This window comes from Zea mays, chromosome 4 (genome assembly GCF_902167145.1).
Source record: "Zea mays cultivar B73 chromosome 4, Zm-B73-REFERENCE-NAM-5.0, whole genome shotgun sequence".
NCBI classification, from domain to species: domain Eukaryota; kingdom Viridiplantae; phylum Streptophyta; class Magnoliopsida; order Poales; family Poaceae; genus Zea; species Zea mays.
Genome location: NC_050099.1, coordinates 92,784,493 through 92,928,671, shown reverse-complemented (window position 1 = coordinate 92,928,671; position 144,179 = coordinate 92,784,493). Strand labels below are relative to the sequence as shown.

At 47.0% G+C, this 144,179-nt stretch overlaps 1 protein-coding gene across 1 annotated transcript; it reads right to left on the bottom strand.

The window, feature by feature from the left end:
- Positions 1-41,922: 41,922 nt before the first annotated feature.
- Positions 41,923-81,710, bottom strand: LOC100277781 (uncharacterized). The gene is made up of 11 exons (NM_001349958.1): positions 81,076-81,710; positions 72,537-73,455; positions 72,375-72,457; positions 72,006-72,091; positions 71,763-71,925; positions 51,545-51,665; positions 51,265-51,422; positions 44,011-44,095; positions 43,646-43,861; positions 42,987-43,048; positions 41,923-42,886 (listed from the first exon to the last, which is right to left on the bottom strand). Exons 1-11 carry the CDS (start codon positions 81,489-81,491, stop codon positions 42,139-42,141), a joined length of 3,057 nt encoding a protein of 1,018 aa, NP_001336887.1. The 5' UTR covers positions 81,492-81,710; the 3' UTR covers positions 41,923-42,138.
- Between the last annotated feature and the right edge of the window lie 62,469 nt (positions 81,711-144,179).

Below are 144,179 nucleotides of genomic sequence, written 5' to 3'. Positions count from 1 at the left end.
ATTTGTCGATAGCGACGAAGAGGAAACGGTACCCGCCGACAGCCCTGGGGAATGGCCCCAGGATATCCACCCCCATACGGAAAATGGCTAGGAGGGTGGAATCATTTGCAGAGCCTGAGCCGGTGTGTGTATCTGCTTTGCATGGAACTGACATGCTTCGCAGGACTTTACCAACTCAACTGCATTCTGGAGAGCAGTTGGCCAGTAGAAGCCATGCCGGAAGGCCTTACCAACCAGTGTGCGAGATGATGAATGACTTCCACACTCTCCTCCATGGATCTTCGCGAGTAGCTCACGACCCTCCTCCTGGGTGATGCACCGCATGAGAATGCCGTTGGTGCCATGGTGGTATAGATCCCCTTCTACCACCGTGTATCGTTTAGCCAACCGCACTATGCGCTCTGCGGACACAAGATCTTTAGGAAGGATATTTTCTTTCAGGTAGTCTCGGGTCCCAGAGATCCATGCATCGGGACCACTCTGAGACACTAGCGGTGGCGCTACGAGGTTGGCAAGACCCTCTGTAGCACACACAATCCTTGGTGGGTTCTGCAGATGGAACGCCACCGGGACCACTAGCTTCAAGGTGGTAGTCTCACCCCCTTCACCCGATTCGGCAGGCTGGGTAGTAGATCTCAGCAGCCGTCTTTCGAAGACGCCCTCGGGCATGGGTGCCCAAGTTGATGCCCTCATGGAGAGTTCATCTGCCGCTGAGTTGCTAGCCCGAAGAACATGTTGCAGTTCTAGGGCAATGAAGTCCTTTTCCAGCTTCCTTACGTGGAGGAGGTAAGCTGCGAGCCTTGGGCTCGTTGCATCTACATTCTCCACGGACCTGCTTGATGATCAGCTGGGAGTCCCCCTTCACGAGGAGCTGGTGAATCCCTAGGGATAGGACCGCAGACAAGCTGAAGATCAGTGCTTCATACTCTGCCATGTTGTTGGTGGCCTTGAACTCAAGGTGCACCATGTACTTCACTTGATCTCCGCTTGGGTCGATAAGGACCACTCCAGCGCCGCCACTCTGCTGGCGGGCGGACCCATCGAAGAAGAGCGTCCAGTGGGGCTCGGTGAAGACCGGAGCCCTAGGCTCCGCAGGTGTGGGATCCGAATCGGGATTCGGACCCCCAGGAGCGCTCGGGGAAAGGGGTCCACTCCACGATGAAGTCAGCCAGTACCTGGCTCTTGACAGCGTGGCAAGGTTGGAAGTCCAGTTGGAACTTAGCAAGCTTCGCTGTCCACTTGGCGATGTTGCCTGTGGTGTTAGAGTTGTGGAGAATGGCCTTTAACGGCAAGGAGGACACCACCACAACTCTGTGTGCCTGAAAATAGTGGCGCAACTTCCTAGATGCGACAAGTATAACATATATAAGCTTGTGCGTCTCAAGATACCTGGCCTTTGCCTCATGGAGGACCTCGCTGACGTAGTAGATCGGCTTCTGGATGGTTCGAACCCTCGGAGTCGGTCCCGAAAACTCCTGGCCTTCCGTCAACATCATGGTGGTCGGATCACAACCTTCTCCTAGAGGAACTTTCTGACTTCCCTAGGGATGTTGTGTCGTCCTTTCGGCGACCAGCACCATGCTCACCGCCTCTGAAGCCGCTGCAATGTATAAGTACAACGGCTCACCTGGCTCTAGAGCTACCAGTATCGGCAAGGACACAAGGTGCTGCTTCAGCTCTTGAAAGGCTCGTTCGGCCTCTTTGGTCCAAGAGAATGGACCGGACTTCCGCAATAGCCTGAAGAAGGGTAGCGCCCTCTCAGCCAGTCTTGAGATGAAGCGGCTAAGGGCGGCCAGTGACCCCGTAAGCTTCTAGACGTCCTTGATGCGGGCCGGAGGCCTCATTGCCTCAATTGCCTTGATCTTCTCTGGGTTTGCTTCAATGCCTCGATGCGAAACCAAGAATCCCAGCAACTTCCCCGCGGAGACACCAAAGACACACTTGTCCGGGTTCAGCTTCGTGCGTGTTGCCCGCAGCTTGTCGAAGACTAGGGTTAAGTCTTCCACTAGGGCCGACCCTCTCTTAGTCTTGACCATGATGTCATCAACGTACACCTCTACCCTATCCCTAATCAGGTCCCCGAAAGTCTTACTCATCGCCCGTACAAATGTTGGTAAGGCATTTTCAGACCGTAAGGCATTACCACATAATAGTAAAGCCCATCCACTGTTACAAAAGTGTTATGCTTCCTATCTTGTCTAGACATCTGGATCTGATGGAAACTAGAGTAAGCATCTAGGAAGGATAGGAGGTCGCACCCGAAGGTAGAATCCACGATTTGGTCTATTCGTGGAAGTGGATATGGGTCCTTGGGATAGGCCTTATTGAGGTTGGTGTAGTCGATGCACATCCAAAGCTTCCTGTTAGCCTTGGGGACGATGACTGGATTGGCCAGCCATACTGGGTGATGGACCTCTTCGATGAAGCCAGCGTCCAGCAGCTTCCGGACCTCCTTAGGGATGAAGTCCTGCCGCTCAACGGACTGTCTCTAAGGCTTCTGACTCACCGGTTTGGCGTCAGGGTGGATCTTCAGATGGTGCTCGATCACCTCCCTGGGGATCCCAGGCATCTGCGACGGTGCCCATGCGAATACTTCGGCATTTGCCTGGAGGAAGGCGATGAGCGCAAATTCCTATTTCTCCTCCAGATCGCCCACAATGCGAGTGGTCTGGGAGGAGCGGCTTCTGCCACCAGGGCGTGCAACTTTTCGACAGGGACACCGTCTGCCCCAGATGGTTGCACCTTAGGCACCTTAGTAGGCGTCTTGGTACAGGAAGTTGAGGGGTCTCTCCCCACGTCATCCGGGCGAGCGGCTTTTGCCACCAGGGCATGCAACTTTTCGACAGCTACAAGCGCAGCGGGGCAGTCTCCCCGCACGGTGAGGACCTCAGCAGAGGACGACATCTTGAGGACCAAGTACCTGTAATGGGCAATGGCCATGAACCGGTACAGGGTTGGCCTACCAATGATGGCATTGAAAGGGAGGTTAACCTCCGCAACGTCGAATTGGACATTCTCAGTGCGGAAGTTTTCCTCAGTCCCGAATGTAACCGGGAGTGTGATGCTCCGAAGGGGATACACCGGTTGAGGGCCCACTCCGGAGAATGGGCGTGAGGGCCCCAGTCGGGACCCTGGGATCTGCAGCTACTTGAACGCATCGTGGCTGATGACGTTGCGCCCAGCCCCACCATCAATCAGCACATGATGCAGCTTCATGTTGGAGATGACAGGGGTGGTTATGAGTGGTAGTATACTAGCCCCTGCCATGTTTTCGAGGCAGTCAGATGCCCCGAAGGAGATGGTGGTGCTCCGCCACCGCTGATGTGGGGCTGCCTTCGGGACCCCTGGAGTCGCCGAAAGGACCTCATAGCGTAGGGACTTCACGTTCCTACGGGAGGTGAGCTCCCAGCTTCCGCCATACATAACGTATAGCTTCTTGCGGCGGTCGTTGTCATCACCGGAGTCGGAGTCTCCAGTGAGGATTTCCTTGAGAACTTGCTCGAGGGCCTGATACCCGAGGTCCCGTTCTCCCGTGGCCAGGTCGCCTTCGTCGACCTTCTCCTTGCCAGGCCAGTGACGAGGCGGCAAGCCATACCTGGAGGCCTACTCGTGCCGCTCGCTGATGCGCTTCGCGAGCTTCAGGATCTCCCGACATTCTGAGGCGCTATGGCGACTATTAAGGTGGACAGAGCATGATCCACTATCGCTTCCCTATTGACGTGGATGCTTGTCGCGCTCGTCCTAGCCCCCAGCCCCCAGCCGCAGCTACAGCGACTGGAGCACCAGACTACGGCCTCTCGTGACCGCAGTTCTTCTTCTTCTTGCCACCACCCTAGGTGGTGGCACCTGAGCCACCCGTCTGGGTAACTTTGGTTTGCGGCATCGAGTGCCATGCACGGCCCTCAGCAGCTCTGGCACATTTGTCAGCTAGAGTGAAGAGCGTAGTGACGGTTTCCACATCATGCGTCGCCAGTTTCTCCAACATCTTCTTATCACGCACCCCCTGTCGGAAAGCAGTGATAATAGAGGCATCGGAGATGCGAGGTATGGTCCCCCGTATCTTGGTGAAGCGGGAGATGAAAGCCCGAAGAGTCTCCCCGGGTTCCTGCCTCACTGCATGGAGATGAGCCTCCACGCCATGCTGTTGATAAGCACTAGCGAAGTTCGCTATGAAACGTGCACAAAGCTCTTCCTAGGAGTAGACCGACCCCGGGGTGAGGTTCATGAGCCAGGTCTGGGCCGGCCCGGTCAAGGCTACATGAAAGTAGCTTGCCATCACAGCAGTGTTTCCACCAGCTACCGTAATGCGGTGACGTAGACCTGCAAGAATTCCGACGGGTTCGATGTACCGTCGTACTTCTCGGGCAAGTGTGGCCAGAACTTGGGTGGCCGAGTCGCCGCGCGAGGATGATCCGCTAGTGTGGCGCAGCCCGCGCCGACCAATGGGACACCCGCCTGGATTCGGGCATGCCTTGGAGTTTGTGGTGAAACTGGAGCGAAGTCCTGGTCGAGGTTGCGACCCTCAAAGTTTTGTCGGCGCTCACGCGCCCTCTCCAGAGAGACTCAAGCATCGTCGCCCACACGCCTACGGTTGAGCTCTGCCCGCAGGTCGTTAGCCCTCTCCAGAGAGATTCGAGCATCCTCGCTCGCACATCGGCGGTTGAGCTCTGCCTGCAGGTCGTCAGTCCGTGAACCCCTCACTGAGGGTGAGCGCACAGATGTCGACGCCTCGCATTGACGCCGGAATGACCGAAGCTTGGGCCTGGCCGAGCCAGAATGTGCCATGCCGAGGAGACAGTCGACATCTTCGTGCCACTGTCTCATGGCCCCCGACGAGGCTGTGGAACTTGATGTGTTGCGTAGCAACTCCCTGGCTGAAGACAACGCCCCACCATGAGCAGCCCCCGACGGAGCCCTGGACATCTGCACGGGCGTGTGCTGCTGCGCAGTGTGCATAGCAGCAGCACCAGGCGCAGGGCGGTAAGAGCCTCGTGGCACAGAAGATGCGGCCCCTTCCTCCATCAGAAAGTCCTCGGGAGACAAGTCGCGGTGCTCGACAATCTGAACCATCGTGTCGAGCAAGAAAACAGGCGAAAACCAAAAGCCAAAGCCCCCTACCTAGCGCCCCAAATGTCGGTGGGCAAATCCACCGGCCGGGTGGTGGAACGCACCCGCTCTAATCCTAAGATGAGGAGGGGGCCTAAGCGGTTGCCTGTTTGGTGAATTCGGGATGAACACACGAGGACACAAGGGATTATAATGGTTCAGGCCGCCAGAGCGTAATACCCTACCTCCACTGTGTGTAAGTAGTATTGAGAGTGTGATTGAGCGTGTCCCTTGTAACACTGTGTGCCTTCCCTTTTATAGTTTAAGGGAGGCACATACAAGGATGCTGAACCCCGACAAGCGGGCCCAGGAGCATAATGGAAGAAATACATTATGTGGATAACTAATGCTGACAGAGTAACGCATGAGTAATCAGTGGGAGTCATGATGGTTGCAGTCCATGCAGCATTGATAGGTAGTAACCTGTACGAGTAATGGTGAGTCATTGCCCTCGATATGGTGACGTGTAAGTAACTGCACGGCCTACATATCGTGGACTGAGCATGCCGTCTGTCAGTGGAATGGACAGGCGCACGTCTTATCCGTAATGAATGTGAAGGCACACGTAGCCTAGAGGCGTCATGCCAGGTTCCACCCGTTGGCTTATGTCGCGTGCAGTATGCCACGTGGCAGCATTGGGACTCCACCTGGGCATAGAGCAGGAGTGTATGCGGATAGGTATGGAACCCACCAGACCAGGTCTGGACACGTGTCAGCTCCGGACCCCAGGCCCAGTTATCTTCTATCCTGGGACCCTAGGACCCCACTATGGGCGGCCCAGATCCCATACGGGGGGTCCAGATCCCATTCTAGGGGTCCGGTTTGCACACGTGGAGGTCCTAGGCCAAGCCAATCTTGGAGGCCTGGATCGTATATATAGGGGTCCGGCACGGGTCCGGCACTCTCCCATGGGGGTCCAGACTCAATGTTGATGCCTTGGAGTATATCACTTTCTCTGGACACGTGGTGGCCTCGGACCCACCCATGTGGTGGGGTCAGGCGCTTTTGCTGGCCCAGAGTAGTCACCCGAGGCTGGGGCAAGTCATGGCCTGGTCCCACACACAACTCTTTTACCACGCGACTAAAGATAGCCGCGTGGGTACTTCTTCTTTATACAGTAGTAAGGGGTACCCTAGTTTCAAGGTACCGACAATATAATATCTCTTTCTTTCCTTCTTTATTTTCATGGTTTTGTTTTCAAATTAGGGTTTAGATTCTATGGACCCATTAACACATTGTTATTGATAATTTTATTTTATTATCCACAAATGCGCAATCAAGTAAACTCAGCATGATGCACAAATTATTTAAGTGTCATTTGTCTCAATTACTCATTCTTAATTATCATTCCTCTCTTGTTGTAATGAAAAGATGACACACAAGTAAGGAAATTAACTATATTCTCATTACATACACTTTGGGTATTACAAATCCTACCCCTTTAACAAGAATCTTATCCTCGAGATTTAGGAAGGACTAGGGAAAAGATGGGGAAATCAATGCGAAGCTCTTCTTCTCTTTCCCAAGTAGCTTCATCTTCTCCATGATGACTCCATTGCACTTTGCACATCTTTATCACTTTATTCCTTGTAACTCGAGTCAATGTATCAAGAATCTTGGTAGGATACTCCGTGTAAGTCAAATCTCCCTGAACACTGAGCTCCTTCATTGGTAATTGTTCCTCAGGGACACAGAGACACTTCTTAAGTTGAGACACGTGGAACATATTGTGAACATCAGATAGATTATCAGGTAACTTGAGTTGGTATGCCATCTCCCCTACTCTCATGAAGATTCTGAATGGTCCAATAAAGCGAGGGGACAATTTGCCCTTAACTTTAAATCTCCTCATTCCACGAAGTGGTGACACCTTGAGGTACACATGATCACCTTCCTCAAACTCCAATGGTCTTCTTCTATTATCAGTGTAGCTCTTTTGCCTGGTCTGAGCTACCCTCAAGTTCTCTCGAATTATACGGACTTGTTCTTCTGCCTCTTGAATAAGTTTAGGCCCAAAGAACTGTCTTTCTATAGTCTGATCCCAGTATAGAGGAGTCCTGCACTTCCTACCATATAAAGCTTCAAATGGTGACATCTTCAGACTGGCCTGGTAACTATTATTATATGAGAATTCAGCATATGGTAGACACTTGTCCCAACTTCCTCCATGATGAAGGGCACAAGCTCTCAACATATTTTCCAATACTTGATAGTCCTTTCAGTCTATCCATCAGTCTGAGGGTGATAGGTTGTACTAAAGTTCAACTTCGTATTCATATTCTCATGTAAGCTTCTCCAAAATCTTAAGGTATACTGTGAACCTCGATCAGTCACAGTCTTCTTTGGTACTCCGTGTAAACACACAATCCGAGCCATATATAACTCTGCTAGCTGAGAGCCTTTATAAGTAGTCTTGACAGGAATGAAATGTTCTACTTTGGTCAGTCTATCGACAATCACCCATATAGAATTGTATCCTTTCGGGGTGCGAGGCAACCCAGTAATGAAATCCATGCCAATTTCTTCCCACTTCTACTCGGGTATCTTCAACGGGTGCAATAATCCAGCTGGCCTTTGATGTTCATCTTTGACTCTTTGACACACATCACACATAGCCACATGTGCAGCCACATCTCTCTTTAGCCCATACCACCAGTACTTCTGCTTCAAATCCTGATACATCTTAGTACTACCAGGATGAATAGAATAATCAGAGTCATGGGCTTCCTTCAACATAGTCTCATGAAGGCTATCAATATCAGGAACACATATCCGGTTCTTGAATCATACTGTGCCTTGCTCATTCTCCATGAATTATGGACCTCTACCTTCAGTAATAAGATCCTTGATCTCTTGTATTTTAGCATCACCAATCTGACCTTTGCGAATTTCTTGTTCCAAGGTAGGTTCCACATCAATAGTAACTCCTTTAGTGTGAGCAACTATCCCCAGGTTAAGTCTCTTGAAATCTTGAACAATCTCCTCAGGTAGTTGGGCCATAATAGCTGAATGAACATGCTCCTTCCGGCTCAGGGCATCAGCAACTAGATTCGCCTTGCCCGGGTGATAGTGAATCTCCAAGTTATAATCTTTTATGAGCTCCAACCATCGGCGTTGCCTAAGGTTGAGATCCTTCTAAGTGAATATTGTTGGGGACTTGTTCTCAAATGCTTCGAATTAAGAACAAGGCAACACGGAAAATGTTAAGTATTAAGGTCCTTCGTCCTTCATAACGATATATCCCTTCGGGATATATAGCATCTCGGACGAAGGTTACAAAGAACATACCTTCGTAAGCATAACAACGAAGAATAAAGTCATTCACATAAATCATGAAATAAACATGTAAATATTATCATAGAATTATCTCTACTTGTATTAATGAATATAAATGACTTTGAAGTACAAATGTACCTTCGGTCTTGCTGAAGGCAAAAAGTACGAATGTGATGCGAAGGCAAAAAGCAGGTTCGCGTGAACAGTACAGAGGTACTGTTCATCTATTTATAGACACAGGTCGCAGCCTGTGACAAATTACAATTATGCCCCTTGCGGAAGTTTACAACATTGACTCGGACATACATGTATAAAAAGGTCATTCTGCCTCTATGTCGGTTTAAAACGCCGAAGCTCCATGAAAAGGGACCTTCGGCCATCTCTTAGAAACGACTTTGGCCGAAGCTGCTTCTTCGTGTGAGACCTTCGGCGTACCGAAGCACGACCCCAACAGTAGCCCCTTTCGCGGTGCTAGATCGTTCTTCGTAACGAGCTTGGCCCGTGAAAAAAAACCTCTTCAGCTTCGGGAAGCCGAAGGTCCAAAAAACACCTTCCCTGAGCTCGTTGCGGAGAAACGATCCGACTTCCGAGCGCGTGCCAAGCCCACTTTGTAGAGTTACTGTTTGGTCTTTGCGGTCCACTGCACAGCGGGTATGAGTTACTGCGCGCCTGGTGTAACAGTTCCACCGCTTCGCCTTCCTACCTGCAGCACTATATAAACAAACAGGTGGGTGTGAAGTTACCACAGCATTCATTGCTATTTGCACTGTTTCGCTGCCAAAATTTTTCACCATAGCCGAAGCTTAAGTCTCAGAATCGAACGAAGGTGCTTCTCAACGTCCGCTTCGTCAGAAAGAAGAGCTTCGGAGAAAAGAAAAAAGGAAAAAGTTTTTGACTTCCCAAACTTAGAATCAAATGGCGAGAATACGATCTACTGCCAAAGTTGTACGTGAGGGAGACGAAGCCGAAGGTTCAGACACTGTGCCCATCTCCGAAGCAATGCAGCGTTCCGGTCTACTGACTACAGAAGAAATGCCTGCTGCTGAAGCAGGCCCAACAACTGCCGAAGGAAAAGAAAACATTGAAGGGACTGACTCCGAAGATGACTATCACCTTGCTACGCCCAGCAAGCCCAGTCACCTGGATTTTGGGAAATCAACTGTTTCAAAAGCTGACCTTTCGAAGATGGTGAAAGCAGGTTATTTCAATGAGGACCAGAAGAAGCTACTCCGCTTCGGGGAAGAAGAAACCACCCCGAAGCCAAGGAAGGATGAGATTGTTATTTTCAAGAGTTTTTTAAAAGCTGGGCTTAGATTCCCTCTCCACGATATTGTTGCGGAGATACTAAGGAGGTTTGGTATCTACTTTCATCAATTGACTCCTAACGCCATCGTTAGGCTCAATGTTTATATCTGGGCCCTCCGAAGCCAAGCTGTGGAACCATTTGCTGACAGCTTCTGCCGAGCTCACGAATTACATTACCAAACAAAGGCCAGAAAAGATGGGCTACATGATAATTTCGGTTGCTATAATTTTGCCTACCGGAAGACAACAAAGTGTCCTGTCATCAGCTACCGAAGCAAATGGCCAGCAGGTTGGAAATCTGAGTGGTTTTATGTAAAAGTCGATGAAGACAAAGAAAAATTGGTACAAAGCCCTCTGGAGTTAATCTTCGGAGAGACAAGGCCACAATGCCGCATTGGCGACCTAAAAGGTCCCACCTAGGCTGCTCTGGGTGAATTTGAAATTATCTCAGAACATATTGGCACCAGGGATCTAGTTCAAGAGTTCTTGGCATTCAGAGTTTTCCCTACTCTAAAAGAGTGGGAGATGCCGAAGCTGGAGGGAGAGAAGAAGGGGGAGCTTGTCCGGCTTCCCTATTACTTCAAGTTCAAGAAGTTCTTCAAAAAACCCTGCAAAGAATGGTTAGACACTGTTGAGGTGATGTGCAACGAAATCCTGGGGAATTACTCCAAAAAAGAGGATCAACTAATGACAGCAGCCTTCGGTGCCCGACCGAAACGAAGGCTGAACCGAGTGCTTGACGCCCTAGGCTTCGAATACCCAGACTACGAACAATTGAACAAGGGCGCCGAGGGCCTCAAAAGAAAAAGAGTAGCCGAAGCTCTGATCAGGGATGAAGAAATACCAGCAAAGGAGAAGAAAGTTCTCAAGAAAAGAAAAATATCTGCTCCGAAGCGCAAATCACCCGAAGAAGAGGAGACCCCCACACCGCCTTCTACCAGCGACGTGGAGGAAATTTTAAAGGTAATGACTGAACCCATGCCTACGAAGCTAAGTCCACTAGGGCTCCAACTGACGAAGCTTTTTGAAAAGGTGGACGAGCCGGATCAACCAAAGATAAACAAACCCAAACGGCAAAGAATTATTGCGGTAACTGAGGTTATCGACAAAACTCCACCTAGGTTGTCAATTCAGAAAACGGCAGCTGCTGAAGGTAGAGCTTCGGAAGTCGCGGCTACCGAAGCTGCCACACCCGAAGATGTAAATTTAGAAACTACTCTTGAAAATATTGACAAAATTTTGACGGAAAACATAGAAGAAGCTGCCACCGTTACTGAAGAAATCCTGGCCACAGTGCCAGGGAAAGGGAAAGAAATAGTCGAAGAAACTCCGGACGACGAAGCCTATTCTTTCCAGAATCTAATTGGGCAGAAACTGACGAAGGACGAAATAGAAGAACTCAAAGACTATGCCAAATCTTGCGGCTACAAGCCAGGAGCCCTTCTATTTGGGGGTGTAGATGATGAAAAACTAGGCTGTATTCGAGACCAGACTGGAGCTAAGGTAATCTGTACTCTATCGAAGAGTATCGGTTTTCCGAAGTTAGAGACAGACATCAGCCGCTACCGACGACAACATATCGTCGGCAGCTTGTTTTATTCTAACTTCAAGGTAAACAACCTTTTTCTCTGGTTTTTATTGCCGTTAACAATGAAAATATTACTTAACATAAGTTGTTTCTGTTCAGAGCATGCTACTGAGCAAAGCTCTGAAGATGCAACAAGACTTGGAGGACAAAAAGCACGAAGCTATAATTGAAAACTTGGAAAGCAAAATAAAAGAGCAATCTGCCATCATTGAAAAGAAAGACTTCGAGCTCCAATCGACCGAAGGCTTGCTGGCTGAAACTGAGGCTAAAATATTAGAGTTAAATTCGAAGCTTATCAATCAATCAAAACAATTTGATCAGGAGAAGCTAGAACTGAATTCGAAGCTTAAAGCCGAAGTCCAGACCAGCTCAGAATTGAAGAAAGCATTAACAAGCCTTCAAGACAAATGCTTGAACTTTGGCAATAATTGTATTGGACGATTAAAGAAGATATTTTACTCTGTTGGAGCCAGCAGTGGGAAATTTAACCCTTCGGCGGAAAATTTACCCCAGGCCTTCGATCATATTGAAGCTGAAATCGAAGAGCTTGACGAAGTTATAGCCGGGCACGGCGACTTCTGTGCCTGGGTAGCTTCTCGGGGTACCGCTGCTGCATTTCTGAAGGCCGGCTGCGAACACGGAAAGGTTGTCAACAGGCCCAACTTCACCTTATCTTCATCAATCCTGGATGATATGCCCGACCTCGCCCGAAGTATCTCCAATAGATTTATAAAAATGGTATGGACAAAGGGCGGGCGAGAGAAAGCTGGAGACGAAGCCCGAAGTCATCTTGAACCAGTAAGAAATGACATTTCGTGCTTACCTTTTCCTTTGGGCTTGATTCTTATGATTCCTTGACTCATGTAGGATGACGAAGGTGAAGATGATGCCTAGGATATGTCGCCGAAGTTGTCGTCGAAGCTGAAGCTTAATGAAGACTAGCAGAAGTGTGCTTTAGAAAAACTCAGGATAATTTTGTAACAACTGTTGTAAATAGAATTAAACTGTTCTTCAAGGAACTTTGTACATACCTTGTAATATATTCTTACCCTTCGATTGAGGTGCTTTGATGTGGACGAAATCAGTTTTTTGAGCCGAAGGCGAAAAAACACCTTCCCTTCTTTTCGTACACAACGAAGCATAAAAGGCCGCTTCCTCTTTTTGCCGAAGCCTTTCCTTACATAACAAAACATAAAAGACTGCTACTCTTATCTGCCGAAGCTTTTATTTACATAACAAAACATAAAAGACTGCTACTCTTATCTGCCGAAGCTTTTATTTACATAACAAAACATAAAAGACTGCTACTCTTATACACAACGATTCATAAAAAACCACTTCTTCGAAACCTTTCTTTTACATAACGATTCATAACAAACCATTTATCCGAAACTTTTCTCTGTGCCGAAGCAACCATTTAGGAACACAAATGCTATGAATGAATGCTTATGCATGCAAATGCCATGATGTAATGTGCAAATGAATGTCCGAAGCGTATGTCCGAAGCCACACTCATCCATCATTTTCTTAGGAGCAAACACACGTCAGCTCTGCATTCCCTTAGGAACGACTTTGGAGCATCTTTGCCTTTTACTTAGGCAGTATCAGCGTTGACTTTTCGCTGTAAGCTCTGCATCCCCCTAGGGACGTCTTTGGAGCTTCTTCGTCTTTTACTTAGACGGTATAAGCTCTGCATTCCCTTAGGAACGACTTTGGAGCTTCTTCGCCTTTTACTTTCGGCGGAATCAGCGTTGACTTTTCGCTGTGAGCTCTGCATCCCCTTAGGGACGTCTTTGGAGCTTCTTCTCTTTTTTAGTTTCGGCACTCGATGGTGCGCTCTCAGCTTTTACATTTACATTCTTTGGGGGATTTTGCTCTTATAAAACTAAAAAGGAAATTACATATGATGGCCCCATTAAAAACCTTTCTCCCCCTTTAGAAAGGAAAAGGGTGCCATGAAAAAGAAAAGAAAAGTCAAAATTACATCGAGTTATACATAAAACCGCCGAAGCTCATCCGCATTCCAAGATCTTGGAATTTCATTGCCATCCATGTCCTTCAGTCTGTACGAACCAGGCCTTGATGAAGATGCTACTAAGAAAGGCCCTTCCCATTTCAGTTGCAATTTGCCCACTGTATCCGGATTGGCCACTCTCCGAAGCACCAAGTGTCCTGGCTCAATATTTTTTAGCCGGACCTTTCTATCTCGCCATTTAACTGTTTCAGCCTGGTACTTATTGATATTCTCCACGGCCTGAAGCCTGATCCCTTCTAAGGCATCTTTTTCCACGAGACAAGTATCTTCGGGACCTGATTCTGCCGAAGCTACCACTCTTATTGATCCAGCTTTGGCTTCTTCCGGGGTTATTGCTTCGTCACCAAATAACAACTTAAATGGGGTAAAGCCTGTAGATCTTGATGTTGTTGTGTTATGGCTCCATACCACTTTGGTAAGCTGATCTGGCCACTTTCCCCTTGGTTGATTAAAGATTAGCTTCATTATTCCTGTCATTATGATGCCGTTGGCCCTTTCAACAAGCCCATTCGACTCCGGGTGCCTGACTGACGCAAAGTGGATCTTCGTGCCAATTTGATCACAAAAATTTCTGAATTCTTCGGAGTCAAATTGTGTTCCATTATCTACAGTTATAGCCTTCGGCACTCCGAAGCGACAGACAATATTCTGCCAGAAAAATTTTTGGACAGTGGCCGAAGTTATTGTAGCTAATGGCTTCGCCTCAATCCACTTGGAAAAATATTCCACAGCAACTACAACATATTTCAGATTGCCTTGAGCCGGTGGTAATGGGCCCAGCAAATCGAGGCCCCACCTTTGCAATGGCCAGATGGGTTGTATTAGCTGTGTCAAAGACGAAGGTTGTTTTTGATCTCTTGCACATTTCTGACAACCTTCGCACTTTTGAACTAACTCAGCTGCATCCGAAGCTGCCTTCGGCCAATAAAATCCTTGACGGAACACTTTTCCAAGTAACGGCCTGGATCCGATGTGGGATCCACAAAGGCCTGCATGTATCTCCTTCATCAACTCTATACCTTCGGCTCTAGACAAGCACTTGAGCAGCGGGGCACAAACTCCATGCTTGTATAACTCCCCTTCTATAATGATATACGGACGAGCTCTTGCCTCTATTCTTTTATTATAAGCTTCGTCATCTGATAGGAAGTTGCCCTGAAGGTAAGAAATTATTTCAGTTCTCCAATCTTCACTGTACACAGGAGAAATAGTAAGAACTGCTCTTTCAAGTAACTCCACCGAAGGTGCCTTTATTGTTTCGAAGAATACATCCGAAGGTAGCGGCAGCCCCTGTGCTGCAGACCTGGCTAACAAATCAGCATGTTCATTTTGCCCTCGAGGGATATTCTTAACAGAAAATCCTTCGAAGGAAGCTTCGATCCTTCGGACTGTGTCTAGGTATTTTTCAAGCTTCGGGTCTTTAGCCTTGCAACTTTTGTCAATATGACCCGAAACAATCTGAGAATCAGTTTTAAGGATCGCCCTCCTGATCCCCATCGCCTTTAGTTTCCGAAGACCCAGGAGCAAGGCTTCGTACTCAGCAATATTATTTGTGCAGCTGAAGTCCAGTCTTGCTGCATAGCAAGTTTTAACCTTGGACGGTGAAACCAAAACAGCAGCTGCTCCTGCTCCGAAGGTTCCCCAGGAGCCATCACAAAACACTGTCCATGCTTCGGCATCTTTATTCGCTTCTTCGCCCTGAGCCCCTGGCGTCCAGTCGGCAATAAAATCTGCCAATGCTTGAGACTGGATCGAGGATCTGTGCACATAATCAATGTAAAATTCATTAAGCTCCGCAGCCCATTTTCCAATTCGGCCAGTAGCTTCTTTATTTCTCATGATATCTTTCAACGGCTGCGAAGAAGGAACAATAATATTATATGCCTGAAAATAATGCCGAAGCTTCCTGGATGCCATTAGAACGGCATACAACACCTTCTCCAGTTCTGTATAATTTTTCTTTGAGACACTAAGGACCTCAGATACAAAATATACTGGGACCTGCTTCTTGATTTGTCAATCAAACTTCTCCTGCACAAGTGCCGCACTTACTGCTGAGTGCGAAGCTGCCACATACAACAACAGAGGAGCCCCTGGCATTGGTGGAGTTAATGTTGTTAGATCTATCAGGTATTGCTTGAGTTCTTCGAAAGCTTTTTGTTGAGCTGGGCCCCATTGAAAGACTTCAGCTGATTTTAGCACCTCGAAGAAGGGTAGATTTCTTTCCGCTGATCTGGATATAAATCTGTTAAGAGATGCTAGTCTTCCTGTCAATCTTTGGGCCCCCTTTCTTGTGGTTGGTGGCTCCATTCGAAGTATAGCTTCGATTTTATTTGGGTTAGCTTCAATTCCCTTTGTTGAAACCAAGCATCCAAGGAACTTACCCTTCTTTACTCCGAAGACACATTTTTCTGGATTCAGCTTCAGACCAGCTTGTCTGAAGCTGGCGAAGGTCTCCTGCAGATCAGCAATATGGTCTTCTTGCTTCGTGCTTTTTACAATAATGTCATCAACATAGGTCAACACATTTCTGCCTATCTGAGATTGGAGAACCTTCGCAGTCATCCTGCTGAAACTCCCTCCAGCATTCTTAAGCCCCTCAGGCATCCGAAGATAGCAATATGTACCACTTGGGGTTATGAAACTAGTCTTCGGCTCATCCTCCTTTTTCATCCAGATTTGATGATAGCCTGAGTAACAATCCAGGAGACTCATGAGTTCCGAAGAAGCTGCTGCATCAACTAAAGAGTCTATCCTTGGCAGCGGGAACTCATCCTTCGGACAAGCCTTGTTGAGATCTGTGAAATCAATACACATTCTCCACTTTCCATTGGCCTTCTTCACCATAACAGTGTTAGCTAGCCATTCTGGATACTTCACTTCTCTGATAACTCCTGCACTTAGGAGTCTTTTTACTTCGTTGCGAGCCCCTTCGGCCTTGTCATCAGACATTTTCCGAAGCCTCTGCTTGCGGGGTCTGAAGGATGGGTCAACATTGAGCGAATGTTCAATAACATCCCGATTCACTCCACAAAGATCATTGGCTGACCATGCAAAAACATCTTTATTGTTGAATAAAAACCTTATCAAGGTTTTCTCTTGATCTTCAGATAATTGCGAGCCCAATAGCACCTTCTGCTCTGCTATATCCTCACACAGCAGCATGGGCTTCGGCTGATCAGCCGAAGCTGCTTTTTCCCTCCTGAACTTGTACTGTTCACAAGCTTCAACTCCATCTATATTATGGATTGCCTTGGAATCAGTCCAGCTTCCTTCGGCCCTTCTGGCAGCTTCCTGACTCCCATGAATAGCAATAGGCCCTTGGTCCGAAGGTATCTTCATGCAGAGATAAGCTGGGTGAAGAATTGCTTCAAAAGCATTTAGGGTACCACGACCAATGATGGCGTTGTAGGGGTATTCCATGTCAACAATATCAAACACAATTTGCTCAGTCCTTGTGTTATTAACAAATCCGAAGGTTACCGGCATGGTAATCTTCCCGAGTGCCACAATCTGCCACCCTCCGAAGCCACAAAGAGGGTGCGTAGCATCATGAATCTTGTCTTCAGGCTCTTGCATCTGTCTGAAGGCTTTGGCAAATATAATGTCAGCTGCACTGCCTGTGTCAACTAGGACATTGTGAACCAGAAACCCTTTGATCACACAAGAAATGACCATAGCATCATTGTGAGGATAGTCCTTGAGCTGAAGATCTTCCTGAGAGAAGGTAATTGGAATGTGAGACCATTTTGACTTAATGAAGGGTCCCTGCACTCCAACATGCTGCACCCTTCTCTGAGCCTCCTTCTTCTGCTTTTTGTTAGCTGGCTCTGAGCAAGAACCGCCTGTTATCGGGAGCACCAGCTTCGAAGCCGAAGCAGCTCCAGCTTGAGTGTTGAACGAAGCCATCAGCTCAGAAAGGTGGAAGTGAGTTGACCGGAGGTGGGCGCCAATGTTGGGGACTTGTTCTCAAATGCTTCGAATTAAGAACAAGGCAACACGGAAAATGTTAAGTATTAAGGTCCTTCGTCCTTCATAACGATATATCCCTTCGGGATATATAGCATCTCGGACGAAGGTTACAAAGAACATACCTTCGTAAGCATAACAACGAAGAATAAAGTCATTCACATAAATCATGAAATAAACATGTAAATATTATCATAGAATTATCTCTACTTGTATTAATGAATATAAATGACTTTGAAGTACAAATGTACCTTCGGTCTTGCTGAAGGCAAAAAGTACGAATGTGATGCGAAGGCAAAAAGCAGGTTCGCGTGAACAGTACAGAGGTACTGTTCATCTATTTATAGACACAGGTCGCAGCCTGTGACAAATTACAATTATGCCCCTTGCGGAAGTTTACAACATTGACTCGGACATACATGTATAAAAAGGTCATTCTGCCTCTATGTCGGTTTAAAACGCCGAAGCTCCATGAAAAGGGACCTTCGGCCATCTCTTAGAAACGACTTTGGCCGAAGCTGCTTCTTCGTGTGAGACCTTCGGCGTACCGAAGCACGACCCCAACAAATATATACTTCAAACTCTTATGATCCGTGTACACTTGGCACTTGGTTCCCATAATATAGTGTCTCCATATCTTAAGTGCGTGCCCCCCGGCTGCCAGTTCTAAGTCATGAGTGGGATAGTTCAACTCATGTTTCCGCAACTGACAAGACGTGTAGGCAATCATGTGTTCTTCTTGCATAAGTACACATCCCAAGCCTTGGCCACAAGCATCACAATAAATGTCAAATCCCTTCTATAGATCTGTCATAACCAACACTAGGGGTGACATCAATCTCTTCTTTAATTGATCAAAGCTATCTTGGCACTTCTCGTCCCACTTAAACTCTCTTCCCTTCTCCAGAAGCGAGGTCATAGGCTTAGCAATCTTGGAGAACCCTTCAATAAATCTCTGATAATAGCCTGCACATCCCAAGAAACTCCAAATCTTCGTAACTGTAGTGGATATGCTCCACGCCATTATCTCCTTGACCTTAGCAGGGTCCACTGATATCCCACCATTGAAAATGATATGTCCAAGAAATGGCACCTCGTCAATCCAAAACTCGCATTTGCTATACTTGGCGTAGAGTTGATTATCTCATAGCTTCTGTAGCACCAATATCATATGTTCCTCATGATCACCATCACTCTTGGAATAAATAAGAATATCATCGATGAATACCACGATGAATCTGTCCAGATACTCCATAAACACCTTATTCATCATATTCATAAAATAGGCTAGTGCATTAGTTAATCCAAATGACATAACCGTGAATTCATACAAACCATATCGGGTTGAGAAGGCCGTCTTGGGAATGTCAGATGGCCTAATCTTCATCTAGTGATAACCCGATCGGAGATCAATCTTCGAGAATACCCTAGCACCTCTCATTTGATCAAATAAATCCTCAATGCGGGGTAACGGGTACTTGTTCTTTACAGTAACATCATTAAGGGATCTACAGTCCACAAACATCCTTTGTGATCCATCCTTCTTCTATACAAACTGAACCGACGCTCCCCAAGGTGAGGAACTCGGACGAATGTACCCAACCTCTTGTAACTCCGTTAACTCCTTAAGTTCTTTTAACTCTTCTACAGACATCATGTATGATAGTTTAGAAATAGGAGCAGTCCTAGGTAAGAGATCAATGACAAACTCAACTTCCCTATCTGGTGGCATCCCTGGTAACTCCTCTAGAAAGACATCCGGAAAATCCCTAACCACACGGATGTTGTTTCCAACAATCTCCACATCTATGAAGAATGTTGCACGTCTGGTAGAGGTAGTTACTGTGATTTCAACGTCAAATCTTTCTCCTTTAGGCCTGGTGAGTTCTACTGTACCCCTACCATAGTGTATAATGGCCTTTACCTTTCTTAGCCATGACATACCAAGGATTAGATCTGTGTTGCTTGCCTCTAATATTATAGCAGTAGCCCCAAATTCTCTTCCTATAATTGTCAATGTAAATTTATGTGTCATATGATTTGCCTCAACAGGCCCTTTGGGTGTAATTACTATCATTGGTGTTTTCATAATGTTCAGTGGTAACTCATTTGTGTTGGCATATCGAGCAGACATAAATGAATGTGTAGCACCAGAATCAAATAATATTGTTGCAGGAATTGAATTAATGTAAAACATACCAAGTGTGATGTCATCCCCATCAGGAGTAGCATCAGTGCTGACTTGATTAACCCTAGCAATAGAGAATCCCTTGCCAGATCCCGGAGTCTGCTGCTTGTTCTGAACTGGGGTAGTAGCAATCCTCTGTGGGCAAACATTTGCACAATGTCTAGTCTTCCCACACTTGTAGCAAGTAGTGCCTGCACTCTGTCCTGAAAATTTTGTCAAGGTGCCAGTGGGGGTAGCGTGCCGAGTCGGTGGAGTCCCCTGAGGTGAGTGCTGAGCGCTAGCCTCCTCCAGTGCGAACTGGTGTACCCTAGGGTGAATAGTAGCAAGGACGAACACTGCTGCTTCCCTGTCCCTGGGATATCGCCTTCGTCTTCAAATCTCCCAGCTGAACACGCTTGTGTTCAATAGCTAGGGTTTTATCAAGCAGGCTCTGGAATGATGGAAATGTATGAGCCACTAGAGCATACTTCAGAGGTCCATTAAGTCCTTCAATAAAGTGCTCTTGCTTCCTCTCATCTTCAGCAACTTCATCCGGTGCATATCTGGAGAGCTGAATGAACTTATCGCGGTACTCGATTACTGACATGCTTCCCTGCTTCAGCGACAGAAATTCCTTCTTCTTAATCTTCATCAGTCCAACAGGAATATGGTAGTTTCTGAACTGAGTAGAAAATTTCGCCCATGTGATAGTATCAGCAGCATCGTGGGCATTAGTGTATGAATCCCACCAATCAGTAGTAGGACCTGTCAGACGACCAGAAGCATATAGAACCTTCTCCTGGTCAGAGCATTGGGCAATAATCCACATCTTCTCCACATACTTCAGCCAATCATAAGCGTCTAGTGGATCAGGAGAACTGGCGAATGTCGGTGGTTTATGGCTCATGAACTCCCGGTGCTTGTCCCGGGGTGGAACTGGTGGTGGAGGTGGTGGTAGTGGTACTTGTTGTTGTTGCTGTTGCTATTGCTATTGATGTTGCTGTTGCGCCCTTCTCTCCTGGTGTATCTCCTCTCTCTCTTCGCGCATCTCCTGGCGTGTATTCTCTCGCTCTTGGCACATCTCCTGGTGTTCCTGCCACATCTGCACGTGCATATTTGCCATGGTGTTTGCCATCTGTTGCATTATCTGCATCTGGGCTGCAACTGCGGGATCAGCTCTGGCTGGTGGAGGCTGTGGAGGATCCATCTCAGGTTGTTGTTGTTGTGGTTGTCTAAATATCCTCCGAGTGTGTCGTTTGGGAGGTAGATCAATTCCACCACCCTTCCTGGTATTGACCATCTGACTTAGAAACATATGTTAAGAGAGAAAGGATTGTAGACAAGGCAGGTAATTACGAGGCATGTTACTTTGGGGATTTATTAGCTAAGCAGATTAATGTTTTACCTACCAAAGCTAATTCATTACCTTATGGTGATACATGCTAAGATGTCCATTTATAATATCTTAATCAATCAATGAAACAAATCAGGCATTTATCATCAGAACAATCAACCAACATTTCTAAATAGAGAAAATAGTTTTAATTTCATCTTAGGTTCCCTATCTCTTAAGAATGTCATAAATGTAGGATTCCAAGGTGTGAAACCCATCTTGTCTTAGAGTGGAAAAGATAAAGAGTAATTAGAGTATGACAGCAAAAGGTGAGACAGGATCAAGATAATTATAGAATGAATCAGAGTAAGGTAAGTAGGTAAGGGTTTTGTCCATTTCTATCTAGGTTTTGTCCTGCAGTCAACATTCACTCTGATACCACTTCTGTCACACCCGGATTTAAGGAACAAAGCCGGGTGCATCTCATACATGCGTCAAAGAAGACAACATATATAATAACAGAGTGTATAGAGATAAATGTCACAATAGCATCAGAGTACTTATTACATTGCGAAAGTCTTACAAAATAAAAGATAAATATAAATCGAACTAAGGATCATCCTTGGCGCCATAAAGTCAACTAGGAGACGCCACCTAGATCAGATCAAACTCCTCGTTGTGTGGCTCCTCCTAAACCACCTGTTCTTCTCCTGTGGGGGGGTGTTGACAACAAGTGTGAGCTCACACATGATCATAGCTCAACAAGTTCTGGGGAAACCAGTGGGCATGAACTCACCAAACGTGGGAGTCCATGTGAAGTGTAAGGCTGATCAACAACATAAAGGTTGAAGCTGGGCATTGCTTTTATAAGTTGGTCAAATTTTTATTAGCAGTTACTAAATGTAAGTAAATATCAAACCATAATAAGAATAATAGAACAAAATTAATAAATAATCCCATGCAATGCAGATGACAAATTAAATTTAAGTTCTATAAATTAATCATGCGAGAGTCCTGAGCTGCTCATAACCGTGAGCTCGGCTAGTATACCAGTTTTACACTCTGCATAGGTTGTACCCTGTACCCACAAGTCGTGTATCCCATGTCGCCAGGGTTTGCAAGGACATTAGACACTACCGAGGTGAATGGTTAGGGATCCATTATGAGGCCTTTACAAAGTTCCACTAGCTTCTGAAAACCCGCTACAGTTTATGGGAAGAGCACTTGCAAGAATCCCTCGTCTGACCACTGCCCTACTGCCCTTGCTCCTTTCGGGTAAGGTAGTCTTCCACTAGCTTTCCTAATTAGTTAGCCAAGGGGTCCCATTCCTCCCTTGTGGTGGCACGTGTTTCTCAAGTTAAGCTGCATGATCCAATTAAAAATATAATGATCTTGACATGATCATAAATAAAATAACAAAATAATTGGAACATGGATATAATGAAATATTAACCCAAAACCATGTGAAACAATAGCAAAACTACCCAAGTGATTCAGGGATAACAAGGTAAAGAGATAAACAGTCTATGGTGACCTATTGGGACCCATCAAAATTAAGCCTATGCATGGTAAATGATTATAAAGAACATTATTGGGTACAAAGTGGTCAAGGGCACAACTTGCCTTCAATGAGCTCCTGCTCAGCAACTTCTATCTGCTGGGCACCAGGATCCTCAGTCATAGGCTCTTCTACTCGCCACAATACAAACAAACACAGTATAAAGGAGAAATGAATATCACACCAAACATGTAAACAAAATACATAATAATAATCTACGCATTAAAATAAGATCATAGGAACATGAATCATTAATTTTGGAGTTATGGATTTTAAATTATGAATTTCCAAAGGTTTTATGTGCTTGATATATGGTTAATCGAGAAATTAATTTTCTTACTGTTTTCATGTCAAAACAGAGACTCTAGGTGATAACCAATAATATTACAAAATTATAGGAACTGGAATGGATCAATTTGGACGTAATATGAATTTTCTAGGAATTAAACAAATTCTAGTAATTATTTTCATATTAAATATTCATTTTCTAATTCATTTGTCCAATTTAAATGGGCTCTAGACTGCGCGCACTAAAACAGAGAAAGGCAGGGGCCTCGGGGTAATTCTTCCCAAGACACTGAGCCACACTGCGCAGGACGACGGGTTCATTATCTAATTCCAGAGGGTTTCTTATGTAAAAACGCCAGGGTGAAGGGGTACGCAGCCATCCTGGCTGTTCGATCAGCTGTCGGCCGCCAAGATTAGATTTTCCCCAATTGAATCGATGGGCGATGTTGCCCGCCAGATCAGAAACTAACGATCGCGATTTAATGCCGCCAATCCTAATCTGTACCGAAGGATCCCAGATCTACAGCGAGAGCACAACCCCGAATCGGTACACCTGTTGCACGATCGTGGCTCTACGATTGTCATCTAACGGCCAACGATCATCGCCCCACTTGGATGAATCTCGCATACTCGTTCCGGATCCGACGGCGGACGCGCCGTCGTCAACCTTCCGCCTGCTGCCCAAACCCTGGCACACAAAGCATCGGCAGCGCACCGGCAGCCACAGTGCCACGCCATGGAAATTCGCCAGTAGGGCCACAACGCCAAGCATCACGTGAAAATAAGCGCCCATCGACTTGAGAACATAACCTACGGGTATTGAGGATACTCACCGGGTTGTGGCGGAGCTTCCCCCCCCCCCCCCACGGCGGCGTCGATTCGATGATTACCACCACGCGCACCAGCGCCGGGAAAATTCTGGTACACCGGCGTTAAGGTTGAGAACCTCCACCGACTTCACACACAGCTCTCTTAACCTCCCCCTTCTCTCTCTTCTTCTCGGTCAGCGGTAATGGCGAGCGGACGTTCTCATGGAGACGCTGGTGGATTCAAGCGCGCAAGGGGAGGGGCATCAAGCCAAATAAGTACCCATGGATGACCTGGCTGCGTGGTCAGCTGGTCCCTCGATCAGTCGTTGGAGTCCATCAGTCATGCGACGCTCGGCCCCCAAAAAGTCATCGGGGCTATTGGGGTTGTTGCGTCCATGGCGGCTGAGCCGGGGTTGCGGTGTGGGCCCCACGCCGCGGTGACTTGCCGAGAGCCTGGCCACACGGGCCCGCTAGTCAGCGCTTGACTTGTTCCCAGTCAGGCAAAGTAGAGGAAAAGGGCATGCGCGAGATAGAGCTAGTGGGCCGCGTGGAGGGATCTGTAGGTGGGCCGCGCGAGGAGGATTCAGCCCGCGCGCACAGTCGCTCCCCCTTTTATTTTATTTTTTTCCTATTTCCTTTCTTTTATGATCATTTTTTCTCCGGTGATTATGAGTTGGATTTGGTAGATTTAGTGTCGTTGCGACAGACAAAAGATGAATCGGTTAATGATTACATCCGGAGATTCTGAGATACAAGAAACCGATGCTTTCAAATTCATTTAGCGGAGAAACAGCTAGTAGGATTAGCCTTTAATGGTCTGCGATATTATTTAAAAGAAAGATTAGAAGGCATCCAATTTTTTACACTAGCACAGTTACACCAGAGAGCTTTGGCTTGCGAAAGCCGGAGCAAAGAAACTGCTAAAACAATGCGTCACAACGTACACATAGTAGAATGCGACCAAAGTAGCTCAGATGACGAATCAGCAGAAGTGTACGCTGCCGAAATGGTTTGGCCAAAGCAGGCCAAATCTTCGGCTTGTGCTTCCTTACAGCCGGTTCAAAAGAAACGGCAAGAGGAGGTAAAGTTTACATTTAATGTTGGTAAATGTGATAAAATATTTGATGAGTTACTTAAAAATGGCAATATTAAAATAAATCACACTGTTCCATCCGCCGACGAGCTAAAACGTCGTGCGTACTGCAAGTGGCATAACTCATTTTCTCATGCCACTAATGATTGTAATGTATTTCGGCGACAGATTCAATCGGCCATTAACGAAGGACGATTGAAATTTCAGGAAATGCAGGTGGATACAGAGCCCTTTCCGATTAACATGATTGACTTCGAGGGCAAGAAAGTCCTGGTTCGGCCAAATACAGCCGATAAAGACAAAGGCAAGGAAACAATCATCGGCAATGCTAAAAAGGCCGATGGGGATTGTAAAGTTTCTTCCAGGAAAGTGGTGGCCGAGAAGACTCCCGATGGAGAGGAGACCCTGAAGGTGACCATTACAGCCTCTAGCACTGGGGGGCAAGCGCCGACAGGGAAACAGTTGCGGGAACCCGTGCTGCGCATCACGGATAGTCCGCCGTCCCGACGCGGACGGTCTGACGCTTCTCCGGACGGTCCGGAGGACTCTGGCGGACGGTCCGGCCATGCTCAGGACTCGCAGCGACCACGTACCTTCAAACCACGACGACCAGAGATAGGTACGTGGTATGAAGGTGCGGTCTGAACAAAGGACAAGCTAGCTCCAAAGATGTGGCTGAAGGAGCTTCGGCTTAGCACATTAACGATGGTGAAAGGAGAAACCGACTTAAGGGGCAAAATACTGCTTAGTCCTCGATAGTTTGCCTTATGGTCAACAGTGAATGTCAAAGACATGAATGTAATTTCATCCAGACTGCGTCTTGTACCTATAAATATATGAACAGTAACACCGTACTGTTCACGCTGATTTGTAATCACTCCAGCGTCACTTCCGCTCTTTTACCTTCTGTCAAGCCGAAGGTACAAATGTAATATAGTTACTATTGACATTTATTCATGTTTATGAAATAAAGAGATGAATAATCTAATGATTTGGAATAATTGTTTATATTCTTCTTGTGTTCCTGTCTTTATTCATATCTTTTCTCACTAAAATGATGAAGGTATGTCCTTCATGACCTTCATCTAGAGATCATTATGTCCTAAGGGAGATAATGCTTCGAAGGACGAAGGTCCCTAATCAATAACAATTGTGTTGCTTTGTTCTTAGTGTATAGCATCTGAGAACAAGGACCGACAGGGGCAAAACCGAATGCATAGCATATGTGGGCCAGGATCCATTTTGCACACATATGTTGACGTCACAAGTGTAATATATCAAAAGACAATGCAATAAAGGCGTAAAGAGAGTAGAGTAACTTTATTACATCATCCGGATCATAGTATCTTAAACAAGTACCATTATCAAAGTACGGTGGAATTAAACATGGACACTCTTCCACAGGAAGGTGACTGGCGCATCGTTAGACTTTAATACTCATCGACATCACCTACAATGTCTTCATCATCGCCCTCTGATCAAAATATTAGCAAGGGTGAGCTCACTTATGGTCGGGGCTCAGCAACTGGGGGAAATAATGCAAAGTTAACAAGGTAGGCTATGGATAAGTGGTAAGCATTTTAGTTGATCTAATATTTTATTAGCAACACATGTCTTACTAATAAGTGTGTCCCAAATATCCCAATTAATCAAAGGCATAAGATTATATAAAAAACACTTAAGTGAAATCACTTAAGCAAACCACTGGTAGATCATCAAATCACGATTTATTTTCCATCTTTAAGTTCAATTATCATGCTAGGGTCCAGGTTGCTCTTAACCGTGAGCACGGCTGACATATCAGTTTTACACTCTGCAGGGTTGGTACAACTTTACCCACAAGCCGTGTATCCCATCTAGCCTAGGTTGATCGAACCCATAAACACTTCCTAGGTCAATGGCTAGGGATCCACTATGAGACTTTCACAAAATATCCTTAGTACAAAGCCACCCGCTAAGCTTTCCACGTTAGTATTGATGGCCCTCTAGGTTGAGGTAAGCCAAGACTACCACCCAATGTTAACATGAGCTGCCACCAAACCACTGCCGCCCCTCTTGCCCATCTTTTAGGTAGGGTTGCTAAGCATTAAGCTTATAGAGCTAATTACCAAAGCCAGAGCCATTATAACACTCGTGGTTGCACAGTTATTCTGGGTGGTCACTCCATGTTCCATTTAATACAAAATGTTCTTGTTTAACCATCGGGTTAACATCATAAATAAAACTTCATTTCTGGAACATAGTATCGTTAAAAGACTGACATCATATTTATCAAGTTGAGCAATAGCACAAATTGCTAAGCATAGCATTTATCCCACGGTAATTCAAGGAATAGGGTTGGTAATTCTAGGAAATCATTATTTAGGCAAATCCCATCGAATTATGCAATATCCGAAAAGTAAACATTATTATATGCATTATTTGGGTACAAATAGAAATGGAGAGGGAGAATACACTTGCCTTGATCGAACGTGTCCTATGGGTTGTCCTCGAACGAGTTTGGTTCGTCTACCCCACAGTCAACTTCTAATCATCGATTCGCGTATCGTACATACAAAAGAATACGTACGCCAAATAAATAAACATACACCATTACATGGAAGTCTTGCAAGCAGACCATCTTAATGATGTCGACTATGGAAGCAAAACTCACAGCATTAGATACCACTTCAGTTGAGGTTGAATGGCTTCGTGGACTCCTTATGGATTTACAGGTGGTTGAAAAACCTGTGTCGGCTGTTGGTTACTTGTTCTTAAATGCTGTGAATCAAGAACAAGGCAACACAATCGTTAAAGATTAAGGGACCTTCGTCTTCCGAAGCATTATCTCCACATGGGTATAATACTCATCAGACGAAGGTCAAGGGAAACATACCTTCATTATTTAATACGTGAATAGGAATACGAAAGGATAAAGATGATAACTGCATCTTATTAATTCATTTGTATTCGTATCCCATAAAAAATAAATGAATGTTTAACAGTATTAATATTACATTGATACCTTCGGCTTGCTCGAAGGCGTGAATGCGGGAGAGTGGTTACAATCCAGCGTGAACAGTGTGGTGTTACTGTTCATCTATTTATAGGCACGGGACACAGCCTAGGTAAAATTACATCAATGCCCTTGGACATTTGTTTATAAACAACTTAAACTAACAAGGTCTATCAAGTCTTTTCCTGCTTTGCTTGATCTGAGCTGAAGCTACTAAGCTTCGGTGTTCTGAGTTGTTGCTTCCTCCTAAGGTCTTCGTCTTGAGAACCTTCGATGAAAGTGGGGCGGACCTCTTTTGGCATTTTGCCGAAGCTATTTAGATGTTAAGGACCTTTGGCGGAGAGGAAGACCCCCAACATCGTCTATTTCTATGAACTGTGATAATCAAGATAAACAGTTCTAAGGATAATATGAAGTCGATAAGGCACATAAAGAGGCATTTTAAATCTGTAAGGAAATTGAGAAACTCCGGAGTAATAGCGTTGGACTATGTCCATATGTCTAAAACTCCGGAGTAATAGCGTTGGGCTATCACGTAGTGTGATAGATAGTCCATCGAGTGAGATGGGCCTAAGACCCACCTAAAGTTTATCATAGTGGTAACTTGTTCAATGTGATCGAAGATCTCGTGAATTAGAATGTGAAACAAGCTAGTGGTAGACTGAGAGAAAAGACCCTTAATAAGTTTCATCTCAGATGCACATCTTTCCTTGTTGTAAGGTAGGTTGGTGTTTACACCTTAATATGTTCCAAGTGTCTTTGTGAAGCAAAGATGTTGTCCTACAGAACATCTTTAGAGGAACATACCTATATAGGTTAACTGCTAGTCATAGTTTATGAGATCTGGGTGGTCTCTAGATACCCATGAAAGGCTATGGAGTTTGACTTATACTCCAACCAGAGGGGATGCGCTCGGTAATCTAGTACTGGTAAAGAGTTTAGATGAAACTTATTCCACGCAAAACTATCAATTCAAGACCTAGTCCATTGTGCAGTTGTGGTCAAGTGTAATCTAGATTCTAGGTGGATGTTCAACTTAACTGTCTCCATCGAAACACCAGTATATCAAACGTTTGATATGATGAGAGCATTTTAGTGTGACTTTTGGTGGGGATTGTTGAATTAATGTGGGCCTAGCCCATATTAATATTCAATAATAGTCAATGTTAGAGGCCCACTTTAATGGTATGGTGTACTAGTACTTTAGTACCATCCCGGAAGTTCAAGGAACAATTCACTCAACTTAAATAGGTGGACCATTGGTGCATCTATTGAGAAGCTGAGAAAAGGATGAAGGACTACCACACGCGTGCGCCGCTGGCCGGGCCGGGCCGTGGTCGTGGTAGATCGAACCTTGGTCCGAATATTCTTTCCTAATGGTTGCGCATTTTGCCTAGAGTAATGACCGTCCATTACTGTTGTACGTTACTGGCTGTTTCCTGTGTTATGGCTAGTAACGGACGAGTTTTAATGGCTGTCAGCTCTTAACGGACGTCAATGATGGCGTCAGTTTCTGGCTGGCTCTAACGGTAGCTCTGATGGTGACCGTTACTGTCTGTTGGCCTCCCTCTACACGTGTATATATACGAGGAGGGGATGCGGCTTCTGGTCACGAGAGAACACACATACGACATTCTCAAACGTGTTGCGTACGGCCCATCCCCATCCCACCTTCTGCGAGCGCAGAGAGTTTGGGAGAGTAGGCCTCCGAAATCGTCGTCCGCAGAGCGACACTTGCACGGGTGTGCGGGCGATCAGGTTTTTGGGGAGCGTACTCGCGACTGCTCGCTCCGACCACTTGACCAGCGTTGATCCAGTTCTTCGTCGTCGGCACCGTTCGTGGGATTGCACTGCGTACATCTGCCTGCATCGACTGTGTACGACTACATTGAACATACACACGAGATGTCTCGTGTGAATGGAGCCACTGATGTCTTGAGCATCGGTCCCTCCGCATGGTAAATTGTGTATGTTTTACTGTTGTTTACTACTTATGTAAATAGTGATACATACATGCACATACATATCGTCACATATATCATTGTGATTTTCTGGATTAAATTAAAACTGAAAATGCTATTCCTTAAGGCTGCGTTCGTTTGTTTAGGATTGGGGGCAGGATTGATTCCAGGTGATCAGAGCCTATTGTTCGAACCAAAAATGAGCAAGCGGACGGTCCGGACGGTCCACGCCTGTGGGCCGGACGGTCCGCGCGTGCGCAGAATAGATTAGGGTTCCGAGTTTTGTGCTACGGTTGTTAGCTATATTCGCGGGATTAGCTCGGAATCAGTTGTGTAAAGGGTCCAGCCCCCCTCCTCTATAAATAGAGAGGTCTACGGCCGATTTGTAATCATCAACAATCGAATCAATACAACTTTTATTCGCATTTTATCCTAGGAGTAGTTCTAGTCTAGTTTAGGTTTAGCCTCCCAATCCCCAAATTCTTCGTCTCTCTTCGGCTCTACATCGATTAGAGGAGTCTAGGTCGGCCGGCCCGAGCCTAGACACCACCTAGGATCTCTCCTCCCCGACGGGGTCCCTCCCGGGAGCGAGATCCAGGCGCCGCCGGCGACTTCCGCCGTCTCTACGTACGCGCGGACCGTCCGGCCTCAGGGCGCGGACCGTCCGGCCGTCAGGCAGAGAAGCCCTAGCCGCGCACCAGGCCGCGGACCGTCCGCGGCCTAGGGCCGGACGGTCCGCGGCCTGCGCAGAGAGTACCACCGCGCCTCGCACCAGGCCACGGACCGTCCGGCCCCGCGCGCGGACCGTCCGCCCCTGTGCAGAGAGCACCGCCGCCGGTTCTTCTTGAGTATTTCGCGCTCCGAAAAGGCGTCAACATACTTTTTGGCGACTCCGCTGGGGATAACACATCTAGGCACATCAAATCGGCCCTCAATGGCCGGTTCAAGGGAGAGCTCTGATATTTCTCCAAGCAACATCATAGAGCTGACTTGGGAAACCTTGCCGGCTGACAAGCAGCTCCAGTTTGAGGAGCACAAGGAGCGGATGATCCAGGAGGCGAGAGCGAAATTCTTGGCCAGCTTCAAAGTGGACAGGAACAACAAGGTCGTCCGACATCGGGCGACGGATCCGGCTTCGCTCCAACCCACGCCAGATATCCCCAATGTAAGTAATACCAACGAGCTACAATCTCTTAGAAATTATGTAGAAGAGCAGCGTGAACAAATGCAGAGCATCATAGGTGGTATGCAAAGCGATGTTAAGAGACTAGTACGTGCATTCGATAAGTCTAACATCGCAAATTTTCCTTCACACGAGGTTGGTTAGGAGATAACGCGTGTAACACATCGGCTACAGGTTGTCACGACCAGTCACAACCCCTTTATGGGATGTCGATGGACACATACCCTAAGCAACCGCAAATCGGCAGCAAACCAGCCGATCTGCACATACCCGGACCGTCCGCACGTGAGCGCGGACCGTCCGGGCCAGCAACAGTCGGGCCTATTTTTAATGAGTTACCTAGATACGCACCCGAGCCACCACACACGGCACAGAACCCAAACTACCCAGTCGGACGGTCCGCATACAACGACGGACGGTCCGCATATAACCACGGACGGTCCGGGTACGTATCCGGACAGTCCGCGCATGAGTATTTTGAGGAGGATTATTACATGAATCCTCGCCCATCCCAGCAACACTTCCCATCACACTATGCGATGCACCAGCCCATTAATTCAGGATCCAAAGCCCAGGAAAGCTTTCCGGCCCCACCTCGAAGGCCGGAAAGAAACGATCAAACCTATGACCCATATAGGGCAAATGAAAATGCACCACGTAACTCAAACCAATGGGGGGAAAGACAACATGCTAATATCCAGCCAACCCCACCTATGTTTGACCAGAGAGCCGGTGGTCTTGCACCGGCTGCCATTGATATAGTAAGGGAAGAAATAGCCGGGGCGTTCCGAGATAAGCTCGGAGTAAGCATGGTCCCTGGGGGGCAATCATATCGGAAACCTTACGACAGCCGATTTGATCACCACCCATACCCACAGGGAACCAGGATACCCGAATTTGCAAAATTTTCGGGTGATCAAGGGAAAAACACACGCGAACATATAGGCCAGTTCTTAGCACAATTGGGAGAATTGGCCGACACAGAGGCATTTCGCGTTCGTTTATTTTCATTATCGCTAACAGGAACCGCGTTTGCATGGTATGCCACTTTACCTCCTAATTCCATTTCATCATGGGGGGATCTAGAACAAAAAATTCATGATCATTTTTTCTCCGGTGATTATGAGTTGGATTTGGTAGATTTAGTGTCGTTGCGACAGACAAAAGATGAATCGGTTAATGATTACATCCGGAGATTCCGAGATACAAGAAACCAATGCTTTCAAATTCATTTAGCGGAGAAACAGCTAGTAGGATTAGCCTTAATGGTCTGCGATATTATTTAAAAGAAAGATTAGAAGGCATCCAATTTTTTACACTAGCACAGTTACACCAGAGAGCTTTGGCTTGCGAAAGCCGGAGCAAAGAAACTGCTAAAACAATGCGTCACAACGTACACATAGTAGAATGCGACCAAAGTAGCTCAGATGACGAATCAGCAGAAGTGTACGCTGCCGAAATGGTTTGGCCAAAGCAGGCCAAATCTTCGGCTTGTGCTTCCTTACAGCCGGTTCAAAAGAAACGGCAAGAGGAGGTAAAGTTTACATTTAATGTTGGTAAATGTGATAAAATATTTGATGAGTTACTTAAAAATGGCAATATTAAAATAAATCACACTGTTCCATCCGCCGACGAGCTAAAACGTCGTGCGTACTGCAAGTGGCATAACTCATTTTCTCATGCCACTAATGATTGTAATGTATTTCGGCGACAGATTCAATCGGCCATTAACGAAGGACGATTGAAATTTCAGGAAATGCAGGTGGATACAGAGCCCTTTCCAATTAACATGATTGACTTCGAGGGCAAGAAAGTCCTGGTTCGGCCAAATACAGCCGATAAAGACAAAGGCAAGGAAACAATCATCGGCAATGTTAAAAAGGCCGATGGGGATTGTAAAGTTTCTTCCAGGAAAGTGGTGGCCGAGAAGACTCCCGATGGAGAGGAGACCCTGAAGGTGACCATTACAGCCTCTAGCACTGGGGGGCAAGCGCCGATAGGGAAACAGTTGCGGGAACCCGTGCTGCGCATCACGGACAGTCCGCCGTCCCGACGCGGACGGTCTGACGCTTCTCCGGACGGTCCGGAGGACTCTGGCGGACGGTCCGGCCATGCTCAGGACTCGCAGCGACCACGTACCTTCAAACCACGACGACCAGAGATAGGTACGTGGAAAACAAATACATTTAAAGCAGCTGGTCGGCTGATCAAGCCTGGCCCAACTTTCGATCAATTGTTGTCTAAATATGTGAAAAAGAAGGCCGGCCCCAGTGACCGGCCACCAAAGCGACCCCGCTCACCCATTCATGAGCAACGTCAGGTCAGGCCGATTGGACCACCTCACCAATCGGAAGAAATGAAAGGTCCTATTGTACAATTGAGACCTAACATGCCGACATGGACCCCTCCACCTCCTTATCCATCTATGCCATATCCATACGCATACTTACCTCCACCATATGTCCCAAATCAAATGTGGGGCATGCCACCATATCCATTTGGGATGCCACAGTACCCCGCCTGGGGGGCACCCCAAACGTCCGTTTTTGATAGGTTGGCGCCGCCAGTACAAGACCGATTGAGCGCTGCTGAATCAGGTCACCAGGCACAGGCCCAACAAGATTGCCGGACTACTCGGCCTCCTAGGCCGACCAATCCGGCAGGGGGGCATATGCTTGTAGCAACTCAAAGAACAACAAAAAAGGACATCATCAAAATAGGCACCGCAGATGTTATCATACAGGGAGACAATAAAGGGCCGATGATTTTCGGCGAATCGGCCAACACAACTGAAAAGGATACGGCTACCATCAAAACAGCCGATCCAAAATACTCCATGCCTCGATGGTGCCCAGCGGGATTGACACGATCCCAAAAGAGAAAATTACAGCGCCTAAGAGCAAAGGAGAGCCAGGAGAAGGAGGCGGAAAAGACATTTAATGACACACATCCACTATACCCGCCACCGCAAAAGAAATGGAGACCAAAGGCCGTCGAGAAAAAACAAACGGCCACGGAAATAGAAAGTCAACCTGCACCAGGCGCGGACCATCCGGCCTCTGCGCGCGGACCGTCTGTCCCTCACCAGGAAGCGTCTGGACAATCTGCACCAGGCGCGGACCGGCCGGCCTCCGCGCGCGGACCGTCCGCCGTTCACCAGGAAGCCTCTGGACAACCCGCACCAGGCGCGGACCGTCCGGCCCCCGCGTGCGGACCGTCCGCTATTCACCAGGAAGCCTCCAATGACACGACAACATCAATGGAGGAGGACGACATGCTCGGAGAAGACTTGGTTGACTACGAGGCCTCTCCAGAACGCCCAGGTATGGATGTAAATATTATTACATTTTCCGCTGATTGTACTATTATCGGCGACGATGAACCTGTTGTTGCCCAGTTTGATTTTGGTCCTAAAGAAGCCGCCTTTACTAAACCAAAAGAATCGGTAAATCATTTAAAGCCGCTCTTCGTGCGCGGCCACATTGATGGGATACCGATTGCTAGGATGTTGGTAGATGGAGGGGCGGCTGTAAATCTAATGCCTTATTCATTGTACAGAAAATTAGGTAAACAAGATGACGAACTTGTCAAGACCAACATGACCCTCAGCGGTGTTGGAACTGATAGTTCGATCAAAGCCAGGGGAGTCACGTCCGTTGAATTAACCATCGGGACTAAGACCCTTGCTGCTGCATTCTTCGTCGCTGATGTAGAAGGAAATTACAATTTAATTCTAGGCAGAGATTGGATTCACGCCAATCAATGTATACCTTCTACATTACATCAAATGTTGATACAATGGGTAGGCGATGACATAGAACAAGTACATGCTGATGTATCGGCCTGCATCGCTGTGGCCGATGCCCCCGTACTCTGGACTTATGAGACTGCTACATGTCTCACAGGAGTAGACTTTTCTGATTATCAATTCATAAGTATAGATAAGAAAGGTTTCATTCCTGTAATGCTAGAGCCGATGGAGAATCGGCTAAATCCCAAATAAAGCTAAATGATGAATACACACAAAGTTCATGAGTTTTTGGTCACGGACAGTTCGGCCGCCAAGGCCGGATGGTCTGGTCTTTCACAAAAGGGTTCGGACTTTAAGACCGAACATATATCACAGCAAAAGGACAGTATTACGGACGATCCGGTCCCCGAGACCGGAAATTCCACCGTCACACAAAGATCTTCTAATTCTTCTATGGGGAACATGATAGAGGAATTCAGAGATCTTGATAAACTAGGACAGGGGTTTACATCGGCCGATCCTTTGGAGGAGATTGACATAGGGGATGGTAAAACTCCAAGGCCGACTTTTGTAAACAAGACCCTGGAGACCGATTCTAGAAATGAGATGATCGGTCTATTGAAGGAATATTCAGATTGTTTTGCTTGGAATTACACTGAAATGCCTGGACTAAGCCGAGAAATTGTCGAACATCGGCTGCCTATTAAGCCTGGTTTCAGACCTTTCAAGCAGAAAGCTAGAACATTTCGTCCAGATCTTCTCCCACGAATCAAGGACGAAATCCACCGGCTGCTAGAAGCTAATTTTATTAGACCTTGCAGATACGCAGAGTGGGTCTCCAATATTGTGCCGGTGGAGAAGGAGTCAGGTAAGCTTAGAGTATGCATTGATTTTCGTAATTTAAATAAAGCAACTCCTAAAGATGAATATCCCATGCCCATAGCCGACACATTAATCAATAATGCATCAGGGAATAGAATTATTAGCTTCCTTGATGGTAATGCCGGATATAATCAGATTTTCATGGCCGAAGAAGATGCGTCTAAAACGGCCTTTATATGTCCAGGCTTCATTGGTTTATTTGAATGGGTTGTCATGACATTCGGTCTTAAAAATGCTGGTGCTACTTATCAGAGGGCTATGAATCTGATCTTCCATGAGTTGTTAGGAAACACTGTGGAAGTCTACATTGATGATATTGTAGTCAAATCGGCTGAGTTTAGTTCTCATATAGCTGATTTGCGCAAAGCCTTTGATAAAATGCGTCGGTATGGTTTAAAAATGAACCCACGTAAATGTGCTTTTGGAGTGTCGGCTGGTAAGTTTTTAGGATTTGTCATCCATGAACATGGTATAGAAATAGATCCTGACCGAATCAAGTCTATTCGGAATGTGGGGCCTCCGACGTGTAAGGTCGAAGTGCAGAGGTTTCTCGGCAAGGTGAATTATTTACGAAGATTTATTTCTAACTTAGCCGGGAAAATTGATGCCTTCACCCCTATCCTTCGGCTTAAGAATGATGCTGAATTCACTTGGGGGGCAGAGCAGCAGGAAGCATTTGATCTCATTAAAAAATACTTGTCTTCGGCTCCCGTGTTAAAAGCACCACAAGTAGGAGTACCATTCAGATTATACATTGCAGCTGAAGACAAGGTTATTGGGGCTGTTCTGACACAAGAAACTGAGGGGAAGGAGCATGTGGTGACATATCTAAGCCGAAGGTTGGTGGATGCTGAAACAAGGTACACTTTTATTGAAAAGTTATGCTTATGCTTGTTTTATGCATGCACCAAATGTAGATGTTATTTACTGTCTAGTCATTGCACTGTTTCTGGTCAAGCCGATGTAATCAAGTACATGTTGCATAACCCAATTATGAGTGGTAGAATTGGTAAGTGGGCTTATGCACTCATAGAATATGACTTGGCTTATGAACCATTGAAATCTATGAAAGGCCAAGTCGTAGCGGACTTTATTGTAGAACATCAGGTTAATGATATTCATGAACTAGACATATCATACCTCACTATTACTCCTTGGACTTTATATTTTGATGGATCGGTTTGCAATGAAGGGCAAGGAATTGGCATTGTGCTTGTTTCACCAAGTAATGTCTCCTTTGACTTCTCTAGCCGATTGAAAACGTATTGCACTAATAATCAAGCTGAATATGAGGCCCTCCTATTCGGTTTAGAGCTTTTAAATGGTATGGGAGTAAAACATGTGAAGGTATTTGGTGATTCTCAGCTGGTTGTCCAACAAGTGTTAAAAGAATATCAATGTCTTGATGGTACTCTAAATAGTTATCTTGAGAAATGTTGGAGCATAATCCATTCTTTTGACGAATTCAGTATTCGGCATATCTCTAGAGTTGAGAATCATAGAGCTAACGACTTGGCACAAGATGCATCGGGTTATCGGATAAAGAGAGGGAAATTTCACAAAACTGAAAATCTGATAACCAGTGCAGAGCCAAATTCCCAGGTCGCGGACCGTCCGCGTGTTGACGCCGGACCGTCCGAGGTTACCAGAAAGGTTCTCTTAATTGATTCGGCTGACAATGAAGCCGATGCAAGTGATTGGAGGACACCTATACTTAATTATTTGCAAAATCCCAATATCAGGACAGATAAGAACATTCGGTGAACAGCTTTCAAGTATGTTTTGATGAGTGATGAACTTTACCGCCGAACGGTTAATGATGTCCTGCTTAAGTGCTTGGGCCCAGATGATGCTATATTAGCCATGGCCGAAGTACATGAAGGAATTTGTGGTACCCATCAATCAGCTCCAAAGATCTGGTTTTTATTGGCCTAGTATGACAGCTGATTGTTTCAAGTACTACAAGGGGTGCCAAGTGTGTCAAAAATTCGGCGACCTACAGTTGGTCCCTGCAGCCGAATTACATCCTATCATCAAGCCTTGGCCATTCAGAGGATGAGGATTAGACTTTATTGGAGAAATTCATCCTTCATCATCAAAGGGGCATCGGTTTGTGTTAGTTGCCACTGACTATTTCACCAAATGGACTGAAGCCGTTGCTCTAAAGAACATGACGCACAAGGAGGTAATTGAGTTCATAACTGAGCATATTATTCATAGATTCAGCATTCCCCAGACCTTGACTACAGATCAAGGTACTTCTTTTATGTCAAAGGAGGTACGTGAATTTGCTGAATTATACAGAATTAAGCTGCTTAATTCGTCTCCATATTATGCTCAGGCCAATGGACAGGCCGAGTCTAGTAATAGGACATTGATTAATTTGATAAAGAAGAAGGTATCTGATAATCCTAAACATTGGCATAAGATTTTGTCTGAAGCTTTATGGGCTCATAGAATATCTAAACATAGTGCTACTAAAGTATCTCCTTTTGAGCTTGTCTATGGGCAGGAAGCAGTGTTACCTGTGGAAATAAGTTTGAATGCTGTCAGGTTTGCCAGACAAAATAATCTAACTACTGCTGATTATTATAATTCAATGATGGATAATATTGATGAGGTGACCGACAAGAGGATGATAGCTTTGGGAGCGATAGAAAAGGACAAGATCATGGTAGCCAGGGCCTACAATAAGCAAAGTCATTTCAAGTAGGGGATCTGGTGTGGAAGACCATCTTGCCTCTAAGGAATAAAGACCGGAAGTTTGGAAAGTGGTCGCCAAGCTGGGAGGGTCCTTATAAAGTAAAACAGGTAATGTCTGGTAACGCCTATTTGCTACAAATATTACAAGGCAAGAATTTACCAAAGGCTTTGAATGGGCGTTTCCTCAAACAGTACCATCCTAGTATGTGGCAAGATGCCTAAGAGAACCGATGTGATCACATCGAGTTAGATGCTTTTGGTTCGCCCAGCTCCACCAAAAGGCAGGGGGGCATATGTTCGAACCAAAAATGAGCAAGCGGACGGTCCGCGCCTGTGGGCCGGACGGTCCGCGCGTGCGCAGAATAGATTAGGGTTCCGAGTTTTGTGCTACGGTTGTTAGCTATATTCGCGGGATTAGCTCGGAATCAGTTGTGTAAAGGGTCCAGCCCCCCTCCTCTATAAATAGAGAGGTCTACGGCCGATTTGTAATCATCAACAATCGAATCAATATAACTTTTATTCGCATTTTATCCTAAGAGTAGTTCTAGTCTAGTTTAGGTTTAGCCTCCCAATCCCCAAATTCTTCGTCTCTCTTCGGCTCTACGTCGATTAGAGGAGTCTAGGTCGGCCGGCCCGAGCCTAGACACCACCTAGGATCTCTCCTCCCCGACGGGGTCCCTCCCGGGAGCGAGATCCAGGCGCCGCCGGCGACTTCCGCCGTCTCTGCGTACGCGCGGACCGTCCGGCCTCAGGGCGCGGACCGTCCGGCCGTCAGGCAGAGAAGCCCTAGCCGCGCACCAGGCCGCGGACAGTCCGCCCCTGCGCAGAGAGTACCACCGTGCCTCGCACCAGGCCGCGGACCGTCCGGCCCCGCGCGCGGACCGTCCGCCCCTGTGCAGAGAGCACCGCCGCCGGTTCTTCTTGAGTATTTGGCGCTCCGAAAAGGCGTCAACACCTATACAAATTAGATAAGTATTCCTGGTTGGATTGGTTCTAGACCATGATTCCGGAACAAACGAATACACCCTAACAGTATGTAGTAGCCAGGAGCCCAGCCTCCCAGGACTGGAGAGGTCCTCGGCGCCTTTCCATGGCACGCGCAGGCAGCTGGACGATCCAACTGGTGGCTTGTTCGCTGCGGCTTTAATCCGACTGCGGCTGCGGCTTCTACAGTATTTTATCTCTAGGGATTGCAGCTGCAACAGTATTTTGCAGCTGCAACAGTGCTCCCACATGGGCAGCCGAACAAGCTCTGGATTTCTCTTGTACTTTTGAGCCGGTCGGCGAGATATAAGCAGGGAACAAAGGATAGGCCACCAGATCCAGCTGCTTTTGATCTCTCAACCTTTTGACATCTCACGATCATGGCTTGCTTGCCTCTTTTGCACTAATGAACAGAGAAGAGGAGTGGTGGGTGGCTCATTGATAGACCTCTGTATAAACGCCATGCGTCCATGGTGGTATGCTCGCGAGGCTGCTGCGGGTGCGTCTTTCGGCCGGCCGGCCAGTGAGGTTGATGCTTTGGTGTAAAAAACACCTCGATCGAATAGCGGAGCCAATCAAATTGGAATTGATCATCTTACCGGCCGCACGGCCGGGCTGCCGCCGCATTCCTTCGACGGCACGCCCACGCCAAGATATATGTGGCCACGGCGATCGAGCGCCCGCTGCTCCATGTGTCGGCGACGCGCAACCGGTGTGGGCACTAGGGGAACGAACGGAGTGATCGATCGGGACGTGCGAGTTGAAGAGCACATCATGGCCATTTCGCTTGTTTAATTTACATGCGGGACGGCGCCGCAACGCGGGTGCGTGCATGCAGATTGCAGGCACGCTGCACACATGGCAGATGCCCACACGAGGTTGTGGGCGGCGGCCGGACGGCCGGACCGTCCTGTCCACTGTCCTGTGCTACCGCTTGTCAGGGACGTGAACGTGATTGGAACGGGCGGGCTGTCCTGTGCTACCGCTTGTCCGGGACGTGAACGAGATTGGAACGGGCGGGCATGCGTGGCAATGCATGCGACTTGTCGCGCTCGACTCACCACACAGCCGCTAATGATCGTTTCGTTTGTAGCCGAATTTCGAAGAACCGGTTGGTACTTTGTGGCTTAGGCTGTTTCAAACCTCCAAAGCTAATTGTTAATCAGCTAATAAGTTGTTAACTGGTTTAAATGGGTTGTTGGAGCAACTAACAACCAGTAGCTATTTAAGCGGTATAACTAACAATTAATATATTGATCTACTAGTTGACCTGTTCTAAATCTCTCAAGTATTTTTAGTTGTTAATTATTAGTTTTAGATGTTTAGAATATGGCCTTAGGCTGTCTCCAAAATAGATCGGTAAAGATTGTGTATTCTAATAGAGGATTTTCTTCTCTATAGTTCGAACAGTATCATCTAAAACATCTTTTCATCTGTTGTATACGTAGAGGTTCTCTTCTCTATCTAATTTAATACTTTAAATAGCGGATTAAGCAAAACTAAAATATGTACAAGACATGATAAATATGTATGTTCAAAAATCACCTGTAAAATATATCTTTAATATAGGTATTTAACGTATAGATGACAAGATATAAATTAGAGAAAAATAAGATAGAGGAGAGAATTTTTAGAGAAGTATGTGTAGAAGGAATATAAAAGAGACATAATATAGTTGGAGATAATATTAATGTGCTATATCTTTCCTTGCATGGACTCATTGTTGATATGTCCTCTCATCCTTAGTAACAGAAGTGAAGCGAAATCAAGGAAGAGTCCCTTATCCCTGCGTTCACCACATGCTCTGTCGAGGGCACAATAGCACCCATGGTTGTGGCCTCTGATCACGATGGGTGCTATATAAATGAGCCTATGGTCGGCATGGACGCCATCACAACCGTTTGGCCAAAACTGTACCCGCCACAAGGTCTCGATCACCTTACCCTACTAATAACTGGAACCACTATCACAAATGGCTTCCATGGTTCTTGAATCCCCTGCTGGAGCAAGAATCTAGGTACCCCTCGTTGATGCAACTAACAATGAGTAGGAGCACAAGGAGTGTGGGGCGTCGGCAACGAATGTTGCAACACTAACGAACACCGCCATCAAATCCAGGAAAGAAGGTTCATCCTGATTACCCCTATCATAATCGAGGTAGTAGATGGATTGGCATTCTAGAGTCTTAGAAAAGTAACGTATCAAATGCAGATGATACATCTAGGAAACAAATCAGGTGCAAACCATGTAATGGTGCAAACCAACATGTAGTTAGAAGTGGGAGAAGGTATTTAAAAGTATAATAGAGGAGGTGGAATGGTTGTTTTGATAGCTGACACATGATGGGAGGGTTATTTTAGGAAATTTTCATAACTGCTTGCACGGATGCACGGTTTGCACCAAATATCTGGTTTGCACATGATCCGTTGCCTCAGAAAAGATGTTGAGTTCACTATAATCTATCACCCATCGCTTCAGCAACGAACATTAGTTCGGTGACTCTTCTGAGTAACCGTGCTCCGATAACCTTTTTCTATCCATTTCTTACCTCGTGATTCGTGCTCCGATCACCTTTTCTATCATCGGCTAACTCCGACGGTGTGCCAACTGCCAACCAGCTAGAATTTGGGGGGTTTGCGGTCCTGGGTTTCCAGAATCTCGATAGCTATCAACAAGCACGTGATGCATGCATTATGCCAACCAGATCACCTTATATATCCGATAAGGGTCCTGGCCATCGCTTGGCCCATACAATCAATGCTGCTGCAGGGTTACGACTTACGAATCCGAAGCCTCGTCGCCGGCCGTGTCGTTCAAGGAGAAGCCATCCCTATATATGTCAAACTTGTACTTGCAAAAAATCGAGCCTACTAGTGAGTAGTGACACGCCATCTGTTTGAGCGTTGCCAGGCCCACAGATTTCAGAGTCTGTGTTCAATGAACTTTTGCATTAATCTTATGATCTACTCCTACAGTCCTACGTCGATCCCGTGGAATACGTGACATTTGTTACAGGTTCCTCGGGATTATATCACCAAGTTGGGGATTCAACTTTTATGGACTACGACATCTCTCTTCTCTTTTTACACAATGCAGCGAGATAATATTACAGGCTACATTACATTATTTCTCTACAGCCCAAACCCTGCACATCAATAAAATGTTTGAGCGGTCCTGTCCCTAGATGGTCTTCTCAATAAGACACCGCCCCTGGTTTCTCCAGGGTCATGTCCGCTCCCATCTAACTGCCTATATTGGTCTGTTAACTTACTGCTCAACTGCTGATTACTTCTGTCAGTATACAACAAGGACGTGCTCTCATCGCCCTCAACCTGCCCACCGGAACCGACGACCTGATGCTTGTGGTCGGCAGAGCTAGCCGCACTGTATGCATCCCGGCCTGATGAGCTGGTATTCAAGCTGGACCTGGATCGGGAATACGTAGAATAGTCACTCTCCACAGGTGCTCCTCCCATGGGGCCTCCTGGGTACATTTGATCACTCTCCACAGGTGCTCCTCCCATGGGGCCTCCTGGGTACATCTGATCAGCAGCTCCGAACACATACTCATACTCCTCGGTGCTGGTCGAGTTCCTCGTGCTCTCGCTGCTATCGGTGCTTACAGTGCTGTGCGACCCTGCATCAGAGTTGCTAAAGAGGGATGAACTCTCACTAGGACTCGGAGAATCTGAAGGCGAATATGGTGCATTCCTATATTCGTCAAATGCATGGGTAAGGTCATCTGCCGTGTGGTTGCTATGCCGCTGACCATCTTGGTGCCTGTTGAAAGAACCTCCTCGCCATGTTGTTCCTCCTGGAACCACCTTCTGTTTGGCCTTCTTCGGGCGTGCTGGGTCCGAAATAGCCTGCCTAACAGAGCTCGGTGCCCTCGGTGAACACCTGATTTAATTAGAACAGGGTTTAGAATATACTGACAAGTCCTCAGGCATAACCGGACAAGTGAGTGAAACTGTTAGAACAAAAGAATCCCAGTAATCACCTTGCATACAGCAGCATATAAGCACACTTTGACATAACATTGTCCAGAGATACAGGTTTCACCTGCAAACGACAGTTATTAAAAGCATATTTACAACTGATTCTCTGATGATAACCCCCACAGTTTTCCCTTGAACATGCACAGTTATCATTGCACTAACAAGGCGTATAAGCATACAGCCAAGCATACAGCCCACACACCCCAACTAGGATGATAACCCATCGTAGTTGGCTTTCAAGCCAGAGGATTATCAGTTAGGGGGACTCAAGTTTTGACGTATAATATTTTAGGGGATTTCCATTTTTCCAAGGGAAATTAGTTCATTTTCCCTTGGGAAAGGGAAAACAGAAATCTCTTGAAAAAATGGAGTTACCAAACTAACCCTTACTAACAAACACAAAAAAGCATTCCTCACTATTCCAATAATATGCAGAATCTGATCACTATTCTAGTAAGATGCATATTATAATAATAGTTTCATATTCCCAAGAATTATAGATTCATTTGTGGACACAAAATCATAAGGTCCTACTTTGAAGGAACTTGAATTAATTCATTTTTGTAGCAAATCCTAGAAATTTGGAGCTCAAAATCACGTTCCAAACATGCCCTAATCATGAGAACAGAACCATGAGATGTCCAAAAAAGAGTAAGCATACCTGACTGTCATCTGCCTTGAACCACTTTCCATGTGTATCTTTAACATAACATACATAATGACCAGAGAAGGCAGCATTCATGACATCATGATGGACAACCACTGCATAGAGGCTGTAAACTGGCGATATGTCATCAGTATCTGGATTCATATAGCAAACTATGTTGAGGGTTTCTGGAAATCTGATGGCTTTGCTGATCTTTCCAAACTTGCCAGACTGCACATAAAAGGACAATGTTTAATGATACATGAAGCTACAAACATTCCACTCTTCTACATGTAGTTGCCATCTCTATTGCTAGGACAGTGTTTATATAGAACTTTTGAAATGTAAATGTTTGATGACAATGATAATCTAGATAGTACCTGATATCTTTTCAGTGCAATAGTCAGAATATTCGGCGCTTCTTCTATTGTCAGCTTCTTTTTAGCACGTTCATAAGATTTGCATCTGAAAAGACAGAGTAGAGCTAGGAGAATGAAAATTTGACCAAAGAAGAATTGCATACAGAGGCTAAAAGAGAAGCGAACCATTAATACATTACTAGATTAGTGAAATACACTAAGAACATAATAGTGGATTGATTTTCTTTTCTTATTTCCTTGAACATGCAGGAGGTCTGTGTATCTTTGTATTAAAGAGAGAAAGAGTGGTCCCATACAACACAAACCCCTTATCTCACTAGAGAATAAGAAGGGGGGTTAACTTAAAAGACAAGAAACAACAAACACCTTAACTAAAGAACGACCCCTAGTCCAAACACCTAATGGATTTTGTTATCAAATTTACTATTGCAATTTGTTCAACCCTTCAGATTCTTTTAAGAGGCCTTAGAAAAGGAATACTTCTTTCAATTATTTTCAACATCTTTACCAACGCTTGAGTACAAAGGAGAGAATAACATATATAGGATGTATAGGGTTCGCAACCTTATAGCTAATGAAGTTGTGGCGGGATACTCTAGAATTCAAAGGTTTTAGACTCAGTAGAACTAAAACAAAATATATGAGATGTAATTTTGGCACTACACATGAGGAAGGAGTTGTTAGTTTGGAAGGTCGAGTAATGTCTAGGAAGGACACCTTTAGGTATTTAGGATCAGTGCTACCCAGTGACAGAGGTATTGATGAAGATGTTAGCCCTGTAATCAAAGAAGGGTGGATGAAGTGGCGTCAAGCGTCTAACATTCTATATGACAAGAGGGTACAACATAAGCTAAAAGGCAAATTTTGTAAGACAAAGATGACTTGCTATGTTGTATGGTGCAGAATGTTGGCCTACAAAAAAGACGATATGTTCAGTCCATAAGTGTTGAGAAAATGTGTATGTTGCATTGGATTGGATTTATGGCCATACAAGAAGGGTAGAGTCCAGACTGATATATCATATATATATGATAGGCTAGGAGTAACACCAATTAAAGCTTGTCTAACATCGGTTGAGATGGTTTGGACATATCCAACGAAGACCTGTAGAGGTGTCGGTGCATAGTGGGACCATAGGCGCGACAACAATGAGACTGCCTCCAGCAGGCAGCAGCTATCCTATCATATCTGTTAGACTACCCGTCTAGGGTTAGTGCTATTCCCACTGTAATGACCATTTTACCCCTGTGTAATGGGCCTGGCCCAGATACTCTCTCTATTAATATCACTCCCAACCCCTGTTTAGGGAATGGGTTCCTATTCTAACATGGTATCTTCAGTCTAGGTTTAGGTCTCTGTTTCCTGCCAGCCGCCAGGGGGTTTTCCACCCTGCAGCCGCCGCCAGGGGGTTTCCCCTCCCTGCAGCCGCCGCCGGCCAGCCCCTCCTACCGCCGCCGGCCACCCGCCCTCCAGCCGCCGGCCCCTCCCCCCCTCTCCTACCTCCTCCCCCTTTCCCCATCGCCGGATCCGCGCCGCCCCCGGCGCTGCTGCCCCCATGGACGCCGGCCGCCTCTCCTACACGGCCGCCGCCGCTGCGCCGGCCCCTGGCGCGGGCCCCACCGCCGCTGCCGTTCCCGGCACGGACCCGGCCGCCACTGCTGCTCCTGGCGCGAGCCGGGCCGCCGCCACGCCTGGAGCGAGCCTGGCCGCCAGAGCCGCCCGCCTGGCCTTCACCACCGCCCCCCTGAGCGCGGCCTCCACCCTGCACGCCGGCCTGGCCTCCCCCACGGCCGTCGGACCTCCCCTGCCCGGCCTCACCGCCCCCCACAGCGAACACACAGGTGGCAGTGCCCCGTACATCGACGGCCTCGGGCCCCTCCGTGATGCCACTCCCATGGCCCTGCGCCGTGGCTCTCCGCCGGGGTTTCCCACCATACCGGCACCCGCCGAGCACAACCCCTCACTCGTCGCCGCCCTCGCTACGATCCAGGCCGCTGTGGCTGCCTCGCGGGAGCGTGAGCGCGCCACGTCCCTCGCCCTGGAGCACGAACGTGCCCTGGGCGCCGCTCTGACCACCCAGATGGCCACCGCGCAGCGCCTCCTCCTCGGCCGCCCGCCGGTCGCTCGTGAGGACCCCCCGGCGATTCCTGAGGCCATCCCCGCCACTGGCCTCGACGTCGACCACATCGGTGCTCTCCACGCTCAAGCCGCCGAACTTCACAACATCCGAGCCCTCGTGTCCGTGGTGTTGGACCCGGCGTCCTCCCACTACCCTCGTTGGCGAGGACAGGTCCTCCTCACACTGCGGCGATATGCCCTCGCCGATCACGTCCTCGACGACCTCGACGCTCCGCCGACTCCCTCCTGGTGCCTCATGGACAGTGTCGTCCTCTCGTGGCTCCACGGCACCATCACCGTTGAGCTACAGGACATCATCCGCGACCAGGCGGACACGGCTCGTCAGGCGTGGCTCGCTCTCGAGGACCAGTTCCTCGGGAACCGGGACGCGCGGGCACTCCACCTCGACGCCCAGTTTCACCTGTTCTCTCAGGGGGACCTCTCCGTGGGAGAGTACTGCCGCCAGATGAAGGGCCTGGCTGACTCTCTCCGCGATCTCGGCGAGCCAGTTGCCGATCGTACCCTGGTGCTGAACCTCCTGCGTGGCCTCAGCCCCCGCTACGGCCACCTGAAGGCTCTCATCAAGCGGAGCGTGCCCTTCCCCACCTTCCACGCCGTGCGTAACGAGCTTCTCCTCGAGGAGCTCACCATGGCGAATGAGGCACCCACTCCTGCCTCGGCCCTCTACAGCGCTCCCACCAGTGGTCAGCCGCCTTCAGGGGGCCAGGCCACCCGTCCTCCGTCGACTGGGGCTCCCACCCGCCCTCCTCCTGCCGTCCCGGCGGCCCCTCGTCCGACTTCCACGACCGACGGGGGTCGTCGCTCCCGCAAGGGCGGCCGTGGGAGCCGCGGCTCCTCTCGTGGTGGTCCCTCCGGCCGGGGTGGCGGCCACGCGTGGCCGTCATTCTACAACCCCTGGACCGGGACCATCGCCATGTGGCCGGGCCAGGCACGAGTACCCCCCGTCCTCCGGCGCCAGCCCTCCTGACTACACCTCACTACGGCGCACCTCCTTATGGTGTTCCCGTCGTGCCCCAGGCTCCGCCCGCGCTCCTGCCCCCGGGGACCCACACCTCGCCGCCTTGGTCCCCGCCGGCCGGTGGTTGGGACAGCGCCTCCCTCGCTGCTGCCTTCAGCACCATGGCGATGACCCCGCCCTCCTCCGACTGGGTGATCGACTCCGGTGCCTCGTACCACACCACTCCCACGGCAGGCACGCTCTCTCGCTCTCATCCCCCCCCCCCTCCCCTCTCACCCATCCTCGATCGTCGTTGGAAACGGTTCCACTCTGCCAGTCACCTCAGTAGGTGCCTCGATTCTCCCTGGGCCGTTTTACCTCAACGATGTTCTCGTAGCTCCCCACATCACTCACAACCTCCTCTCTGTTCGTCGATTCACCACTGACAACTCCTGTTCCATTGAGTTTGACCCCTCTGGTTTTTCTGTGAAGGATCTGGCCACCAGGACCCTTCTCGCCCGCTGTGACAGCTCGGGGCCACTCTACACGCTCCAGCCCTCCACCGCCGGCGTGTCTCCACCTCCTGCCCTGGTCTCCACCACCTCATCCACCACATGGCATCGACGTCTCGGCCATCCTGGACCCGACGTCATGACCAAGATTACCAGCAGTCTAGATCTTTCCTGTAGTAGGGGACATTTTGAGGGTCTCTGTCATGCTTGTCAGTTAGGCCGACATACTCGTCTCCCATTTACTACTACTTCTTCTCGGGCTGAGCAGGCTTTTGACCTGGTTCATTGTGATCTTTGGACCTCCCCTGTACTCAGTCTTTCTGGCTATAAATATTATTTGGTGATTTTGGATGATTTTTCCCATTTTCTCTGGACCTTCCCGCTTCGGTTGAAGTCGGACACATTCACCACCCTCACACACTTCTTCACCTGGGTATCCACTCAATTTCGTCGCCCGGTTCATACTCTGCAGTGTGACAATGGCCGCGAGTTTGATAACCACGCCTCTCGCTCCTTCCTCACTCATGGCGTCCAGTTGCGTCTCTCGTGCCCCTACACTTCTGCTCAGAACGGCCGAGCCGAACGCATGATCCGAACCACCACTAATATGCTCCGCTGCCTCCTCTTCCAGGCGTCTCTCCCTGCCAGCTACTGGGCAGAGGCCCTGCACACTGCCACCCACCTCCTCAACCGTCTTCCCTCGAAGGCAGTTCGCCACCCTACCCCCCACTTCGCACTATACGGCACAACCCCTTCCTATGACCACCTTCACGTGTTCAGCTGTGCCTGCTACCCTAACACTTCCGCTACCGCTCCACATAAGCTTTCTCCTCGCTCCACCCGCTGTATTTTCCTTGGCTACTCCCCCGACCACAAGGGATACCGGTGTCTGGACCTCACCTCCCACCGCATCATCATCTCTCGTCATGTCATCTTTGACGAAGATGTGTTTCCCCTTGCTGGCTCCACCCCACCCACCGACCTTGACTCCCTCCTCGAGTCCGATCCGATTCCTCCCCCACCTTCGGCTCCCCGTCTTGCGCCGTTACCTGCTCCTCGTGCGACACCCACGACCTCCTCCGCGACATGCGCGACCCCGTCGACCCCGCCTGCGCCACGCGCGGCCCCGTCGACCCCGCCTGCGCCACGCGCGGCCCCGTCGACCACGCCTGCGCCACGCGCGGCCCCGTCGGTCCTGCCTGGGCCACGCGCGGCCCCGTCGACCCCGCCTGCGCCACGCGCGGCCCCGACGATCCTGCCTGCGCCACGCGCGGCCCCGTCGACCCCGGCTCGATTCGCCAACCCCGCCCTCGTCTACCATCGCCGCGGCCACGCCACTACCTCGGCGCCCCCCGCCGCGGGCCCGTCGACGAGCGCGGCCCGATTCGCCGACCCCGCCGTCGTCTATCACCGCCGTGAGCCGGCCCCTCCAGCCGCTCCCGACGTTCCGGTGCCTCACTCCGAGTCGTCCGTATACCACCCGGTCGCCATCCATCGCGACCCCGGGCACGTCCACCCGATGGTGACTCGACGCGCCGCTGGCGTTCTCCGCCCCGTCGACCGGCTCATCCTGGCAGCCGCTACGACCAGCACTCCACCCGACGCTTCCCCGGTACCCTCCTCCGTTCGCACTGCCCTCGCCGACCCACACTGGCGTCGCGCTATGGAGGAGGAGTACGCGACCCTCTTGGCCAACCACACTTGGGACCTGGTGCCGCGTCCACCAGGCACCAACGTGGTCACCGGCAAGTGGCTATTTCGCCACAAGCTGACCTCGGACGGCTCCCTCGACCGCTACAAGGCCCGTTGGGTCCTTCGGGGCTTCACCCAGCGCCCCGGAGTGGACTACGACGAGACCTTCAGCCCTGTCGTCAAGTTCGCCACTGTTCGCGCCGTCCTCTCCCTCGCCCTCTCCCGCGACTGGGCGATCCATCAGCTCGATGTCAAGAATGCCTTCCTCCATGGCACTCTGACGGAGACTGTCTACTGCAGCCAGCCCACCGGCTTCGTCGACGCTGACCGTCCGGACCTGGTTTGTCGGCTGAACCGATCCCTGTACGGCCTCAAGCAGGCGCCACGGGCTTGGTACAGCCGCTTCGCCTCCTACCTGGCCTCCGTCGGCTTCGTCGAGGCCAAGTCGGACACGTCCCTGTTCATCTACCGGCGCGGCGACGACACCGTCTACCTCCTGCTCTACGTCGACGACATTGTGCTCACGGCATCCACCGCCGACCTCCTTCACCGAACGATCGTCACCCTTCAGAGGGAGTTCGCGATGAAGGACCTGGGGCCCCTCCACCACTTCCTCGGCATCACCGCCGAACGTCGGCCTCAGGGTCTCTTCCTCCACCAGCGCCAGTACGCCATCGACATCCTGGAGCGGGCTGGCATGTCTGACTGCAAGCCCTGCTCCACGCCTGTCGACACTCAGGCGAAGCTCTCTAAGGACGACGGGCCTCCGGTCGCCGACGCGACGTCATACCGGAGCCTCACCGGCGCGCTCCAGTACCTCACGTTCTCCAGGCCCGACATCGGCTACGCCGTCTTCCTGGGCGCCAACCTCGTCTCTTGGGCCGCCAAGAGGCAGCCCGTCGTCTCTCGCTCCAGCGCTGAGGCCGAGTACCGTGCCGTGGCCAACGGCGTGGCCGAGGCCTCCTGGCTGCGCCAGCTCCTCCACGAGCTCCACAGTCCCCTCCAGCGTGCCACCCTCGTCTACTGCGACAACGTCAGCGCGGTCTACCTCTCCACCAACCCCGTGCAGCATCAGCGCACGAAGCATGTGGAGATCGACCTGCACTTCGTCCGCGAACGTGTCGCTGCCGGTGACGTCCGCGTTCTCAGCGTCCCCACCACGCTTCAGTTCGCCGACATCTTCACCAAGGGGTTACCGTCGAGTGTCTTTTTCGACTTCCGATCCAGTCTCAACATCTGTACAGGATAGAGTTGTGACTGCGGGGGGGGGGGGGGGGGGGGGGGTGTTAGACTACCCGTCTAGGGTTAGTGCTATTCCCACTGTAATGACCATTTTACCCCTGTGTAATGGGCCTGGCCCAGATACTCTCTCTATTAATATCACTCCCAACCCCTGTTTAGGGTATGGGTTCCTATTCTAACAGTATCCTCTATTTAAAACTTCACTCTATAAATAGTGTAATCTACCGTGCAAATCTCCTATTTTACATGATCTGCTGCGGACAACCTAGGAACAGAGGAAGACTGAAGTTTACATGGGAACGAGCAATAAAAAGAGACTTGAAGATGGGATATACCCAAAGATTTTATCCTTGAATAGAAGTGCAGGAAAAACAGCTATACATGTGCCGAACCTTAATTATGGGTTATATTGGGTTTTTAACTCTAGCCTACCCCAACTTGTTTGGGATAAAAGGCTTTGTTGTTGTTGCTGCTGCTGCATTTTCAACATCTAAAAAATGATTGCCATGAGGCTGAGAATAATGATGCACAAAAATGTCATTTGTGTTTCGATGACATAACAAGTTGTGGAAACTTTAATTCAAATTAGCAACCATGAAGAGGTGACATTTTAGTCCTTAGTAGTCTAAAGACTCAGTGAAAGTCAAAAACTTATAGTCCACAGATAAAATTAGCAGAAATAGGCAGAGAATATCAGATGAAGAAAATAAAAGACTAAGAGCCGTAGCAAACCTGCTGCAGTGATATTTGTTTTCTCCATCCAAGGCTTCTGTGGATGTAAAGCGCACAAGTGCTTCATCGAGCGAACTAATGTCACCGTCTATTTCAACAGTAAGATCTAACATGGGCTCACATTGTTCAGAACTAACATGGCACCTTGAACATTTGATCTAGGAATAAATAGAAAAGGAATGAATTAGTAGGGGTGCAATAAATATAGCTTCACCACTAGCTAGTCTAAGGTAACTGAATATATCAAAATAAATAATTATAAGCTCTATCCAAAGAAAACCTTAGATCGCAAATAGCCCCCAAATATCAATTGGACAAGAGTTGTTTCTTCCGCTGACCGAAGAACACCTCCTTTTCTAGCTTCCTTCGTGCATACAGATTGCATAGCATCAATTGCATACCTGTAAACAGAACAGGTACTGTTCTTTCAATAAAAGTAGGGGCAGTGCCTTTGTTCTATTCAGATCAAGTTTGTTGCTCAATCAAAGAACTCCCACATAAATAAGATAGCTAAGATCAACTAAGTTTTTTTGTTTACCCATCACAAAAACATGCCACATTTTATTTTATTTTTCTCTCGAACATGCAGGAGAAATGTGCATCATTATATTTAAGAAGGAAAGAAGAGTCCAAGTTGGACCAAACCAAACATTACAAACAGACACAGACACCTTATGGTGGCCAAAAAAACTAATACACAAAAGGATCCAAGAATCTAGACAAAAAAACAGATCAGCCATCTAAACTTCGGCTAAAGACCTGGAATAGATACGGTTAAAAGAAGGGATGGCAATTTAACCCGCAGATCCAACGGAGCCGGGTAAGGATACATTTTTTGACCCATGGGTCAGACCCGTATCCGACCCAAAGTCGGGCAGGCATGAGTTGGGATATTACCTCTCACCCGTGGGTTATCCATTGGATATCCAAAATCAACCAATAGTTTTTTTTTGGCTTGGCACATATTACACAATAAAGAGAAAACCATAACTCCATGAACCCTATGACCAATGCTCCCAATTCCCCACTGTTGGCCGCCCCTTCTAGCCTTGATGGCTTCTTGCGCTGTACCTTGTGCCCCCTTCCAAGTCCAATAGGCCGCAACACCACTGGCGGCTGGCTGGCGGTTGGCCCTTCCAAGCTCCAGTGCCCGGCCATAGCCAACAGGGCCCATGATAATTCTTTTATTAAATTTTAAATTTTGTATGATGGTGAACTAAGAAGAAATTTAATTAATCGTGCTATTGAATTATTGAAAAAAATGATTGTGCCTGTCATATCCAATGGATATCCGAAACCCGTCTGAAACACGATGGGCATGAGCATGGATATAAATTGCTACCTGCGGGTGCGGTTGCGGGCGTGTATATTGGGGGCAACCGCGGATATAGTTGCAACGGATATTTCCAATATCCAATCCAAATCCGACCCATTGCCATCCCTAGTTAGAACGGAGAGCTCCTTAGCCCCTACTAGCCCCCATGCGTCCTTCTCTTGATTAGCTTCTCTGAGAGCCACGTCCAGGTTTGGAGCCTGCCTATCAAAACACAGCTATTTCTGTGCTTCCATATAGTCCAATCTCCAAGGATAATTAGGGAATTCAACCCCTACTTAGCTACACCATTAACTTGGCTACTGGCCCATAACCACCAATCCATGAAGTTGTCATCATGATTTTTTTTGAACCACGCAGGAGAGTTGTCCGTCATTTCATTAAGAAAAGGGGGGCCTGATGGATTAGCCACCCTCAGGGGGAAGGGGTGGATTACAATACACTCGTAAACACTATTGGGCCCCGGATCAACCCCAAGTGGTCCAGCCTTAAGAGCCAAGTCCTGTAGGGCCGAAGCCCCAGCCAGGCACCACAAATGCCCTTCCTAAACACTTTGGACATCTGGACTAGGGATGGCAATTTTACCCGCGGGTTCGGATATCCGTCGGATATCCGACCCGTCGGGTACGGGTTTGGGCACGAAATTTGACCCGTGGGTTTACCCGTACCCGACCCGATTTTATTACGGGTCGGGTACGGATTTGATTTCTTACCCGCGGGTACCCGACGGATATCCGAAAATAGTGATTTTAGATTTTCAACCTACTAGTACGGTAGCTAGTCGTCCACCCTCGACAACTCATCCTACTGCCATTCCTCCCTATCTGATGATGCTTCTAATCTGGTTCTAGTAGTAGTGCCAGTACATTTGATAAAGTGCCAGTACGTAGTGCTATCTAGTACAAGTACTTGAGCTAAGAGAGTGTTAATACACCAGACGACTATGCTAGCTACTCTCTGATTTTGACAAGTTGGAAGTTTATTAACAAAAAAACATTAGCAACACATGTCCAAGGCTACATCTACACGACTGCACTGTGCAACAACATTATGTGCCTCTGATGATCATGGCGATGTGCGGCACTCAGAACTGCACTAGACTTCATTTAGGGAGAATGCACCAAACTGCTATACCCGACGGATACCCGATATCCGCCCGATACCCGATGGGTATGGGCACGGGTACAAAATTTTACCCACGGGTATAGTCATGGACGGATATGGATAATCCCCGCGGGTATGGTCGCGGGCGGGTATTTACTCTACCCGATCCGAACCCGACCCATTGCCATCCCTAATCTGGACTAACACCCTGAAAAATAATGGCATTCCTATGCTTCCAAAGCTCCCAAGCCACTAGGATCACTAGAGAATTAAACCTTCTCTCCATTTTGGGCAAAGTGTTAGAATACCCGTTTAGGGCTAGTTTGGGAGCGAGAAAACCGGAGAGGATTGGAGCCCTTAGGGTTTGGGGTTTCCCCGTGTAGTTACTCCCTCACCCCTGTGGAATGGGCCAGGCACAGTTAACTCAAGTCTATTAATACAACACTCAACCCTAACATAGGGTTAGGGTTTCCCACATCGTATAGAGCTAGGTTTTCCTCTTCTCCCTCCCACCCTCCCCACCCCCAACCGCCGGCGCCCCCTCTGTCGGCCCTCCTTCCCCTCCTGTCAAAGCCCCTATCACCGTCAATTCGTCATGAGCCAGCCATGCCCACGTCCCGGCGGCCCGCTCCGAGCCGCCTGCGTACCATCCGGTCGCCATCCACCGCGACCTGGGCACGTCCACCAGATGATGACTCGGCGCACCGTTGGCGGTCTTCGCCCAGTCGACCGACTGATCCCAGTTACTCCCTCACCCCTGTGGAATGGGCCAGGCACAGTTAACTCAAGTCTATTAATACAACACTCAACCCTAACATAGGGTTAGGGTTTCCCACATCGTATAGAGCTAGGTTTTCCTCTTCTCCCTCCCACCCTCCCCACCCCCAACCGTCGGCGCCCCCTCTGTCGGCCCTCCTTCCCCTCGTGTCAAAGCCCCTATCACCGTCAATCCGTCATGAGCCAGCCATGCCCACGACCCGGCGGCCCACTCCAAGCCGCCTGCGTACCATCCGGTCGCCATCCACCGCGACCCGGGCACGTCCACCAGATGATGACTCGGCGCACCGTTGGCGTTCTTCGCCCAGTCGACCGACTGATCCCAGCAGCTGATACGGCTAACACTCCTCCGGACACATCCCCAGTCCCCTCCTCCGTTCGCACCGCCCTCGCCGACCCACACTGGTGTCGCGCTATGGAGGAGTACGCGGCCCTGCTAGCCAGCCACACCTAAGACCTGGTGCCTTGTCCACCAGGCACCAACGTAGTCAACGACAAGTGGCTCTTTCGCCACAAGCTAACCTTGGATGGCTCCCTCGACCGCTACAAGGCTCGTTGGGTCCTTCAGGGCTTCACCCAGTGCCCCGGAGTGAATTACAACGAGACCTTCAACCCTGTCGTCAAGTTCACCACCGTCTGCGCCATCCTATCCCTCGCCCTCTCCCGGAACTGGGCGATCCATCAGCTCGACGTCAAGAATGTCTTCCTCCACGGCATTCTGACGGAGACTATCTACTGCGGCCAGCCCATCGGCTACGTCGATGCCACTCACCCGGATCTAGTCTGCCAGCAGAACCGCTCGCTATACGGCCTCTAGCAGGCGCCGCGAGCATGATGGCATAAGTCATGTGGTCTTCATGTGGAGGACAGCATCTCTAATTTTGTGGTGTGGAGGACAGTCCGCACAGCATCTCAACTGTAGGACAGCAGCAACAACAGTCTTTTGACTGCAAGGACAGCGTGCTACACAGCAGCAGTCTATTGACTGCAAGGACAGCGTGCTGCAGGCATCTCCTTTTAATTTTTCAGCTTTTGGAGGACAACAGCTTGCTGCAGTTTTTCTTTTGACTAGAGTACAACAGCACCTAGTGGTTAGTGCAGTTTGTAGGACAGCATATTCGCATCTCTAGGAAGCATATGCTGCAGCCCCTTGGGCTATAAATATGTATCCCAACCCTTAGACGGGTATGGCATTGTGTAGTTTTTGAGGAAATAAATAGAAAATCGCCCCAACCCATAGTGTCATCCTCTCGATGAGAGTAAGAGTCCCGTTGCTGTCTTTTGGGATGGCTCGAGCTCTCCTCAAGCAGAGGGGAATGTCGGTTGTCTTCTGGGGAGAGGCGGTGGTGACAGCGGTCTACATCCTCAACCGCTCGCCCACCAAGGCACTCAACGGGATGACACCGTACGAGGCTTGGCATGGGCGCAAGCCGGCGGTCTCTCACCTACGGGTCTTCGGTTGTCTCCCGTTCACCAAGGAGCTTGGCCACATCGGCAAGCTCGACGACAGGAGCACCCCAGGGGTGTTCATTGGCTACGCGGAGGGCTCGAAGGCTTACCGCATCCTTGACCCAGGAACACTGCGTGTGCGCACGGCGTGCGACATAGTGTTCGACGAAGGGCGAGGATGGGCCTGGGACAAGGCGGTGGACGACGGCACGACTCCGACGTACGACGACTTCACCATCGAGTACGTCGACTTTGAGGGAGCCGGGGGAGTAGGCGACCCTTCTCCGAGTTGGCTTACCCCAGCCCCCAAGTATCCACCGACTCCAGCGCCACGCTCTCCAGCTCCGGCTACAACGAGTTCTTCGCCACCACGCAATCCAGCCACGACTCCGACTCCAGCGACCTCTCCGTCACCACGTACTCCAGCACCGACGGTACCCTCTCCGGGAACGTCCTCTCCGACGCCAACTCGTGTCGAGCACGACTCTGATGGAATAAGTCTTGAGCATCTAGAGGACAGCAGGAGCTTTTTGACTGTCATCTTTAGTCTCTAGCATCTAGAGGACAGCAGAAGCTTTTTGACTATCCTCTTTAGTCTCTTTTAGCATCTAGAGGACAACAGTAGCTTTTTGACTGTCCTCTTTAGTCTCTTTTAGCTTTTAGCATCTAGAGGACAATCCTGTTGTGTAGTGTGTGTGAGAAAGTGTGGTAGTGCAGCCTCTAGGGCTATAAATATGTGTCTCCAACCCTTAGATGGGCATGGCATTTGAGTAGTGCGTGAGAAATAAACAAAAATTGCCCCAACTCGTAGTGTCATCCCCTAGATGAGTTAGAGTCTCTCTGCTTACAATTGGTATCAGAGCCAAACTATCCTGCAACCTAATCATCTCTTGCTCATCTCCTTCCCACGCCTCTCCCCACACTCAGTCGGCAGCAAGAGCTCCAACTGTTCCTTCCTCTCCTGCTCAGACGAGCAGCCTTTCGTCTGAGACAGCCTCTTCCACACGCAGCTACACCTCACTAGCCCACCATGTCCCTACGCTCGGTCACTTCGAGTGCGCGGCGCCAGCAGGAGGCCGAGGTCACCGCGGCACAAGAACGCGAGCGTGCAGCAGCGGCTGCAGCGACAGCGGCGAGGACAGCACAGCTGGCGGCGGCGGAACTGGCAGCAGCGAGAGCGAAGTAGAAGAAGCAGAGGCGGCGGATGCTGCACGTGCGGCGGCAGCAGAGCTCGAGGCTCTGCGCGGTAGTAGAGCCAGCAGCTCTGCTTCTGTCGACGACAACACCGACGAAGAGCTCAGGCTGGCGAGGGAAGCAACGCGAGAGTAGGCAGCACAGTGGGCAGCCACGCATCCCCATGGGGGCGCGCGTGGCGGCAGCCCAGATAGGCGCCGACGTGCCAACGGCGCTCCGGGCGAGGGCGCACGCGGCGGCAGCCCAGACGGGCGTAGACACGCCGGCGGTGCTCCCGGCGGCGGCGACCGAGTCGACGGAGATCGCGGCCTCTACAGGCGACGCGGCTCTCCCTCCCCGGATCGATACCATGGTCGTCGCATGGCCCAGGCCATTGTCTGGGACATCGGTCCCGGCGGTGGGTGGCCTACCCTCACCAAGACCAACTACGTCGAGTGGGACGCGGTGATGAGGGTACGGCTCCAGGTTCGCCACATGTGGGAAGCAGTTCGGTACGGCGACGTTGACTACCACGAGGATCGACGGGCGTTGGATGCCCTCATTGCTGCAGTCCCACCCGAGATGCAGTTTTCGCTTTCCCAGAAGCGGACTGCCAAGGAGGCCTGGGACGCCATCACTGCGATCCGCATCGGCAGCTATCGTGCCAGCAAAACCACACTGCAGGCACTTCGCAAGGAGTGGGAGAACCTGGCCTTCAAGCCAGGTGAGGATGTTGATGACTTTGCTCTCCGCCTCAACACTGTTGCAGAAGATGGTGCAGTTCGGCGACGACATCTACGATGAGGAGAGCTGTTGAGAAGCTCTTCTGTTGCATCCCCGAGAAGTACAAGCAGATTGATCGCTCGATCGAATCTCTGCTAGACCTCTCCACGATGACAATCGAAGAGGCGATAGGTCGTCTCAAGGTGGTCGACGGCGACGAACCACAGGCTCCCTTTGGGCCTATCACTATCGACGGGAAGCTACATCTCACTCGGGAGCAGTGGAAGGCCTGCCAGGGTGACAAGAAGAAGGGGGAGTCCTCGACACGAGGCCGCAAACGCGGCAAGCCGCGGAAGGCGCGTGGAGGCGCCCAGGCCGGGGCGCGAGGACATGCTGAGGGTGGTGCCCGTGGAGGTGCCCAAGGCGGCGCCGTCGTCAACAAGAAGCCGGCACGAGACGACGGCTGTCACAACTGTGGCAAGCTTGGCCACTGGACCAGGGACTGTCGACAGCTACGACGTGGCCAGGCCAACGTCGCACAGGCGGAGGCGGAGGAGGAGGCTCTGCTCCTAGCACATGCAAGCATCGAGCTATCTCCAGCGGCACCGGCCGCAGCGTCACTCCTCCACCTTGATGAGTCGAAAGCACGAGCTTTCCTCGGCGACGGCTCCAGCAAAGACATGATCGAAGGATGGTGCCTCGACACCGGCGCCACTCATCACATGACCGGCCAACGGGAGTTCTTCACCGAGCTTGACTCTAGCGTCCGAGGCTCCGTCAAGTTTGGGGACGCCTCCGGCGTAGAGATCAAGGGCGTCGGCTCAGTCGTCTTCACCGCCGCGTCTGGTGAGCACAGGCTGCTCACCGGAGTCTACTACATCCCCGCGTTGAGGAACTCTATCATCAGCTTGGGAGAGCTGGATGAGAACGGTTCGCGCGTGGAGGTCGAGCACGAAATCATGAGGATCTGGGACCCCTCTCATCGGCTTTTTGCCAAGGTACGTAGGAGTCCAAATCGACTTTACATCCTCAATGTGAAGGTGGCACAACCTTGCTGCCTTGCTGCTCGTCGAGACGACGGGGCATGGCAGTGGCACGAGCACTTCGGGCACCTTAACTTTGAGGCCCTGAAGTGGCTCAGTGCCAAGGAGATGGTACGAGGCCTGTCGTGCCTTGACCATGTGGAGCAATTCTACGATGTCTGCGTGTTGACAAAGCAGAGACGGCTCCCCTTTCCCCAGTAGTCGAGCTTCCGAGCCAAGGAGAGGCTCGAGCTCGTGCACGGGGACTTTTGTGGCCCGGTGACACCAGCCACACCAGGAGGACGACGCTACTTCTTGCTGCTCGTCGACGATCTCTCCCGCTACATGTGGGTGATGATCCTTGGTAGCAAGGGAGAGGCTGCGAACACCATCAGGCGTGTGCAGGTCGCTGCGGAGGCGAAGTGCGGCCGCAAGCTGCGTGTGCTGCGCACCGACAACGGCGGCGAATTCACGACGGCTGAGTTCGCGTCGTACTGCGCGGATGAGGGCGTTCAGCGCCACTACTCCGCGCCGTACATCCCGCAGCAGAACGTTGTCGTCGAGCGGCGCAACCAGACTGTTGTGGGGATGGCTCGGGCTCTCCTCAAACAGAGGGGAATGTTGGTTGTCTTCTGGGGAGAGGCGGTGGTGACAGCGGTCTACATCCTCAACCGCTCGCCCACCAAGGCACTCAACGAGATGACACCGTACGAGGCTTGGCATGGGCGCAAGCCGGTGGTCTCTTACCTACGGGTCTTTGGCTGCCTCGCGTTCACCAAGGAGCTTGGCCACATCGGCAAGCTCGACGACAGGAGCACCCCAGGGGTGTTCATTGGCTACGCGGAGGGCTCAAAGGCCTACCGCATCATTGACCCAGGAACAATGCATGTGCGCACGGCGCGCGATGTAGTGTTCGACGAAGGGCGAGGATGGGCCTGGGACAAGGCGGTGGACGACGGCACGACTCCGACATACGACGACTTCACCATCGAGTACGCCCACTTTGAGGAAGTCGGGGGAGTAGGCGATCCTTCTTCGAGTAGGCCTACTCCAGCCTCCAAGTCTCCACCGACTACAACGCCACGCTCTCCAGCTCCGGCTACGACGAACTCTTCGCCACCACGCCATCCAGCCACGACCCTGGCTCCAGCGAGCTCTCCGTCACCACGTACTCCAGCACCGACGGTACCCTCCCTGGGAACATCCTCTCTGACGCCAGCTCGTGTCGAACATGACCCAGTGGAGCTCGTGACCCCGCTCTCCCACGACGAGCGCGTCGACGCGTGCTACGACGGCGAGCCGTTGCGGTATCGAAAGGTGGAGGGCCTTCTCATCGACCCATCGGTGCCGGGCCCGGCGTCTCGCATTTTGGCAGGAGAATTGCATCTTGCATGCGACGATGGCGAGCCTCGGTCTTTCGCTGAGGCCGAGAAATACGCGGCTTGGCGTGCCGCGATGCAGTCGGAGATGGACGCGGTTGAGACGAACCGCACTTGGGAGCTCACTGATCTCCCTCATGGTCATCGCGCGATCACCCTTAAATGGGTGTTCAAACTGAAGAGGGATGAAGCCGGCACCATCGTTAAGCACAAGGCTCGCTTGGTGGCACGCGGTTTCTTACAACAGGAGGGGGATCGACTTCGACGATGCTTTCGCCCCCGTGGCACGGATGGAATCCGTGCGACTCCTCCTTGCGCTGTCAGCCCAGGAGGGCTGGCACGTTCATCACATGGACGTCAAGTCGGCGTTTCTTAACGGTGACTTAAAGGAGGAGGTCTACGTACACCAGCCGCTAGGTTTTCCGATCCCTGGCAAGGAGGGCAAGGTGTTGCGCCTGCGCAAGGCTCTCTATGGCCTGCGACAGGCACCGAGGGCGTGGAATGCCAAGCTGGATTCCATGCTCAAAGGAATGGGCTTCACGCCAAGCCCGCACGAGGCGGCCATCTATCGGCGGGGCAATGGAGGAAGTGCCCTGCTGGTGGGTGTCTACGTCGACGACTTGGTGATCACCGGCGCTAAGGATGCAGAGGTGGCAGCATTCAAGGAAGCTATGAAGGCCACCTTTCAAATGAGTGACCTAGGGCATCTCTCCTACCTGGGGATTGAGGTGCACCAGGGAGACTCCGGGATCACACTTCGCCAGACCGCCTACGCCAAGCGCATTGTTGAGCTGGCTGGGCTCACCGACTGCATCCCAGCTCTCACTCCGATGGAGGAGAGGCTGAAGTTGAGTCGCGACAGCACGACGGAGGAGGTGGACGCTACACAGTATCGGCGTCTTGTGGGGAGCCTTTGCTACCTCGTTCACACACGGCCTGACTTGGCATACTCCGTCGGCTATGTTAGTCGGTTTCTGCAGCGACCGACAACGGAGCATGAGCAGGTTGTGAAGAGGATCATCTGCTATGTTGCGGGGACTCTCGACCACGGTCTCTACTACCTGAGGTGCCCTGGGAGGCACACCTTGTCGGGTACAGCGACAGCGACCACGCCGGTGACATTGACACTAGCAAGAGCACAAGCGGGATCCTCTTCTTCCTCGGCAAGTGCCTTATTAGCTGGCAGTCGGTCAAGCAGCAGGTGGTGGCCATGTCCAAGTGCAAGGCCGAGTACATAGCGGCCTCCACTGCTTCGACTCAGGCGCTCTGGCTGGCTCGGCTGCTCGGTGATCTCCTCGAGAGAGACACTGGAGCGGTGGAACTCAGGGTGGACAGCCAGTCCGCTCTGGCATTGGCCAAGAACCCCGTGTTCCATGAACGGAGCAAGCACATCCGGGTGATATACCACTTCATCCGAGACTGCTTGGCAGAAGAGAGCATCAAGGCGCGCTACATCAGCACCAAGGATCAGCTTGCAGACCTGCTCACCAAGCCCCTTGGGAGGATCAAGTTTCTTGAGCTTTGCTCCAGGTCCGGGATGGTCCAACTTTCCCACAAGACGACGCCCAAGACTTAGGGGGAGAATGATGCAATAAGTCTTGAGCATCTAGAGGACAGCAAGAGCTTTTTGACTGTCCTCTTTAGTCTCTTTAGCATCTAGAGGACAACAGGAGCTTTTTGACTATCCTCTTTAGTCTCTTTAGCATCTAGAGGACAGCAGTATCTTTTTTACTGTCCTCTTTAGTCTCTTTTAGCTTCTAGCATCTAGAGGACAATCCTGTTGTGTAGTGTGTGTGAGAAAGTGTGGTAGTGCAGCCTAGAGGACAATCATATTGTGTATTGTGTGAGAAAGTGTGGTAGTGCAGCCTCTAGGGCTATAAATGTGTCTCCAACCCTTACATAGGCATGGCATTTGAGTAGTGCGTGAGAAATAAACGAAAATTGCCCCAACTTGTAGTGTCATCCTCTGGATGAGAGTTAGTCCCTCTGCTTACAGACCCAGTAGAGCTCGTGACCCCGCTCTCCCACGACGAGGAGTGCGTCGACGCGTGCTACGACGGCGAGTCGTTGTGGTATCGAAAGGTGGAGGGCCTTCTCATCGACCCGTCGGTGCCGGGCACGCGTCTCGCATTCTGGCAGAAAAATTGCATCTTGCATGCGACGATGGCAAGCCTTGGTCTTTCGTGGAGGCCGAGAAACAAGCGGCTTGGCGTGCCGCGATGCAGTCGGAGATGGACGCGGTTGAGGCGAGCCGCACTTGGGAGCTCGCTGATCTCCCTCATGGTCATCGCGTGATCACCCTTAAGTGGGTATTCAAACTGAAGAGGGATGAAGCCGGCGCCATCTTTAAGCACAAGGCTCGCTTGGTGGCACGCAGTTTCTTACAGCAGGAGGGGATCGACTTCGACGATGCTTTCGCCCCCGTGGCACGAATGGAATCCGTGCGACTCCTCCTTGCGCTGTCAGCCCAGGAGGGCTGGCACGTTCATCACATGAACGTCAAGTCGGCGTTTCTTAACGACGACTCAAAGGAGGTCTACGTACACCAGCCGTCAGGTTTTGCGATCCCTGGCAAGGAGGGCAAGGTGTTGCGCCTACACAAGGCCCTCTATGACTTGCGACAGTCACCGAGGGCGTGGAATGCCAAGCTGGATTCCACGCTCAAGAGGATGGGCTTCATGCCAAGCCCGCACGAGGCGGCCATCTATCGGCGGGGCAATGGAGAAAATGCCTTGTTGGTGGGTGTCTACGTCGACGATTTGGTGATCACCAGCGCCAAGGATGCAGAGGTGGCGGCGTTTAAGAGATGAAGGCCACCTCCAGATGAGTGACCTGGGGCATCTCTCCTTCTATCTAGGGATTGAGGTGCACCAGAGTGACTCTGGGATCACACTTCGCCAGACCGCCTATGCCAGGCGCTCCGATGGAGAGGCTGAAGTTGAGCCGTGACAGCACGACGGAGGTGGGCACTACTCAGTACCGGCGTCTTGTGGGAAGCCTTCACTACCTCGTCCACACACGACCGGATCTGGCATACTCTGTCGGCTACGTTAGTCGGTTCCTGCAGCAACCGACGACAGAGCACGAGCAGGATGTGAAGAAGATTGTCCGCTATGTTGCGGGGACTCTTGACTACGGTTCTCTACTACCCGAGGTGCCCTTGGGAGGCACACCTTGTACAGCGACAGCGACCACGCCGGCGATATCGACACCAGCAAGAGCACAAGCGGGATACTCTTCTTCCTCGCCAAGTGCCCCATCAGCTGGCAGTCGGTCAAGCAGCAGGTGGTGGCCATGTCCAGCTGCGAGGACGAGTACATAGCGGCCTCCACCAATTCAACTCAGGCGCTCTGGCATGCTCGCCTGCTCGATGATCTCCTCGGGAGAGACGTTGGAGCAATAGAACTCCGGGTGGACATCCAGTCCGCCCTAGCGTTGGCCAAGAACCCCGTGTTCCATGAATGAAGTAAGCACATCCGGGTGAGGTACCACTTCATCCGTGACTGTTTGACAGAAGGGAGCATCAAGGCGCGCTACATCAACACCAAGGATCAGCTTGCGGACCTGCTCACAAAGCCCCTTGGGAGAATCAAGTTCTTTGAGCTTTGTTCCAGGTCCGGGATGGCTCAACTTTCCCACAAGGCGACGCACAAGACTTAGGGGGAGAATGATGGAATAAGTCATGTGGTTTTCTGATATGTCGTGGGCGCCTAGGGCTACGCAGTGGTGATCGCAGCAAGGCTTGGGACTGGGGAAGGGATCTCAGTGGATATGGGGATCGGCCAGAGGGGGAGCTGATTCCGTCAGCTGGCGCAAGGTGCGCCAGGATGACCAAGGAAGCTCCACCGTTCAGGTAAAACTTTCTTTGATGAGCCCTAATACAAACTACAGCAGCTCCTTTATAAACTTAGGTGACACTTTAATCTCAACCACCGCTAATCTCTCCACTAAAATAGGAGGGCCAACCGACTCCCTCTTTATCTCTTCTTATCTTCTAAACAAACAGAGCTAATCTCTCCACTAAAATAGCAGGGCTAACCGACTCCCTCTTTATCTCTTCTATCTTCTAAACAAACAGCCCAGCTAGGACTTATTCTTTGTGGCGCCTGGCATACTGCCAACCCACAAAGGTGTCTACAACATTTTCGTGTGGAGGACAGCATCTCTAATTTTGTGGTGTGGAGGACAGTCCGCACAGCATCTCTGCTGTAGGACAACAGCAACAGCAGTCTTTTGACTACAAGGACAGCGTGCTGCACAGCAGCAGTCTTTTGACTGCAAGGACAGCGTGCTGCAGGCATCTCCTTTTCATTTTTCAGCTTTTGGAGGACAGCAGCTTGCTGCAGTTTTTCTTTTGACTAGAGTACAACAGCACCTAGTGGTTAGTGCAGTTTGTAGGACAAAATTGGATGGGTTGCTCCTTTTCAAAGGAAAAGTATATGTGCTCCTCTACTCTTTGGCTGATACTATTATCCAGTGCCCATGACACAGGACATGAAGGAATCCAAAAGACAATTCACAGGTTCCAGTCGTCATTCTATAATCCTCATGCATTACAAAGGGTTAAGGAATTCATCAAAGGCTGTTCAGTCTGCCAGCGCAATAAAACTGAACATCTCCATCCCGGTGGTGTCCTGCAACCTCTATCACTACCTTCGGAAGTATGGAGTGATATTTCTATGGACTTCATTGAGGGGTTTCCAAAGGTGGGCGGCAAGTCAGTGATTCTCACAGTTGTTGACCGTTTCTCCAAGTTTGCACACTTTATTGCTCTGGGACACCCTTACACAGCAGCATTGGTAGCAAAAGCCTTCTTTGATAACATTGTCCATCTCCATGGGTTGCCATGCTCCATTGTCAGTGATAGATACAATATTTACTAGCACATTCTGGTCAGAATAGTTCCAGCTATCAGGAGTTAAGCTGCACATGAGTTCAGCTTTCCACCCCCAATCTGATGGACAATCAGAAGTGGTAAATCGAATTATCACCATGTATCTTCGGTGCCTAGCAGGGGATAGACCAAGAGAGTGGCTTAAATGGCTTCCATGGGCCAAATTCTACTACAACACCTCCTACCAGACTGCTCTCTGATGCTCTCCATTTAAGGTGGTATATGGCCGAGAACCTCCTGCTCTTCTGCCCTATCATCCAGGAACATCACAGGTGGCTGCTGTTGACAAACAACTACAGGCACGCGACGAATTCTTGGCGGATATTCCTGACCGATTGATTCAGTCACAGGTGACAATGAAAAGCTACCAGGACAGGCATCGACGGGAAGTGGAGTTCCATGAGGGTGATTGGGTATGGCTGCGCTTACAGCAGCGCACAGCAGTTAGTGTCACTTCTGCTACACCCAACAAACTTGGCCCAAAGTTCTTTGGGCCATATCAAGTGCTATCGAGGGTGGGCACTGTCTCCTACAAGTTGCAGCTTCCTCCCAGGGCCAGAATACATGATGTGTTCCACGTTTCTCTACTCAAGAAATTCATAGGGGAGGCTCCAACCCAAGTTATACCGTTGTCTGAGCTCCTCAACGGCAGAGTCATCCCTACACCAGAAAAAGTCCTCCGTGCAAGGCTGAATCGGGGGGTGTGGGAAGTTCTGATCAAGTGGATAGGCCGAGCAGAGATGGATACTTCTTGGGAGCAACTGGAAGACTTCAAGCTTAGATATCCGGCCATGACACTCGAGGACGAGCTCTTCGTCGGCGAGGGGGGAAATGTTGTAGACACCTTTGTGGGCCGGCAGTATGCCAGGCGCCACAAAGGATAAGTCCTAGCTGGGTTGTTTGTTTAGAAGATAAGAAGAGATAAAGAGGGAGTCGGTTAGCCCTCCTATTTTAGTGGAGAGATTAGCTTCTAAACAAACAAAACTCATCAATGACGTCGTTGTCCGTCTGGCCCTCCCACCCCACACCCGACTGCATGATGTGTTTCACATCGGTCTCCTCAAGAAGTTCTGTGGGCCGCCACCAGATGCTCCACCACTGCCCACCATTCACCACGGTGCATCGATTCTGGAGCCAGACCGGGCGGTGCGGACTCGAGTGGCGCAGTGTACACCAGATCCTCGTCCAGTGGAAGGGCGAGACGGCTGCATCGGCTACATGGGAAGACGTCGAGTCCTTCACCTCAAAGTACCTGAACTTCCAACTCAAGGATGAGTTGCTCCTGGACGAGGGGAAAGATGTCATGTACGGCCACACATAAAGGCGGGCCCGAGACGGGCGACACACTGCAGAGCGCCAACGCGGCGCAAGTGCCGGGGCCACAGGGATCGATTTAGAAAGTGGCTAGATTAAAGGAAAGCCAATCAAGGGAGTCTATAATTTAGGAGTAAGGGATCCTAGGATTGGTTTAGAACAATGCTTTCAAGTCGGACGACTTGCTGGTCGTTCTGGCTGACCGACTTGGGCGATTAATCACGATTAGTCGGACGACTTGGCCGATTAATCGCGATTGCTCTAAACCGACTTGGACGATTAATCACGATTAATCGGACGACTTGAAAACATTGGCTTAGAAAGTGACTAGATTAAAGGAAAGCCAATCGAGGGATTCTATAATTTAGGAGTAAGGGATCCCAGAATTTAGGAATGTTTTGTTAGGGCCACGACCTATAAGAGTCTTTGTAAGTTGTCATTTGAAGGCAAACAAAAACAATTATCATATCCGACCTCTTCTCTAATCATCGGGTCTTGAGGGGTAAAACCTCGCCCCCAACACGAACCGAGGCTACGATCTACGTAGCCACCTACCCTACCGCCCAACGCCCTTGACATTACTACTCCAAACTGCAGAAACAGCTCTCATAATATCTATTTTAATGATGTACCAACAAGCTTGATTTGACTTTTACATGGTATTCGATGTATATCTTTGACCACTAATACCTTCTAGAATATATTCTTAAACTCCTTCAAATTTATGACAGTTTGCAAATTTTCCAATATAAATCTAAATATATACAATATTCTACATATTTTCAAACTAAAAAATTTAAAACTTAAAAGTTGGTGATGTTTGTTAAGGTTTGATCAAATCCTATTCTTTTTTTTTCTCGAAAGCGCAGGAGAGCTGCGCGAAAATATATTAAGAAGGGGAAAAAAGGTCCAAAAAGGACCCCAAGATACAGATAAGGCCGCCCTACGGCGGCCAATAACAAGCATAAATGAAACCATCCATGACAAAAAACACTGCTACCAAAACAGCACTACAGCTATCTAGCTAACAGGTAGACCTGGGATGGGGGCAGTAAGCAAGGACAGCTTCTTTGCACCAGCCATAACCCAAAGATCAATCTCCAAACCAATGCTTCTAATAGCAGCAGCCACACTAGGACTCTTATTGTCAAAAACGCAGCCATTGCGATGTTTCCAAAGGGTCCAAACACCAAGAATGACAAGAGAATTAAGACCATTTCTTGCAACCCCAGGAATCTTGGTGCTCAAGTCTTGCCACCAATCCATAAAAACCCCTTCACAGGACTGATGGGCCAAGTGTTGTAGATTTACAAGAAGAAGCAGCTTGAACCAAAATTCTCTAGCAAAAACGCAGCCCAGCAGCATATGATTTAAGGTTTCCTGATCCTGATCACATAATGGACATCTCTCCGGATGATCCATACCTCTTTTTTGCAACCTATCAGCTGTCCACACCTTCTTATGAGCGACCAACCACATGAAAAACTTAGATTTCGGAGGAGCCCAAGTCTTCCAAATTATATGAAAAGGCTCAAACTCAATTGACCCAATAAAGAAACCCCTATAAGCTTCCTTGGAAGAATATTTTCCATTGGCAGCAAGGCGAAAGAAATGCTTGTCTTCAACATGAGGTCTTAGCTGAACCAAATCTAATAAATCCCACAGGAGAAGATACTCGTTGATAACACCCACTGAAAGGCCCCCCTGAATGTCCGAAATCCAGCTGTGATTGGAAAGAGCGTCCAATACTGTTCTCCGATTAGTCCTTTGCTTAGAAATAATTCTGAATAACCGTGGAGTCAAATCTGCAATTCTATGTCCCGACAGCCACCTATCTGTCCAAAAAAGCGTGGAAGCACCATTACCAATATCAGTTTGCATAGCCATTGAGAAGAAATCTTTTACTTTCTTAGGAACATGGATAGAAATAGAAATCCAAGGGCGAGTTGGATCAGTTTTTGCCAACCATAACCAGCGCATTCTAAGTGACCAGGCAAGCTCTTTTAAGCTCGAAATACCAAGTCCACCCAGCTCAATAGGCCTGCAAACAGTCCCCCAGGCCACTTGACAGTGACCACCTCTTGCATCTTTCCGCCCTCTCCATAGAAACCCACGACGAATCTTGTCAATAGCTTTGAGCGCCCAAGCTGGAAGATCCACAGCCATAGCAAGATAAATGACCATCCCTGTGAGAACATACTGGACGTGGATTTTACGACCAGATTTAGTCAATAAATCAGCCTTCCAACCAGCAAGTTTATTTGCAATCTTATCAATGATGGGCTGAATCTGATCTCTAGTGACCTTTTTAATAGCTAGCGGTAGACCCAAGTACCGACAAGGAAAATCAGCCACCTCGCAAGGTAGCAAGTCATGAAGCACAGCAAGGTCTTGATCGTCACATCTAATAGGATATACACTGCTCTTCAAGACATTAGTACATAAGCCGGAAGCCTCTCCAAAGAGGTGAAGAATATCCAAAGTAATATTGATATCCAAAGCAGTCGGACGAAGAAATATCACCACATCATCAGCGTATAACGAAATCCGGTGCTGCAAAATCCGTGGGGCAAGGGGCTGCAACAGCCCAACCTGTTCAGCACGGTTAAATAAGAATACCAAAATATCCATGACCAAGATAAACAGAAAAGGGGACAAAGGATCGCCTTGTCTAAGACCACGTCGGTGAATAATAGTCTGTCCAGGCAGTCCGTTAAGTAACACCTGGGATGAAGAGGTCCATAGCAAACCACTAATAATGTCCCTCAATATCTGACCAAAGCCCAAATGTTGCAGAACTTCGAGGAGGAAAGGCCAAGCAACTGAATCAAAAGCCTTTGAGATATCTAACTTCAGGAGGATTCGAGAAAGCTTATGTTGATGGAGAAAGCGAGTAGTCTGTTGCACTAACATAAAATTATCCTGAATGAAGCGACCTTTAATAAAGGCACTTTGATTAGGAGACACCATAGTGTGTAATCTACCCGCCAGACGATTAGCAAGGAGTTTAGTGAGCAGTTTTGCGAAGCTGTGAACTAAACTTATAGGTCTGAAATATTTTACTTGATCAGCCCCTTCAAACTTTGGGATGAGGGTGATATATGCAGTGTTTAGAACATGAAAATTAATGAATCTTCTGCATCCAACAGCCGAAAACGCAGCCATAACATCAACCTTGATAATATCCCAGCAAACCTTATAAAATCTCCCCGTGAAACCATCCGGACCAGGAGCCTTATCTAAGGGAATAAGACAGATTGTATCCCACACTTCCTTTTCTGAGAATGGGGCATCCAAGGCTGACAGATCAAAGTTTGGAATCCCCAAATTTTCCAAGGATATAGTATGCTCTCTATCACTGCAGAGCCCCAGCAGCCTGCCATAAAAATCATCAATCAGATTGGCCTTGTCATCATGACTAGAGAGGACTGCTCCATTGGACACCAATTTTGTGATGAAATTTTTCTTCTTTCGAAATCTGGAATGCATATGAAACAGTTTAGTGTTGGCGTCCCCCTCACGCAGCCACCCAATTCTGGACCTCAACCTAGCAATAGTCCTTTGAAGGGAAGCAAGGGCCAGAGAATGTTTCTTAAGATTTACTTTAAACCACAACTCAGCTGGAGACAGCAGGCGAGAGTCTTGGGCAACTTCCAAGTGATGCAACAACACTCGGGCCAGAGCCAAAGTGGACGAAATATTTCCAACTTTTTTAGCACTCCATTCATGCAGCCCTTTAGCAGCAGCTTTCAACTTAAGATTCAGAGTGGAAAAAGGACAGTTCGAAACAGGGACAGAATGCCATGCCAACTGAACAACCTCCAAAAAACCATCAATCTTGGGCCAAAAAGCTTCAAAATGGAACCTGCGCCTACCCGAAATGTTATCCCTCAAACCCAAAAGAAGGGGACAATGATCAGAGTCATTGGAGGCCAGACTTTGAAGCAGAGAATTCGGAAACATTTCCTCCCAATCCAAGGTACATAAAACCCTGTCCAACTTCACTAAGGTAGGATTAGCCTGCTGATTGGACCACGTGTATTTTCTACCATTCAGAGGAAGATCACTCAGAGCAAGGTCGTTGATCAGATTGCGAAATCTTCCCATCATACCCCGGTTGAATCAAATCCTATTCTCAATGACATGTTTTTTGTGACTGGATGGAGTACAACAGCAAAATATTCAAAGGGCTTGTTTGGTTCAGCTTTTTCTGATGGGCTTTTCTGAGAATCTGGTTGTGGCGAGATCTGTGTATCGTGGGGATTACATGCGGACCAAGATTAAGAGGTCCATAGGGTTTAGGATCTAGGAGCGAAAGGGCCTCTAGCGTAATGGTTAAGGCTTTCGAGTAGCACCTCCTGGTCCTGGGTTCGATCCCCCTTGGGGGCGAATTTATGGCTTGGTTAAAAAAAATCCCCTCGCTGTGCCCCGCCCGCTCCCGGGTTACGTCCTGCGCGCCACCCTCCGGCTGGGCCGTTGCAGAGTGGGCGGTGACGGCCCGCTAGTGATGGGGGTTAGGGTTCGGGATTTTCTTGGTCGAGACCATGTTTCGGTCTCTTCTTAATATAATGCCGGGAGGGCTGTCTTTCCCTCCCCGGTCGAGTTTAGGATCTAGGATGTGATGGATTCCTCCTATTGCGATGACTCGGTCGATTCTGTGTTCACATTAAATTTGGACGATTTTTGCCAAAGCGATGTCACGAAAGCAGGCTGAAAAGCTAGGGGTTTGGTAGTCCGCAGCGGCTTCTGACGGGCAGAATCTGGATTCAAGCTGAAACAAATGAGGCCAAAATAAAGTGGTCTAAATAAAGGAACCGAATAACTAATGTGGACCCATTGTCCTATCAAGTTCTCTATGTAATGATTCAGATAGCATTTGCATAATTTGAATGTCCATATAATTGTTGGGGATAATGTGTTCAAACCAAGTAATGAATTGTACTGCAACTTGCGTTTGTTCAAAGAGGATAAGATCAAATCAAGCCATCATAATGTGAAGTAATTTGTTTGTGTTACTAATTCAGCCAGTAGAACATCCAAATAAGCCTCTAGGAAGAAAGAGTTCATCCACATGTAGTAAAAGTGTAAAACAGCCCAACCAGATCTAGTACACAATTGTTTTTTCTTCCATCCATGGACAGATCAATAAGAATCAGCCACTTAATTAAATAAATTCAAAATAATGATTATTGTCACAAAAACCTCTATATTCAATCATTTGCACACTTTGCTGCATGTAGATTTTGTATAATTATGAGCTACTCCAGTTGCTTGGAGTATCAATTGTAGATGAAAAACAAAAACATAGAAAATAAATAACTCTGTCTCACCTAAGAAATTCATGAGCATCTTCTTGTTTACCAGGACCAAAGCTACTGCCAATGTCATTCAAATGAGAGAGTATCCCAGTTGGTGACAAGGCAATCTTGCGCCGTTTGCCCTCCACAATGAGTTTTTCAAATTCACACATGAAGCACCATCCGTTTTGAGAACCTACAGCACATGAGGTATTATACAAATACTCAAACACATAGTAACAAAGTAACGTGGCAGATATAGTAGTGTAGAATTACAGTTTTTTGAGTGAAGCCCTTCCAAAAGATATGTTGTGAGTGGTCGAGTAAACATCAAACACTGAAGAACAGCATTTGCATAGCAACTGCAAAAGAAAACATGGATTAGACAAAGCGAACAACGGAACAACAATATTGCACTAAACTTAAGTCCAGTTAAAACAACTCTCTTAGCAAGCACACCCTAAACCCTAAACTCTAACTATATCCAGTAGACTCTCTATCTCACTCCCTATCTTACTCCATATTTCAAACTCCACTCTGCAAACAATCTATAGTGCAAAACAGTACTTTGCATGGCACTTTACACGGCCTGTTGGAGATGGCCTAAACCCACTCTTGCTTTTTGAAAAACAATTCACTCTTTACCTGTTGCCTAGGTTATGAAGACCAAACGGGCGCAACTCAACCTTGACATAGAGCCTCACAAAAAGTTCATATGGGAAGAGTGTCTGACACAAAAGTGAACTGTTAGCAGATATAAGAGAAAAAATAAGATGCTAAGTACAGAGAGATATTCAATTATCTTACAGATTCTGATGGATAATGCCTCACAACTTTTGGTGCAGTTTGCTGCCTGACCATTTTCTTCAGAGATGTTGCAAGGTTATTCGCTGTTGAACCTGACCTATCTGAAGGTTCAAAATTTCTATCAGGAAGATTATCTGCTACTTTAGATGAATTAAGTGTAATAGAACAATTCCCACGAACTGAAGTGGCTTTGTCAACAGTCAATGCAGAAGGCACAGGTTTCATGCTCTGAATGCTGTCATTACCAACAGATTTCGTTTTAGACCTCTCAAGTTCTACATGAATAGGAGTCCTAGAACTTTTGGGCTCCAAGACAGCATATGCAGCTGCTTGGGGAATGCTACTGTCTTCAAGCTCTCTGGTACTGCTTGTCTGAAGACAATCATCAACAACACTGCCATCCTTGGCTCTTTGGTGTTCCTTGGAATGATTGCAGAATTCATCGTTTACAAAACTGCTATGACCATTTATGTTTGATGGAGAAGACTGAGACTTACATGGTGACACCCCATTTAAGTCCTTGGTGGAAGAACCATCTTCACCAAAATTTGCATTTGCATGTTTCATACTTGATCCCATCTTACTACTGTCAACAGACACTGGAACATTTTCAGAAATTTCGACCGTGCTGTTGGACTGATGACCTCCAGGAACCTTTGCACTGGTACATACTGCTTCTGAAAGCGTATGTTTACTTTTACCATTTGAGCTCTTCAAATTATGGTTTAAATCAGAAGTTTCTGATCCAACAGCTGGTTTGTTCATTTCAGAAACCTGTTTAACACCAACTGATACATTCTCTTGGGCAGCTCTTCCCTCTTCAGCCTTTCCTTCATCATCGGGCCTAGTATTAACAGTTGGTGGATGACATTCATCTTTGTGACCTTGTCTCCAGTGGGCTATCTGGCATTTGAAGGAACTGCAAAACAGAAGGTGACATTCAAGTTAAGAAGCTAAGAAAGTTATGGATCTTATCAACACCCGAAATACTGCAACAGGCCAACATTGCTAACTCACGGATGTCCAATTGTCCATACAATTTCAGTAGAAAAAACAACAGCAGGATCTATCCAAACACTCATTATTTTACTTCAAAATTCATGCTATGTCACTAAATGAAGTGTAAACACTCCCTGCAACACCAAAATGGATACATGCCATTTCCACATGGCACACGTTCCTTTACTCTTCCCCTTGTTTCTATTTTATTTAGGCAATGTCCAACACTACCAATTTTAATGACTGAGTAATGAATGCCATCCATTCCACAAGAGATGTACGCATGCAAATAAATGGTTGAAAAAGGATTAGCGAGTGAAAAAAACAAATCTAGAAATACATCATGTCAACTTGCGGAAAAGCAGATGCATGATGGATCTACAGCATACTAGCCACCATCTGTTGGCCAGCCAAACAATTTCTTGGTGATTCAGGAGTCTTGAAGTGCATAGGTACAATAGACAGATATGGGAAGATGAGGGTCAGTGCATGCCGTTTTTTAGTTAATACTTGACACTTGACAGCTGTACTGTTGTAAGAAAATATTAAGTGTGCGGTATTATTCTAGGCTGTAGCACCTAGTGGTTAGCTGGTGCATTTACTCGCCATCAAACAAGCATGTCATGCATGATACTTCCTACTGTCATATACTACCTCGGGCTCAATGAGATTATTTCCATTATGAAACACGGCAGAACTGGTTTCGAAATGGAGGCTTAGGCGACGGCTTCGGCATTTTGGAGGCGCAGACAACGACCAAACGCTGGTATGGAATTGATTTAGTCATTAGTCGGCTGCGGAGAAGGATTTAGCTGCTTGAGCTCACACCGTCTGCTACCCGCGAACTCTGTTGTCCTCCTATCTTGCCCTCACTCTTCTCCCCACGACACCTGCAACATGAACAACGCGCGCGTCAGCGAGGACGCGGGTGATGTTCATGGCGGACGGCGCTCGTCAACCACCAGTCCACCACCTCTCTTGCTCCTTCCCACCCCTCCTCGGCTCCTCTGTTTCCCACCACAACACCCCATGTCCGCCAGCAGCGGACCCACCGCCCTCTCCGCCTCCGATCCGCCGCTCGCCGGGGAGGCCTCTGGTCTCGGGGCCGTCTCCAGACCATGGTCACCACTGCCACCATCTCCCTCCTACAGCACGTTCGACCTTCGGCTTTTGGCGGTAGTCTTCTCCCCCTTCCCCTCCAGCGCCTCCGTCCTATTCACTGCCAACGCTCGGCGCCAGCCTCCCATCACTCCCTCCATCGCAGTCTCCACCTCCATCTCCCCATCGTCAGGCCCTGTTCACGGCGGCCGACGCCCGTGACGTTGACCGCCACGGCCGCCGACGGTGGTGACGCTGCAGACAACAGAGTTTGCGGGTAGCAGACGGCGTGAGCTCAAGCAGCTAAATCCTTCTTCGCAGCAGCTAATGACTAAATCAATTCCATACCAGCGTTTGGTCGTCGTCTGCGCCTCCAAAATGTCGAAGCCGTCGCCTAGGCCTCCATTTCGTCGAAACCAGTTCTGTCGTGTTTCATAATGTCAATAATCTCGGGCTCAATATAATTGTTTGAACCTCTTCCAATAATATCTTCAAAATACTTGTTATACAACTTCGAGGTAACTTCGACCCATTTTTTGTCATGGTCCCTAAAATCACACTTTGACCACTGATTATTATTGTCATATGTCCATAAATCTGGTCAGGTACTCAGTAGTATCGCATCACACGTCCACACCCACACCCACACATGAAAATTACTTAGATGTAAGGAATTAATATGGAAGAAATAGGACACATAGTTGAATATACAAACAGATCAATGCCAGTATTTTCGTCCATCCAATTGGTAAGCATGACGCATGGAAGATAACATGTGAAGTCTCTATGAGAAGGTTATACCATAAGACACGTTGTGGCCTAAATTGATTAAAAAAGAGAGGCTACATTGGCAGGAACCTAGATTCTAAGCGGCAGAGACAGGGAGACTGGGATCTGAAACAACTTGTTGATTTTGTAATCGAAAGCTCTATCAAATCCGAGTTTCTGTGAGGAATCAGCAATGCTGTGTATCGAGCGACCATTAGAAACTGTCGAAGGATTAAATGGAGGGTGTTGACGCCTTTTCGGAGCGCCAAACACTCAACAAGAACCGTGGCGGTGCCCTCTGCACAGGGGCGGACGGTCCGCGCGCGGGGGCCGGACGGTCCGCGGCCTGGTGCGAGGCGCGGTGGTACTCTCTGCGCAGGGGCGGACTGTCCGCGGCCTAAGGCCGGACGGTCCGCGGCCTGGTGCGCGGCTAGGGCTTCTCTGCCTGACGGCCGGACGGTCCGCGCCCTGGGGCCGGACGGTCCGCGCGTACGCAGAGGCGGCGGAAGTCGCCGGCGGCGCCTGGATCTCGCTCCCGGGAGGGACCCCGTCGGGGAGGAGAGATCCTAGGTGGTGTCTAGGCTCGGGCCGGCCGACCTAGACTCCTCTAATCGACGTAGAGCCGAAGAGAGACGAAGAATTTGGGGATTGGATAGCTAAACCTAAACTAGACTAAAACTACTCCTAGGATAAAATGCGAAATAGAAGTTGTATTGATTCGATTGTTGATTATTACAAATCGGCCGTATACCTCTCTATTTATAGAGGAGGGGGGCTGGACCCTTTACAAACTAATTTCCGAGCTTATCCCATGATTTTAGCTAACAACCGTAGCACAAAACTCGGAACCCTAATCTGTTCTGCGCACGCGCGGACCGTCCGGCCCACAGGCGCGGACCGTCCGGACCGCGGACCGTCCGGCCTCAGGGCCGGACCGTCCGCGCTCAATTTTGGTTCGAACATATGCCCCCCTGCCTTTTGGTGGAGCTGAGCGAACCAAAAGCAACTAACTCGATGTTATCACATCGGTTTTCTTAGGCATCTTGCCACTTACTAGGATGATACGCAGTGGCCTTGGTCTCGATGGTTGACTCAACGGACGTGATCACTTTAGATTTGATCGAACTGTCAGTCCCAACATCGCCGAGCGTCATACTGGTCCTGACCAATTCGTCACCTTGCCTTCCTAATTCTCTAAGTGTTCTGGCGTAGCTCCGTAGTCGACCAGGTCTTCTCCTTGCAGGTCGTCTTCCTCCATGGGCGTCGGTACGTCGTCGGAGGTGTCTTGGTGTAGTGCGGATGGTTCGGCCTCAGGGGTCGGATGGTCCGCGTCCTGTGCAGATGATCCGGCCTTTATAGCCGGACAGTCTACCATACCTGCAGAGAGATGCACAGTTGTTGTTTTATTTACTATCTTTGTGGCCGTTTGACTTTTCTCAACGGCCTTTGGTCTCCATCTCTTTTGCGGTGGCGGATACTGCGGATGCGTGTCATTGAATATTCTTTCTGCCTCTTTTTCCTGATTCTCCTTTGCTCTGAGGCGCTGTAATTTTCGCTTTTGCGATCGTGTCAATCCCGATGGACACCATCGGGGCATGGAGTATTTTGGATCGGCTATTTTATTGACAGTCGCACTTTCTTTTTTGTTTGTGTTGGCCGATTCACCAAAAATCATCGGCCCTTCGTTATTTTGTTGTACGACGACATCTGTCGCTCCTATTTTAATGACCTCTCCCTTTTTCGTACTGTTGGAGGTTATAGCTGTATGTCCCCCTGCCGGATTAGTCAGCCTTTGGGGCTGAGTTGTTCGGCAATCTTGCTGGGCCTGTGCTCGTGGACCAGATTGAGGGGCTCTCAATCGGTCTTGTACTGGAGGTGTCAACCTATTGAATACAGATGTTTGGGGTGCCCCCCAAGCGGGGTACTGTGGCATCCCAAATGGATATGGTGGCATGCCCCACATTTGATTTGGGACATATGGTGGAGGTATGTATGTGTATGGATATGGCATAGGTGGATATGGTGGTGGAGGTGTCCATGCAGGTACGTTAGGTCTTAATTGAACATTATGACCTTCCGTCCTTTCCGATTGGTGTGGTGGTCCAATCGGCCTAACCTGCCGTCGCACCTGGGTGGGTAAGCGAGGTCCCTTTGGTGGCCGGTCACTGGAGCCAGCCTTCTTTTTCACATATTTAGACAATAATTGATCAAAGGTCGGGCTAGATTTTACCAACCGACCAGTTGCCTTGAATGTGTTAGTTTTCCACGTACCTATTTCTGGTCGTAGTGGTTTGAAGGTACGTGGTTGCCGCGGCTCTTTGACGTTGCCGGACCGTCCGTCGGAACGCTTCGGACCGTCCGGTGATGTTACGGACCGTCCGCGCCTAGACACCGGACCGTCCGCGATGCGTAGTATGGGTTCTCGCGCATATCCCCTTGTCTGTGCTTGCCCCCCAGCGCTGGAGTTTGTGATGGTTACCTTCAGTGTCTCCCCTCCATCAGGAGTCTTCTCGGCCATCACTTTCCTGCAAGAAATTTTGTTGTTTCCATCGGCCTCCCGTGCGTTGCCGATGATGACTTCTTTGTCTTTGCCCTTATCGGCTGTGTTGGGCCGAATTAGGACCTTTTTGCCATTAAAGTCGATCACATTCATTGGGAAGGGCTCCGTGTCCTCCTGAAATTTCAATCGTCCCTCATTAATGGCCGATTGAATTTGTCGTCGGAACACATTACAATCATTAGTGGCATGTGAAAATGAGTTGTGCCACTTGCAGTATGCGCGACGCTTTAGTTCGTCGGCAGGTGGAACGATATAATCAATTTTAATGTTACCATTTTTTAGTAATTCATCGAATATCTTATCACATTTGCCGACATTAAATGTAAACTTAACCTCCTCTTGTCGTTCCTTTTGAACTGACTGCAAGGAGTAGCAAGCCGAAGATTTGGCCTGCTCGGGCCAAACTATTTCGGCAGTGTAAACTTTCTTTGGTTCATCGTCCGAACTACTTTGATTGTGTTCTACTATAGGGACATTATGATGAACCGTTCTGACTAGTTCTTTGCTTCGGCTTTCACAAGCCGAAGCTCTCTGATGTAATTGTGCTAGAGTAAAGAACTGGATGCCTTCTAATCTCTCTTTTAAATAATAGCGCAATCCATCAAAGGCTATTCCCGCCAGTTGTTTATCTGTTAGATGAATTTGAAAGCATCGGTTTCTCGTATCCTGGAATCTCCGGATATAATCACTAACCGATTCATCCTTTTCTTGTCGTAGGGTCACTAAGTCTACTAAATCTAGCTCATAATCACCAGAGAAGAAGTGTTCATGAAATTTTTGCTCTAAGTCTCCCCATGACAAAATGGAATTAGGAGGGAGCGTGGCATACCATGTGAATGCAGCCCCTGTTAAGGATAATGAAAATAAACGCACACGGAATGCTTCGGTGTCAGCCAATTCTCCTAATTGTGCTAGGAACTGGCCTATGTGCTCACGCGTGCTCTTTCCTTGGTCACCCGAAAACTTTGCAAACTCGGGTATCCTAGTTCCCTGTGGGTATGGGTGGTGATCAAATCGGATGTCATAAGGCTTCCGATATGATTGCCCTCCAGGGATCATGCTTACTCCGAGCTTATCTCGGAACGCCCCGGCTATTTCTTCCCTCACTATACCAATGGCAGCCGGTGCAAGACCACCGGCTCTCTGGTCAAACATAGGTGGGGGTGGTTGCATGTTAGTATGTTGTCGTTCCCCCCATTGGTTTGAGCTACGTGGTGCATTTCCATTTGCGCTATATGGCTCATATGTTTGATCGTTTCTTTCCGGCCTTCTAGGTGGGGCCGGGAAGCTTTCCTGGGCTCTGAATCCTGAATTAATGGGCTAGTGCATTGCATAATGTGATGGGAAGTGTTGTTGGGACGGGCGAGGATTTAGGTAATAATCCCCCTCAAAAGACTCATGCGCGGACTGTCCGGATACGTACCCGGACCGTCCGTGATTATATGCGGACCGTCCGTCGTTGTATGCGGACCGTCCGACTGGATAGTTTAAATTCGGTGCCCTATGTGGTGGCTCGGGTGTGTGTCTAGGTAACTCATTAAAAATGGGCCCGACTGTGGCTGACCCGGACGGTCCGCGCTCGCGAGCGGACGGTCCGGACATGTGTAGATCGGCTGGTTTACTGCCGATTTGCGTTTGCTCAGGGTACGTGTCCATCGGCATCCCATAAGGGGGTTGTGACTGGTCGTGACAACCTTTAGCCGATGTATTACGTGTATTATCTCCTAATTCAACCTCGTGTGAAGGAAAATTTGCTATACTAGATTTATCAAATGCACGTACTAGTCTCCTACAATCGTTTTGCATAACCCCTATGATATTTTGCATCTGTTCTCGCTGTTCGTCTATGTAAGCTTTAAGAGATTGGAGTTCGTTGGTGCTACTTACATTTGGGGTAATCGTAGTAGGTCGGAGCGAAGCCAGATCTGTCGCCCGTTGCCGAACGACTTTGTTGTTCCTGTCCACTTTGAAGTCAGCCAGGAACTTCGCCTTTGCTTCTTGGATCAGCTGCTCCTGGCGCTCCTCGAACAGAAGTTGTTCTTCAGCCGGCAAAGCTTCCCATGTCGGTGTGATGATATTGCTGGTGGAAACCTCAGAGCTATCTTTTGAACCGGCCATTGAGGGCCGATTTGATAGGTCTATATGTGTTGTCCCCAGCGGAGTCGCCAAAAAGTATGTTGACGCCTTTTCGGAGCGCCAAACACTCAACAAGAACCGCGGCGGTGCCCTCTGCACAGGGGCGGACGGTCCGCGCGCGGGGGCCGGACGGTCCGCGGCCTGGTGCGAGGCGCGGTGGTACTCTCTGCGCAGGGGCGGACTGTCCGCGGCCTAAGGCCGGACGGTCCGCGGCCTGGTGCGCGGCTAGGGCTTCTCTGCCTGACGGCCGGACGGTCCGCGCCCTGGGGCCGGACGGTCCGCGCGTACGCAGAGGCGGCGGAAGTCGCCGGCGGCGCCTGGATCTCGCTCCCGGGAGGGACCCCGTCGGGGAGGAGAGATCCTAGGTGGTGTCTAGGCTCGGGCCGGCCGACCTAGACTCCTCTAATCGACGTAGAGCCGAAGAGAGACGAAGAATTTGGGGATTGGATAGCTAAACCTAAACTAGACTAAAACTACTCCTAGGATAAAATGCGAAATAGAAGTTGTATTGATTCGATTGTTGATTATTACAAATCGGCCGTATACCTCTCTATTTATAGAGGAGGGGGGCTGGACCCTTTACAAACTAATTTCCGAGCTTATCCCATGATTTTAGCTAACAACCGTAGCACAAAACTCGGAACCCTAATCTGTTCTGCGCACGCGCGGACCGTCCGGCCCACAGGCGCGGACCGTCCGGACCGCGGACCGTCCGGCCTCAGGGCCGGACCGTCCGCGCTCAATTTTGGTTCGAACAGAGGGCTAGCGGTGCCCTAAATCAGGATAGCATTCCCAAAGGTTTGGTGGAGAGTGTAAATTTGGTGGAATTACCAAACCAAATACAGGACCACTCCACTCCAAATTGTACAAATCACGGAGTACCTTCCCACAGTTCCCCAGTCACTGGAATACTGGATGACAAACTGGAGTCTGGAGATGAAATAAGGGGCAGCGAAGCCACGGATTCAACCCACTCACCAGTACTTGACGGCCTTGCACTGCTTGCACCTGAACGTGGTCTGTTTGAAGCACACCGCACAGACCCCCTTTGCCCCGACCGGCGGCTGCGGCTGCGCGTCGAACTCCTCCTGCACCGGGCCTTGAGCCGCCGCCACGACCACCGGCGGCAGGCCCCACTCGGGCGCCTCGGGCACCTCCGCAGCGTGCACGACGCCCGGGAACAGCTCGGAGTAGTAGGCCAGCACGGACTCCCGCTCCGCCAGCTCGGACTCCTCGGCCGCCAGCCGCGCGAGGCGACGCACCTCCTCCCTCCGCGCCGCGGCCCGGCGCCAGTGGCTCCGCACCAACAGCACTATCGCCGGCACCAGGACGAGCGCCACCAGCGCTAGCACCAGGACCGCCGCAGAGGACGATTCCGCCTCCTCCTCCTCCATTGGGCCCCTGCAACTCCCCTCCTCCTCCTCCTCAGCCCGGTCCTCCTCCCCCTCCGCGCATAGATCTCGGCCCCTCCGCTCCTACTCGCCGGATCCGAGCCCCGATTCCCACCTCACCCGCGCAAATCCGCTGCAATTTAGACCCCCCCGAGGGCTCCAAATTTCCCCCCTCCCTCTCAGGTTCGGATCTCTCTGGTCTGGTCTTTGGAAATGACGGAGAGGCAGGCTAGGCTGCGGCGGCAACGAAGGCACCAAGAGACGGCGGCAGTGGTATCCGTTTCCGGTCTGCGCACAGCGTACGCACCCCGAATAATTAGACAGCTTGTGGAGGGGGCGAGGTGCAAAAGGTGCCTGACGACGGGACAGGCGGGCACCGGGCAGGAAGCTGGGACAAGTAACGGATAGCTCACGCTGTACCGGCGGGGCAACGCAACAGCGCGGTACGAGGCAGGCACAGACAAGAAAGGAATGGGTTCCTAGAGCCCAGAGGACGGTACCGTGGGTTCGGGTTCTCCGTCCGTGCGGACGCGCGTGCCTGACCGTCCGATGGCCTCATCCACTGGGTCCTGCCCGTTGATCGGCTGTGCGGCGTGCGGAGGGCTTTCCGCGGGAGAGAAATGCGGGAAACTGTGATAGTACCCGCCATTATTCCGGAGGATCCCACGGTCTAACGAGTAGACTCCATGCGAGCTCGTGTCGTGATCGAATTGTTTCCTGTTTGATCTGAGTTCTGCTGGGAAAGAAAGCGTTGGCACTGATACATCAAATATTGCGTTTCAATGGTAAATGATTTGTTCCTTTATTTGCGTAGAGATACAAGCTAGGTTTTTTTTCTTTCGTGTGATTTAAATATTTATAGGAAGTACTTTGTAATTTTCATTTAGTGGAGTGCTACCTTGGTGAAGGCATTTTTTATGAGGAAACTTTGGTAGAACGAACTTTTCATGTGTCTTTTCTTGTGTCACGTAACTTAAGACGAATCTAGGGGGTGTTTGGTTAGAGGGACTAAAGATTAGTCTCTAGTTTTTAGTCCCTTTTAGTCCCTTTTTTGCCAAACACTAGGACTAAAATATGGACTAAAATGATTTAGTCTTTAGTCCTTCACATAGGTGCTAAAAGAGACTAAAAGCTCATAATTATCATGTTGCCCTTACCTTTTTATAGATAACTAATATTATGAGTATATTCTAAGGGTATTTGAGTCTTTGGACAATGTATTTAATGACTTTAGAATCTATTTAGTCCCTAAAACCAAACATATAGGGACTAAAGTTTAGTCCTAGGACTAAAGTTTAGTCCTAGAACTAATTGAAACCAAACATGCCCCTAGTATTTTGTTGGAAGTCAATTCTTGCTAACATTCGGTTCTCATCCCATCGGATCGGATTAATTAACAAACCATCATGGCATCCCAATGCCAATGCGTGCCAAACAAAATTTGATCACCTTCCACTTATGCAATGATCGGCTGTAAAGGTGACGCAGGAAATTGCTAGAAATGAAACTTCTCTGAAAGCAATTAGCCACTGGTGACAAAACAAGCGTTGACACCACCTCTTCCCTGTTGTGTGATAGTAGTGTTTTTTTATCACCTTCCGATTAGGCAATGATCGGCTGTAAAGGTGACATAAGAAATTGCTAGAAAATAAAGTTCTCCAAAAGGAATTAGCGACTAATGACAAAGTGTTGACGCATCGGGTCCACTTTTTTATAAAAAAAAATAAGTATATATAGCGTATAGTGTATATATATATTAGTTAGTTGCTCATACTTTATATAACATAAACAGACATAAATTGCAGGGTTAGAGTCGCTCTTTGTTTCCATGGCTAGGGTTTGAATCCCCTACCCCTATTTTTTTACCAGTATTATCCGATTCTCATGACTCAGTGTCTTAAGTCTATCAATGTTGATCTGAATGCTAAGATTGTTGGTGGTCTTCTTCTCCACCGAAGGTCCTCAAGATAAAGACATCATCGGAAAAGTGATTTTGATGACTCTCTCTGACGAAGGTCCTCGAGACGAAGATCTTGTCTGGAAGCAACAACGGCGATTACCAAAGCTGCCACCGAAGGACGACAGCTTCGGCTTAGCCCAAGCCGAGGAGGAAAAGACTAGCTAGTTCCTAGCGATTTACGTTACAATTATAAACAAATGTTAAGGTTATAAATGTACTTTCACCCGGGCTACGTCTCGTGCCTATAAATAGGTGAACAGTACACACGTAATGTTCACGTTGAATTGTAATTGCTCTCGCATCTACACCTTCAAATAAGCCGAAGGTTGTTGGGGGCCTTCTCCTTCCGAAGGTCCTCAAAAACGTGACTAATATGTTTTCAGTGTAACATAGATTGTTACAGGAAGTTTCGGGTTTGGGATGAAGGCATGCGTAATATGGAGATGCAACCCGAAGGTTGAATAGACAGACGCTGAGGCTGTGACTGAAGGAGCTTCGACTTAATGACGAACGTGGAAGATGAAACCGACCTAAAGGGGAAAAGACTACTCAGCCCTCAATAGTTTGCATTATGATTAAGAGTAGATGTCAGGGACATGGATGTAATTTTGTTTGGGCTGCGTCCTGTGCCTATAAATAGATGAACAGTAACACCATATTGTTCACGCTGAATTGTAATCACTCTTGTGTCACTCTCGCATTTCACCTTCTAGCAAGCCGAAAGTATTAATGTAAAGTTTATATCGTTGGTATTTTTTCATATTTATAAAATGAGAATACAAATAATATAATAATTCATAGTGATTATTTGTATTTTTTGTGTTTTGTGTATATTTATTTATATTTGTTCACCGAAACGATGAAGGTAGGCCCTTCATGACCTTCCTCTGAAGATCATTATATCCCAAAGGTGATAATGCTTCGAAGGACGAAGGTCTTTAATCATTAACAATTGTGTTGTCTTGTTCTTGATTTGTAGCATTTGATAACAAGTGACCAACAAAAGGTATTAATGTAATATAAATTTAGTTAATGTTCATGCACGTATTATGAAATACATATGTGTTAGAACCAATAGATTATATTCATTGTCTTTATATAGATATTTATCCTCATAAATCATTAAGGCACGTCCTTCATGACCTTCGTCTGAAGACTATTATATCCAAAAGGAGATAATACTTCGGAGAAAGAAGGTCTTTAATCCTTAACAATTTTGTTGCCTTGTTCTTGATTCACAGCTTTTGAGAATAAGTAACTAACATTGGCGCCCACCTCCGGTGAACTCACTTTCTCGACCACGACAATGGCTTCACAAGGTGACCAAGTTATGGCACCTTCGTCTATGAAGCTGGTGCTCCCAATCACAGGAGGCTCAAGTTCTGAACCAGCCAATAAGAAGCAGAAGAAGGAATCACAGAGAAGGGTACAACATGTTGGAGTGCAGGGACCCTTAATCAAGTCCAAGTGGTCTTATATATCAATCACCTTCTTCTAGGAAGACCTTCAGTTCAAAGACTACCCTCAAAATGATTGTTGGGGGCCTGCTTCATCGCCGAAGGTCCTCTAAGCAAAAACACCTTCGACAAATTGGCACATAAGCAGACAGACCACGAAGGTACAGCCCGAAGCTACAATCCAGGGAGCTTCGGCATATTGACATGCCTTGAGACGAAGGGCTGCACCAACTTAAAGAGGAAAATGCATTTATGTCATGTTTATAGTTATTTATCGAGGGCATGAATGTAATTTCGACCGGGTTGCGTCCCGTGCCTATAAATAGATGAACAGTAACTCCGAACTGTTCACGCTGACTTGTATCCATTCGCACGTCACACTTGAATTTTCGCCTTCTATCAAGTTGAAGGTATAAATGTAATTCAATATTGTTCATATTCATTGATAATACTATAATAAAGATATATAAATGATATCGTATGATTATTCATGATACTTCTCATGTTTCATATGCTTCGACTTCCATTATTATGCACTGCGATGATGAAGGTATGTCCTTCATAACCTTCGTCTGAAGATCATTATATCCTAAGGAAAATAATGCTTCGAAGGACGAAGGACTTTGACCACTAATGTTTTGTATTGCCTTGTTCTTGACTCATAGCATTTGAAAACAAGTCCCCAACATTGGCGCCCACCTCCGGTGAACTCACTTCCACTATTGAGCTGATGGCTTCGTTCAACAACCAAGTCGTGGCACCTTCGGCTACGAAGCTGGTGCTCCCAATCACGAGTGGTTCAAGTTCAGAGCCAGCTAACAAGAAGCAGAAGAAGGAAGCACAATGATGTGCACCCGTTGGGTGAATGCCCGATCTTTCGATGAGAGGGTGTGGAATAACTCGATTGGTGGAGGAGACGACGTTCACGGTCCGACTATAGCCTTTCAAAGATGTTGCGCCTTAGCAACCGATACACCACCTCCTATGGCTGTCACGATCTTGTGGAGCGTGACACCCCGGCCACTAGGGCACTTGTCCTGCAAGCAATCGAAGAACTAGTAAGAACAAGTAGAACAAGTACTGAATTACCAGATGTAAATGTAGGTTTAAAAATCAAACTCCAATATGGTGGGGTTCCGAAGACAAGGCTGAACCAGCACGCGCACTTACAAGCAAGTAGCGAGAGCTAAACTTGATCTAAACAAAACCCACTGTTCTTGGTGGCGGCTATGAGGTTTATAAACATGCGAGGACGACCACAAGGGTATTGGGGTTGTGTTGCAACCCTAGGATGCGTCCCTAATGGACCAACTCGATACACGACCCATTGGGCCAAAATAGGGTGGCGCAGCACCATGGGCAGAAAAGGCAGGAAATGTCTCGGTAAGGAAACAATGATTATGATGGCCTCAGAACAGATATGACTATAATTCCATATCCATATGAAAGTAGACTTGATAAGCTTTCCATGTTGTGCTTGAACATTCCAATCCGAGCCCGCATGTGACCGTCACAAGTTGGTGTTCTTCTGTAGTCCGAATCCAGCATGTTCAAATCTTTTTCCCTTTCGGTCTTCTCCCTAGTTCCCAAGCAAAACAAGAGTGCACGGGTCTCCATGGTCTAAATATGATGGACATGAACTCAAGAGTGTAATTACCTGATGGTTGAGTTGACGAGCACGAGCGCGAGTAATGGGACCAGAAATTGGTACTTGTATTGGCATAGATGTATCAGTAGTGTGGATGTCTTCATCATTCTCCCCTTCTTGCATTTGAGTCGTCCTCGACTCAAGCTCAACTTCCTCTCCCAAGTAGGGATTTAAATCTGCAATGTTAAATGTGGGGCTAACCCCAAAGTATGTAGGCAGATCTAGCCTATATGCATTGTCGTTAATTTTCTCTAGCACTTTAACGGTCCATCGGCTCAAGGCAACAATTTAGATTTTCGCAATTCAGGAAACCTTTCCTTTCTTAAATGCAACCAAACTAAATCTCCAGGTTCAAAATTTAATTCCTTTCTACCTTTATCACTAGCAAACTTATATCTAGCATTCATACGCTCTATGTTTTCTTTAGTAGTTTCATGCAGTTTTAACATCAATTCAGCACGCCTAGTAGCATCAAAATTTAGTTTTTCAGAAGATGGCAAAGGCATTAAATCAATAGGAGCACGAGGCAACAAACCATATACAATCTGAAATGGTCACATCTTTGTAGTAGAATGCAATGATCGATTATAAGCAAATTCAACATGAGGCAAACAGCCCTCCCACATCTTAATATTCTTCTTTAGAACAGCCCTTAACATAGTATACAAAGTTCTATTCATAACTTCAGTTTGACCATCAGTTTGGGGATGACATTAGTAGAAAATAAAAGCTTAGTCCCTAATTTTGCCCACAAAGTCCCCCAAAAATGACTAAGAAATTTAGCATCACGATCAGAAACGATTGTGTTGGGCACACCATTCAAGCGAACAATTTCACGAAAGAACAAATCAGCAATATGAGTAGCATCGTCAATTTTATGACATGGTATGAAATGTGCCATCTTAGAAAATCTATCAACAACTACAAACACACTATCACTTCCCTTCCTAGTCCTAGGCAATCCCAGCACAAAATCCATAGAAATATCTTCCCAAGGAGCACTAGGAACAGGTAGAGGCAAATACAAACCGTGTGGATTTAACCGTGACTTCGCCTTTTGACATGTCGTGCAACGAGCAACCAATCTCGCCACATATCTTCTCATCTTGGACCAAAAGAAATGACCAGCAAGTATGTTCTCCATTTTCTTTGCTCCAAAATGTCCCATTAAGCCACCTCCATGTGCTTCCTGTAACAACAACAAACGAACGGAGCTAGCTGGAATGCATCACTAACGATATATTTGTTCCATCCTTTCCCATCTTTACAATACATCAACACATCTTTAAAATCAGCATCATGAACATATTGGTCTGTAATCGTCTCTAATCCAAAGATTTTGTAGTCAAGTTGATTCAGCAAAGTATATCTCCTAGACAAAGCGTCAGCAATGATATTCTCTTTTCCTTTCTTGTGCTTAATAACATAAGGAAAAGATTCGATAAATTCAGCCACTTAGCATGTCTACGGTTTAGTTTTCCTTGACTACGAATATGTTTCAAAGATTCATGGTCAGAATGAATAACAAACTCTTTGGGCCACAAATAATGCTGCCATGTTTCCAATGTTCGCACAAGAGCATATAATTCCTTATCATAAGTAGAATAATTTAGAACAGACCCACTCAATTTTTCACTAAAATATGCAACATGTTTGCCTTCTTGTAACAAAACACCACCTAATCCAATTCCACTAGCATCACATTCAAGCTCAAAAGTCTTATTAAAATCAGGAAGTTGGAGGAGAGGTGCATGTGCCAACTTATCTTTTAGCATGTTGAAAGAGTGCTCTTGTACTTTGCCCCAACTAAAATGCACTCCCTTCTTCGTAAGCTCATTCAAAGGTGCAGCAATAGTACTGAAGTCCTTCACAAAACGGCGATAGAAGCCAGCAAGTCCTAGGAAACTCCACACCTGTGTGATAGTCTTTGGCATAGGCCATCCATGTATCGCTTCTACCTTGGCTTGATCAACCTCAATTCCCTGTGGAGTCACAACCTAGCCAAGAAACGACACTCGATCGGTGCAAAATGTGCACTTCTCAAGGTTACCAAATAAACATGCATCTCGTAAAGCATTAAAAACAGCACACATGTGATCAACATGTTCATCCATAGATTTGTTGTAGATCAATATGTCATCAAAGTATACTACCACAAATTTCCAATGAAGGCACGCAAAACCTCGTTCATTAATCTCATGAAAGTGTTAGGTGCATTAGTTAACCCGAAAGGCATGACTAACCACTCATACAATCCGAACTTAGTTTTGAAAGCGGTTTTCCATTCATCTCCCAATTTCATACGAATCTGGTGGTACCCACTACATAAATCAACTTTAGAAAACACGATAGCACCACTCAATTCATCAAGCATACCATTTAAACATGGAATAGGGTGTCGATACCATATGGTGATATTATTAATAGCTCTACAATCAACACACATACGCCATGTTCCATCTTTTTTAGGCACTAAAATAACCGGAACAGCACACGGACTAAGAGACTCACGCACGTAACCTTTGTCGAGTAGTTCTTGCACTTGTCGCTGAATTTCTTTTGTTTCCTTCGGATTTGTCTTATATGGCGCACGATTTGGCAAAGATGCACTAGGAATAAGATCAATTTGGTGCTCAATCCCTCGTATAGGTGGCAGCCCCTCTGGTATCTCACTTGGAAATACATCAGAATACTCCTGCAAAATGTTAGCAACAACAGGAGGCAAAGAATGCTGCATATCATGAATTGACATCAAAGCATCCTTGCATACCAAGGCGTAGGCAACAGAAGTGGAAGCAAATAATTCATTAACATCAGATTTTGTCACAAGCAAGCAATGTCCTTTCAATTTTATCCCATCTTTGTTATTACCAACAACTTTAATATTCTTGTTGTTCTCAGTTTTAGCTTTGGTAGCTTTAGCAACATCATCACGCACAATAGCCTCAGGGGACATGGGAAGCAAAATAATTTTCTTGTCATGGTGTATGAGAGAATATTGATTTGATCTACCATGATGCATACAATCTGAATCAAATTGCCATGGTCTACCTAGCAGAATATTACAAGCATCAATAGGCACAACGTCACAGTTAACAACATCATGATATGAACCAATAGCAAAATTAATTCGTACCAGCTTGGTTACCTTGACCTTACCACTATTATTAAGCCATTGAATGTGATATGGATGCAGGTGCGGTTTGGTCGTAAGTGCAAGCTTCTCCTGTTCTCCACCATGTCGCTGCTAGCCAAGTTGTTGCAGCTACCTCCATCAATGATCAAACGACATGAACGCTCCTTGATGACACACTTTGTTTGAAACAGCGTATGTCGCTGATTCTGCTCCGCCTTCTCCATTTGTGCACTAAGCACACGCTGTACAATGAGGCTCTCATAATGCTCTGCATCATCTACACCAATCTATTCTTCGGGTGGTTCCTTAGTGCCTGCATCATCAGTCGAAAGCAAAGCAAGTGTAGCTTCATCCAAATCACTAGCAGAGGAATACCCACCATCGTATTTTACCACCAAAACACGCTGATTAGGACAATCACGCTGCACGTGTCCATAGCCCTTGCATCGATAACATAGAACATCTCTTGTTCTACCCGTGGAGGCTACTGAAGAGGCACTACCTGCTAGTTTCTGGGCAGATTTGGTTGCTGAATTTGTGGAAGATGCATGTGGTTTGTCGTTGGAGGAAGGCGATGATGCTGGTCGACTCAGCGAGGGAGTTAGTGCTGGTGTACGGCCGGTCATGGACGTAGTCGTGCGCTGCTGCCATGGTGTAGATTTTCCTGTAGAAACATTAGACATTGCACTAGCACGTCGTCCCTGCACTTCCCTTTCAGCTTTGCAAGCAAGATGAAACAATCGGGTTACGTTAGCATAATCTTTATAAGCAAGGATGTCCTGAATTTCCCTATTTAACCCGCCCAAAAATCTAGCCATAGCAGATTCCTCACCCTCCTCTATGTTACAACGCAGCATACCCATTTGTAATTCCTGATAATAATCTTCTACACTTTTAGTACCCTGTCTCAATTGTTGCAACTTGTTTAACATATCACGTGCATAATAAGAAGGAACAAATCTGGCCCAGATGACCCGTTTCAACGCATCCCAAGTTTGTGGCATGTTATTAGGATTCTTCTTACCATGTTCTATCCACCAAACAGAAGCAAATTCAGTAAACTCACCAGTAGCAGCTCTAACACGCGCATTCTCAGGAAATTCATGACATGCAAACTTTTGATCAATTACAATCTCCCAAGTAATGTAACCATCAGGGTCATATTTACCATCAAAAGGAGGTATCTTAAATTTAACCTTACTAAAAGCATCATCATTACCATGTACCTCACGTCGGCGAAAACCACCCATACCTCTGCGGTTAGTACGTAGTCGTCGGCGATTAGGTGCTTCTTGGTCATCTTGTTCAGTATCAGCAACATAGTCATCCCAGTTACCTTCGGCGCCCTCATCACGCCCACCATTGGTATTAGCATGCATCTCATCAAATCGCCTCAAGAGTGCGACAAGGCTCTTGTCAATATGAGCAACTGTCATTTCCACATTTGCAAGTTTGGTGTTTTGTGTTGATCTGTGTGGCCTCCAATTGCCCCATCTTTTCATTCGTCACTTGCAAGTCATTATCAAGACCTTCCGTGTGCTTCTTCACCAGCCTTACAAAGTGTTGTATGATGCCCTTGGTGCGAGGAGAGTGTAGCATATTACGAGAAGCATCATCAACCTCCAATTTTGCCATGGTTAGACGAACAGAGGCAACAAGATAAAAAAGTGAAGGAATAAAAACTCTACAACTATTAGGATGTAGCTACTGCAAGGCGCTCACTCTCAATCTGACACACAAGCTCTTACCAATTCTTACCTTGCTCAATAGGAGGGGTCAACAACCAACAAGTCTGCAACCGTGGAATAAGTGTATCGGTGCCGCAGAAACACGACCTGTCAAACTGTAGTCGAAATATGTAGAGTTGTAGGCGGGCTGAAGCAAGGAATACACTAGTAGCATGTTAGTTACAAAAGCAAGCTGAATAATCATTCAACGGTGGTACTGTGATGGTCCTAGGCTAAACCATGCTAGAGACGTGAGCCTAGGCACAAAGGTAGTCACTGAAAAAGAACAACTAGCACAACACAAAGAGAAACAACAGATTTAGAGATTCAGCCCCCTTCTTTCTTCTTCTTTTCCTTTTTTTCTTTTTTTTCTTCTTCTTTTTTTGCTGGGGCCTGAACCCTTTTTACTATGACAACCCAAACAATAAGGATATTGCTAAGAACCCCTTTGAAATCAGATTTAACAAATCTTGTTAATATAGAATGTCCAGAAATCTCTATGATGATTGCGGAGCGCTCAGAATGAATTTTGAGGCAAGGTCAGATCCGTTGGAAAGAAGATAAGATAAGCTTTCCAGATTGTATTTAAACTTCCAAATCTGACATGAGATGTATCCGTGGTGGCAAAAACGAGCCAGAGATGTTTATGGTGATGGTGGATCTCGTGGTGACCAAAACGTGGTAGAACTCAAAACTCTAAAGGAATAAACTAAGACCAGCAACTCGACACAACCGATACAACCGAAAACTCAACAAGCCCAAGCTAAGTAGTACTAGTAAAGGCTCAATGGTCTATAGGATTGTGGCAAAACTAATCTACTATTTTTTTGGCTTTTTCTGGACTATAGGAGATAATAAAACAACGAAGAAAAGTAAATCTCTCACCGATAAACCTTGCTCTGATACCAACTGATGTGCACCCGTTGGGTGAATGCCCGATCTTTCGATGAGAGGGTGTGGAATAACTCGATTGGTGGAGGAGACGACGTTCACGGCCCGACTACAACCTTCCAAAGATGTTGTGCCTGAGCAACTGATACACCACCTCTTATGGCTGTCATGATCTTGTGGAGCGTGACACCCCGGGCACTAGGGCACTCGTCCTGCAAGCAATCGAAGAACTAGCAAGAACAAGTAGAACAAGTATTGAATTGCTAGATGTAAATGTAGGTTTAAAAATCAAACTCCAATATGGTGGGGTTCCGAAGACAAGAAGACAGGCAGCTGAACCAGCACGCGCGCTTACAAGCAAGTAGCGAGAGCTAAACTTGATCTAAACAAAACCCGCTGTCCTTGGTGGCGGCTAGGAGGTTTATAAACATGGGAGGACGACCACAAGGGTATTGGGGTCGTGCTGCAACCCTATGATGCGTCCCTAATGGAGCAACTCGATACACGACCCATTGGGCCAAAATAGGGTGACGCAACACCATGGGCAGAAAAGGCAGGAAATGTCTCGGTAAGGAAACAATGATTACGGCAGCCTTAGAATAGATATGACTGTAATTCCGGATCCATATGAAAGTAGACTTGATAAGCTTTCCATGTTGTGCTTGAACATTCCAATTCGAGCCCGCATGTGACCGTGGTGACCGTCACAAGTTGGAGTTCTTCTGCAGTCCGAATCCAGCATGTTCAAATCCTTTTCCCTTTCGGTCTTCTCCCTAGTTCCTAAGCAAAACAAGAGTGCACAAGTCTCCATGGTCTAAATATGATGGACATGAACTCAAGAGTGTAATCACCTGATGGTTGAGTTGACGAGCACGAGCGCGAGTAATGGGACCAGAAATTGGTACTTGTATTGGCATAGATGTATCAATAGTGTGGATGTCTTCATCTCACAGAGAAGAGTGCAGCATGTTGGGGTGCAAGGACCCTTCGTCAGGTCCAAGTGGTCCCACATCCTAATCACCTTCTCCCAGGAGGATATTCAACTAAAAGACTATCCTCACAATGATGCTATGGTCATATCTTGTGTCATCAAGGGTTTCTTGGTCCACAATGTTCTAGTTGACACAAGCAGTGCAATGGATATTATATTTGCAAAGGCTTTCACGCAGATGCAAGAACCAGAGGACAAGATTCATGATGCTACACACCCTCTTTGTGGCTTCAGAGGACGACAGATTGTGGCACTTGGCAAAATCATAATGTCAGTTACCTTCGATTATGTCCACAACACAAGAACTGAGCAAGTTGTCTTTGACATTGTCGACATGGAATACCCGTACAATGCAATCATTGGTTGAGGAACACTTAATGCCTTCGAAGCAATACTTCACCCAGCATACTTGTGCATGAAGATACCTTCGGAACAAGGGCCCATTGTTGTCCATGCAAGTCAAGAAGCTGCTAGAAGGGCCGAAGGGAGTTGGACAGATTCAAAGGCTGTGACACCCCAGTATCACCTAGGGTTTCTTCCTTAAGCTAACCCAAACCATTATCACATGTGAACCAAATGAAGGGATGAACATCAAACAAAAAAAGAATTAATAACAAAGGTTGAAGTAGGTCTTTTTACCTTAAGAAATTCTCCTTAATCATGTCACGAACCTCAAGGTAAGAAGAACTCTCAAACCCTAATTAATCTTAAGTGGACCATTTAAGCACATAAAGGGCATTTGGGAAAAGACTTGGGAGAAAAATACAAATTTTGGTAAAAACCAAATAACAAAGTTTTAGTACACTAAATAACCAACAAAATATAATAAGAAAGTTTTGCCATTTGAATTTTTCAAAATCCCTAAATCAGTCCCTGAACTAATGCACTTGGAAAAAAAAAATCAGAAATTCTAAAATCTGAATTTCAGCCCCTTTCCAAAGATCGACCGCGTTCTCTGTTTTTCAAAACTTAAATCAAACAAGTCCAAATAGCAAAGTGGCGCCAAATTTCCTGGAACACACCATGACAAAGTTTGGAAACCTCTCTCCACCGTTTGACATGATCTTGACATGGATTTACCTCGGGACTCGACCTTATGACACTGCCACCTTAGCGACAACTCTCTGTACACAGCCCCAAACCGCTCGACTTCCACACATAAATGACAAAGCTCTGTCGGGAGAGCAAATCTTGTGCAGTGATCATGCCCAAATACGCGAAGATCTCCAACCTATGAGCGTTTGAACTCGGGCAAAAGCAATGAGCCACGTGCTCGACGCCGTGTCAGGCCGACCGAGCGCGGACTGGCCGCGGCAGTGCATGCCCCGCGCGTGGTCGCCCCGCCCCGCATGTCTGCACCTCGCCCTCGCCTATAAATGCCCCAGAGGCCTTAGCCGTTTGCACTCGCGCACCCAAAGCCCCGCCCGAGCCAGAGATCACCGGAGTTCGCCGTGGAAAGCAAGCACCACCGCCCGCCATCACTGCCCGAGCACGGCCGTTGTGGCCAGCCCCTTTTATTGACCCCGAGCCTCGCCCCTAGCCCCTGGACCGCTTCCCCGTGAAGCTATGAAGCTTCTCCAAGCTTGAGCCGAGGCATTGCCTCACCGGAGAGGCGGATTCACCCTCGCCGGACTACGGTCGCCCGCTGTCGCGCGTGGACCGAGCAATCCGGTGAGCCATTCTCTAATTCCTTGCACCCCTGTCCTTCTTGACCTCTGGCGAAGCTCTCTGATCGGTTCACTTGGACAATCGCGCTGTGAGCAGGCCGGATTCCTCGCCACCGACGAACATCTCCGCCTACACACGTGGACCGACTGACTCCGACCATTCCCGATGGCGACCCGCACATCGCCGTGACCCTCAGGACTTCCCTTACATCCTCGACCACCTCACCGGAGCAGCCTCGCCGCCGGTAAGCCCCTCCGCCCCTTTCTTCCTCTGCGACCACTGTTCCATTAGGGAAGGACTGCGGGTTCGATTTTGCAAAACCCTAGGGGGTTTTCTGCAGAGCCTTAGACTCATGTGAATAGTGCACCGAGGACCTGTCTGTAATTCATTCAAAACCTTTCGCCAGGGACCCCAGTGCAAAACCCTTTTTCTTTATCCATTTTTAATTAATCTTTTTAAATTCAGCAGAGAACTTAAAAAATTTATATCTCAAGTTATATGCATAACCGTTTATATATGCTACTTTACTACACTTAATGTTTGTAGGCTTGCAATGTGCACTTAAGTATAGGAGTTGCTTGAAACCTTTAGTTGCATGAACTCAGGATTCCTTTTTGAGATGGATACTAGTATGCTAGGTCGAGTAGCTGTTATGCTAATCAGGATCTTGGTAGAAGTCGAGTGATTTTTCTAGCACTCGCGCGAGGTCAGGAATTGATTGTATTCATCTTGATAACGGGATCTATGATGGTCTGTGGACTTGGATCCAGGGAGGATGCCTTATCCATGAGACGGGAAAAGGAATTAAGGATTAATGTGTGGATACCTGAGTCAAGCGTTTGAACGTACTAAACACATGTCGGGAAATATGGTAACCGGTAAACCTAGTACCTGAGTGAAGCCGGGCGCGGACTTTTCCCCTCACTTGTCCTGAGACTGGGTCTCCCATGCTAGCTATGGTGGGTACAAGTGCGGTCACTGCACGGCGACAGCCGGGGTCAGTGGAGCATTGTATGCCAAGGCGGTGAGCCCTGGCCGCGAACGGGGAATCGATGGGGACGGTTGACGTGTGTGGGGACGGAGTGCCCTTACATGTCGTGTGTTTGGGTTTACCTTGCAAGGATAAAAACTCGATTTGAATCGTCTGCTTCTCGCAGCTAATGAGACTGCTTGACCCCTTGTACTACATTGAGTAAGAAGTGAAATAAGGTTTGCATGAGATAACTTGTTGATTGTACTAAATGCTTGTTACCATGTATGCTTAGAAGGAGCAAACTTAGCTAAGATAATGATGCTAGAATTTGAAAAGCTAAAAATTGATTTTAGACTCAGCTAGTGCTTTTGGCAAACCAAACCCCTCAACCAAACAGCTGCATGGTCTAGAGGTAGAAGAGTAATTTCCTCACACCGGGTAAGTCTAGCTGAGTATTAGTATACTCAGCCTTGCTTGTGGCATAATTTATGCAGGTAGGCTTCAGGATATGGTTGATGGTGTGACTTGGCCTACCACCCTGCCACCGGGTTGGACGGTCGAGTGGGATGCTGCTCCGGCAGGAGAGGAGCAGGAGGAGTAGTGGGCTAGGCCTTGCCCAATTCCTCGCTACCGACGATATCGATTATCCACTGCATTTTATTTTGTGAACTTTTTACCAGATACTTGGAAAACTCCGATTTATGTAATAATTCAGTACTTTAACTTGAGGTTTTCCTGTTTTATTGTATTTCTTCTGTGGCTCACCTTCGAGTGAGTTTGTGGTATTTGATCCTGGTTAAGTGGCTTTATCAGATTTAAGTGTGTTATGGCCCCTGAGACATGAATTAGGCACTTAAGCTGGAATAATTCGGGCGGTTCTGCCATAGCTGGTATCGGAGCAAATACCACCACAAAGAAGCACAATAAACCATGAATACCAATTTTCAAAAATCTAAAACTTGCTTAGAAACTAGTATGACTCGTCAGGACTAGATCGCTAGACCTAGGACGAAAGGCCTTAGGAATAGAGGGAGGAATAGGTGGCTAAGTAAGTAGGCCCTGTGGGCCAGTCCTTAGCTTTTTAAAGGATGCCCTAGGACCTCCCTTTGTTTCGGAGAGGAGACATTATTTTCAGCATGCATGCATTATAACACTGAAAGGATTAAAAAGTTAAAGAGGTAAAAAATTGAGCTAACCCGCTTCCTTTTAAACCATCTAGGCTTTTTTATTTTCTTCCTTCCACCATAATCTTTACATCTGATACCCTTCCGCATATGACTTCACCCACCCCCGCCAGTGGAGGAGACACCCGTTTCAGCTCTGACTTCCTTTCTCACGATGGCTTTCCTTCCATCTTGTGGGAAGTGCTTAACTCCGCCGGTTACCCTATGCCCCCTTTGTACACGGTGCAGTTGTACGAGGAGCATCAGGTACCACATTGCCGAGTCTAGCTGACTCTGGAGGCTCATCCCCTTTAGCCGGGTTGGCGTTATCTTGACCCCGAGACGATTGGATTCAGGACGGACGACACCACTGAAGCAGCAGCCATGAAGACTCTCACGACTTTCTGTGGCTACCATCCCCTGGAGATGGTGATGCACCACTTGGGACTCTTCCCTGCGGAGAAGAAGGATGACCCCATGTGGTGCAACCGAGTGAGCCATGTGAAGGGCGTATGGGAGATGTATCCTAACTTGGTCGGGAGAGTCACTATTCAGTGCATGAGTGCGTTGTACCGCCTTTAGGCCCTGTAGAGCGACACTATGGCACATCTTGCTAACCTCACTCAAACCACCAAGCTCACCCTCGACAGCCGAGAAGACTTTGTGGTCGACTTGTCCTCCGAGTTGGTGGAGAAGGACCTACAGGTGGAAAGGCTGAGCCAGCGCATCACCACCTTGGAGCAGCAAGTGGAGATCCGAGACAACACTATTGATGTCTTGGAGAACCAGCTCCATGATGTGCAGTGGGAACTCGAAGAAGCTAATGACCACCTGCATCACCTGGAGATGGAGGCCAATGAGGCCGGAAGCGAGGGAGAAGAGGCTCCTGAGGAGTTAGGACCAGCCCCTGGTACCAATGTGACTGCCTCCGCGATGCCCCCTTCACCCGCATCCAGTGTCGCTTCCACCGCTCAGGGTTGATCAATCGCTTTGACGCTTTAGGCGGATAGAAACCTATGCAAGCTTAGTGATGGCAGATTTTGGACTAGGCTTACGGGTACTTTCCCCTAACTGATGTAACCCTTGCAGACTTTTGAGATCTGTGGGACGTTTGTAACCATGTTATCTTCATTCGAACCTAATATTATGATTATGGCAATTTTCTTTCCATATGAGATAATAGCATATCGTTCGAAATTGTGGATTGGGATAACAATGGCGATAATCTCTGTTTTCAGATGGCAGCTAGGCAGCGTCGCGGGCAGAACGAGCAAGTTCCCCCGCCACCTCCTCTAGCTCCCACAGTGCAGGAGCTGATGGCCCAGCAGAACGAGATTCTGCGACAGCTCTTGCAGCGCCAGCCCCACCCTCAGCAGTATGGTGGAGGCCAGCCGTAGTGACCTCCGGCAGCGGCAACCTACCAGGAGTTCCTGAGCACATAACTGCCTTTGTTCACAAAGGCAGAGGATCCGTTGGATGCCGATGTGTGGTTACGCGTTGTGGAGTCCAAGTTTCCTCTCCTCACGGGAGACTGCCCCGATGATACCAAGACTCGCTTCGCCACGCAACAGCTTCATGGCCCTGCTCAGACTTGGTGGGACCACTTCCGTGCTATGCTACCTAATGATCATGAAGTGTCTTGGGAGGAATTCAAGACTGCTTTCAGAGGGCACCATATCCCAGCTGGAATTCTTGATCGCAAGTTGAATGAACTTCTGGCACTCAATCAAGGAACCCGCACGGTATTGCAGTATGCTCAGGCCTTCAATGACCTGTGCCAGTACGCAGGTTATCATGCTAATTCCGATGAGAAGAAGAGAGATCGCTTCCGCAGGGGTCTCAATACCAAGTTGCGTGAGCGTCTCAACACTGTCCGGGCTGATAGCTTCAATGAGTTGGTCAACCTGGCCATCTCCCAGGAGGACTGTATTGTAGCTCACCGGACAGAGAAGAAGAGAAAGGCACCAATTGCAGCACCATCCGCTCAGGCCCAGAGGTTCCGGATTGTTTCTCACAACCAGAACAGGGGATTTCAGCAGCAGGCAGACAAATGGGTGATCAGGCCACCTCAGCAGCAGCAGCCGACACCCACTCGTTTTCTAGCTCCCGCTCCAAGGAACAATCAGCCTCCGTAGCAGTAGCAGTTCCGCCAGGGCAATGGGAACAAGTGCTTCACTTGTGGCAATATGGGCCACTATGCCAAGAATTGCCCAAGAAATCGGCAGAGGCAGATGCCAACACCAAATCAAGATAAGGGAAGAAAGCAGAAGGTGCAAGTCAGGCAAGGGAAGCTCAACTTCACTACTCTAGAGGAGTTACCTGAGGGAGCCCCCATCATGACTGGTATCTTTTCAGTTTTTAATCACCCTGCATTAATTCTGTTTGATTTTGTTGCATCTCATAATTTCATTAGCTAGAAGTTCAGTACTAGATGTCAATTGCCTTTCTATCATACAAAAGGGTCATTCATGATAGCCACACCTGGGGGTAAAATTGCAACCAACCAATTAAACCGAAGTGTGCCTATCTCAACGGGAAGTAAAATCTTCAAAACCACACCTAATTTTGGGATTAGAGGGTATGGACATCATTCTCGGAGCCGACTGGATGATTCAACATCGAGTAGTGATGGATGTAGCTGCCAGAGCTCTGGAGATTCGTTCCCCTACCTCCGAAGACCTGGTGTTATATCTAGGGCTGGGCAAAAACCCCGTAACCCGAACCCGGAATACCCGAACCCGAACCCGAAATACCTGAAACCCGAATTTTGTTCAGGAATTTCGGGTAGCAACTTGCAAAACCCGAATTTGTTTCGGGTATCAATATCGGGTACCCGAATTACCCGAACTTTCATGTGTCATGTACTCATGTCATGCTTAATTATTAATTTGTACATCTATAATTATGTGTAAGTGTGTATAACTTGTGATTGTAGATTGCTTGTGTTTTATATGTCCATGTATATCATTATTCAAACTATATTTTTACACTAATTTAATAGGGTGTATGTGTTTTTATGAAACCGACACAATAGTTCGGGTAGTTCAGGAATACCCGAACCCGAACCCGAAATTCTGGGTACCCGAATTTTCGGGTATTGCAAAACCCATTGTAATTTCGGGTATCGATTCTCAAAACCCGAAATTTTAAAAACCCGAATTACCCGACCCGAAATTTTCGGGTAACCCGAACGCCCATCCCTAGTTATATTTACCCAGCCAAGATTCTACTCAATCATGTGCTTTTGCCATGATGGAGTCACCTGTGAAGAAGATTCCAGTGGTCTGTGAGTATGCAGATGTTTTTCCTGATGAATTACCAGGAATGCCACCAGACCGGGACAACGAATTCGCCATCAAGTTGCAACCGGGAACGACACCTATTTCCAAGAGGCCTTACCGGATGCCACCCGCTGAGTTGGCAGAATTGAAGAAGCAATTGCAAGAACTGCTGGACAAAGGATTTATTCGCCCAAGTACTTCGCCTTGGGGATGTCCAGCCTTGTTTGTAAAGAAGAAGGATGGAAGCTTGAGGCTGTGCATAGATTACCGCCCCCTTAATGCGGTAACTATCAAGAACAAGTATCCTTTGCCTCGTATTGATGTTCTTTTTGATCAGTTGGTCGGAGCCAAAGTGTTTTCTAAGATAGACCTCCGCTCCGGCTATCATCAGATCAAGATACGAGCAAGTGATGTTCCGAAGACTGCCTTCTCAACCAGATATAGGCTGTATGAATTCTTGGTGATGTCATTTGGGCTGACCAATGGACCAGCATATTTCATGTATCTGATGAATTCTGTTTTCATGCCTGAACTGGACAAATTCGTAGTGGTTTTCATCGATGATATCTTGGTGTACTCAAAGAACAAAAAAGAGCATGCCGAGCATTTGCATGTAGTGCTTCAACATCTGCGAGAGCACCGTCTTTATGCCAAATTGTCAAAATGTGATTTTTGGCTAAAGGAAATCAAATTCTTGGGTCACACTATCTCTCAGGTAGGCATAGCTGTTGACCCTGATAAGGTGCAAGAGGTGATGAACTGGAAGCCACCAACGACTGTCCGTTAGATTCGAAGTTTTCTGGGATTGGCTGGTTATTACCAAAGATTCATTCCGGATTTCTCTCGAATTGCGAAGCCCATAACTGAATTGCTGAAGAAAGAAGCCAAATTTGTTTGGGGTCAGAAGTGCGAAGATGCCTTCCACACATTAAGGCAACATCTGACCACCGCACCGGTGTTAGCGCAACCCGACAGCAGTAAGCCATTTGATGTGTATTGTGATGCCTCTGGCACTGGACTAGGTTGTGTCTTGATGCAAGACAACTGAGTCATTGCTTACGCATCAAGAGCCCTCAGACCTCATGAGCAGAATTATCCCACTCATGACTTGGAGTTGGCAGCCGTGGTCCATGCATTGAAAATGTGGAGACACTATTTGATGGGTACCCACTGCAACATCTTCACTGATCATAAGAGCCTTAAGTATATATTTACTCATGCCGATCTCAACATGAGGCAAAGAAGATGGCTAGAGCTGATCAAGGATTATGACCTGGAGGTACATTATCACCCAGGGAAAGCCAATGTGGTAGCAGATGCCTTGAGTCGGAAATTGCAATGCAACTGTGTTATGATGGATTCTCGCATTAACACCTTGTGTGATGAGTTGAGCAAAATGAAGATCGAAGTGATTCCTTATGGTGCTTTGTCTCACATTTCCGTTGAGCCAATTTTGCAAGACCAGATCATCATGGCCCAGCTCAGTGACAAGGGAGTGCAAATTATTAAGGAGAACCTCCATCAGAAGACCGAGAAGTATAAATGTTTCTGCCAAGATGGAAAGGGTATATTGTGGTTTGAAAGCAGATTGGTGATTCCTTAAAATAAGGATCTCAAGAAGAAAATCTTGGATGAGGCCCATCTCTCCAAATTCTCCATGCATCCAGGGAGCACCAAAATGTACCATGATCTGAAGCCCCTGTATTGGTGGACCAGAATGAAGAGGGAGATAGCCCAATATGTATCAGAATGTGACACATGTCTGAGGATAAAGGCAAGCCACTTGAAATCAACTGGAGCTTTGCAACCCCTATCTATACCTTCATGGAAATGGGATGATATCATCATGGATTTCATTGTGGGTCTGCCCAACACCTCTCGTCATCATGATTCGATTTGGGTCATTGTGGATCAACTAACGAAAGTGGCACATTTTCTCCCAATGCACACCACTGATAAGGCTCAAAAGTATGCAGAGTTGTACATTGACCGAATCGTGTGTTTGCACGGATTGCCCTGGACCATTGTCTCTGACCAAGGAGCCCCATTTGTTGCCCGATTTTGGGAACAACTGCAAGAGTCTTTGGGAACCAAGCTATTTAGAAGTTCAGCTTACAACCCACAGACTGATGGCCAGACCGAGAGGGTGAACCAAATTCTGGAAGATATGCTGATAGCTTGTGCGATCGATTGTGGTAAGAACTGGGATAAGCACCTCTCCTTAGTAGAGTTTGCTTATAATAACAGTTATCAATCCAGCCTAAGCCGCTTGTACGTCTCTCGCCCTTGGGAATGGCGTACAAGCGTGCCAAGCCACTTATAACACAGTTTGCACTTATATTGGCACCAGGGACTTAGTCCAGGAGCACATTGCTTACAGAGTGTGGCCTCTCACAAGCGGCTGGGAGATGCCGAACAAAGCTGCTTCTGGGTCCAGCCAGGATGGTTTAGTCTACCTGAAGTACACCTTCAGGTACAGAAATCAATTCGATGAGCCGAACGATGACTGGCTAGATTGCATTGAAGCGACTAGCGATGAATTGCTTGGTGCCTACACGAGGGCCGAGGATGATGCCATGACAGTGTCTTTCGAAGGGTGAGGCAATAAGAGATCGAACTGGGTTTTTGATGTTATTGGTTTTGTGTACCCAGACTATTGCTATCCCTCGTGAAAAGCAGGGAAAGAAAAGAAAGGTTGCTGCTTCGGCTATCTCTACCACGCTGAAGGCAAAAAAGGTTAAAGTTTTGACACACCGGCCAAGACACATTGAAACGGCGAAAGTGCCGAAGCTCACTGAAGCGCCTTCTTCTGCTTCTGGGTCAGAATACTCCTGTAACACCTCAGGTGTTACTTGGGGTTTTCACTTAAGACTACACAAGTAAGCCCATCATCACATGTGACTTAACTTGAGTAATGGAATTCAAACTTGGAAATCAAGATCCTAAATAAGTGCAACCTATCTTAGATGTCATACCTTGGCTTACCATGCACATAGAAGGGGGAGAAATTGCACAAAACCCTAATGCACCCCATGTGGACAATTGGAGTACTATAAGTAAGTATGACCCAAAAGCTATGAAAACCACTTGATCATGTCTTGGGCCAATTATAAAAGATGTAGTGCACTTAATACCCTACAAATAATAGTAAGAAAGTGTTGGGCCCATGCTTCGTTGCGCCGAAGGTCTTGCGTGAAGAAGCAGCTTCGGCTGAAATCGTCCCCAGGAAATGGCCGAAGGTTCCTTTTTATAGAGCTTCGGCGTTGCAAACCGACATAAAGATAGAATGACCTTTTTATCCATAGAGGTCTAAGATAATGTTGTAAACTTTTGTAAAGGGCATAATTGTAATTCGTCACAGGCTGCGTCCTGTGTCTATAAATAGATGAACAGTACCCCCGTACTGTTCACACGAACTTGGCATTTGCTTTTGCGTCACGCTTGTACTTTTTATCTTCTCTCAGGACCGAAGGTACATTTGTAATCTGAAATCATTTCTATTTTTCCATGTTAATAAAATAGAAATGATTCTATGATGATGCTTATATTATATTTCATGCTTTATATGAATCCTTCGTCATTACTTGTTATGTTTACGAAGGTATGTCTCTTATGACCTTCGTCCGAAACTCATTATTTCCCGAAGGGACATAATGCTTCGAAGGACGAAGGACTTTAACACTTAACACTTTTTATGTTGCCTTGTTCTTAACTCTTAGCATTTGAGAACAAGCCCCCAACATTGGCGCCCACCTCCGGTGAACTCACTTCCACTTTTCTGAGCTGATGGCTTCGTTCAACAATCAAGCTGGAGTTGCTTCGGACCCGAAGCTGGTGCTCCCGATCACAGGTGGCTCGTCCTCAGAGCCAGCTAACAAGAAGCAGAAGAAGGAAGCGCAGAGAAGAGTACAGCATGTTGGGGTGCAAGGACCCTTCATCAAATCAAGATGGTCTCACATTCCTATTACCTTCTCTCAAGAGGACCTTCAGCTCAAAGATTACCCACACAACGATGCCATGGTTATCTCTTGTGTTATCAAAGGATTTCTGGTTCACAATGTCTTGGTCGATACAGGCAGTGCAGCTGACATCATATTTGCTAAAGCCTTCAGACAAATGCAAGAGCCAGAAGATAAGATTCATGATGCTACACATCCTCTTTGTGGCTTCGGAGGAAGACAGATTGTAGCACTGGGCAAGATCACCATGTCAGTAACCTTCGGATTCATCAACAACACTAGAACTGAGCAAGTTGTGTTTGACATTGTTGACATGGAATATCCTTACAATGCAATTATTGGTCGTGGTACTCTTAATGCCTTCGAAGCAATCCTTCATCCTGCTTATCTTTGCATGAAGATACCTTCGGACCAAGGGCCTATTGCTATCCATGGAAGCCAGGAAGCTGCTAGAAGGGCCGAAGGAAGCTGGACCGACTCCAAGGCAATCCATAATATAGATGGAACTGAAGCTTGTGAACAGTACAAATTCAGAAGGGAGAAGGCAGCTTCAGCAGATCAGCCGAAGCCCATGCTATTGTGTGAGGACATAGCAGAGCAGAAGGTGCTGTTGGGCTCGCAATTATCTGAAGACCAGGAAAAACCTTGATAAGGTTTTTATTCAACAACAAAGATGTTTTTGCATGGTCGGCTAATGATCTCTGTGGAGTAAATCGGGATGTTATTGAACATTCGCTCAATGTTGACCCATCCTTCAGACCCCGAAAGCAGAGGCTTCGGAAAATGTCTGATGACAAGGCCGAAGGGGCTCGCAATGAAGTAAAAAGACTCCTCAGTGCAGGAGTTATCAGAGAAGTGAAGTATCCAGAGTGGCTAGCTAACACTGTTATGGTGAAGAAGGCCAATGGCAAGTGGAGAATGTGTATCGATTTCACAGATCTCAACAAGGCTTGTCCGAAGGACGAATTCCCGTTGCCAAGGATAGACTCTCTAGTCGATGCAGCAGCTTCTTCAGAGCTCATGAGTCTCTTGGACTGTTACTCAGGATATCATCAAATCTGGATGAAAAAGGAAGATGAGCCGAAAACTAGCTTCATAACTCCAAGTGGCACGTATTGCTATCTTCGGATGCCTGAGGGGCTCAAAAACGCTGGAGGAAGTTTCAGCAGAATGACTGCGAAGGTTCTTCAGTCTCAAATAGGCAGAAATGTGTTGACCTATGTTGATGACATTATCGTCAAAAGCACGAAGCAGGAAAATCATATTGTTGATCTGCAGGAGACCTTCGCCAGCTTCAGACAAGCTGGTTTGAAGCTGAATCCAGAGAAATGTGTCTTCGGAGTAAAGAAGGGTAAATTTCTTGGATGCTTGGTTTCAACAAAGGGAATCGAAGCTAATCCAAATAAAATCGAAGCTATACTTCGAATGGAGCCACCAACTACAAGAAAAGGGGCCCAAAGATTGACAGGAAGGCTGGCATCTCTCAACAGATTTATATCCAGATCAGCAGAAAGAAACTTACCATTTTTCGAGGTGCTGAAGTCAGCCGAAGTCTTTCAATGGGGCCCAAGTCAACAAAAAGCCTTCGAAGAGTTGAAGCAATACTTGATAGATCTCACAACATTAACTCCGCCAACGCCAGGAGCTCCTCTGTTGTTATATGTGGCAGCTTCGCACTCAGCAGTAAGTGCGGCGCTTGTCCAGGAGAAGCTTTATGGCCAGCTCAAGAAGCAAGTTCCAGTGTATTTTGTATCTGAGGTCCTTAGTGTCTCAAAGAAAAATTATACAGAGCTGGAGAAGGTATTATATGCCGTTTTAATGGCATCCAGGAAGCTTCGGCATTATTTTCAGGCATACAATATCATTGTTCCTTCTTCGCAGCCGTTGAAGGATATAATGAGAAATAGAGAAGCTACTGGACGGATTGGGAAATGGGCTGCAGAGCTCAACGAATTTTACATTGATTATGTGCATAGATCTTCGATCCAGTCTCAAGCATTGGCAGATTTCATTGCCGACTGGACGCCAGGGGCTCAGGATGAAGAAGCAAATAAAGATGCCGAAGTGTGGACAGTGTTTTGTGATGGCTCTTGGGGAATCTTCGGAGCAGGTGCAGCTACTGTGTTGGTTTCACCATCCAAGGTCAAAACTTGTTATGCAGCAAGACTTGATTTCAGCTGCACGAACAATATTGCTGAGTACGAAGCCCTGCTTCTGGGCCTTCGGAAATTAAAGGCAATGGGAATCAGAAGGGCAATTCTTAAAACTGATTCCCAGGTGGTTTCGGGTCATGTTGACAAAAGTTGCAAGGCTAAAGATCCGAAGCTTGAAAAATATCTAGATACGGTCCGAAGGATCGAAGCATCCTTCGAAGGATTCTCTGTCAAGAATATTCCTCGAGGACAAAATGAGCATGCTGATTTGCTAGCTAAGTCTGCGGCACAGGGGCTGCCGTTACCTTCGGATGTGTTCTTCGAAACAATAAAGGCACCTTCAGTGGAGCTCCTTGAAAGAGCAGTCCTCAACATATCTCCTGTTTACAGCGAAGATTGGAGAACTGAAATAATCTCTTACCTTCAGGGTAAGTTCCTTTCAGATGACGAAGCTTACAATAAAAGAATAGAGGCAAGAGCTCGTCCGTATGTCATGATAGAAGGGGAATTATACAAACATGGAGTTTGCGCTCCGCTGCTCAAGTGCTTATCTAGAGCCGAAGGTATAGAGTTGATGAAAGAGATACATGCAGGCCTGTGTGGATCCCACATCGGATCCAGGCCATTACTTGGGAAAGTCTTCCGCCAAGGGTTTTATTGGCCGAAGGCAGCTTCGGATGCGGCGGAGTTAGTGCAAAAGTGCGAAGGTTGTCAGAAATGTGCAAGAGATCAAAAATAACCTTCGTCTTTGACACAGCTGATACAACCCATCTGGCCATTGCAAAGGTGGGGCCTTGACTTGTTGGGTCCATTACCACCGGCTCAAGGGAATCTAAAATATGTTATAGTGGCTGTGGAGTATTTTTCCAAGTGGATTGAGGCGAAGCCATTGGCCACAATAACTTCGGCCACTGTCCAAAAGTTTTTCTGGCAGAATATTGTCTGTCGCTTCGGGGTACCGAAGGCAATCACTGTAGATAATGGAACGCAGTTTGACTCCGAAGTTTTCAGAAATTTCTGTGATCAAATTGGAACGAAGATCCATTTTGCATCAGTCAGGCATCCGGAGTCAAATGGGCTCGTTGAAAGGGCCAACGGCATTATAATGACAGGAATAATGAAGTTAATCTTCAATCAACCCAGGGGAAAGTGGCCAGATCAGTTAATCAAAGTGGTGTGGAGCCACAATACAACAACATCAAGGTCTACAGGCTTTACCCCATTCAAATTATTATTCGGTGACGAAGCAATAACTCCGGAGGAAGCAAAAGCTGGATCAATAAGAGTAGTAGCTTCGGCAGAATCAGGTCCCGAAGATGCTTGCCTTGTGGAAAAGGATGCTTTAGAAGGGATCAGGCTTCAGGCCGTGGAGAATATCAATAAATATCAGGCTGAAACAGTTAAATGGCGAGATAGAAAAGTCCGGCTAAAAAATATTGAGCCGGGACACTTGGTGCTTCGGAGAGTGGCTAACCCAGATACAGTGGGTAAGCTACAGTTGAAATGGGAAGGACCATTCTTAGTAGTATCTTCGTCAAGGCCTGGATCGTACAGATTGAAGGACATGGATGGCAACGAAATTCCAAGGTCTTGGAATGCGGATGAGCTTCGGCGATACTATGTATAACATGATGTAATTTTTTATGTTTTTTCTTTTCTTTTTCATGGCACCCTTTTCCTTTCCGAAGGGGGAGAAAGGTTTTTAATGGGGCCATCATGTGTAATTTCCTTTTTTAGTCTTATAAGAGCAAAATCCCCCAAAAAATGTAAATGTAACAGCTGAGAAAGCACCATCGAGTGCAGAAACTGAAAAAGAAAAAAGAGAAGAAGCTCCAAAGACGTCCCTAAGGGGATGCAGAGCTCTCAGCGAAAAGTCAACGCTGGTACCGTCTAAGTAAAAGACGAAGAAGCTCCAAAGACGTTCCTAAGGGAATGCAGAGCTTATACCGCCTAAGTAAAAGGCGAAGAAACTCCAAAGACGTTCCTAAGGGAATGCAGAGTTTATACCGTCTAAGTAAAAGACGAAGAAGCTCCAAAGACGTTCCTAAGGGAATGCAGAGCTTATACCGCCTAAGTAAAAGGCGAAGAAACTCCAAAGACGTTCCTAAGGGAATGCAGAGTTTATACCGTCTAAGTAAAAGACGAGGAAGCTCCAAAGTCGTTCCTAAGGGAATGCAGAGCTGATGTGTGGTTGATTCCAAGGAAATAATGGTTGAGTGTGGCTTCGGTTATATGCTTTGGACATTCATTCGCACATTACATCATAGCATTTGCATTCATAAGCATTCATTCATAGCATTTGTGTTCCTAAGTGGTTGCTTCGGCAAAAGGAAGAAGTGGTCTTTTATGTTCCGTTATGTACAAAAAAGAAAAAGCTTCGGCAAGAGGAAGAAGCGATCTTTTATGTTTCGTCATGTACAAAAAAGAAAAGCTTTGGGAAAAAGAAGAAATGGTCTTTTATGCTTCGTTGTGTACGAAAAGAAGGGAAGGTGTTTTTTCGCCTTCGGCTCAAAATACTGATTTCGTCCACATCAAAGCGTCTCAATAAAAGGGTAAGAATATATTACAAGGTATGAACAAAGTTCCTTGAGAATAGATTAATTGTATTTACAAAAAGTTGTTACAAATTCTCCTGAGTTTTTTCTAGTCTACCCCTATTAATCTTCGTCAGGTTTCTGCTTCGGCGGCATATCCTTTAAGTATCACCTTCAGCTTCGTCATCCTACATGAATCAAGGTATCCCGAGTAAAAATCAAGTGTGAAGGAGAAGGTAAGTACAAAGTATGATTTCTTACTGGTTCAAGATGACTTCGAGCTTCGTCTCCAGCCTTCTCCCGCCCGCCTTTTGTCCATATCATTTTTATAAATCTATTTGAGATACTTCGGGCGAGGTCAGGTATATCGTCCAGGATTGATGGAGACAGGGTGAAGTTGGGCCTGTTGACAATCTTTCCATGCTCGCAGCCAGCCTTCAGGAATGCTGCAGCAGTACCCCGAGAAGCTACCCAGGCACAGAAGTCACCGTGCCCAGCTATAACTTCGTCAAGTTCTTCAATTTCAGCTTCGATATGATCGAAGGCTTTTGGTAAATCTTCATCCGAAGGGGTAAATTTCCCGCTGCTGGCTCCAACTGAGTAAAAGATCTTCTTTAGTTGTTGGATACAATTGTTGCTAAAATTCAAACATTTATCCTGAAGGTTTGTTAATGATTTCTTCAAATTTGAGTTGGCTTGGACTTCGGCTTCAAGTTTAGAATTAAGCTCTAGCTTTTCTTGTTCAAACTGTTTTGATTGACCGATAAGCTTCGAATTCAATTCTGATATTTTAGCTTCGGTCTCTGCCAGCAAGCCTTCGGTTGATTGAAGTTCGAAGTCTTTCTTTTCAATGATGACTGATTGTTCTTTTATTTTGCTCTCCAAATTTCCAATTATAGCTTCGTGTTTTTTGTCCTCTAAATCCTGCTGCATCTTCAGAGCTTTGCTCAGTAGCATGCTCTGCACAAAAACAGTTTTCGTTAGTAACATTTTCATTATCCAAAGCAATAAGGAACAGAGAAAAGATTGTTTACCTTGAAATTGGAATAAAATAAGCTGCCGACGATATGCTGTCGTCGGTAGCGGCTGATGTCTGTCTCTAGTTTCGGAAAACCGATACTCTTTGATAGAGTACCGATGACCTTAGCCCCAGCTGAGTCCCGGATGCAGCCCAGTTTTTCATCATCAATGCCTCCAAATAGAAGAGCTCCTGGCTTGTATCCGCAAGATTTGGCGTATTCCTTAAGCTCTTCTTTTTCGGCCTTCGACAGTTTTTGCCCGACTAAATTTTGAAATGAGTAGGCTTCGTCGTCCGAAGTGTCTTCGGCTATTTCTTTCCCTTTCCCAGGCACTGTGGCCATGGTTTCTTCAGCAGTGGTGGCAGCTTCTTCTGCAGCCATGTCTGTTAAAATTTTGTTGATGTCTTCAATAGTAGATTCTAAGTTTACATCTTCGGCTGTAGCGGCTTCGGTAGCCGCGACCTCCGAAGGTGCGACTTCGACATTTTCTGTGCCCTCAACAGCTGGTGTTTTCTGAATTGACGCCCTCGGTGGCGTCTTGTCAATAACTTCTGTTACGGCAATAATTCTTTGCCTTTTCGCTTTGGCTATCTTCGTTTTTTCCGGCTCCGCCACCTTTTGAAAAAGCTTCGTCAGTCGAGGCCCTAATGGACTTAGCTTCGTGGGCATGGGTTCAGTCATTACCTTTAGAATTTCCTCCACGTCGCTAGTAGAAGGTGGTGTGGGGGTCCCCTCTCCTTCGGATAGTTTTCGCTTTGGAGTTGATATTTTTCTCTTGACAATTTTCTTCTTTTTTGGTGGTTGTTCTTCATCCTTGTTTAAAGCTTCGGCCTCTCTTTTTCTTCTCTGGCCCTCAGCATCCTTGTTCAGCTGCGCATAGTCAGGATATTCGAAGCCCAGTGCATCAAGCACTCGGTTCAGCCTTCGCTTCGGACGGGTACCGAAGGCTGCTGTCATCAGTTGATCTTCTTTTTTCGAATAATTTCCAAGAATTTCATTACACATCACCTCAACTGTGTCCAGCCACTCTTGGCAGGGCTTCTTAAAATATTTCTTGAATTTGAAGTGGTAAGGAAGCCGGACAAGATCCCCTTCCTTCTTCTCCCCCTTTAACTTTGGCATTTCCCATTTTTTCAGAGTAGGGAAGACTTTGAATGCTAAGAATTCTTGAACCAGATCCCTGGTACCAATATGCTCTGCAATGATTCTGAATTCATCCATTGCCCGTTGAGTTTGACCCTCTGGTGTCATGTTGCAGTGGGGTCGGGTTTCTCCGAAAGTTAGCTCGAGTGGACTTTGCACAAGCTTCTCCTTGTCCTCATCAACCTTGACATAGAACCATTCTGATTTCCAGCCTGCCGGCCATTTGCTTCGGTAGCTGATTGCAGGAAACTTTGCGGTTTTCCGGTAGGCAAAATTGTAGCAACCGAAGTTTTCATGAAGCCCATCTTTTCTGGCCTTTGTTTGATAATGCAATTCATGAACTCGACAGAAACTGTCAGCAAAAGGCTCCACTGCTTGGCTTCGGAGGGCCCAAATATAAACGCTAAGCCTAACGATAGCGTTAGGAGTTAACTGGTGAAGGTAGATGCCAAACCTCTTCAATATCTCCGCAACAATCTCGTGAACAGGAAATCTTAGCCCAGCCTTTAAAAAGCTTTTGAAGATGACAACCTCGTCCTTCTCTGGCTTCGGGGTGGTCTCTTCTCCCTCGAAGCGAAGTAGCTTCTTCTGATCTTCACTGAAAAAACCTGCTTTCACCATCTTGGCGAGATCAACCTTTGAAACAGTCGATTTTCCGAAGTCTAGGTGGCTGGGTTTGCTGGGCATGGCAATACGGTAGTCATCTTCGGAGTCGGTTTCTTCAATGTTCCCTTCTCCTTCGGCAGCTGTCGGGTTTGCTTCGGCAGCAGGCATTTCTTCCGCAGTCACCAGTCCGGAGCGCTGCATCGCTTCGGAGATGGGCACAGTCTCCGAAGCTTCAGTTTCGTCCCCCTCACGCTCAACCCTAGCTGTAGAGCGAACTCTGGCCATTTAATTATGAACTTGTGAAACTTTAATACTTTTTTCTCCGAAGCAGGCTTCAAGATGGAGCTTCGTTCAAACCTGACAAACAAGCTTCGGTGATGGTTAAAAATTTTGGCAGCAAAACAGTGCAAATAGCAGTAAATGCTGTGGTAACTTCACACCTACTCGTCTGTTTATATAGTGCTGCAGGTAAGAAGGCGAAGCGGCAGGGTTTTTACACCAGGCGGGCAGTAACTTGTACTCGCTGCGCAGTGGACCGCAAAGACCAAACAGTGACTCTGCAAGGTGGGACCGACACGATCTCGGGAAATGGATCGTTTCTCGGCAACGAGCTCAGGGAAGGTGTTTTTTGGACCTTCGGCTTCCCGAAGCTTGAGAGGATTTTTTCACGGTTCAAGCTCGTTACGAAAAACGATCTAGCGCCGCGAAAGGGGCTACTGTTGGGCCCATGCTTCGTTGCGCCGAAGGTCTTGCGTGAAGAAGCAGCTTCGGCTGAAATCGTCCCCAGGAAATGGCCGAAGGTTCCTTTTTATAGAGCTTCGGCGTTGCAAACCGACATAAAGATAGAATGACCTTTTTATCCATAGAGGTCTAAGATAATGTTGTAAACTTTTGTAAAGGGCATAATTGTAATTCGTCACAGGCTGCGTCCTGTGTCTATAAATAGATGAACAGTACCCCCGTACTGTTCACACGAACTTGGCATTTGCTTTTGCGTCACACTTGTACTTTTTATCTTCTCTCAGGACCGAAGGTACATTTGTAATCTGAAATCATTTCTATTTTTCCATGTTAATAAAATAGAAATGATTCTATGATGATGCTTATATTATATTTCATGCTTTATATGAATCCTTCGTCATTACTTGTTATGTTTACGAAGGTATGTCTCTTATGACCTTCGTCCGAAACTCATTATTTCCCGAAGGGACATAATGCTTCGAAGGACGAAGGACTTTAACACTTAACACTTTTTATGTTGCCTTGTTCTTAACTCTTAGCATTTGAGAACAAGCCCCCAACAGAAAGTAACCCCAAAAAGGTTTCAGAAAACCCCCAAAAGGTTCACCAAAGGGTTGAGCACAAAAGAAAAGTCAAATTTTTTCTAAGTCCAAAACCAACCCTTGCCCAAAGATCAAACATGTTCAACCTCATTCAAACTTCAAAACCATTTGACCCAATTGACAAAGTGGCGCCAAAATACATCTAGAATATCTTAGAGAAAGTTGAACCCCACCCTAAGTCGTTTGACACGACTTGGCATAGCTTTTGTCCCGGTTTGGACAACTAGGACAGAGGCAACTTCTCACCCCTATATCTCCCTACCCCGACCTGAAAGCTCTCTTGTGGGTTTTGGTGGTTTGGATGACAACCCAATTAAAGGACTAACAAGTGTGCTAAGTGTTGAACAGGTGCTTAATGCAAAGCTATCAAGGTTCAACACAAGTGAACAAGTGTGATGGTCCAAAGACTGGATTATCTATAGATAATGGACATCACAAGTAAGATGGACATTGCTTAAGTGAGACTTGGTGTGCGTAACTCAGAGACAACCGATCAAGCCAAGGATGGAGGCAAGAAGAGCTTCGAGGTATCGAGTGCACGGGAGAAGGTCAAGGAGACCAGGAACCCAAAGCCAGGGGTGAAGAAGAAGACTTGCAAAGTCAAGGTTGATTGTAACACCCGGGTTTTAGGGGTCCAAAGCCCGGGCGTAAACATAATCACCAGGTGTGCTGGGACCAAGTCTCACACATATGATGAATCATGGCACAGGATCGAATGTCGCATCTTTACTATATAATCGGAGTTTGGTACAAAATAAATAATTACATTATAAGGAGACAACGGTCCAGCAAACCAAAGTTGACTGGGAGACGACGACCTAGACCTCTCACGAACACATCACAGCATCCTCCACGCGCAGCGCCTCATCCTGTGGTACCTGTTCTTGACCTGTGGGGGGGGGGGGTGTGAGACAGCAAGAGTGAGCTCACATACGTTCATCGCTCAACAAGTTGTGGGGAATAATGTGCATGAACTCGCCAAAGGTGGGAGCTCACGTGAAGTGTAAGGCTTACCAAAGAGAATGGTTAGAGCTGAGCATTGCTTTTAAAGTTGGTCAAAATTTTATTAGCAATTACTAAGTATAAGTAAATACCAACCCAATTAAGTAGTAGAACAAAAGTAACAACATCACCTGCGATGCAATGCATATGACAAATTGAATTTAGTTCCATAAATTAATCATGTGAGGGTCCGAGCTGCTCATGACCGTGAGCACGGCTAGTATACCAGTTTTACACTCTGCAGAGGTGGCACATCTTTACCCACAAGTCATGTTACCCATCTGCCAAGGGATCGCGACTTCCCATACACCTCTACCGAGGAGGCGAGGCAGGGTAGCACTACGAGGCCTTTACAAAGTTCCACTAGCTTCAGAAAACCCGCTACAGTTTATAGGAAGCTCCAATGCAGGAATTCCCTTGCAGGACCGCCATCGCAGCAAAATCCTCCCGAGGGCCTCCCTACACTGACCACTCCCCTACTGCCCTTGCCCCTTTCGGGTAAGGTAGTCCTCCACTAGCTTTCCTAATTAATCAGCCAAGGGCGTCCCATTATACCCTTGTGGTAGCACTGTTTTCCCGGGTGGTCGCTCCATGTTCCAATTAACATAATGATCTTATCATGAACGATAAATAACAACGGATAACAAAAGTATAATCATGTGTAATGTATCTTCATACCCAAAACCACATAAAGCACTAGCAAGTACTACCCAAAAAGTTCAGTGGTAACAAGGTATAAAGATAATCAAACTAGGGTAACCTATTGGGTCCCATCAAAATTAACCTATGCAGATCATTATGATTAATCAGAACATGGCTGGGTAAAAAGAAGTGATCAAGGGCACAACTTGCCTAGGACTTGAGATTCCAGGTACCAACTTGCTCTTCGGATGACTCGTAACCTCGCGCTAGTTGTAGTAATACAAACAAACAGTGTATAGGCAAAATTAACATCACATCAAACATAAGTACAAACTGAATAATAATAATCTACGCGTTGCTACGAGATCGTGGGCTCGAGAAGCACTATAATCAGAGTTATGGCTAAGAAGCTATGATTTATGGAAGATAAATGTGACTTAAATCTTAAACTATATTATAAATTTGTTAATATACATCGTATGAGAAAATATACTCCAAATAGTTAAGTAAACTTTAATCCAGATTATAACTTGTTTAGAAATCATATTATAGTAAGGTTATAATTATAGATGTATCAACCTTGGATTAGAAGAGTTAGTCTACTAACCATAAGTTAAATAATTATCTAAGTATAAAGTACTTGATATGCTACAAATAATGTTATTAATGCTTAGAAAATATTTTTATGAAATCAACGCAATTTGAATGGACTAAAACGGAGTTAAAACAGAGGAGATACGAATTTCCTAAGGTTTTATGTATTTGATACGAGATTAGTTAAGAAATAAATTTTAATACTATTTTCATGTTAAAACAGAGACACAGGGTGATAAACAACATTATTACAGAATTATAGGAACTGGAATGAATTAATTTAGACATCATATGAATTTTATATGAATTAAACATGTTTCTGCGATTAATTTTATACTGAAAACTATTTTCTAAATGAATTTCTCGATTTTAATAGGGGCCTGGTCTGCGCGCTAAATAAACAGAAACACATGGGCTAACTCGCAATGATTTCCGAGACTCAGCAACCCCCGCACAGGACGGCGGGTTTAATACTTGATTCAGTAGGGGCTCATATGAAAAAGAGTTGGCCGAAGGGGTATGGGCCAATATGTGCCGTCCGATCTTTGTGCAGCGGACGAGATTAGATCGCGCAGGGTTATGAACCGGTATGTAATTATACCCACACGATCGTGATCCGATGGCGCATGATCAATAGAACGAAAGGGTACGCCCAAATTAATCTCTACCGTCCGTCTCAAATCCTACAATCCGGAGCCCTCTTCTAGTCCTAACCGTTCATCACGAGATCAATGGTCCTGGGCTCGTCTTCTTCCCTACGCTGTGCACGCGGCAGCCAAGGACTCCACCGCGACAGCTCCATTGCCGCCCATGGCCATCCCTCAGGCCGGCGCCCAAAATCAATTATAACCAGTGCTACACGTTGAGAAGGAAAATACAAACTTCATGGATGCGCTTTTACCTCAGTTGACGACGCAGACGCGAGCTTGTCGAGGAGCGGATCAATGTCGGCGCGCGGTGAGGCCCGACCGAAATCTCCCCAGCGCAGCACAGAGAGCCGCCGAGCTCCGCCTCGTGACCCTGCCGGCGTGGACCTCCGCGCTGCTGTCCGCACCGGGCCACTACGCAGTCCGAGGCCATACTTGTTGACCGACGAATAGCGCCGGCCCACTGGGCGCTCCCCAGACCTGACCCCAAGGCCGGCCGATGGCGAAGACGCGGGGGCTTCCTACTCTCTCTCTCCCTCGGTCTGTCCCTCTAGGCACGACGTGCTCTCCTATCTCTCTCTTCGCTGTGCCCTCATCCAGTTCGATGGAACATGGATTCACAACTCAATTGTTGCTCGGTCTATGGAACAAGGAGGGCGCCGGGCTCCATACTTATACTACCTGGTCAAGGCACCCAGGCGAGAGATTCGGCGCAAGATTCTAACTGAATTTTGTTACGTGATCGGGTTTAAGGAGATGACGGTGGTGCTAGGTTCTGAGCCCCACACGGCAGTGGAATAAGTGAAGCAATTTGGTGATGTAATTTCTGGTGTCATGATGACATATGCATGCGGCTAGATGAATAAACAAATGTCAAAAATAAGCACACGTATAGATATGTTGGCCGGCTGAAACTTGCAAAGTGGGAAAGTGCGAATGGGCTGCCCATGCGTGTTCTTTTTCTTTCGTCTCTTTTTTTTGCCTAGTTTATTTTTTTATTGTTTTCTTTATTTTATTGTTTTCTAGATTTCAAAATTTAAATTTGGTTTTAAAATTCAAACTTAAATACATATGTACATCCAATAGAACTCAACATGAATGCAAGTGTACTTCATCAATTACTCCATTTTTTGAATAGATGCAGATACATAATCCAAAAGCAAATCACTCATATAAATAAATGAAAATCTTCATGTTTGTCTATTTTATGAATTTCAAGGTCAAATTCTAGTATTCTAGATCTAAGTATATCTTTGAATAATTGAATTTTAATACTACCAAAATTTTATATAAGAGCTATTAAGAATCCTTATTAGAAACTTTTTTTCCAAAAATCTTTTGAAGAACTTGCCTAATCTCCAAGATAATATTTTTAGGGTGTTACAATTCCTACCCCCTTAACCGAAATCTCGTCCTCGAGATTTGTAAGGAAAGGGGTGTCTAACTATGTTATCTCAAAACACATGGACAAACAAAATCTCAGCATGATGCATAATTTATTAGCAACACATGGGATCAAATAGACCTTATTATTCCTCCTAAAACTGATAATCTTTTCTTCCTGGTATTGACCATCAAAGTTAGAAGCATAAGGCAAAATAGTTTTGCAAGGGAATTCATTCGATAAGCGAAATGAATAAGCTAGTAGTTGGTTATGATCTGAAGATTCTTTAGTAGGGCTTAATCTTTGTTTTATATCAAGATTGGGATAACTAGTTGTATAAAGTGAATGTCCAAAGGTATGATAGAACTATCAAGATGAGATAGATATGGGTGAGAAAGAATATATGATGCAGGTCAAAATTTTGTTTGATGTTAGGTGGGGACAGATAGACAATCCATCATGACTCTATTGGTTGGGTTAGCTCTTCTGCTCATGGTTGAGTTGGTCTAATGTGCTAAGTTAAGTTAACACCTGGCTAGTAGGGTTTAATCTCTTTTCCCAGTATTATCTATCATGGTTGTCCATTAGATTAGATCTGACCAGATTAGATGGGATCAGAATTAAATTGGTGTAATCAGATTAGACTAGATAAGATCTACTTAATTTATTTTGGAATAGATTATGTTTGCTATGCTATTATAAGATAAGCAAAGTGGTGGGGATAACTATGCTCATTAGGACAAGATGAGTACCTAAGAATAAGATAGAATCTTTTCAGATTAGTTAGATCTATTAGTATATAATATTTTCGAGATAAAATGGATCTTGTTAAGATAAGAAAGAATCTTTTAAGATAAGAGAGAATCTTGTAAGATAAGATGGATCTATATAGAATAGATACACTTTAATGGAGGATTATCTAAATCGTTTAGTTATCTTATGAATTTTATTAATTTATATTTATACCTATATGTATATGTAGATGTAATTGTGGACATTACTCCACAACTCATCACACTCAATCAAAGATCCAAATCAAACAAGTATCATAAGAACAAACACTCAAGCGTATACATACCTATAAAAATAGTTTTGTTTTTTTTGTTCCTAAGAGTAGGTCTCCTATTCCTAAAGTCACTTTAGGCACAAGATTTCAAAAGTGTGAAATCCACATTTGTCTTTAGAGAGAAAAGGTAAGAATAATCAGAGTAAAGCGGAAATAGATGAGAAAAGATTAAGAAAAGTTTAGAAAAGAATCAGAGTAGCAAAGGTAAGTAGATAATGGTTATCTAGTTCTATCTAGGTTTCATCCTACAGTCAACATTCCTCTGATACCACTTCTGTAACACCCGGGTTTTAGGGGTCCAAAGCCCGGGCGTAAACATAATCACCAGGTGTGCTGGGACCAAGTCTCACACATATGATGAATCATGGCACAGGATCGAATGTCGCATCTTTACTATATAATCGGAGTTTGGTACAAAATAAATAATTACATTATAAGGAGACAACGGTCCAGCAAACCAAAGTTGACTGGGAGACGACGACCTAGACCTCTCACGAACACATCACAACATCCTCCACGCGCAGCGCCTCATCCTGTGGTACCTGTTCTTGACCTGTGGGGGGGGTGTGAGACAGCAAGAGTGAGCTCACATACGTTCATCGCTCAACAAGTTGTGGGGAATAATGTGCATGAACTCGCCAAAGGTGGGAGCTCACGTGAAGTGTAAGGCTTACCAAAGAGAATGGTTAGAGCTGAGCATTGCTTTTAAAGTTGGTCAAAATTTTATTAGCAATTACTAAGTATAAGTAAATACCAACCCAATTAAGTAGTAGAACAAAAGTAACAACATCACCTGCGATGCAATGCATATGACAAATTGAATTTAGTTCCATAAATTAATCATGTGAGGGTCCGAGCTGCTCATGACCGTGAGCACGGCTAGTATACCAGTTTTACACTCTGCAGAGGTGGCGCATCTTTACCCAAAGTCATGTTACCCATCTGCCAAGGGATCGCGACTTCCCATACACCTCTACCGAGGAGGCGAGGCAGGGTAACACTACGAGGCCTTTACAAAGTTCCACTAGCTTCAGAAAACCCGCTACAGTTTATAGGAAGCTCCAATGCAGGAATTCCCTTGCAGGACCGCCATCGCAGCAAAATCCTCCCGAGGGCCTCCCTACACTGACCACTCCCCTACTGCCCTTGCCCCTTTCGGGTAAGGTAGTCCTCCACTAGCTTTCCTAATTAATCAGCCAAGGGCGTCCCATTATACCCTTGTGGTAGCACTGTTTTCCCGGGTGGTCGCTCCATGTTCCAATTAACATAATGATCTTATCATGAACGATAAATAACAACGGATAACAAAAGTATAATCATGTGTAATGTATCTTCATACCCAAAACCACATAAAGCACTAGCAAGTACTACCCAAAAAGTTCAGTGGTAACAAGGTATAAAGATAATCAAACTAGGGTAACCTATTGGGTCCCATCAAAATTAACCTATGCAGATCATTATGATTAATCAGAACATGGCTGGGTAAAAAGAAGTGATCAAGGGCACAACTTGCCTAGGACTTGAGATTCCAGGTACCAACTTGCTCTTCGGATGACTCGTAACCTCGCGCTAGTTGTAGTAATACAAACAAACAGTGTATAGGCAAAATTAACATCACATCAAACATAAGTACAAACTGAATAATAATAATCTACGCGTTGCTACGAGATCGTGGGCTCGAGAAGCACTATAATCAGAGTTATGGCTAAGAAGCTATGATTTATGGAAGATAAATGTGACTTAAATCTTAAACTATATTATAAATTTGTTAATATACATCGTATGAGAAAATATACTCCAAATAGTTAAGTAAACTTTAATCCAGATTATAACTTGTTTAGAAATCATATTATAGTAAGGTTATAATTATAGATGTATCAACCTTGGATTAGAAGAGTTAGTCTACTAACCATAAGTTAAATAATTATCTAAGTATAAAGTACTTGATATGCTACAAATAATGTTATTAATGCTTAGAAAATATTTTTATGAAATCAACGCAATTTGAATGGACTAAAACGGAGTTAAAACAGAGGAGATACGAATTTCCTAAGGTTTTATGTATTTGATACGAGATTAGTTAAGAAATAAATTTTAATACTATTTTCATGTTAAAACAGAGACACAGGGTGATAAACAACATTATTACAGAATTATAGGAACTGGAATGAATTAATTTAGACATCATATGAATTTTATATGAATTAAACATGTTTCTGCGATTAATTTTATACTGAAAACTATTTTCTAAATGAATTTCTCGATTTTAATAGGGGCCTGGTCTGCGCGCTAAATAAACAGAAACACATGGGCTAACTCGCAATGATTTCCGAGACTCAGCAACCCCCGCACAGGACGGCGGGTTTAATACTTGATTCAGTAGGGGCTCATATGAAAAAGAGTTGGCCGAAGGGGTATGGGCCAATATGTGCCGTCCGATCTTTGTGCAGCGGACGAGATTAGATCGCGCAGGGTTATGAACCGGTATGTAATTATACCCACACGATCGTGATCCGATGGCGCATGATCAATAGAATGAAAGGGTACGCCCAAATTAATCTCTACCGTCCGTCTCAAATCCTACAATCCGAAGCCCTCTTCTAGTCCTAACCGTTCATCACGAGATCAATGGTCCTGGGCTCGTCTTCTTCCCTACGCTGTGCACGCGGCAGCCAAGGACTCCACCGCGACAGCTCCATTGCCGCCCATGGCCATCCCTCAGGCCGGCGCCCAAAATCAATTATAACCAGTGCTACACGTTGAGAAGGAAAATACAAACTTCATGGATGCGCTTTTACCTCAGTTGACGACGCAGACGCGAGCTTGTCGAGGAGCGGATCAATGTCGACGCGCGGTGAGGCCCGACCGAAATCTCCCCAGCGCAGCACAGAGAGCCGCCGAGCTCCGCCTCGTGACCCTGCCGGCGTGGACCTCCGCGCTGCTGTCCGCACCGGGCCACTACGCAGTCCGAGGCCATACTTGTTGACCGACGAATAGCGCCGGCCCACTGGGCGCTCCCCAGACCTGACCCCAAGGCCGGCCGATGGCGAAGACGCGGGGGCTTCCTACTCTCTCTCTCCCTCGGTCTGTCCCTCTAGGCACGACGTGCTCTCCTATCTCTCTCTTCGCTGTGCCCTCATCCAGTTCGATGGAACATGGATTCACAACTCAATTGTTGCTCGGTCTATGGAACAAGGAGGGCGCCGGGCTCCATACTTATACTACCTGGTCAAGGCACCCAGGCGAGAGATTCGGCGCAAGATTCTAACTGAATTTTGTTACGTGATCGGGTTTAAGGAGATGACGGTGGTGCTAGGTTCTGAGCCCCACACGGCAGTGGAATAAGTGAAGCAATTTGGTGATGTAATTTCTGGTGTCATGATGACATATGCATGCGGCTAGATGAATAAACAAATGTCAAAAATAAGCACACGTATAGATATGTTGGCCGGCTGAAACTTGCAAAGTGGGAAAGTGCGAATGGGCTGCCCATGCGTGTTCTTTTTCTTTCGTCTCTTTTTTTTGCCTAGTTTATTTTTTTATTGTTTTCTTTATTTTATTGTTTTCTAGATTTCAAAATTTAAATTTGGTTTTAAAATTCAAACTTAAATACATATGTACATCCAATAGAACTCAACATGAATGCAAGTGTACTTCATCAATTACTCCATTTTTTGAATAGATGCAGATACATAATCCAAAAACAAATCACTCATATAAATAAATGAAAATCTTCATGTTTGTCTATTTTATGAATTTCAAGGTCAAATTCTAGTATTCTAGATCTAAGTATATCTTTGAATAATTGAATTTTAATACTACCAAAATTTTATATAAGAGCTATTAAGAATCCTTATTAGAAACTTTTTTTCCAAAAATCTTTTGAAGAACTTGCCTAATCTCCAAGATAATATTTTTAGGGTGTTACATTGATCGAGTTAAGAAGACTTATGGTGCATCAAGGATCACTACATAAGGCTCAAGATCAAGCTCGAGAAGTGAACGGGGGTTGGGGCTCAGATATGTCAATCTAGATCAAGTAAAGTTGACTTGATGGTTTAGAGTCCAACATCGACCTCAAACAAGCCAAATTGGGTAAAACGATGAAAAAGGTTAAGTATGTAAGGTTTGAGTGTTCAACCATTTTGCATACACCTCTTACTACAAGTTTGGTGCTTTGGTTTGCTCTCTAACTCTTTCTGTAGAGAAAGTACCATTCTGAGCTCTGCTGGAGGAGAAACAGAAAAGCTAGGAGAAGAACAAGAAAGATGTAAGTTTCTAGGACTAAATCAATTGGATTATACTCTAAATGTGTTTGTTTAAGTCTCAGGAAAATCCTCCCAAAAGTTGAAGTCAAACGGAGAAAGAACGGAGGAAAAAGCACTTAGTGTGCTGTTGGCTGGTGCACAGGACAGTGAATAGTAGCTGTCCGGTGCACAGGACAGTGAATAGTAACTCTGTCCGGTGCACAGGACAGTGAATAGTCGCAGCGTCCGGTGCACAGGACAGTGAATAGTCGCAGCGTCCGGTGCACAGGACAGTGAATAGTAGCTGTGTCCGGTGCACAGGACAGTGAATAGTGTCCTGTCCGGTGCACAGGACAGTGAATAGTAACCTGTCCGGTGCACCAACGGCTAGCTGTTCCAGAGAAGGAAACTGTCAATCAGATCCGTTACTGTTCACTGTCCGGTGCGCCACCGGACAGTCCGGTGCACCCGCAACCAGGGAAGGCTGGGAGCTTCCAAATGAAGCTCTAACGGCTCCTAGGCCATTTGGGGCTATAAAAGGGACCCCTAGGCGCCTCAAACAACAACACAAGTGCAGCCAACAATTGTATACATCACTCGGATCAATTCTCTCTCTCCCTCTTGTGTAAATCTCTCTAGTTTGTGTGAAGGCAAAGTTATAAGCCTTTAGAGAGTGGAGAGGTGCTGCAAAGAGCTAGAGCAAAGTCTTGAGCGCATTGTTACTCCGCCGGAGTGCTGTCAAGAAGATTGTAAGCAGCCGCGGCTTTGTTGTAACTGATATCAACATAGTGGAAGGCTCTATCTGTCGCCCGACAGATCTGAGCAAACGGAGGAAGGAGTTGAAATAGACTCCAAGCCAAGGTGTGGCTAACTCCAACGAGGACTAGGCAAGCATTTCAGGCTTGGCCGAACCTCGGGATAAATCCCTGTGTCTGTGTGCTCTGCTCTGTGCTGTGTGCTGTTTCTCTGTCTTATTTGTTGTTTATACTTGCACTTCAATATTTATATGTGCTATAAGCTGTCTTCGAAGTGCAGGGTATTTTAAGACAGAGACTTCAATTCCGCTGCAACCTACTCGAAGGGTCCTTCATTCCACTGCGATCCAGCCTTCGAGTAGAGTAAGAATTTCCAGTTATAAAGTGATAATTTTTATTCGCCTATTCACCCCCCCTCTAGGCGACATCCAGATCCTGTTCCCGGGCAAAGGGAACTTTCAATTGGTATCAGAGCTAGGCCTCTCCAGTGTGAGCTTAGCCGTCCGGAGATAACGATGTCGTCACAAGAGGTAACTGTAGAACTTCTTTTAGGCGATGGCTCTAATTACAAATCTTGGTCTGTCTCTATTTATAATGCTTTCATGAGTGTTGATCCTGATTTGAGACAGATCTTTAGGAGAAGTATTTTTCCATCTGATATTAGTAAAAATCCCTCTAATGATGAACTAAGATGTTTTTCTCTCAATCACCGTGCTTGCAGCATCTTAGTTGATTCTCTTTCTAGAGGTGCTTATTTTGCCATCATGAGTAGTGGTAATGATTTAATTGTTGATGCTCATGATTTATGGAATAGAATTAAAGTAAAATATTGTGTGGCAAATTGTACTGCTTCTACTCCCTATATTGCTTGTGATACTAACCTTTCAAAGGGAGAAGATCAAGAACGATGGGCACCCAACGATGAATCCACCTCACCGACAGGTTTGTCTTCCACTAGTTATAAATGTCTTATTGCTAACAATGATAGTGGAGACGAAAGCGATGATGAGGAGGAATATGAGGATGATAGCGAGGATGAGTCTTCATCACCACAAGGTACATTTTCCTGTATTGCTTCCACTAATAATAATGACAGGGAAAATGAGACCGGTGATGTGGAAGAAGAGGAGATTCGCCGGTTATACACCAATCTCAACAAAGAAGACAAAGTGCTCTTGGTTAAGTTGTTGAGTAGGAACAAGGAACAAGGCGAGACGCTTCTCAGGCTAGAGGAGACTCTCATCAAAACCAACGACAGCCTGGAGAAGATGACCAAAGAACATGAGGAGCTAAAGTGCTCTCATGATAATTTGGTCCAACGGTATGAATCTATTTTATTTGAGCAAAGAAATAATCATGATGTATTATCTGATGTTGCTCAACTTAAAACTGAGAATTCTATGCTTAAGAGTCAAGTAGAAATGATAAATTTAGAAAAACTTGCTCTAAGTGAAAAATATGATATGCTATCTTATTCTCATAATGAATTAGTTGATGACCATATCATGCTTAATGTTGCTCATGAGGTTGTAATTTCAAACTTAAATTCATGTGAACCTCACTCTTGCACATGTGCACATTTAGATAATATATCACCATGTGCTAACCCCTGTTGCTCAAAAGAAAGCAAATTTTTGAATGAGCATCAAGCTGCAGGATCAAAAGAAAGGAACAAGAAAGCAAAGCAACTAAGGAGAAGACGCATTGCTCAACCTCCTCAAGATATCCACGGACGCGTGGTGAAGAAGCTTGAGACGGGAGAAACCGCAGCAAGTGTTAAACTCCATAAGAAGGATGTTCCTAAAGCAATAAATGAAGAAATCAACATGAACAAGGAAAAAGGTAAAAATTCAATTAGTCATGTTGTTTGCACTGATCATCTCTCTATGTCATCCAAGAGCAAAAAGGGAAGAGGAAAAAGGAGGTGCTTCAAGTGCAAGGAATTAGGTCACTTCATTGCGTCTTGTCCACACAAAGACAAGGATGAAGGAATGAGGAGATGCTTTGGATGCAACGATAAGGACCATATGATCACTTCATGTCCGCTCATGAAGAATCAAAGACGTGCACCCTCCAAGATGACCCTCACTAAGCAAAAAGACAAACAACAAGTGTCAAGTCAGGTTGAGCGACGCTTCTGCTACATGTGTGGTGAGCATGGTCATCTACCTAAGGTATGTAAGAAGGGTAAGGTTCCTAAACAAGTAAATTTATCTCAATCTTATTCGCTTAGGAGACCCAAATCATACACTTGTGCTAGATCAGTAATGAGATCACCTAGGACTAGCACAACTGCTATTTGGGTACCAAAGGCCCTTTTAGATGAACGTTATGGACCCATCTCGAGATGGGTACCAAACCGTGCCAACTAGACCATGCAGGTGCCTCGAGATGGACTGGAGACCCTGGGAGAGCTTAAGATGGTTTATTCAAACTCTATGCTTAAGCTATCAATTTTAATGTCTATTTATTGACCCAAGGTTGAATTATTGTGCAATACTAATCCCATGTTCATCTCGAGTTAAATAAGTTGTAGATGTCCTTGATCATTATTGGTGAATCAAGCGAAGGACTTTGATGAGAATCTGCAACTTGCTCTCCAAAGGACGGTACCCGTGTATCTTAAGTGCATTATTTCTAATCAGCATTGCTTTTAAGTTGGATTGTCGTGCTATACCTATCCTTGGAGTAGTTATGCTTTTGAGATTGCTTGTGTTGAATATCTTTCAATTAATGATCCATGATTTTCAAGATCATAATCATGCTTGCTTAATCGTAACTGTGTGCTTTATAGGGAATATCTCTTGAATCATTCAATGGGTAGCTTCTCATTTGATATATCCACCATGATTAACTCTCTTAGTGTATGTGGATAAACATGTATCTTTTTGTAAGTCATGCTATGTGCTTTTTCAATGATTAACCTATGTGCAAGCATGATAGTTTTGTTTAGTCCATGTTCACATGATTACTTTGTCTTGGTACTCTGTGTATACCAAAACAAGAAATCCATGTTGTGTCTCTAATGCACCCTCTCGAGCTATGAGGTGCATGAGCAAAAGGAGCCCTAAATTGGTGACAACATGTGCTCTCACTACACAATACCTAAAAGAATGAATCTCATGGCATTCAGGTAAAAGGCAAAGGTATGGAGAATGGAACTATGCAATTTCATTGAATATCTTGAAGTTCCGTTGATTGTGATCATAGCTATGTTCTTGCCTTTCAATTGGTAGTATCTTGGCTTAGGTGCTTTATGCTTTAAAATGTTGTTTCCTTTGGTGTACCTAAGAAAATACTTCTTAATCATGGTGTGCTTAGACATTGTGCTTTATATGTATGATCTTGTCGTTTTTCAATTAGTATATGTGTTGCAATGATCATCATGTGTGAAGCGTGCCTTGGTGTTTTTAAATGTTATATATCATGAGGCATGCATTGTTTCCACTAGTCATAAGTTGTATTATCTCATCTATTCAATTGGTATCTTTTTGTGATGTAATTGATATATTATGCCTAGACCAAGGTATGTTTCCCCTTTACTTCTGAGGATGCTAGAACGTGCAAGGTGCAAGTCATTCAAATACTTGATGCACAACTTTAGGGGGAGCACACATAACTTGTGTCTTTTGAGACTAACTGTTTTTTGAGTGATCCTATATAGTCTCAAGGTGGAAAAGGGAAGATGAGCAAGAAATGGAGCGATCAGGACTTGGGTACCTCCACAAGTCTAGTAATTGGTATCTAAAGTTGTAAGTAATTACGTATTTAAAGGTTGCTCGTGCTCTATAATAGTTGGTGATCCTAGATGCTTATCTTTAAATATCATGGAGCTATGACAGTGATGATTTTTCAATTGGTAGCCTTGGTAGTGTGCTTCAATTGGTATCTTTTGGTAATCACTAGAATAGAAGCTTCATCTTGTGCCACAATACTATAACTTGTTCTAAGTTTTGTATCTTAGCAACAAGAAAAGGTCAGGATAAAGGATCAGACATAAGTGTAAAGGAGCTCCCTAGAGATAAAACTTTCAAGATGGAAATCTTGAATTGATGACAAAAGGAACTCTGCCTACTTAGATGGAAAGTACACCATAACATGGTAAAGGTACAAAAGGAGGTATTGACCTTTTTGCGTATTTGTACCTTAATTTTTCTCCAATGCTTGTGTTGCATATGTTTAATGTGTAAGGGGGAGTAATGTTAGAGTGTTGCATTTTCCCTGCTTAATACCCTGCTGTCCCTTGACATCATCCTATGTTCTTGCTTGAATATGGTTTTGGTGTTTGATGTCAAAGGGGGAGAATTTGTGCATTAAAGCTTACCTCGACCTGAGAGGAAAGCTTATCTTAAGGGTGAAGATTAATTTTTTTGTGTGCTAAAGGACTCAAAGGGGTTTCCTTGAGTTCCTTTGATCTTAAAGAAAAATGTGTTAGTTTGTTGATAATACTTATCATATGCTTCTTGTTGTATTATATGGTGATAATGCAAAATTAGTGCTTCCATTGATATGAATCAATTGGTATCTACTGTGTTTATCCTGTGATAGATATTCATGTGGTTCTGGCGCTTTAAATCGGTATCTTAATGGTGAATAGTGGTAGGTTGATATTCCTATGGTATATTTATTTAATTGGTGTTTAACTCTGATTCTGTGCATTTGTGTGTTATATGCATCACGGTTTGATTCTTCACACAATGCATCCCACAGGTGCTAAGGTGTAGCAATGCTTCGAATTAGCCTAAGTATGTGCATTTTGGCATTTAAGGCCAAAGTTAAGATTTTAATGTAAGCACATATTTAGGGGGAGCATTCTATAAACTTAGAATTCAAAATTTGTGCTTTAAATCTTATTGTTGTGTAAGCTTTAATTGTGTTGCCATCAATCACCAAAAAGGGGGAGATTGAAAGCTCTCTTGTGGGTTTTGGTGGTTTGGATGACAACCCAATTAAAGGACTAACAAGTGTGCTAAGTGTTGAACAGGTGCTTAATGCAAAGCTATCAAGGTTCAACACAAGTGAACAAGTGTGATGGTCCAAAGACTGGATTATCTATAGATAATGGACATCACAAGTAAGATGGACATTGCTTAAGTGAGACTTGGTGTGCGTAACTCAGAGACAACCGATCAAGCCAAGGATGGAGGCAAGAAGAGCTTCGAGGTATCGAGTGCACGGGAGAAGGTCAAGGAGACCAGGAACCCAAAGCCAGGGGTGAAGAAGAAGACTTGCAAAGTCAAGGTTGATCGAGTTAAGAAGACTTATGGTGCATCAAGGATCACTACATAAGGCTCAAGATCAAGCTCGAGAAGTGAACGGGGGTTGGGGCTCAGATATGTCAATCTAGATCAAGTAAAGTTGACTTGATGGTTTAGAGTCCAACATCGACCTCAAACAAGCCAAATTGGGTAAAACGATGAAAAAGGTTAAGTATGTAAGGTTTGAGTGTTCAACCATTTTGCATACACCTCTTACTACAAGTTTGGTGCTTTGGTTTGCTCTCTAACTCTTTCTGTAGAGAAAGTACCATTCTGAGCTCTGCTGGAGGAGAAACAGAAAAGCTAGGAGAAGAACAAGAAAGATGTAAGTTTCTAGGACTAAATCAATTGGATTATACTCTAAATGTGTTTGTTTAAGTCTCAGGAAAATCCTCCCAAAAGTTGAAGTCAAACGGAGAAAGAACGGAGGAAAAAGCACTTAGTGTGCTGTTGGCTGGTGCACAGGACAGTGAATAGTAGCTGTCCGGTGCACAGGACAGTGAATAGTAACTCTGTCCGGTGCACAGGACAGTGAATAGTAACTGTGTCCGGTGCACAGGACAGTGAATAGTCGCAGCGTCCGGTGCACAGGACAGTGAATAGTCGCAGCGTCCGGTGCACAGGACAGTGAATAGTAGCTGTGTCCGGTGCACAGGACAGTGAATAGTGTCCTGTCCGGTGCACAGGACAGTGAATAGTAACCTGTCCGGTGCACCAACGGCTAGCTGTTCCAGGGAAGGAAACTGTCAATCAGATCCGTTACTGTTCACTGTCCGGTGCGCCACCGGACAGTCCGGTGCACCCGCAACCAGGGAAGGCTGGGAGCTTCCAAATGAAGCTCTAACGGCTCCTAGGCCATTTGGGGCTATAAAAGGGACCCCTAGGCGCCTCAAACAACAACACAAGTGCAGCCAACAATTGTATACATCACTCGGATCGATTCTCTCTCTCCCTCTTGTGTAAATCTCTCTAGTTTGTGTGAAGGCAAAGTTATAAGCCTTTAGAGAGTGGAGAGGTGCTGCAAAGAGCTAGAGCAAAGTCTTGAGCGCATTGTTACTCCGCCGGAGTGCTGTCAAGAAGATTGTAAGCAGCCGCGGCTTTGTTGTAACTGATATCAACATAGTGGAAGGCTCTATCTGTCGCCCGACAGATCTGAGCAAACGGAGGAAGGAGTTGAAATAGACTCCAAGCCAAGGTGTGGCTAACTCCAACGAGGACTAGGCAAGCATTTCAGGCTTGGCCGAACCTCGGGATAAATCCCTGTGTCTGTGTGCTCTGCTCTGTGCTGTGTGCTGTTTCTCTGTCTTATTTGTTGTTTATACTTGCACTTCAATATTTATATGTGCTATAAGCTGTCTTCGAAGTGCAGGGTATTTTAAGACAGGGACTTCAATTCCGCTGCAACCTACTCGAAGGGTCCTTCATTCCACTGCGATCCAGCCTTCGAGTAGAGTAAGAATTTCCAGTTATAAAGTGATAATTTTTATTCGCCTATTCACCCCCCCCCCTCTAGGCGACATCCAGATCCTGTTCCCGGGCAAAGGGAACTTTCACGACCGTATCTTGGCTTGGGACTCACATCAAAAAGGTATTATATGGTGCAGGGAAGAGACCGTACATAGTGGTTTTGCCAAGATCTGCATGCTAAGGTGCTCCAATCGGCCGTTGAACCATGGCAGAAGCAAACACACACGTGTTCGACACGGGCTGACACTCGGGGGGCGCGCTCAAAGCACGCCCGTGCGCGAACCCCCGCGCGCCCGCGGCCGCCCGTGACCAGGCCCGCACCACGGCTATAAAGCCCGCCCCAGTGCCCGGCTATCTTCCCCGTTGCATCCTCTGTCCCGCGCAGAACTCCTCGGAGCTCGCCCATAGCTCCGGCGACCTCTCCGCGACCCGCCAGAGCCGCCCGAGGACAACCACCATGGCCGAACCATTTCCCGCCCTCCTCCGCTCGATCCAAGCCCCTAGGTAGCATCCCTAGGAGGCCGTGAAGCTTGCCAGAGCTTGAACCAAGGACCCCCGCCACCGGAAAGGCGCAATCGTGCTCGCCGGAGTTCGGAACCCCGCCGACGCACGTGGACCGGGTGAGTCTCTGCGCCATTTTCCGATTCACTGCACACATAGCCTCTACGTCATCCCGTGGAGCTCATCGTGCTGTTTAATTGAACTAGATCGCCGTGGTTAGGCCGGAGCTCTCGCCGCCGACGATTTCACCCGCTTGCGCGCGTGGACCGGTCGATTCTGGCCACCCCCGTCGTCAAGCCGTACCTCGCTATGACCGCCAGGACCTCCCGAAGCCAACCCCGCCCCTCGCCGGACCTCTCTCGCCGCCGGTAAGCCGTGCCGCCCTATTCCTTTCTGCGGTTACTGTTTACATAAGGGGAGGGACCTCGAGGGAGAAGAAGAAAAGGGCAGGGGGTTTTGTGCGCTGTCAGTGACTCAAAAGAATAGTGGCGCAGGGGTATAACTGTAGGGATTAGTTTAGAAAGAACCTAGGGACTTCGGTGCAAAGTGAATTTCCAGGAAACCTTTTTAAATATTCTGATTTAAATGCCAACAAAACTTGAAAAATTCATAACTTCAGTTTGGTTCATTCACATCGAGTCAAACCAATTTTGCCAGATCCTTAATGATGTAAACTACTTAGAAAAAATATAAAACCCCTAAGTGTTAAAAAAACTTTAGTCACTTCCTAAATGAAAACTTTAAATGATTAACTGGTCAAAAGCTATAAGAAATAAGGAAAAATGGCTACACTATTAGACTCGGGTTAAGAAAATTTAGAGAAGTATTTAATCACTTCCTAACTTGTGTAAAAATAATAAACCCCTCTGTACACCAAATTAAGGTAGAGTTTACCATTTAAATCATTTTAAGCCTAAAGTTATAGAAAGTATTAAAGGTGGTTTAAATAAAGAACTAGGGAGCACCCACATTTTTGTTAGCTTTCTTATTCAGTATAGTTCACTAGAAAATTTTATTATACCCTTGTTTGGTACAAAAGAAATGAGATACCTTTTATTTTAGGAAAACAAGGAAAACTTAGAAAAACCCTAGAAAAATAACCCTGAGTAGAAAACACCCCAAACCTTGGGATAACAAATGTTTTGTATTTATAAACCTAGAAAAATTATAAGTTTTGTTGTTTGACATTTTTCAAATAACAAGTTAGTAGTAAGTGCCTTTTTAACATTAAACTTTAGAAAATCACAACTAAATAACCTTCTGTGATTTTTGGCACAGAAGCATGTTATTACCTTTAGATACCAGCAAAAATGACCCTTATGACAGAACCCACCCCTAGATAAGAGTTGTACTGCAAAGTGACCCCCTTTGCCCCAACTTTTGTTATTTTGTCTCAGGATTATTCTAATTATTCTGGACCCCAAATTTATAGGACAGGCTACAGTGACCAATAGTAACACACTGTAATTTTTATAGATTTTTTGGAAAAACTTAAATCACTGTTGTAGTTTAAACACACTCAAAAATCATAAATAGAAAAAGAAAAAAAGGGGATTAATGGTGGAAACTAATGTTACCCTAACCAAACCAGCAACATCCCCCCTTAAATGCCTACTAAAACATCTAAGGGGAAATCCAAGTTTCAATCCACTATGCTTATCCCTAGACAAAACCCAAACCTAAATTGATAAGCATAAACCACTAAGAGCCACGTATGACCAGGAAACCCTAAGTTACTAACTAACTTAGTTTTTCTTCACTTAGCACAATGATTACTGAATCCTGCATAATCACAGCATACATATTCTTATTCATTGCATTCGATAGATTGCAACCTCGCAGACGAAGAGTACATCCTCGTGCCAGAGCAAAGAGTTGCTCAGGAGGTAGCCCCGAATCCAGCACTAGAGCCTGCCCCAGAGGATCTGCCTGCCCCAACTTTGGAAGGCAAGCCCCGATTTTATGCATAACCTATTTATTATGCTATTTTACTACACTTAATGATTGTAGGATTGAATGTGCACTTAAGTGTAGGAGTTGTTTGAAACCCTAGTTGCATGATCTCAGGAATCCTTTTGTGATGGATACTAGTATGCTAGGTCGAGTAGCTGCTTTATTAATTAGGGATCTCGGTAGAAGTCGAGTGATTTTTCTAGCACTCGCGTGAGGTCAGGAATTTGTTGTATCCATTTTGATATCATAATGATGATAGTCTGTGGACAACGGTCCATGGGGATGTGTTGTCTACGAGACGGAAATTGGAATAAGGATTAAGGTGTGGTACCATGTGTCAAGCGTTTGAACGTACTAAACACATGCCGAGAAATATGGTAAATCGGTAAGCCTAGTACCTGATTGAACCTGGCAGTAGACTTTGCCCCTCACGCGACCTAAGACGTGGTCTCCCATTCCGGTTATGGTGGGTACAAGTGCGGTCACTGCACGACGGCAGTCGGGGTCAGTGAGGCATTGTACGCCAAGGCGGTGAGCATTGATCTGCTGACGGGGAATCGATGGGGACGATTGATATGTGTGGGGACGGAGTGCCTCGCCACGTCGTGTGTTTAGGTTTACCTTGCAAGGTTTAAAAACTCGATTCGAATCGTCTGCTTCTCGCAGCTAATGAGACTGCTTGATCCATGCTGCTACATTGAGTAACAAGTAGAAATGTGATGACTTAGAAAAAGTTATTGATTGCTAAATGTTTGATACCATGTATGATTAGATAGGTATACATTTAGTCTTAAGAGAGTCACACTAAAACTTGACAAAGCTAAAACTTGATTTATAGACTCAACTAGTGCTTTTGGCAACCAAACCCCACAGCCAAACAGCTGCATGTCTAGAGGTAGAGGAGTAGACTCCTCACACCGGGTAAGTCTAGCTGAGTATTAGTATACTCAGCCTTGCTTGTGGCATAATTTTACAGGTTCTCTGGAGGACATGATTGCTGGAGTGACTTGGCCGTCCATCTCGCCACCGGGCTGAACAGTCGAGTGGGACCCTACCTCGGCTGAGGAGGAGCATGAGGAGTGATGGGACATGCTTCCCCATCTCTCTGTTTATTTATCGTTAGTTTTATTCCGCTGCATTTCGAACAATGATGACTACTTTTGCTAAAACTCTGATGATGATGTAATAAGTTTAATACTCCTTAATGTATGGTTTTATGCTTTATTGTATTAGCTCTGCGCCTCACCACCGAGTGAGTACGTGGTACTTGATCCTGTCAGTGGCCTCGTCGGACTAGATCCGAGGGATTGACCGGTTATTCCCATTTAAGTGTGGTCTAGCCTCTAAGGCGGGACTTAGGCACTTAAGTTGGAATAATTCGAGCAGTTCCGCCACAGCTGGTATCGGAGCTCGTACCACCACAGAGGAATCAATAAACTATAGATGCCATCCTTTTCCAAAGTAAAACTTGGTAGAAACAAATGTTGGATAGATCGTAGGACGATCATGATAGACCTAGGACGTGAAGCCTAGGGATGATAGAGGGGTAGCTAGGTGGCTAATTGAGTAAGCCCTACAGGCTACTATAAGGGATGGGAGTTCCTTCCTGTTCCCTCTAAGTTGATATGAGGTCGTTTAGGACGAGCATGCATGCATCTTTAATTAAACTATTTAATAATTGGGTAAGAACTTTAATACACGATGATGACAAATTAAGTACCCCCAGTACCATTGTCGTAGTTATAGAGAGGCTGAGTTGCGATCTTTTTTATTTTATAATTCCTTTTCTTTTACTTACGCTTAACCGTGCACAGATGACTTCTCACGGATCCTCGGACGAAGGGAATGCACAGTCCCACACAGACGGGCTTGCACGAGAGGGTTTTCCCCGTATCTTGTGGGAGGTACTTCAGGGAGCTGGTTACACGACGCCTCCCCAGTACGCGGTGCAGCTGTTTGAGAAGCACCGAGTGCCCCGCTGTAGGGTGAGGATGACCCTAGAGCCTCATCCCCTGCAGCCAGGCTGGCGTTCGTTGGATTCCGAGTCTTTTGGATACAGGGCTGAGGATACTATGGAGGCAATTGCTCTTCACGGACTGACCACCTTCTGCGGATTCCACCCCTTGGAGCTGTCCACTCACCCCATTGGTTTGTTCCCCACAGAGAAGGAGGACGACCCAATGTGGAAGGACCGAGTGGAGCATGCCAAGGATATCTGGGCTATCTACCCAGGTCAGACTGCTCACTTGACGGTGCGGTGCATGAATGCCCTGTATCGTCTGCAAGTGATGCGTGGAGAGGCAATGTCCCATCTGATGGCATTGTTGGAGGCGACCAAGATCACTTTGGATAACAGAGAGGAACTGGTGGTAGACTTGTCCACTGAGATGGTGGAAAAAGACTTACAAGTGGAACAATTATCAAATGAAATCCAAGAGCTTGAGGAGCTAGTGGGAACCAGGGAGAACACCATCGAGGTTCTCGAGGATCAGCTAATCAACACTTAGCAGCAGCTTACGGAGGCTAACCAGCACCTGGATATGCACCACCAGGAGATCTAGGACATGGAGGCCAACGAGGGTGTCGACATCGAGGGAGGAGAGGAGCCTGCCTCCAGCTTGGACACTGCTGGCTCAGGGAGACCACCTTCCCCCGAGTCGAGCGTTGCCTCGTTTGCTCACTAGGTCGTCGAGATAGAGTTAGAAGTCTGTGGCGGTAGAACTCTTCGAAGCTAGCTTAGCTTTTGCACCCTTGGGGTACTAGGCTAGATAGAGTTGAGTCTTTTGAGTTACTGATGTAATCATGACAAACTCTTTTGGAAGCATGGATGATGAATGATGCCAATTTTAATTTAAGAAGAAAAGTTTATGCCATGTGGAATCTTTTATAATTATGCAAGAATATATTGGTTTTACCCTTTTGACTCTTTCACCACGATTGAACCTTGAACCTCAGAAATGTGATATTGAGAATATACATGATTTTTCAGATGGCAGGAAGAGCACGTCGTGGTCAGAATGAGCGCGTTCCTCCACCACCGCCACCGCCTCCTACTCTACAACAGTTGGCGCAGCGTCAGCCGCCACCTCAGCATTATGGTGGTGTTGATCATCAGCGTCACCCCGCAGCAGCCACTTATCAGGAGTTCCTCAGTACCTAGCCACCATTGTTCACCAGGGCAGAGGACCCACTTGATGCTGTTGTATGGCTGAGAGTAGTGGAATCCAAATTCCCGCTACTCCATGGAGTTTGTTCAGAGGTGACTAAGGTCAGGTTCGCCACCCAGCAGCTTCGCGGACCCGCGCGGACATGGTGGGACCACTTTCTTGCTATGCAGCCAGTTGACCATGAGGTGGAATGGAGAGAGTTCAAGGCAGCTTTCAGGGGGCATCATATACCAGCAGGCATTATGGACCGCAAGCTCAATGTGTTTCTGGCACTCACTCAGGGGAACCAGACAGTGTTGCAGTATGCTCAGGCCTTCAATGACCTGTGCCAGTATGCCGGATATCATGCAGACACTGACGAGAAGAAGAGGGATAGGTTCAGGAGAGGGCTCAGCACTAAGCTCCGTGACCGTCTCAACACAGTCAGGGCCAACAGCTATAATGAGTTAGTCAACATGGCCATTTCTTAGGAGGACTGTATCACAGCTCGTCAAGCAGAAAAGAAGAGGAAGACCCTTGTGGCAGGACCTTCAGCTCAGCCACAACGCTTCAGGATCGTGTCTGACACTCAGAATAGGGGACCCCAGCAGCAGCAAGGACGTTGGGTGATCTGACCCCAACAACAGCAGTAGGCACCCAACCGCTCTCAGCCCCCAGTGCAGAGGAACAATCAGCAGCAGCAGCAGTATCGTCAGGCCAATGACAATAGGTGTTTCACTTGTGGTAACACCAGACATTATGCCAAGAATTGCCCCAGAAACCAGCAGCGGCATGGATAGAATGCCAACCAGAATCAAGGCAAGAGACAGAAGGTGCAAGTGAGGCAGGGCAGGCTGAACTTCACCACCATGGCTGATATTCCAGAGGGAGCACCCGTCTTGACTGGTATCTTTTCAGTTTTGAATTATCCCGCAATTATTCTTTTTGATTATGGTGCATCACACAGTTTTATCAGTACCAAATTTAGTGCCAAGTGCCAGTTACCTTTTCACCACACCAATGGGGGTATCACAATTTCTACACCCGGAGGCAGGGTTGCCACCTATCAGATCAATAGACATGTACCAATTAAGTTGGGTAGTTTCATATTTAAAACCACTCTCTTGATAATGGGATTGGATAGTGTGGATATCATCCTGGGGATTGATTGGTTATCGCGACACCATGCGGTGATTGATGTCGCAGCCAGAGCCATAGAAATCCACTCCCCACTGGATGGCGAGATCACCTTGTACCTACCCGACCAGGGATGTACCCGTTCTTGTGTCTTCACCATGATAGAGTCACCTGTTGAGAAGATCCCCGTAGTCTGTGACTACCCAGATGTTTTTCCGGATGAATTGCCTGGGATGCCACCTGATAGAGACGTAGAGTTCACAATTGAATTGCAACCCGGAACTGCTCCTATATCCAAGAGGCCTTATAGGATGCCTCCAGCAGAATTGGCAGAATTGAAAAAGCAACTGCAAGAGTTGTTGGACAAGGGGTTTATTCGCCCGAGTACTTCACTATGGGGATGCCCAGCCTTGTTTGTAAAGAAGAAGGATGAAAGTCTGAGAATGTGTGTCGATTATCGCCCTCTCAATGCGGTAACCATCAAGAACAAATACCCACTGCCCCGCATTGATGTTTTGTTTGATCAGTTGGTGGGAGCCAAAGTGTTCTCCAAGATAGACCTTCGCTCGGGCAACCATCAAATCAAGATCTGTGCCAGTGATATTCCGAAGACGGCCTTCTCTACCAGATATGGCTCTATGAGTTTTTGGTAATGTCTTTTGGGCTGACCAATGCCCCGACTTATTTCATGTATCTGATGAACTCAGTATTCATGCCAGAGCTGGACAAATTTGTGGTGGTTTTCATCGATGATATTCTGGTCTATTCCAAGAGTGAAGACGAGCATACTAAGCATCTACACATTGTGCTTCAGCGACTGCGGGATCATCGTCTATATGCTAAGTTGTCTAAATTTGATTTCTGGCTGAGGGAAATTAAATTTTTGGGTCACACAATTTCTCAGGATGGGATATCAGTTGACCCTGAGAAGGTACAAGAAGTAATGGATTGGAAACCTCCTACCACAGTGAGACAGATTCGGAGTTTTCTAGGATTGGCAGGTTATTATCGACGATTCATTCTGGATTTCTCCAGAATTGCCAAGCCAATGACTGAATTGTTGAAGAAGGGAGTCAAGTATGATTGGAGCCAGAAGTGTGAGGATGCCTTTCATACACTAAGGCAACATTTGACAACAACACCAGTGCTATCTTAGCCTGACAACACCAAGCCCTTTGAGGTGTATTGCGATGCTTCCGGTACTGGATTGGGATGTGTCTTGATGCAAGACAACAGAGTCATTGCTTATGCCTCCCGAGCACTCAGACCCCATGAGCAGAACTACCCCACACATGATCTAGAGTTAGCAGCTGTGGTTCATGCTCTTAAGATATGGAGACATTACTTGATGGGAGCTCACTGTAACATTTACACTGATCATAAGAGTCTTAAATATATCTTCACCCAGGCTGATCTTAATATGAGGCAGAGAAGATGGTTAGAGCTAATCAAGGACTATGATTTTGAGGTGCATTACCATCCTGGCAAGGCCAATGTTGTGGCAGATGCTTTAAGTAGGAAAGCCCAGTGCAATTGTATGAATATGGATGCAAGAGTCACCATCTTATGTGATGAGTTGTGCAAGTTGAAAATAGAAGTCGTTTCCTCCAGTGCTTTAAGTTATATTTCAGTGGAGCCCACCTTACATGAGCAAATAGTCATGGCACAGATTGGTGACAAGGGTGTTCAAGTCATTAAGGAAATGATCAAACAAAAGGTGGACAAATACAAATGCTTCCGTCAGGACAGCAAAAAAATCCTATGGTTTGGAGACCGATTGGTTGTTCCCAAGAACCCTGAGCTCAGAAAGAAGATATTGGATGAAGCTCACCTTTCAAAATTCTCCATGCACCCCGGTAGTAACAAGATGTATTATGATCTCAGATCCTTATACTGGTGGACCAGAATGAAGAGGGAAATTGCCAAGTATATATCCGAATGTGACACCTGCTAGAGAGTCAAGGCCAGTCATTTGAAGGTAGCCGACACTTTGCAACCCCTTCCCATCCCATCTTGGAAATGGGAGGATATTTGCATGGATTTTATCGTGGGATTGCCCAATACCTCCCGGCACCATGATTCCATTTGGGTCATTATGGACAGATTGACCAAGACAACTCATTTCTTGCTGGTACACACCACCCACAGGACGGAAAAGTATGCTGAAATTTACGTTGACCAGATAATTCGCTTGCATGGAATACCAAGGACTATAGTATTGTAACACCTCAGGTGTTACCATGGCTAGGGCACATCTATGCACTAATGACTATGATCACATGTGGAAGAAACTTAAGGAGCAAAGTGTAAGAGCCTTGGAGGCTAGGTTTTAACCAAGAGATGTGAATGACCAAAAGCATTACCCTGGTCGTGTGCAATTATCACTTTGGACAAGGAGGGAGTAAACCCTAGACCTCTCTTGAACCCTATCTCCTAAGCACCTTGGTTAAAGGAGAGAGTTTAAGCAAAGGTGCAAGTCATGACCAAACCTTTGGCACAAAGTTAAGTAACTTATTAACCTACAATTATAGAGAGGAAACATTGCTAAAAGACCCCTTAAGAAACCCCAAATCCATTCCCTAAGTAGAGAAAGAGCTAGAGCTCTCTAATTCTCTCTAAGTCAAAAACTACACCTAATCTAAAGATCCACCGTGTTCACCTTGAAGATGGCACCAAAACCACTTAAGTTCTATACCAAAAATGTGGCATACCACCTAGGGCACCCCCTGGAAAAAGTTGAGACCGAGACCTTGACGTTTGACATGGCTTGGCATCACTTTTGTCGCGCAGCTGGTAGGGGGACAAGCCAGATTTGGCGTCCGCATATCTTCTGACCTAGGGCTTATCTTCCCTTGGAACTCACATATGAGAGATAGCCATAGGTGCCAGGAAGAGGTCTGCGCCGGATTTTTGCCAAGATTCGCACGTTTGTGATCTCAGCAGGCGTTTGAACATGGGCAGATGAACACTTCCACGTGTTCGACGCGTTCTGCGCGCGCCAGAGCACGCCCGCGCCCGACCTCGCGTGCCCCGCGTCGCGCCAAAGGCCAGCCGACGCCATGGCCCGTGCCCGCGCCTATATAACGCCCAGTGACCTTAACCGTACCCTTCCATGCACGCTCAACCTCACCGGAGCTCAAACTCACCGGCATTTGCCCGTGCACGGCGTGTCCGCGGCCACCCGAGCCCCTGCCACCGTAGACCGGCCAACCAAGCCTTTCCCAACCCCGTCCGACCCTCGGAGAGGACTAAGCACACCTCGGTGAAGCTCCCCGAGCGAGGAATCGAAGTTTGCTTCGCCGGAGAGGCCAGTCCACGGTCGCCGGACTCCCTCCGACCGCCGGCGAGCATAGACCGGGTAAGCCACTGCGCCATTTTTTGATTCAATGCACAGATAGCCTCTACATCACCCCGTGAAGCTCACCGGGCCATTGGATTGAACTAGATCGCCGTGATTTGGCCGGCACACCCTCCGCCGACGAGGACACCCACCTGCGCACGTGGACCGAGCGATTCCGGCCATCCCCGCCATCGAGCCGTACATCGTTGTGACCGCCAGAGCCTCCCCGAGCCAACCCCGCCCCTCACCGGACCTCTCTCGCCGCCGGTAAGCCGCGCCGCCCTTTTCTTTCTCGCGATACTGTTTACATTAGGGGAAGGACCTCGGGGAAGAAGAAGGAAAGGTGAGAGAACCTAGAGGGGGGGGGGTGAATAGGTGATCCTGTAAAACTTGAACTTAATGCCACAAAAACTTCGTTAAGCGTTAGCACAGTATTGCCAAGTGGCTAGAGAAGAGTCTAAGCGAAACACAATAACCACAAGAGAATCAACACAGGTAGACACAGTGGTTTATCCCGTGGTTCGACCAAGTACAACACTTGCCTACTTCCACGTTGTGGCGTCCCAACGGACGAGGGTTGCAATCAACCCCTCTCAAGCGGTCCAAAGACCCACTTGAATACCATGGTGTTTGCTTTTCTTTTCTATATCCCGTTCGCGAGGAATCTCCACAACTTGGAGTCTCTCGCCCTTACAAAGATGTTCACAAAGAAGCACGGAGTAAGGGAGGGATTAGCAACTCACACAAGACACAAAGATCACAGCAAATACGCACACACAAGACCTAGACTTAAGCTCAAAAGACTAGCACACTAGAACAGAGCTCAAATCACTAGAATGTCGAACAAGTGCACAAGAATGGAGTGTGAGTGATAAAGAGTGCTCAAGGAATGCTTGGTGTCCTCCTCCATGCGCCTAGGGGTCCCTTTTATAGCCCCAAGGCAGCTAGGAGCCGTTGAGAGCAATCCGGGAAGGCAATTCTTGCCTTCTGTCGCCTGGCGCACCGGACAGTCCGGTGCACCACCAGACACTGTCCGGTGCGGATTTCCTTCCTTATCTGGCGAAGCCGACCGTTGGCAGCCTTGGAGCCGTTGGCGCACCGGACACTGTCCGGTGCACACCGGACAGTCCGGTGCCCCCTCCCGACCGTTGGCTCGGCCACGTGTCTCGCGCGGATAGCGCAGCCGACCGTTGGCCCGGCCGACCGTTGGCTCACCAGACAGTCCAGTGCACACCGGACAGTCCGATGAATTATAGCTGTACGCCGTTAACTTATTCCCGAGAGCGGCAAGTTCACCTGGGCCAGCCTGGCACACCGAACACTGTCCGGTGCACCACCGGACAGTCCGGTGCACCTAGACAGAGCTGGCTTTGGCTGAACAAGGCCATCTCTTCTCCAATTCGATTTCTCCTGTTTCCAGCACTTAGACACAATACCTTAGTCACTAAAACAATGTACTAAGTCTGAGAAACATACCTTTATGCTTGATTTGTACTTTGTCCACCATTTGACACTTAGGCACTTGTGTTGGACACTAAATCACCAAAACACTTAGAAATGGCCCAAGGGCACATTTCCCTTTCAATCTCCCCCTTTTTGGTGATTAATGCCAACATAACATAAAGCAAGTAGAACAAGTACAAAATCAATTCAAATAAGAACTCAAATTTGTTTTGAATCAAATTTGGAATATATGGATCATTCTTTGCCACCACTTGGTTTGTTTTTGCAAATCAAACTCAATTTCCTATCTCTAAGTCAAACACACATGTTGAAACATAAAGAGAGATATTTCACGAGAAATTGATCAAGGATTCAAAAGCTCCCCCTTTTTACCATAATTAAACCTTCTCCCCACAGGAGACCAACTTTCGACAATAAGAGCAATTAAGAGTATTTTGACAAACAAAAACTCTAACTCTATTATTTTCAAAACTCACAAGTGGTAGCTGATCCATTTATTGCTTTGGCCTTATTTTCTCCCCCTTTGGCATCAAGCACCAAAACGGGATCAATTTTGGCCCTAGAACCCCATTGCCTCACCAAAATCTTCAATAAGAATACAAAGGCAATAAGAGTACGTGAGATGAACTTGGAATAAGTTACCCTCTCATCGGAGTGCAGTGGAAGTCTTTCATGGTCCAAGTCCACCTTTTCCCTTTCAAACCTCCTTTGAAACTAAAACAAGCAAACTCAAGCACACGGTTAGTCTCAAAGGGTCAAGTTGTAGCACAGCTCCCCCTAAATATGTGCATCACTTGCAAAAAGGACTTGTGAGGTCCGGGGAGTGTTTGTACAACTTGAGCACCACAAGTAAGCAACAAAATGCCTAAGGAACATGATCAAAGGCATAAACACATGTATGCTATAAATCAATCCAAGTTCCGCGAATCTAAGACATTGAGCTCACTACGCAACTTGCAAAAGGTCTGCTCATCTAAAGGCTTGGTAAAGATATCGGCTAGCTGGTTCTCGGAGCTAACATGAAACACTTCGATATCTCCCTTTTGCTGGTGGTCTCTCAAAAAGTGATGCCGGATGTCAATGTGCTTTGTGCGGCTGTGCTCAACAGGATTATCCGCCATGCGGATAGCACTCTCATTATCACATAGGAGTGGGACTTTGCTCAGATTGTAGCCAAAGTCCCTGAGGGTTTGCCTCATCCAAAGTAGTTGCGCGCAACACTGTCCTGCGGCAACGTACTCGGCCTCAGCGGTGGATAGGGCAACGGAAGTTTGTTTCTTAGAACTCCATGACACCAGGGACCTTCCTAAGAATTGGCACGTCCCCGATGTACTCTTCCTATCGACCTTACATCCGGCATAGTCGGAATCTGAATATCCAATTAAGTCAAAGGTAGACCCCTTTGGATACCAGATCCCGAGACAAGGCGTAGCGACTAAATATCTAAGAATTCGCTTCACAGCCACTAAGTGACACTCCTTAGGATCGGATTGAAATCTAGCACACATGCATACGCTAAGAATAATATCCGGTCTACTAGCACATAAATAAAGTAAAGACCCTATCATAGACCGGTATGCTTTTTGATCAACAGACTTACCTCCTTTGTTGAGGTCGGTGTGTCCGTCGGTTCCCATTGGAGTCTTTGCGGGCTTGGCGTCCTTCATCCCAAATCGCTTGATCAAGTCTTGCGTGTACTTGGTTTGAGAGATGAAGGTTCCATCCTTGAGTTGCCTCACTTGGAACCCAAGGAAGTAGCTTAACTCGCCCATCATCGACATCTCAAATTTCTAAGTCATCACCCTGCTAAACTCTTCACAAGACTTTTGGTTAGTAGAACCAAATATTATGTCATCGACATAAATTTGGCACACAAAACGATCACCATCACAAGTCTTAGTAAAAAGAGTTGGATCGGCTTTCTCAACCTTGAAAGCATTAGCAATTAAAAAGTCTCTAAGGCATTCATACCATGCTCTTGGGGCTTGCTTAAGTCCATAGAGTGCCTTAGAGAGCTTACACACGTGGTCGGGGTACCGTTCATCCTCGAAGCGAGGGGGTTGCTCCACGTACACCTCCTCCTTGATTGGCCCGTTGAGGAAAGCGCTCTTCACATCCATTTGGAACAACCTGAAGGAATGGTGAGCGGCATATGCTAGCAAGATACGAATGGACTCTAGCCTAGCCACAGGAGCAAAAGTCTCCTCAAAGTCCAAACCTGCGACTTGGGCATAACCTTTTGCCACAAGTCGTGCCTTGTTCCTTGTCACCACCCCGTGCTCGTCTTGTTTGTTGCGGAACACCCACTTGGTTCCCACAACATGTTGCTTGGGACGAGGCACCAGTGTCCAAACTTCATTTCTTTTGAAGTTGTTGAGCTCCTCCTGCATGGCCAACACCCAGTCCGGATCTAGCAAGGCCTCTTCTACCCTGAAA

Bases quoted from the DNA above. Each gene is read 5' to 3' on its own strand.
- LOC100277781 (NM_001349958.1), bottom strand. From the start codon at position 81,491: ATGGAGGAGGAGGAGGCGGAATCGTCCTCTGCGGCGGTCCTGGTGCTA. The intron at 43,862-44,010 runs GTACTATCTAGA...TTTTATGTGCAG, and splicing joins TTGCACTGAAAAGATATCAG to TCTGGCAAGTTTGGAAAGAT. The intron at 43,049-43,645 runs GTATGCTTACTC...TGTCGTTTGCAG, and splicing joins TCAAGGCAGATGACAGTCAG to GTGAAACCTGTATCTCTGGA.